The 109,254-nt window shown below is 37.4% G+C and overlaps 1 protein-coding gene across 1 annotated transcript; it reads right to left on the minus strand.

The window, feature by feature from the left end:
• Nucleotides 1-31,291: 31,291 nt before the first annotated feature.
• On the minus strand, nucleotides 31,292-93,043 carry prkx (protein kinase X-linked). The gene is made up of 8 exons (XM_073842095.1): nucleotides 92,385-93,043; nucleotides 69,140-69,308; nucleotides 66,954-67,217; nucleotides 55,968-56,087; nucleotides 46,470-46,565; nucleotides 40,822-40,879; nucleotides 39,374-39,451; nucleotides 31,292-35,741 (listed from the first exon to the last, which is right to left on the minus strand). Exons 1-8 carry the CDS (start codon nucleotides 92,545-92,547, stop codon nucleotides 35,616-35,618), a joined length of 1,074 nt encoding a protein of 357 aa, XP_073698196.1. The 5' UTR covers nucleotides 92,548-93,043; the 3' UTR covers nucleotides 31,292-35,615.
• Between the last annotated feature and the right edge of the window lie 16,211 nt (nucleotides 93,044-109,254).

A 109,254-nucleotide genomic window follows, 5' to 3' on the forward strand; every position in this document is an offset into this window, starting at 1 on the left:
TGGCGACGTAACCCTTCTCAAACGGAAAAGTACACGACCGTCGCCTTCGGCTGGTAATCCGTGGCACGATCCACTCGCCATACTCGGGGGAGTGACCGACTGAGAGCCTTTTACACGCGTTCCTGAAAGTAATGTTTTGGACGACACGAAGAGCTGCTAAAAGTGCACCGTCCAGACAAGAGGTAGTGTATTAACCCTTAAATTCGAGGGGAGACAGAAAATTCGTGATAATTTTATCGCCATGGACTCAACATCATGACTTTCCTGGCGCTGTCTTTTGTTTTCCCACCTTGTTACACTTGTGGTGTTCCTGGACAAAACGACTGGCCAACAAAAACGCCTATAAATGTTTTATTATGCTATATTAGTAACAAATATTGGATGAAATCTTTTTAGCAACTTGTTGATCTGAGTTCATGCAGGTAGCATTATATTTCTAAGTAAAATAATCCACAAATAATTATTTTAATCACTCAAACTGAGGCGCATAAGCTTAGATAATTGAGGCGAACTAATAGCTCCAAATATAAATACAAAACCTGTGCTAACTTAAAGAAACCAAGCTGACAAAAAGACTGAATCCAAGATAATGATATGGTAGCATTATGAAAGATTACAGACTCATTTTAAAAGGGCAGTGATTTTTTTGGACCAGGAACACCAAAGGGTTAATCTCAATTCTGTGCTAAAACTTGGCCAGTATCTACAAACATGAACATGTTGTTTATGGTAGCTTTGAAATGACTGCATCCCCCCACTGTGATTTTTCCATGCTGTTTTGACTCTTTAAGGTTCCGGCTCTATATAAGTAAAGGTTACAAGGAGTTCAAAGCCTTGTTATTTCCCTCCTAGACCCTGGTCTTCCATGCCATTCACACACACACACACACACACACACACACACACACACACACACACACACACACACACACACACACACACACACACACATTGTAGGTATTCTAAACTGATGAATGAAGTCCCCTGAGTTCACAAGGCACCCTGAAGCATTTAGAGAAATTGCAGGGGGCTAGCAAGGGCAAAGGTCACAAGCTTCTGCCCATGTTATTGACCACTTGGGAGATTCCATACATCACATAATGTCATTTCAAGCAGAAAGCACACCTGTTTGAAAATGATATACACATGCAGTCATCTTCAGTGATGGAAATAGAGGTATTGAGTGTACACTGATTCCGATCATGATAAGACAAGAATCCAAAACAAAACGTAATCATCTTCAAGAAAGGAACTTATTCTTTGTTAGAGAGATCATAACATCAACAGTTATTTCTCAATAGCTAGAAACTCTTAAACTAATAAATGACTACAATTAAATAAATTAACTTTAGTATTACTGTACTGCATTTCTCTGTGATCATAAGACCTTACAAACCCCAAAACGTCAAACGCAATAAAACTATAGGAAGAAAGTGTTCCAGAGTGACTGGTTTTCTCAGAGAGCACATTTACACATTCTTCAAACAACATGCTTAACTAATTTCCATTTAATGTTCTGTGGCCTCCACATGTCATTCATTTAATGGCAGAATAGCTTATATACACAGTGAAAGAACCTGATGTCAGAATCATTTAACAACTACTGACTGAGTGGTTAAAAAATAGGCCTCTCTTCAAAAATGTCTCGCTTTTCCGCAGACCAGTCATACACCACAGTCACGCAGAATGCTTTTTGAATATACTTCTGCTGTGGTCAGATGAACTACTGCACCTGGGGCAGACGTGCCAGTTCATCCTCCATCGCATTTCATACACACTGCACATGAATAGGCTCTCATTAGGCTGAATCAGCCACCATGAGTCAACCTCAATTTTCCAAAACTTCAGTATGACTAAAGTTCTGGGGCTATGTGCAGCATAATGTGTAATTTTTAAAAAAATAAAGTGTAACCTAAATTTTAATTTATGAAAACATAAACATACAAATACATAATACATATGCACTACACCTAAACCTACCCGATAGTGTGAACAAAAGCGAATGTGATGTAAAAACACAATCGCAAACATGCTGTTTTAGCTTGTTTTTCGATCTCTCATCTTTTAGCTTGTTCATCGCGAGGCATGTTTTTTACGCAATTTGTACCCAAGGATTCAGCATTGTAAGTCCAATTCTTGCTTGTTACGTCCGGAAAATGAAATATATGGAATCATAACTGTGTACAAAAAACGATTACAAGTGAACGCTGTTTTACCACTTTTAGTGTTCATTTCTGTTGGAAACTGCAGTAATATGTATTTATTGGTATGTATTTCATGTCTTGCGAAAAAGTTCCCACAGGTACGTTGTCATGATCAGATATTTATGCATGTGTAATACATTTTTGGAGATGTACAGTATATCCATCCTAAAACCCATCAATAATACATGTTGATAATATATAAGTAAATGTTGATATTATATAAGTTGTTAAAATTATATAAGGCATTTATTTAATTGTTTTTTTTATAAACAAACATTTTGTATATATGTTGTTTTATTAAAGTTGCATATATAAATAAAATACATAATGATGACAAATATAGTTGCTACATATAATACCATATAAAAAAATCATCAGATATTATTAACATATTACATATTAAATAATGGCATCATTATATGTGACCCTGGACCACAAAACCGTAAGTAGCACAGTGGCAATAGCCAAAAATACATTGTATGGGTCAAAATTATTATTTTTTTTATGCCAAAAATTATTAGGATATTAAGTAAATGTCATGTTCTATTAAGATATTTCGTGAATTTCCTACCATAAATATATCAAAACTTAATTTTTGATTAATAATATGCATTGCTAAAAACTTCATCTGGACAACTTTAAAGGCGACCTTCTCAATATTTAGATTTTTTTGCACACTCAGATTCCAGGTTTTCAAATGTTTGTATCTCAGCCAAATATCGTCCTATAATAACAAATCATACATCAATGAAAAGCTCTTTTACTATAATATGTATTGTATTTTATATGTATGTATGTATTTTATATGTATAAATCTTATGTTGACCCTTATGACTGTTTTTTTTTTTTTTTTTTGGTCTAGGGTTACATATGTTACATTTCTGGGTAATAAACAGATTTTTGGAATATGTTTTATTAGAAATTGATATTTAATTCACATTTAATTCAATACTTGGCATTGCAATTATTTGTGAAACTTACTAGCAATTTCTTTCTGAAAAGTAAATAATAAACCATTTTCTCAATGTACAACAATGAGCTTGGCAAGTTCCCAGTTAAACTGAATGCCCCATAACACTTTAAAAACAGCATTGTTACTTTAAGCTTCTTGTACATTTGTTATGTCTGTGACATGATTAAATTTAATAACAGGGAGGCTGACGACTTACATGTTTACAGGTTGTGAGGTCAAGGGTGCTTTGATATTATTATAATCAAAGACTTCTGTTGGTATGATTTAAAATTAACTTTAAAGGGTGTGCACACACTTTAACAACAACAACCTCATATTGGATTAATAATATTTTGGTGTAGTGGGAAGCATCAAAGCTTGCACCTGTTTTTCCAGACACTGTTTAAAAAAAAAAGCAAATGTAGCTACCATTCAACAATGAATCTACAGTATGCAGTGCAGGCCCGTTCACCTGGTTAGCACATGTTACCAGTGGTCCCTGAGCAGTGGTTCCTCTGAGAAGGAAGTGACCTAAAGACCTAGTGTATGCATGATATCCTTGCAAATACCTTTCAGGTGTTGTAAAAGCTGTGTTTCAGGCAATTGAGATCTTCATGATACTTGTAGAAAAACACTTGATGTTTATTCAGCATCCATATTAATTTAACTTTTTAAACATCTATTCTAAAGTATATTGTGTCAAGCTGTAAACTTTAAATAAATTAACAATAATAACATTAACATTTAAAATAATCATTAATTATTATTAGTGGGTATTAGCAATTATCAGATTTTTAAAATGTCGTTACTTATTATTTAACAGGTTTTGTACATAGGTAACATTTCTGAATACATTTTCTCAAGTATTACCCATAGCACCTGTGGCAGATGTAAAAAAACCAGCACCTGTTTTCCCTATCCTCAGTGATTTACAACATTTTACCAGCTTCTTCGTTTCCATTTTTTTGTCATCTTTAGACCCTGAAATGTGTTTTTCATTTCCCCCTGCATTAATCAAAAAGTGCCAGATGCACATTTACGCTGCTCCCAGATCAGTTTCCTTGCTTTTTTCATTGAAAAGGAAACCTGGTCTTGGATCAGCAAATTAACTATATACTAAGCAGACTTCCCTGTTTGACCATCTGGCCGAAGACTGACCCGTAGAACACAACTAATAATAAACAACATTCTCTAGACAATGAAGTTCAGTTTATTTTCACTGGTGGTCTGACCACATGTGTTAAAATGATAACTGTGAGACAAATGATCCTATAATGGGTAAAGTAGCTTTTATTTACATTGTCTTAGTTCTAATAAAGAAATATGTTATTACATACAGCATGCAAAACAAACTTTGAGTCCTGAAATGAATAACTGAACTGTTATCTCTTGACATATTTACAACCTTATCTCAGCTTTAATGAAAAAAAAAAAGCAGTGATGGACATTTAAAGGGCATATCTGAGAAAGACAAAAAGTTGGAAGACAAGCACTGACAAGACAGATGTAAAGATGTGCCATTTTAGTTATTTTTTGGGGGCAGCCGTGGCCTAATGGTTAGAGAGTCGGACTTGTAACCCAAAGGTTGCAGGTTCGAGTCCCAGGTCCGGCAGGGATTGTAGGTGGAGATTGTGAATGTATAGCACTCTCTCTGCCCTCAATACCACGACTGAGGTGAGTCCCTTGAGCAAGGCACCGTTCCCCCAACTGCTCCCCGGGCGCCGCAGCAATGGCTGCCCACTGCTCCGGGCAGTTCACTGTGTGTGTGCACTTGAATGGGTTAATTGCAGAGCACAAATTCCGAGTATGGGTCACCATACTTGGCCACCTCCTTTCCTTTCTTTCTGCATTTGCTTTTGGCGCTTTACTGTAGATCAGACTATGTGGTTTTCAGTGTGTCAGTATTAAACTGTGGCATTCAGGTTTATAGGCCATTTCCCTGAATTCTCACATAGCTTTTGTCTTGCCGTTTTGGCCTAGATCCCCAGGGCCTCCACAAAGACAGGACTGTATAATAAACAGCCTTCCAGCCTGCTGTGTGCAGCCGGACAATTGCTAGAATCCAGACAAAGCGTGGAAAACCATGGACACCTCAACCTACAGACAGTTACTTTATATTAGAGCCTATAAAGAAACAGTTTAAAAAGATGAGATGTCTGATTTCTGTGCCAGTAGTTCTATAATGATAACTCTCGGAAGACTTTAGCATGGTAATAGATATGACAGTTTTAATGTATTTGGTCTTGGTGGAATAGATCTGCTATGCTGCTGAATTGCTGCTGCTGTTGCAAATCAAGTACAGGAACTTGCTACTGTTAATACATATGCAGATACAGTGTTGTGAGTATTTAAGACATACTGCTGCTGCACAAGTAGCACATATAATAACTAGTGGTGGGCTGTTATCGGCGTTAACGTGCTGCGTTAACGTGAGACTTTTATCGGGCGATAAAAAAAATATCGCCGTTAATCTATTCTCAAAATTGGGTTGGGAGCTGGGTCTAAACTACGCAAGCTATGATGACTTTCACCTTGATAGTTTAACGCGGATGTATACCAAAGACTATAGAATATGGTCGCGCGTTTATGTCTCCTCCGCCAAAACACAGACGGAATCACGTCGTCCTCCATTCATAAAAACCGAATCTACTATAGCGCGAAATGGCATGTAAATTCGTCGTTTTTTGGATTCATAAATCAAATATGGTCTGTCACTTAATTCAAATCGCGATATGGACTAGTGTCTGTGAAAACTGAAATGCAAAAAGACCGTTTTAATATGAATCCGGTATGTTCCGTTTGCCTAGCTGTATGTATGAAATTCATACTATGAATGGTGGAGACGCGCTTTTACTACACGCATACTGAAACACACGTGACGCTCCCGGTAATTTTTGGCATTTGCATCTCACATGAACAGATAAACTAAATCTCCAAAACTGCTGTGTGAGTGTCACTTATACCGTTTCATTTGAGAAAACTCGCATCATGTCGGCAACCTGTCAAAATAAAAGTACGGTGTAACATGTTTAGTCATTATTTGGGTAGCACACATATTCTGAATGCCTTCAGCAGAATTCAAATTAGCCATTTTAATCTAGATTAATCTAGATTAAAAAAATTAATCTATGCCCACCCCTAATAATAACCCATAGCAGATCTATACAGGTGGAGCTGGGGAGGTGGAAGTTTTCAGAGCAGCTCTGAAAGCGCAGTGCAAAATACTCTAGTGAATGCTAACCAGCCAATTAAACTTACAGCAAACTGATTGGGTGCGTGCGCAACTACCTGATGACGAAAACACACCTGTGGGAACTTTTGTGCAAGATGCAAAATACGTACCAATAAGTACATATCACTGCAGTTTCCAACAGAAATGAACACTAGAGGCGGTAAAGCAGCAAGCACTTTTTAATCGTTTTCATACACAGTTATGATTAGAGCTCCATATGTTTCACTTTCAGGATGTAACAAATTTGCTCGGTAGCTCAGCCAGCACGGAATTGGACTTAGAATGTGAAATCCTTGGGTACAAACCTATGAAAAACACGACTCATGATTAAAGAGCTGAAAGATGAGCATGCTTGCGATTGCTTTTACGTCACATTCACTTTTGTTCATACTATCGGGTAGGTTTAGGTGTAGCGCAGATGGTATTTTATTTTAAAACGTCATAGAGCATTAGCGTTATAGTGCCACTCAGTCAGAAGTGCGGTGACACGTACAAAACCAACGCCACATAAAAAACGAAAACTCTTTTAGCACTCAGTGGACATTTCACATTGAATATGTCAAATAATGTACATAGCGGTACGTATTTTGCATCTTGCGAAAAAGCAAGGTACATTTACAAGTACATTTTCGCCATGAGATCAGGTTGGTATGCAAAATGAACAAACAGATACAGCTTGTATCAAGTAGTTTAACGCTGTACATATTATCAGTTTGCATTAACGACCCATCAGCTTGTGCCATCTAGAGTTTCATGTCAGAACTTGGCATTTATGAAAGCTTTTTATTTTCATTTATGGAGTTTTTATCTGTCACAGATACGCCAGGCTCCACCTCCACTTTCCTTTAATGATCACAATCCAATGATCACTAACTACAGCCCAGAATCTATCATTCTCCATACCTTATCCACATCAGTAATCATGCACACTTACCTCATCACTGCAGCACTACTTTGAACTACTGGGTTCAAACACATTTTCTGTTTGAGTCTCACATTACAGTATCTCACAATTCTGACCCTTTTTTGTATTAAGATATAACAAGCAATTCTAAGGCCTAGTCCACATGTACATGGGTATTTTTCACCCTGATCTCATGATGAAAACGTACCTGTGGGAACTTTTTAGCAAGACACGGAATACGTACCACCATGTATGTTTTGAGACATATTCGATGTGAAATGTCCATTAATTGACGCAAAAAAACAGTATTCGTTCCCCCCCCCCAGAACAGATGAACGTACATATTGTACTTTTTATGTGATGTTAGTTTTTCTATGTGTCAACGCAGTTCTGACTTGAAATGTCTGTTGAGTGGCGCTATAACTCTAATGCTCTGTGATGTTTCAAAATAACGTACCATCAAAACAAAAGAGAATGTGACGTTAAAAAAATGCAATCGCAAGCCGTTTTAGCTTGTTTTTCGATCTTTCAGCTCTTTCATCATGAGTCATGTTTTTCACAGGAATTCGTACCCAGGAATTACACATTCTAAGTCCAATTCCATTCCGACTGAGCTACCGATTAAGCTTGTTACGTCCGGTAAAGCTAAACTTATGGGGCTGTAATCATAATTGTGTATGAAAACTATTATAAGTGCTTGCTGTTTTACCGCCTATAGTGTTCATTTCTGTCGGAAACTGCAGTGATATGTATTGGTACGTATTTCACATCTTGCGAAAAAGGTTTTTATCATGAGATCAGGTAGGAATTTTTATAAAATAGGTTTTTCCTTTTAGGTTTAAAAAAAAAAATCTTGTCCACATTAAAACGTAAAAACATGCTATGAAGTGCTGTCAAGAGCATGCCAAACCAACAGGCGGCGATATAACCCTAATGTAAACCCATGTTGGCCGATCCGAATCCTGAAAAAAGGACACACTCCAATCTCACAAGCCAAAAGCTAGCTACATGACAACACTGCAACCAGAATTTCTAAAAATCTTCACCCTGGCAAGAGTTTTAAAAAAAGGTTCAGTTTTCAGTGACCTGGCCTGACCTGGTGTTTACGTGTGGACAAACGGCCAAACCTCATATTAAATATCCAAATTTTTAGATATACTGTGTAGTCGCAATGGCAAGGGGGCAAAAATAAAACATTTGAGATTTTCCCTGGTGGAAACAGTACCGAACCATACCAACATTGGTTGAACCAATCGGCTGGTCAGAACACTCAAACAAATGCCACAGAGCTACTCATTTCACAGGCGTTTTCACCTGGAAAGACAAACATTTTACTTGTTTGTCTAGAAAAAGCAGGGAAAAGACATATTTTAAAATCGCAAATATTTACACACATTTGGCAGTTCTTGTTGTATTGGGACAACTCATTCTACAGTCTAAAGCAGGGTTCCTAAAATCTAAATCCTAAGAGTTTAGCTCCAACCCTGATCAATCTCAACTTGTGATTTTCTAATGATCCTGAAGACATTGATTAGCATACTCGTGTGTTTGATTAGGGTAACAATTAAACTCTGCAGGAAAGGGGATCTCGTGGACCAGATTTGAGGATCCCTGGTCTAAAGTAAGACAAAGACCAAACTGTTCTGACGTTCCTCAAATGCTCTTATAATGCATTTCAGCTGAGTCAATATTTATCCACTAAACTGTAGGAAACAGCTTGAAAACACTGCATATCTAAGTCACGTAACCAAGCTTTACACAAATGATTCACAGACAAATGCACAGCACTAGTGTGCACACTTATCTGTTATACAGAGCTGGTCTGATAAATATTTATCATTCCTTTGAGATTACTACTGTTAATCTCACCCAGAATAAAGAACGGATAAATCTAAAATGGAGTGAGCACATGCAGTCTTTCCACAAACAAGGTAAGATGATCTCCTCACTGACACATCTGTCTTCAACAGGCAAGAAAGAACTTCTGTGTCACACTAGCTCCTCATAACAGTATTTGAATCTTTATACGAGGCTTTATTGTCCAATTTGGCAACATAGTATGCATTTTACCCCACTTTTGTTAATGAACTGTTTCCTGCAATAGCTAAATCACATGTTGTCAGTTTCAACATAACACCTGGTCTTGATTATTGTGATATAAAATGACAGTAAATCACAGAACTGTGTGTACTACAGAAATCATGGCAGAGGTATGTGGAAACTACTGGATGTGATTGCATACTAAACCAAACATGCCCTGGCACATTCTTTATTTTTAACAGATTAGAGGCATCACAAAATTATGGAGATCTATTCAACCTTATCCAGGTCTTACATTAGTTGTGTCCTCTAGGGGGTTTTTCCTTTCTCACAAAGTGAGTCTCCAGAGATGGAAGCAGAACCTGGGTATTCTGATTAAGACACTTTAATGAAGACCATCTGTGGAATGGCACTGAAATTAATACGTTTCTCTCTAAGTTGTCACATGTGAAAGAGAATATCTAAGAATGTTAATTAATAAAAACCCTGGAAAACCCAATGGAACTCTCTTAAGTAATTCTAAATAAGGTAGGCAACTTTTAAGAGATAATACAAATTTAACTGGAAAGAATGAGAACTTTTTACGGCTTTGACTTTTTTGAGGTAACAAAACGTAATTGATGCAAATGTTGAACCCCAGTGACTGGAAAACCTCTCAGGTCAAAGAGAGAATATAAATCAGGATTATCCCAGAAACCCCAGATTACACAGTGTAACATATTTTCAACATGTCTGGCTCAGATCGCAAACAGATGCTAAGCGTATAAAATGCTCTACTGTAAGTGCAGAATTATATAACAACTACCTGTAGCACCAGTAATGACTAAAACACAAACCTGCTCACATAATTAACTTAGCAGCTGTACAACACATTCAAAGAATTCCTTTCAAAACAACCACCTACAAAAACAATGGACACTTCTTTCCAGTGTTCTTCCAAGTGAAATCGGCAAGAGGCGTAAGATGTTTCTTGGACATCAGATTGGACATAAACTTCTCAATGAATCACCAAATGGTGTAACAGGCCTATTATCATTTAACATCTGCTGTAGAATGGCCTGTCCACCAAAGGGTGATAAACTAAGATTTATTCAGCTGTGCTTCCAGAACAGTTGTTTTAAACTTTATGATTGAAAGATTTCTTGTTAAACATGGTTGAGGTGCGCCGGATCTACGAACACATTATTGCTCTTACAGCAACTGTTTACAGAAGAATAGGTTTGAATCTATCTTTCCCAAGAGAATAAACCTCCAATCCAGCACACTGAGTGCTTACTTGTAAAGATTGATATCACACAATGCAAAATACGGAAAAGACGAAGTCTTGTCAAGTAGTAACTGAGAGCATTTGGGGTTTTAACAGATGTACCTCTAAAGAAATCCATGTGGACTCATTTGGAGGAATGTAGTGAAAGGCTAGAATGTGGAAAAAAGATTTTGACCCCCATAGGAAGAGACTCCGCAGGATCCAGGGAGGGGCTCCTATGGGAAAGTAATTAAATTACACGGCTTTATATGTGAGATTCATACGTTGCTCATTAGTTTTTATCATCTGTTTGATGATACTAAATGATAAGATCTGGAAGCATACATTCAATTAGTTTTATCTCCTGTGGCTGACATTAATGAGGTTGCCATATCACTACATCGACAGCCAGTGTGAAATCAAAGTTGTGTACAGTATTGCCCTTTTGCTTCTGGGATGAGATAAACTTGATGTCTGTTTCATGAGTGAGAAAGCAAGACATGTCTATCAGAATGTCTATTCAAGAGCAGCGCAGAATATTCACAAGAGTAAGAGCCTGATGATCAGATATTGGAATGACCTCAATGAAATCTGAAGTCAGTAACAATTATCTGGACATTTACCAGGCACAGAGAGTTTTTTCTTAATCAAGCCAGCCTGTAATCATCTATCCCCAATCCATAGATCGTGATCTCAATTCAAACACCCACGCAATCTCATTTCTAAATGACAGCGATTTGCCAGTGTCTATTAAAACCTTTCAAAAAGTCTTACTGGAACATGCAAAGCTGATACAGAGAGCAAACTTTTCTTTTCAACTACTTGGTATTATTTCTGTCTTATAGTCATTCATATTATCACAGAATTACTGGGATTAAAGGTTATAGTTCGGGTATAAACACGGACGTCTCTCAAGGATCGTAGTGGATCAAAAATAGAGCACATCATCTTTTGAAAGTAATTGGCGCTTAAAATAATAACAATTTGTGTCGATTGCATTGTTTCACCACTAGGCAGCTACAGGTAACTGTTAAAAATGTCATTGTCATTGAATCATTCATTCAAGAGATTTGTTTAAAATCCAGTAATAAAATCAAACAAGAATTTATTATTATTATTATTATTTTTTAAAATAATTTTAAAATTACAAATTGGTGTATTAAATATATGCTATTTTTAAATACATAGATTATATATTTAAATGTTTAATAATTTATTCAAATTAATTAAACAGATTTCTAAATAGACTGCAGCAATTAATATTTTATCACACATTATTTTGTTTAGCTCAGAATCGTGGGACAATCATGATCTCTATTTGAGACAAAAAAAATTGTGAAAAATTGTCTCATTTCATCTAGAATCGTGCAGCTTTACCTTACACAGACATTTGAACCTAAAATAATCATTCATAAAGTCTGAAAATGTTAATGTGAATTACAAGGGTGTTCACACTAGGCTTTACTGGGTACTTTACTGGGTGAGCTGCAATTACATGACTCCATTTGGCTACGTTTACACTATGCATTTTATATTCTTAACTTTTGCTAAGGTTATTCCTGACACTACTCAACCCTTTTCAACCCTTGGAAATGGAGACTTTCGAAAACACTGCAGACCCCATTTTAGTTTGAAAACTCAAGTTGTGTTTCAGTGTAAACGGACCAAAATGGAGACTCGATGATGGTCATGTGATGTGTTTTGGGTTGTTTAGTGTGGACTGAGATCGTTTCTGAAACGCAGTGAAAACGCCAGTGTAGACGAGGATTGTTTTCATTTTAAAACACCATTTTAAAACAAAAACGCACTAGTGTAAACAGGGCCTTAGCCAAACATACAAGCACTCTTCGGCATTGTTCTTTGTGAGCATTTGAGTGTGCGGTTAAAAACTGAATTAGAATCAAGCTCAGAATCAATTGTAAAAAGAATCGTGATGTATTTGGAAAATCTATTCACAAATCGTGTTGCATCGATTATCGTTGCAGCCCTTCTTTAACCTGGGTACACAAAGTTTACATTTGTTGTAGATTCATAACGCAGAATAAAGAACAACAATAGGTTTTTGTATTTGCTGTAATGTTAAAGGATTAGTTCACTTCCAGAACAAACATTTACAGATAATGTACTCACTCCCTTGTCATCCAAGATGCTCATGTCTTTCTTTCTTCAGTCGTAAAGAAATTGTTTTTTAAGGAAAACATTTCAGGATTTTCCTTCATATAATGGATATGTATGGTGCCCCCAAAGTTTAAACTTCCAAAATGCAGTTTAAATGCAGCTTCAAAGGGCTCTAAACAATCCCAGCCAAAGAAGAAGGGTGTTATCTAGCGAAACGACGTTATTTTTAAAACACATTGACTATTTAGTTACTTTTTATCCTCAAATGCTTGTATTGTCTCATCTCTGCGATGCACATGAGTAGTCTGTGTAATCCGGGTCAATATAGGGTAATGTCAAAAAACTCCCATCTCGTTTTCTTCTTCAACTTCAAAATCGTCCTACAATGCTGTTTTGCCTTTTTTTGTAAAGGGCGGTTGATCTTCTTTGAATGCTCACTTTGTAAAGATTGGGTTGGTACTTCTGCAGCGATGTAGAACGATCTTAAAGTTACGAAAACGAGATGGGAGTTTTTCGACTGTATTGACCCAGATCTCACAGACTATGCATGCGCATCGCAGAGACGAGACAAGACGAGCATTTGAGGTTAAAAAGTATATAAATTGTCAATTTGTTTTCAAAAATAACCGATTGGTTTGCTAGATAAGACCCTTCTTCCTCAGCTTCCTTCTTCCCTTTAGAGCCCTTTGAATCTCCATTTAAACTGCATTTTAGAAGTTCAAACTTGGGGGCACCATACTTATCCATTATATGGAGAGAAATCCTGAAATGTTTTCCTCAAAAAAAAAAAAAAAATTTAAATTAAATTTATTTACGACTGAAGAAAGAAAGACATGAACATCTTGGATGACAAGTGGGTGAGTACATTCTCTGTAAATTTTTTGTTATGGAACTGCTAATCCTTTAACCAAACAACCAGATACACAAATACAAAAACAAGAGAGTTGGTTCCAGATTCCTTCTCTATTTACTGTGACATAGCAAAATAATCTGTTTGTGAGTCACAGTTTTGTGTACCAGCCAAAACAACAACTGTCCGTTCAAAAAATCGCCACATTTACGGCATGTGAATATATTCAGGTCAGTCTGAACAGACACGTTAACAGCTGCTCATTTATGCTATACTAAAAAGTTTATTGCATCAGATTTTTGCACTAAATATTTGTCTTGGTGTCAGTAGACCTTATACTTGGTGATTTAACTTCCAATTCCATTGATGGAACAAACCAACCTTTCTCAAACAACAACAACAACAACAACAACAAACCACAAAGCGTCTTGACAAATGACCCAATATATTCAGTAATGCTACAGTGGATGCAGAGCGACACAACAAATCCCAGACAGTGAACCGATGCCTCGTTCAATCTATGACATACTGACACAAAGTTAGAATGATTTGCAATGGTCGCTTTGTTGCGTCCAGTGCAGACAGCATTTAGATTTTGTGGAGCGGTGATTACGACAACTGACAATTTTATTATTTGTGTGATGAAGAATTAAGTTTAAACCTCTGTTTTGATGTTTCAACTAGGTTTTATTGATGTTTGAAGCAACAACAGCAAAGCCTTTGATAAGATGTCCTTGGTCACACTTCAAAGGGGAAAAATGGTGAACTAATGTCAGTTTACCTTCAAGGCAGTAATAACAGGGTGATGACAGAGGTCGACCTTTATGGTAGACCATGTTTGCATAATAGCTTAATGTCAAAGGGTTACAGAGAGGTTAATGGAAATGACTGTATTAGCTCTTCTTTTGATTTAATTTACCCTCCTCAACGTAGCACAACAGCTATTTAGTTTAGTAAAACGGAAGTTTTAATTCAACAATTCTGAAATGAAATCAACCTGTTGTCATTGACCTGGAAATGTCTGAACTGATTTGAAAGGAAACTGCATTCAATAACAAGATGGGCTGATAGGCAGGCCTCAGGCAGTGCTTAAACTTGCAGTGTGCTGATGGTATGATAAATCTTTGGACTGTCTTTCAGCCATGAGCTTTAGTTTTATGTTTCCTTTCTCAAAGCTAAGACATCTCCTGGAAACTATGCCAGAATATACTTTACTTCTGCCAGGGCATGACTCACTTGTCTACTGGTGCCTATTGAGTATGTCAGTGTGTCAAGGACTGAGGGGCTTTTATAGGGGCTTATAAAAGGAATGACAGCTGGGATGTGGGACACTGAATTCACCATGATCAAATCGAATTATATTGTATCACACTTTATACTGCAGCATTCATATTACTCTCCATTTGCATATAATATTCAACTATGAAATATGTTGCCTGCTCATGCATTTTCCATGTTGAGATCACATGGAAAATGCATGATTAATACCAATATCAACATGTTTTTCTTGAAGCAACACAGACTGTAATGACATCACATCAGAGGCCTGCCATTATGTGGCTACATTCATATGAAAAGACAATCTACAGCCTGTGCTGTTAGTTAAAATTCTCTTTTCAAATGCAGTTTTTTTACACTTGGCATGAAATAGATGTCGCGACTGGCCTTATTTCTGTATCGTGACAGTGATACAATTTATTAAGCTTGAAACAATGCAGAGCATGACTTGATTTTATCAGCTGGTCGTTGATGTGATTGTGAAAAGCGAGTATTGGAAGCAGATCTTAATGCAACTGGCTAAACTGCAATGCAGTCTTGCATTTGTTAACAGAGAGAACAAGTTTTGACAAGTTATGATTTGTAAACAAAAAATAGTATTTAAAAACTATCTTTGCACAGATGAATTATTCAAATGTATACCACATTCCTTTTCAAAGTTTGTGTTTTTACAAGAAAATATTGTTTCAATCTTTTCTACTTTAAAACGTAATGAGTTACTTGCCATTTGTCTGTAATTAATTATGAAATTTCTGAGTGAAGTCACTTTTGATTTTGAGGCAGCTTGATTGTACCCAGGCTTTCATTTGTTAATTATTAAATGTACATAACCATTTTTTTTGCTTTCAGATGTTGTGCTTTGTAGGTCACGATCCCGTCAACCGCTTGTTCCATTCTTGTTTCCTCTAAGTTTTTGCAATTTTCTCTAGAGATACTCTTTGTGTTTTGTTTTGACAAAAGCCAATGTTATAAACTGAGTCAACTAAATAGTTCACAGTAATGGTATGTATGGATCAGCACGCAGTAACCCACCAGTCCAAACATAAAGAGTTCAAGCGGAGAAGTAAAATGTCCAAACAAGCAGTGCTTGCTGGAACGACGAAACAAACAAAGCCATGACAAATGTCAAGACCTCAAGTAGCGTGCAAGAAAACACAACTGAACAACTGAGTCATAAGGGTCATTGTTTTTCTGAAAGCTTTCCATTGATGTGTGGTTTGTTAGGATATTACAATATTTGGCCGAGATACAACTGTTTAAATATCTGGAATCCGAGGGTGCAAAAAATTTGAAATATTGAGAAAATCGACTTTAAAGTTGTTGAAATGAAGTTCTTAGCAATGCATATTACTAATCGAAAATTACGTTTTGATATGTTTATAGTAGGAAATTTACAAAATATCTTCATGGAACATGATCTTTACCCAATATCCTAATGATTTTTGGCATAAAATAAAAATCTATAATTTTGACCCATACAATGTATTTTTGGCTATTTATACAAATATATAAAATATATAAGACTGGTTTTGTGCTCTTGGGCGGGCTTTGGCCATTCAAAGCAGCCAAGGTTCCCATCTGGCTACGCAAGACTACCCTCATATGGAGCTACTAAACTAATATTCCTCATCAAACCACACTTACGCTTTTGTATTATTATTATTAAATGGAACAGAATGTATGGGTCTGCAACACATTTTATAATTTGAACTGTTTTTCACTAACATCTTGACATGTTAAAAACGTGGCACTCATTGCAATAAATAACAACCAGGCGTAATGCTGAGAGAGATTTGATTTTTCAACATAAATCTTAAACTTGTATTCATAGGCGAAAATTTTGACGCCATTACTCACAAACAAGAACAAAGACACGACATAACAAATCTGTTGGTTCCTCTTTATGAATAAAAACCAAGCTGAGTCAATCTGTTGATGCAGATTGACCACCAAGCAATTCATTTACAAAGAGCCTCGCAGTTATTTGAAGACTTTGGAAAAACAATCGTTAAAATGATTTGTTTGTGTCATCCGTGTGTCTGCTTTACTCTAAAAGTCTGAATAAAGTCAGATCAAATTCCATTAACAATTCACTCAAAACAACAGCAAAACAGTGCCTGGATCTGTTACACATAAAGGCTGAAGAAAAGCATTACAGTTAATTGAATAGAAGCGTTTAGTGTTTTGGATCTTTTGTACAAGTCCAATTCCTGATAATACTGATACATTCTGACAGTTAAAGCCATAAATCATAAATATATGTTGACATAAAAGTCTCCTCTATTGTTCTTATCCACCACTTGGATAAGACACAGATCAAATGTAATATTATTTCAATTAGATCTTCTGCTTCTCCATGCAAGAAGATCCCCTCTAACTTGATTCTCATTTCCGTGCAACGTCGCCCCCTCTAATCAGACCGTTAGACTGTAATCACGAGAGCTACAGTTCACTCCTTCCCCAGGGGCTCTGCAAATGGACGTTTAAGTCTGAGTAAGCATATTTGTGCAATGACCATCACCAGAGGGGCCTGCTCTAAATTCAGCTGCTGTTACACTCAACAGCTGGTTAATCAAGAAATATTACAGCATTGCCGGTGGTAAAATGGGGACTCTGGGCTGACCTAGATATGGTCTTTATGGCTCTTATATCCACTGACCTTAACTGTACCCCTGTACTGCAGGGTTTTGTGCCTGATATCCATATGCTTTAGTTGACACCTCAGTTTATCAAAAACTCACCCTCATGTTGTTCCATACTTGTATGACTTCTTTTATTGTACAACCAATTCCCAATTGAGAGTCTCTGCATTATCCTGGTCTCTCATGCATTTGTCTTATGTGGACAACCAGCCTTTTGGGGGGACTTGAATGAATAAGTATAATTGTAAAGCTGCAATATTCAGGAAATCACACATTTGGAATGACCAACTTCTCTCAAAATGGGGACTCTAGGCTGACCTAGATATGGTCTTTATGGCTCTTATATTTACTGACCTTAACTGTCCTCCTGTACTGCAGGGTTTTGTGCCTGATATTCACATGATTCAGTTAACACCTTAGTTTATTAAAAAATGACATTACTCACCCTCACATTATTCCATATCTGTACGACTTCCTTTATTGTACGAGCAATTTCAGCTGTAGTGTTGAACCGATTCCCCACTGAGAGTCTCCACACTATCCTGTCATCTCATGCATTTGTCTTATGTGGACGATCAGCCTTTTTATGGACTTGAATTAGTGTCATTGTAAAGCTGCAATATTCAAGAAATCACACATTTGGAATGACCAACTTCTCTCAAAATGGGGACTCTAGGCTGACCTAGATACTGTATGGTCGTTATGGCTCTTATTTCTACGGACCTCAACTGCCCCCCCCCCCCCCTGTACTGCAGGGTTTCGTGCCTGATATCTGCATGCTTCAGTTGACACCTTAGTTTATCAAAATGAAAGTACTCACCCTTATGTTGTTCCATACATGTACGACTTTCTTTTATTGTACAAGCAATTCCAGCTGCAGTGTTGAACTAATTCCCCATTGAGAGTATCCACATTATCCTGTCCTCTCACACATTTGTCTTATGTGGACGACCAGCCTTTTTGGGGGACTTGAATGAAGTAGTGTCATTGTAAAGCTGCAATATTCAAGAAATTGCACATTTGGAATGACCAACGTCTCTTAAAACGGGGGCTCTAGGCTGACCTAGATATGGTCGTTATGGCTCTTATATCTACTGACCTTAACTGCCCCCCTGTACTGCAGGGTTTTGTGCCTGATATCTACATGCTTCAGTTGACACCTTAGTTTATCAAAAATGAAATGACTCACCCTCATATTATTCCATATGAATTATTTTATTGTAGGAGCAATTCCAGCTGCAGTGTTGAACCAATTCCCCATTAAGAGTCTCCGCATTATCCTGTCTTCTCGTGCATTTGTCTTACGTGAACGACCAGCCTTTTTGGGGAACTTGAATGAATTAGTGTCATTGTAAAGCTACAATATTCAAGAAATCACACATTTGGAATGACCAACTTCTCTCAAAATGGGGACTTTCGGCTTACCTAGACAAGGTCTTTATGGCTCTTATATCTACTGAGATTTATTGTCTCCCCTGAACTGCAGGGTTTTGTGCCTGATATCCACATGCTTCAGTTAACACCTTAGTTTATTAAAAATTACATTACTCGCCCTCATTTTATTCCATACCTGTACGCCTTCCTTTATTGTACGAACAATTCCCCACTGAGAGTCTCCTCATTATCCTGTCCTCTCATGCATTTGTCTTACATCAACGACCAGCCTTTTTGGGGGACTTGAATGAAATAGTGTAATTGTAAGGCTGCAATATTCAAAAAATCACACATTTGGAATGAAATGATCAAATGAAATTACTCACCCTGTATGACTTCCTTTATCCTGTGGAATAAACAACATTGAATCTCATGGATTGACTGACTGTTTTAAAGGTCATACAGGTTTAGACTGACATAAGTGTGAAGTAAATAATGACAACTCAAATAATGTTTGGTATGATTACAAAATGGTAGTGTCAGATGGCTGGACCTAGACCTAAGTGGCTTCACAGACCAGTTTGTGGTTCCCCTTTGATCAAAAACTTTCTCCAAGTCTGCAAAAGCAGTTATATTAGATTATGCATTCACCTTGATTGGCTAAAGGGCACAGGGATATGGAAATTATGAGCAGAGAAATGCAATTACTGCATAACTTAGAAACAGATGCACGTGAGTTATTCCTGTTACAATATCCAGATGTCTGCTTTCTTTGTTTACTTGAAACAAATTTGTATGCTCCAACTCATGCTTGAAATGAAATAAGCGGTTTAGCTATCTACTGATGATTTGCTTTTTGTTTGCTTTATCGCATTTTATTGATGCTTTTAGCTTTTTATCTTAGCCCTTTCAATAAAATTCACATCTGAATTACTGGAAAACATCTAAAAGGGAAAAACATTAGACTTGAAGATGCTGCAAGTTGAAATTCAGTGACTCATTTTGCAGGTTTGCTGACATGTCTTTGGAGAGAGGGTGGAGTTTGGTAATGGAAGTAATGGAAGCCTGAATTCGCTTACAGCTCCTTTAATTACCAAGAAGAAGCTCCTGATTGAGTGCACTTAAAGCAATAGTAAACTATGCCTTTAAAACATAAAATCATATTTCGTTTTGAACTTCGTCACTACCTTGCCAGGATCCTGCTGTTCCAACCCGTTCTTCCTCCCAGGTTGTCTGATACTGCTGCATGTCCAAGAGAAATGTGGTCATTAATCAGACACCAGAAAAGTATTCTGCTACACCTTGAAAAGCAAAGAGAAAAAGTAATTGCATTTTTTTTTATCATTATATATATTTGGGTCCTAATGTACTTTATTTTTTATTTTTTCCAGATTAAATAGAAGGGATAATAAAGAGTTGCAGGGATGAGTGCTGATAGTACTGTATCTCAGCGATGCAAAGCTTTTGCAGGAGACTGACTGTGAGCCAAATCTGGGATAAACCATCACTGTTTTTCTACTGACCGAGACACAGACTCTCAGACGGTGAGCTTCCCTTCCTAAGTATTAACAGGTGTGTATCAGTGAAAGACCTGCATGTGATAACTCTACACAAAAAAAGTTCAAATCTGAGCCAAATGCAAACTAAGTCCAGCATCTGAAGGCAGCTTGATCACATACACACTCCTCCCTTTCAAAAGAAGGACTTTCCTTGGTGTAGCCCACTCATAGTTTTCTGATGTGTGCACAATGTGCAACTCATCCACTGTGACTATACAATTTTTGGTCTTTAAAATTAATCAATAAAATAAAATAAAAAATTGTATTTTTTGCTATAATAAATTGAATATTACTTCAACAGATAAGGGTCAAAGTTGTGATGCATGATTTTATTTGTTGGATACAGCTAAGAAGGTCAAGACCTCTAAGGTGGGACAGGCCATGCTAGATGATAAGGTAAAACATGATATTTAATAGTTCTCATTACAAACCCCACAGTGAATTTCTACCTCTAATGCTTTATATTTATGTCTTTTATCATGATTAGTTTGGCATTATATACAAGGAGGTATCTGCCTTAACATGCTGAATTTCCGACTTCCCAATTCTAAAGGTGTAATTACAAGTTGATTGTGGTTAACTACTTATTTGTCGGAAATAATAAAAAAATCATGGAGGACACCAAGTTCATTTTTGCCCATTGCTTAAGGAAATCTTATTAAAGCCAAAATGCATTCAACACATTTAGTTAATATCCAACTGATTTTCAATAAAATGTAATGTCTTATTTGTTGCCAACCATATAAACATACAGTGGGATCAATTGTTTAATAAATATGTGATTTTTTTAAACTATTGTTAATATTCATTGCAGATTCAGATACTTACCCTGTTCAGTGTTAAACTGGCGAGCAATTCCAGCTGCAGTGTTGAACCAATTCCCCATTGATAGACCTTTTTGGGGGACTTAAAAGCTGCAATATTCAAAAAAATTACAGATATGGAATGACCAACTTCTCTTGGAATGACCGAAAGAGTCATGCCTTTGGCCTTTATCTGGAAAAACTTCTGTTGCAGGGTGTCAGTCACCTTAGAGCAGCCTGCAGTCTTTCAGTCTCAGTAAAAATGGGAGGAATGTTGCCAGTTAAATACGGTTAGTCATATAATTAAGGAAACGAGCAGCAGATGCCAGATTAACACCAGTAACGTTGAGGTTTCAGTAAGTGTTCTCTAATTTTGATCAGAGTTCTTTTTTTCTCAAATATCTCATTTACATTTTTACACTGTCCTTCAGAATACATTAGCTAAATTCAATTATAAAATATGCCCCTAAAAACTGCCCTTTTACTCCTGTTAGGATACTTTCAAATAGGAGTGAGCAGTGACCTTGAAATGTAAAAAAATGAAGGTTGTTCCCTATATTTGATCTCCACTATACATAAACATTTTTACCACAATAAATTAAATATTAATTCAACAGATTAAGTCAAAATTAGGAGGCATAATTTTATTTGTTGGACACAGATGATAAAGTAAAGACCTCTAAGGTTGGACAGGCCATGCTAGATGATAAGGTAATCCACCATATCCAAGTTCTCACAAAAAAAACCCCAAAGTAAATTACTGACTCTAATGTTTTATATGGAAAGTTTCACCAATCTTGAACACGTTTTTATCTTTTATATCATACTAAGTTTGGTATTATGGAGAAGAAGATCTGATCGGAATCTGCCTTAACATGCAGAGTTTCCGACTTCCTAATTCTTAAGGTGTAATTACAAGTTTGTTGTGTTCAACTGCCTTGTTGTCAGAAATATTAATAATAATACAGGACACATTTTTGCCCATTGCTTGGGGAAATCTTAGTAAAGCCAAAATACATTTAAGATACTTAGTCAATATCCAACAAATTTTGAATAAAATGTCCATCCTATTTGTTGACAACCATATAAAGATACAGTGGTAATCGAAATTATTTACAATCTATAAATACTTGATTTTTTTTCTGAAATATTGTTAATCTTCATCGCAGATTCAGATTCTATTCAGAGTTCAGTGGCAAGCAATTCCAGCTGCAGTGTTGAACCAATTCCCCATTGAGAGTCTCTGCATTATCCTGTCCTCTCATACATTTGTCTTTTGTGGACGACCAGCCTTTTTGGGGGACTTAAATAAATTAGTGTCATTGTAAAGCTGCATTATTAAAAAAAAAAATCACAGATTTGGAATGACCAGCTTCTAGGGATGCTCATTTCGGTTAATTTTCCTGACCGACAACCGCTGCTAGTTTTTCGAACATTAACCATAACTGATAAAACTTTATTTGATTATACTACAGGGCCGTTGAATGCTTGAATCTGATTGGCTGACAAACGTTCTAGAGGTGTGCATTATTTTCAGGGAAACGCACGGCGAACGTAGTTCCAGGCAGCTTTTGACCGCAGTACATGTCTATATCACTTCGCCACACGATTTCAGTTATTTCAAAGGTCCTTACAGCCCAAAACAGCAAAATAACCAAAAGCTACAGTGACACTGGTAAAACTAATACATACAGTAAACAACAGGATAAAAACGACAGATTATGTCCAGTGAAAAGTGAAAGAGTGAAAACTCAGTGTTGCAAAACTCTGTGTTATTCCTTATTATGTAAGGAATAATTGACGACGGGCCGTAGAATTCTGCGAAAATAATGCACACCCGAGGTGGTGATGCGGTCATGACGCGAAGCGGAGTGGCCGTTCCACCTCGGGTGTGCATTATTTTCTAAGAATTCTACGGCCCGTCGTCAATTATTCCTTACATAATAAATTAGTTTAAAAATAGAATGCACGAGTATCAGTGATGATACATAAAAAATACAAGCAAATGTTTTATTTCAACGTGCAAACAACAGCATACAGAGCAAAGGAGCATCAACAAAAACTGTATTCACATATACTCAAATTATCACGCATCAGCAGCGCTTCTGAGAACAGATCAAATCAGAATAAAATATATAAAAATGAATAAAATAAATAGACCTACACTAAATATATATACATTTAATAACTATCTAATTAAGATGACAAAACTAAAACACACCGAATACTTCAATACGCTTTGAAGAACGGTACCAGTCTTGTTCTTCCCGTCGGACATAAACATATATAGCAGCCAAGGCCGTAACCAGGGTTTGAAAATTAGTGAGGTCCGAAGTAAGGTGTTAAGAATTGTGCTATAATGACACCCACGAATGCACTACATATAGCCTAAACTTCAAAATAGACAGACATGTAGATGATTGTGCTTTAATTAATGATTTTTGATGACTTAAGGTTAACTAAAGAGCATGAGACGTCTTCCTGCTGGCCAGTAAAGTTAACGTTATTTGGCATAGTAGCCTATTTCATTCTGTAACAAACAGATTTGTATTATGCTATTGTTTTTGACAGTGTTATACATTTCTTTCAGATATTAACGATGATCGCTGCGTTTGTCTTACCGATTGTGGTATCTTCCTGTCAGCAATTAAAGCTGCCTTCATGTGATATGGGAAAGATGATGCTTTCCACTTGTGAAGTGGAAATTACCAGTGTGTCGTGTTCAGGTGCTTTTGTTGTCGTAGTGAAGAGAAACATGGCGGACTCGGAATTTGTCCTCACATGGTACTTTGGTAAAACAGACCAAATAAAATAACATGAGAAAATTGGATCCTTCAGAACACTGTACGCACAGCACCCTACTGGAGGCGAGCCACGACAAGCTAGCATCTTCTATTAACGGTATTTTTAAAGACAACACTACGTTTAAATAGCGATGTTATTAAAATCCTTTATGCCCCAGCATTATGGCGGCTACAAACTAACCAACCAAACAGCAGAGAACTTTTAACATCATGCAATGCTTATCATTCAGTATAGTTTCGTTGCTGTCCGCCATGTTGAAAGGTCAACGTTTATCCCATCTTGGCAGCTCAGGTATCATAAAAAATTTCGAGCTTTCCAGTGGAAATACAACGCGAGTGTGTGTTCATGTGCAATTTTGATGTCGGATTTTGGTATTTACCATAATTACGATAGCACATGAAGGCAGCATAAGTTACTGATTGTCTATAAGCTTTTTTTTATGAATGTACAATGTTGCCAGATATTGATACGAAAAACACGCAATTACAAAAAGAATGAAAAAGATATCCGAAATAAGTTCAAAGCTTGTGTTTTGTAAATAAGATTAATATATCACTAACACTAACGTTCAACTTTCCACTTTATAAACGTCCCAAACTGTCACACTAAATTGGAAAAACGAGTCAAAAAACACGTATAATAGGTGGATCTGGCAACAAACGGAGGCTGCACCCGCGCTCTCAAGCCCAGCTCACTGCGGCTTTAAAACCTTTTAAACCGTTTAAAATTCTTACGATCGGTTGAAGGTTAAACGGTCAATATGAGCATCCCTACCAGCTTCTCTTGAAATGGCTGAAAGGGTCACCCTTTAGTCTTCATCTGGACAACCTCCTGTCTCAGGGTTTCAGTCATCTTAGAGCAGCCTGCTATTAAGTCAAAATTATGATACACAATTTTATTAGTTGGATACAGCTGATAAAGTCAAGACCTCTAAGGTGGGACAAGCCATGCTGATCCATATCCAAGTTCTCACAACAAAACCCACAGTGAATTTCTGCCTCTAATGCTTTATATGGAAAGTTTTGCCAATCTTGAACAAGTTTCTTTTACAGTATATCATTAGTTTGGCATTATTTGTTTGAATCTGCCTTAACATGCAGAATTTTCGAACTCCTATTTCTGAAGGTGTAATTACAAGTTTGTTGTGTTCAACTGCCAGAAATAATTAAGAAATAATAGGAATCATGGAGGACACCGGGTTTATTTTTGCCTATAGCCTGGGGAAATCTTAGCATGCTACATTTTATTAAAAAATCTGTTGGATATTGAATAAATATATTAAATACATTTTTTCTTTACTATTTGTTGCAAACCATATAAATATACAGTGGAGATCAAAATTATTTAATAAATACTTTTTTTTTAAACATTTTTTTCAGATTCTTACCCTGTTCAGTGTTCATCTGGCGAGCAATTCCTGCTGCAGTGTTAGACTAATTTCATTTAATTTCAGCTTTCACATTATCCTGTACTCTCATGCATTTACATAGACGACAAGCCTTTTGGGGGCCTTGAATGAATTAGTGTCATTGTAAAGCTGCATTATTCAAGAAATCACAGATTTGGAATGACTAACTTCTTGTGCAGTGGCTGAAAGGGTCATTCCTTTAGCCCTCATCTGGATAACCTCTTCTCTTAGGGTTTCAGTCACCTTAGAGCAGCCTACAATCTTGCAATCTCAGTGGAAATTGGAGGAATGCTGCCAGTTAAAAACGTTTGTCATATAATTAAGGAAATTAGCAGCAGATGCCAGATTAACACCAATAACTGTGAGGTTTCAGTAAGTGTTCTCTAATTTTGATTTTGAGTTCTTTTTCTTCTTTTTTTAACATTAAGTTTTTTTTTTCATTTGTAGTTTTGGCATTGTGAACAAGGTGTCTGATTCTGCCCTAACATGCTGAATTTCCGTCTTCCCAATTCTTAAAGTGTAATTACAAGTTTGTTGTGTTCAACTGCCAGAAATAATAGGAATCATGGAGGACACTGGGTTCATTTTTGCCCATTGCTTGGGGAAATTTTATTAAAGCCAAAATGTGTTTATGATATTTAGTCAATATCCAACCGATTTAGAATAAAATGTAGCATCCTATTTGTTGCAATCCATATAAACATACAGTGGAGATCTTTAAATACTTCTTTTTTTTTTCTGAAATAATGTTCATCTTCATCGCAGATTTAGATTCTTACCCTGTTCAGTGTTAAACTGGCGAGCAATTCCAGCTGCAATGCTGAACCAATACCCCGCTGAGTCTTCGCATTTTTCTGTCCTCTCATGCATTTGTCTTACGTAGTGAAAGTGAATTTCTGGCTCTAATGCTTTATATGGAAAGTTTTGCCAATATTGGGCAAGTTTCTGTCTTTTATATCATGATTAGTTTGGCATTATGGACAAGATGATGTCTGAATGTCCAATTTCCCAATTCTGATGGTGTAATTATATGTTTGTTGCGTTCAACTGCCTTAATATTGGAAATAATAGGAATCATGGAGAACACTGGGTTTATTTTTGCCCATTGCTTGGGGAAATCTTATTAAAGCCAAAATGCATTTATCATACTTAGTCAATATTCAACAAATTTTGAATAAAATGTAGCATCCTATTTGTTGCCAACCATATAAACATACAGTGGAGATCAAAATTATTTAATAATATATATTTTTTTCTGAAATATTGTTAATCTTCATCTCAGATTCAGATTCTTAGCCTGTTCTGTGTTCAACTGGCAAGCAATTCCAGCTGCAGTGCTGAACCAATTCCCCATTGGGGTCTCCACAATGTACTCTCCTCTTGTGCATTTGTCTTACGTGGACGGCCAGCCTTTTTGGGGGATTTGAATAAATTAGTGTCATTGTAAACCTGCAATATTCAAGAAATCACAGATTTGGAATGACCAACTTTTTGTGCAGTGGCTGAAAGAGTCATCCCTTTGGCCTTCATCTGGACATCTAAGATGACTGAGACCCTGAGACAGGAGGTTGTCCAGATGAAGACCAAAGGCATGATCCTTTCAGCCATTTCAAGAGAAGTTGGTCATTCCAAATCTGTGATTTGTTTTTAATATTGCAGCTTTACAATGACACTAATTTATTCAAGTCCTCCAAAAAGGCTGGTCGTCCACAAAAGGCAAATGAATTAGAGGACAGGATAATGCGGAGACTCAATGTGGAATTGGTTCAACACTGCAGCTGGAATTGCTTGCCACTGAACGCTGAACAGAATCTGAATCTGCGATGAAGATTAACAATATTTTTTAACAATATTTCAGAAAAAAATCAAGTATTTATAGATAGTAAATAATTTTGATTACCACAGTATGTTTATATGGTAGAAACCCTTTCTTATGGTTTCAGTCATCTTAGAGCAGCCTGCCATCTTGCAATCTCAGTTGCAAGAAAATTGGAGGAATGCTGCCAGTTAAAAAGGTTAGTCACATAATTAAGGAAATTAGCCCCAGATGCCAGATTAACACCAATAACTGTGAGGTTTAAGTAAATGTTCTCTAATTTTGATCAGAGTTCTTTTTTTAACATCTCATTAAGTTTTTTCATTTGTAGTTTTGGCATTGTGAACAAGGTGTCTGATTCTGCCTTAACATGCTGAATTTCCGTCTTCCCAATTATTAAAGTGTAATTACAACTTTGTTGTGTTCAACTGCCAGAGATAATTAAGAAATAATAGGAATCATGGAGGACACCAGGTTCATTTTTGCCCATTGCTTGGGGAAATTTTATTAAAGCCAAAATGCATTTAAGATATTAGTCAGTATCCAACAGCTTTTGAATAAAATGTAGCATTCTATTTGTTGCAATCCATATAAACGTACAGCGGAGATCTATAAATACTTCTTTTTTTTCTGAAATAATGTTCATCTTCATCGCAGATTTAGATTCTTACCCTGTTCAGCGTTCAACTGGCGAGCAATTCCAGCTGCAGTGCTTAACCAATTCCCCATTGAGAGTGTCCGCAATGTACTCTCCTCTTGTGCATTTGTCTTGGATGACCAGCCTTTTTGGGGGATTCGAATAAATTAGTGTCATTGTAAACCTGCAATATTTGAGAAATCACAGATTTGGAATGACCAACTTCTCTTGCAGTGGCTGAAAGGGTCAGGGTTGGCCTTCGTCTGGACAACCTCCTGTAAGAGGGTTTCAATCACTTTAGAGCGGCAATCTTGCAATCTCAAAAAAATGCAAAAATGCTGCCAGTTAAATAGGATTTGTCATATAATTAAGGAAATTATAACCAGGTATCAGATTAAAACCAGTTACTTGGAGGTATCTATAAGTGTTCTCTAATTTTGATTAGAGTATTCAAATATCTCATTTAAAGGAACCGTATGTATGAAATTTATGTCAGTTAATCATAAAATGGCCCTGACATGTCACTAGACAAAAAGAAATCATGTTCATTTCAAATACTTATATAACTGACAACAGTGGTCCGGCCAGGATATTGTCATTTAAAAGTGAGAGTTGCAGCCCACAACTGATGTTATTGTTGTCATTTTGTGTTTTGGTCTGAGGCTCCACCCTCCAGCTATCTACCAATCACGAAGTCAGTAGAGTTTCGTCATCCGGGTTGCCAGCTCTGTTACAGCTGCAGCTATACGAACGTGTCGGATAAAACATGTATAACGTTACGAAACCTAAAAGACCTCGTTATGAATCCGAAATACGTCGTGACAAAGTCCGAAATAAAACAAGGATTTGTATAGGAGATGCCTTTGAAAGATGGAGACGGCTGAAAACGGAGAAGAATTTGAAGATAGTCGCCAACGTTGCTAATTTTCTCCTGGACAGGTAAAATTCATCTATGTTTGGCTAACTTTGCTTCCGTACACAGTGGATTTTCCACGGTTGCCTGTGCTAAATGCATTTATAATTAAGCAATAAGGTACGAGAGGCCGTGCTGTATCATGAATAAATCACTGCTGAAGGGCGTTGTTAGGCACGACGCGAAGCAATAAAAATATTAAAATCAAAAATATATATTAATTTATATATATAAAGTTGTACGTTTTCATAAAGTAAAATCATTAACTGCCTTCCGCTGTAAAAAGTAGTCCCTAACTGCTGCAGCTGTGTTTACATTGCTAAGGGTGGTTGCTAAGGGGGTTCAATGATACACAAAACCGTCGAGTGAAGCGGTCATAGCAGTGCTGTATCATGAATACGACACAGCTGCTGACCAATCAGAATTGAGGAATGGAACTAACCGTTTTATAAAAAGCTTTATATCGCACCACTATCGCAATCTATGTTCCGACTGAAATGTGGTATTACAGTACATCCTTACGAAATATTTGGCTAATCGCCATCTGTAAATTTTTGCGATACATAATTACTTTCGCAAAACATCTCTTGTGAAGCATAAACATAATTAACAGAAGAAAAACAAATTACTGTGTAGGACTCGTCACTTGCCGTTGGAAGCTCCTTGTAGAAGCCTACTCCTGCAGCTTAGCTGGCAACCTCGTGTCAGAGGGGGAGCGGGAGGGGATACACCGTTCTACAGTATTTTGAAAGTGATTGCAGTACCAGTTTTGGCCGCAATCCTACATACGGTTCCTTTAAGTATTCTGTGCTTCAGAATACAATTCATTTATAAAACATGCTTAAAAACTGCCCGTTTACTTGCCTTTTGAAACCGCATTTTCAAACGTATGCATTTTCAGGCCCTCAAAACACATTGTGTAAACAAACAGCCGAAGTACATAAGTTTTCCGTTTTTATTTGAAAATGGTGTCACTACAGTAAACGGCCTTGTTTAGTTCATGGTCTGTCAAACTCGGAAACTCAGTTATTAAAATAACCTAGCTTCCTAGTTGTAAATACAACTTGAGGCCGTTTGTGTCTGATAGCATGTGAAGGCAACATGAGGTGTAGCTGTTGGACGGGTGGGGTTTCCTCTATGATAACATCTTATTGCGGGTGTGGTGGTGGTCTGATGACAGGACTTTTCATGAGATCAGCACCTAATGCCATTTAATTCTATTGATCACTGTGGTTACTAGTCATTACAAGGTGGCGTCCCATAGTTTTGTTTCTAAACGTCTTTTTAAAGAGTTTTTTAGGGTGTTTCGACCTGTCTACAACAGGAGGTGAGGGGTTAAGTGAGAGCCATGTAAGTAAACGAGGGAGTAAGAGTAGGTTTGTCAGGTTTGTAGAAGTAGACTCCACCACACTCAGCAACTTTTAAGGTTTTTGCTCCAAGCTGCAAATTCACATCAGGTTTTGCATCTCTGACGCAATAAACGAAGACAATCAGTCTTCTACGTGACAAAAAGAGATTAAAGAACATCATTCAACTCCACTGACTGCCAAAAATGTCATCAGGTAAGAGCTGTGTTGACAGGACCAAAAACTAAAACAGCAGCTGCAACTTTTTCACATCATAGCTTATAAAATCGTGATGTTTCAAAAATGTGTTAGGTTTGACGAACCTAAACATGAACAGATGAGTGTACACAAAGATGAATACACAATATTCTCAGGTAAATGGTAATGCCATTTACATCCTACGAGTAAGTTTTTCTGTCACAAGTGGAAATATATTACGCAGAACTGCCAAAGTGTGGCGGGTACATATACCATACATTAAAACTATTTCCTATCAGGTTAGGGAGAGATCCATCGTACAGGCATTTAGAAGACCGTAAGGGAACTATTAAGCGAAATTAGTCCGTCCCAGCGGTGTGTCTGACAGGACTAAACGTCATTAAAATGTTTAAACTGTAGTCAGATTTTACAAGGAGCCAGAGCGAAGAAAGAAAGTTATGTTTGAACATTTCACTACGGGTGAAGTCTAACCACAGGGGTTAGAGAGTGAAATAACCTCTTAAAAATGCAGGAGTCTCAAGGCACCTTAATGGATGAGATCATTCATCTGCTTTTGCAGGGAAGGAGGGATACTAATTTGTTGCTACTAATGTACATTTAATACACATTTTACATTAATGAAACTATAAAGGGACCAACTGAGGGAAATACTAGCTGTGGCAAGCACTTAATCGTGGGTATATAGGAAAATGAGAATATATTAAGACTCTTAAAGAAAATGGTCTAATAATTTCCACCAAGCTTGGAGTTTAAAAGGTTTCTGAGGCTGGTGTGAATGAGCGTATGGCTTGGTGCCATCAAAACGAGTGTCCAACCCATCTCATCCAACCCATAAGACTTAAACAAGTTTGGTCAAAGTGCACTAAAAAAGTTCTAACAGGCTTGAGGTCTATTAGTCAAATAGTTTTGTCCACATGAAAAGTTCAGTTTATTTTCATGGATATAGGATGTGCAGATTTTCTCAAGTTTTTATAACAGCTTGGTTGCAGGTAACATTGCACTTGTACCACCTCAAATACATCCTAAATGTTCAGAAGGCAATCAAATGAAAGTACAGAAAAGAGAGAAAGAGAAAACAATTTAACTAGTATAAAATCCTGCGCTGGGTTCCTCTCGATTTTTAAGTTCATAGAACTTCATTTTAGTTTTTGCTGTTGCAAACAATATAAAATACTATTTTTTTCTCAAACAAGTGTAAAAAAGGAACACACTAAAAATGTAGAATAGAATACAGCAAAAATTATTCACACAGGGAACAACAACAAACAAATAGTAACATAAAAAAACCCTCAAGATGGTAACAGCCGTCAAGTCCATATGAAATCTGCAAGTTGGTTTCCTTAGTATAAAACTGCATTTGCAATTTAAAAAGAACAGTCTTTTCAAGAAATGATACCAAATAATTGATTTTCAGTAGACACTTTACAATGACAGATCACTGCTTCAGACAGAAGCAGTTAAGAAAAACTATGGAAGAATTGTTTCGAACATACACACAGTAGCTACATTTCTAAAGCATTTCACACCGTAGTCAATTCTCTTCCCATTATGCAAGGCTTTTAAACGCCAAACATATATTAAGTACAACCTGATCTCATGACGAAAACGTACTTTAGCGTAAAGTACCAGTAACATGTACTGTATGTTTCGTGACATATTGTCCACAAAATGTCCAGAGTGGCTCTAAAAGAGCGTTCGTTTTTTCCCCCCGGAACAGATGAATGTACATATGGTACGTTTTACGTACAAAGTTCTGACGTGAAATGTCCACTGAATGTTGCTATAACTCTAACGCTTCTTTTACGTTTTAAAACAACATTGCCGTTTTTGCTGGTTTTTCGATCTTTTAGTTCTTTCATCATGAGTCATGTTTTTCACAGGATTTGTACCCAAGGATTCCGTATCCTAAGTCCAATTCTGTGCCGACTGAGCTACCGAGAAAGCTTGTCAAGTCCGGAAAACGAAACATATGGAAAACGATTACAAGCACTTGACGTTTTACCGCCTCTACTGTTTATTTCTGCTGAAAACTGCAGTGATATGTACTTATTGGTACGCATTTCACGTCTTGCGAAATGTTCCCACAGGTATGTTTTCGTCATGAGATCAGGTAGATTAAGTAGCATTACAAACAATGTAAACTGTGTTTGCTAAATTCACCCCCATATCTATGCAAGGCGACTTTAGAAAACACCTGGCTAGTAAACGGTTTATGCACTTAACCAATTAGTAAACACATATAGAACATCATAAAGCACGACAGCCAAAGTATATGAACAGGCATCTCATAATACAAGCATTAATGCTAATTTATTAGTTAGCTACAGGTTTGTGAGGTCATGTTTGATTAGGTAAGTGCTACTGTACCTCTACTTCACCTGGTATTCTTAGTCTGACATCCTGGCAGGAATGTGTTCAAAAGCTCTTTGGATTCTTGGGGCCGTTCACACAAACTGCGCTTTTGAGGTCAACTTGAGATGCTGCACAATAGTATCTAACTGCAGAGCCGCAACACTGATGAATGGAAAAGAAGGCATGTTTTTAATTTTTTTTTTAACTTGCCTTAAAGGGATATTTCACCCAAAAATGAAAATTGTATGTTTATCTGCTACCCCCAGGGCATCCAAGATATAGGCGACTTTGTTTTTTCAGTAGAACACAAACGAAGATTGTTAACTCAACCGTTGCAGTCTGTTAGTCATATAATGGCAGTCAATGGCTTTGAGAGTCAAAAAAACATACACAGGCAAAACCAAATTAAACTCTGCGGCTCGTGACGATACATTGAGGTCTTAACACACAAAACAATCGGTCTGTGCAAGAAACTAAGCAGTACTTATACAATTTTTTACCTCTGATCCCCCGCAATATCCAACTGTCCTGAGCGTGTTCACAACAGCTGGTGCATGGCGAAGAGCAAACAACCATAACTTCAGTCAATCAGGCTCAAAAGTTGAAAAGGTGAAAAGGCAACACTCCCGGATGAGTTTACGGAAGCAAACGTAATGTTTTAGTTTTTAATCGGTTGCAACAATCAGGATAAGCACAAGTAATTACCATTTTGAGTAGCAATCTCTCTGCACTGTATAAAGCCAGAGGACAGTTGGATATTGTGGGGAATCAGAGGTAAAAAATGATATAAATACTGTTCAGTTTCTTGCACAGACTGATTGTTTCGTGTGTTAAGACCTCAATGTATCGTCACGAGCCGCAGGTTTTAATTTGGTTTCGTCTGTGTATGTTTTTTTCACTCTCAAAGCCATGGGTCTCATTGACTGCCATTATATGACTGACAGACTGCAACGGTTTGAGTTAAAAATGTTTGTGTTCTACTGAAGAAACAAAGTCACCTACGACTTGGATGCCCTGGGGGTAAGCAGATAATCATCAAATTTTCATTTTCGGGTAAACTGTTCCTTTAATGTAGTTCTGACGCACAAGTAAAAATAAGCTAGACAGCGCAATTGTCAAATACATGTCGAATGCATGTTTACATAGAAAAAGAATTAAAAAGCAGCAAAGTAGAACGCAAAAACACTTTCTGTTTCACACTGCAGATGATTTCTGTGCACATTTATTTTGAGGCCCATATTTATGGAAGCTTTGGTAAACATAAAAGTCAAAATTATTACTTAAGCAAGTCATAATTCTCAAATTATGACAAAAATGTTGCTACGATATAAAATTGAGATAAAAGTAGAAACTGAGATAAAAAATACAAATGGTACAAAAAATGGTAACAATAAGGTGTCATTTGATAATGTTAGTTAGCGCATTAACTAACGTGAACAAACAATGAAAAACACATTCATTATTTTATTTATTAATCTTTGTTAATGTAATTAATACAAATACAGTCGTTCATTGTTTGTTCACAAATGTTACACAGAACTTATTTTAATAATGCATTAGTAAATGCTGAAATTAATATTAACTAAGATTAATAAATGCTGTAGCATTGTTCATGTTAACTAATGTTAATTAAAGAACCTTATTGTACAGTGTTACCAAAATTTTAAATGACAAAATGTCCAAAATGTCATATGACTTAAATTGAGATAATGACTTTTTAATCTTAATTTCAAATTATAATCACAAAATTATCACAAATCATAATTGAGTTTGAAATAAAGTAATTTATGCTAAAGTTAAACAAGTCCAATTATTTTATAACTCCGACTTGAGTGAAATTATTACTTTTTAGATATAGAATTGTGACAATAAGTTGAAATTATGACAAGAAAAATGGACTTTAAGTTATAATTTTGTCTTTTCCCTCATAATTATGACTTAGTATGTAAAAATAATTTGCCAACGCAGTTTTTTTTTTCTGGGGCCAGGCTGGACAATATCAACAGGTTACAGTATTTAAATAAAACACAGGAGTGAACTATTGACTTCTTATCTAAACACACGCACGCACACACACACAAGCAGCACTTTCCTTTTAGTAAGTATGACAACCCAAATTACTTTGTAGTAGCAGTTTGTTGCTATAGTTTGAAATCTGAGGTCTTCGATTAACATTTTGGATGTAAATATGGTCACAAATTACATTTCAGACTATACTTTTCTGTAGTCTTAATTATAAAAAAAATTTAAAATAATAAAACCGTTATTTACTTGGACTATGTGCTTCGTTTTAGACTGGCTGGGTTGTTATGCAGAAATACTGCCAGTTGAAAAGCGCAAGGTTGCAGTTACGCTTTTACTTTGTTTACTTTTTTTCGAGAGTGCAGTGTGAAACAGGCCTAATGTTACGAAGTTTATATAGCAGTACCATGTGGGAGGAAAGGATCAACACAACAAGTTTAGATAATCAGAGAAGAACATTTGTCAGGCTTAAAGCTGTAATTCAGCAAGCTTTTTAAGATATAAACTCATAAGACAAACCAAGACCACACATGTTTAGGCATAAGCGAAGACATCGTCTTGATCCAGCAAAAAGAGCCTTGAACAGAACCTTGATATTGCTTGTTTAAAATGATATTTAAAAACATTATTTTTGCATAATATAAGAGAGAGGGTGTTGAATCAAGTTGCTCATCTTACTGGATGCTGAAGTGATGAACCGTTTTCAGTAAACGTTTGACCGTGATTATGATGACTGGCAGGCAAGACATGCCTATAATAATAATAATAATAATAATAATAATAATAATAATAATGCAACTATGACCTATAAATGCCCCCTGAATGGTAAGGTTAAAACTTCAGCTCTAAATCTTCTGCCAGTCCTGTCTTTTTATCTATTAAAAAGAATATCCTTTTAGAAGTTCTTGAAAATTTCCAGATCCTTAGCTGGTACTGGTATGTCCTTCTTCCACTCGTCTTCTGGATAAGTGTCAAAATTAGACGTGTCGCCCTCGTGAGATACCTTGGGAACTATGGGTGGCTGTCAAAGCAATGAGAGAAATGCATTAAAGAGGCTTTAGATACACACTACTGTTCAAAAGTTTGCAGTCAGTAAATAAATGTCTCATTTTAATCATCAAAAAATCTCCAAATGTATTTTTTTTCCCCTCAACATTTATAATAAATTAGCATATTAGAATGATTTCAGAAGGATTATGTGAAACTAAAGACTGGAGTGATAATTAAATTACTATTTTATTGTTTCATTAATATTTTAATATTAATATTAATACAGCAACAGTTATTTTATAATATTATTTCAAAATCCTAGTTTTTATATTGTGTTTTTATTTGACCAACCCTAAACTAAAAGGTCACTTTCCATTTGTCGGCTACCAAGTATTTCTGGGAAACTGCAATATGTCTCGTAAACCATGGGAAATATTCTGGCTATATAATTCTAACAGTAAATAAAGTAAAAGAGAATCCCATTGTGGTAACACTTTCTATGAAGCCCCTATTTATAATACATTATGAGGGTATTTCTAAGGCATTATAATGAATGCATAATGCATTATAATACAACTTATAATATGTTATATTATCTCATTAATACTCATAACAACAATTATAATACATTATAATACTTGACTATTTGAGGTTATAACTTTTAAGATTATGATTATTTATAACTCACAATGGATGCTATTTAATATATCTAATTTATAATGGACTATATCATATTACATTTATTCTTTTCATTTATATTATGTTTTATTTTGATGGTCCCCTTATTCTACTGAATATAAGCAACTTTTCAACTGCATGTCAACTAACACTCCTTAGAGTAGTAGTAGACTTAGGTTAAGGTTAGGCTAGGTAGAAGGTTCATGTACTTGCAAAGTTACTTGTAATAAGTTTGTCATTTGGGGAACTATCAAAATACAGTGTTAGCATATATTTTGCATACTACTAATAATAATTACCGCTATCTGACATGGAGTTGCAGAGTTACTTATCAAAAACTGTCTAAAGGGTATCATCAAAATAATCAAACTGATGTCATTACACATTCATCTGATCTGATGCCTGATCTTAGGGATCTTTGGGAAATATTATTATAATTACTTATAAGTGGTCTTTGTATGCTTTAAGTAAAGTGACATGAGAAAGATGGCAAGAAATGAGACTTATAATACGTTATAACTATGGAGGAGGTAATCATACTCTTAAAAGCTATAACCACAAATAAGTAAAACATTATAATACAATAAAACTGTTCTTATGAATACTCATAAGACGATACAACATATTATAAGGTTTTTTATAATGCATTATAAATTTATTATAACGCCTTAAGAATACCCTTATAATATATTATAAATACAGGCTTCATAGAAAGTGTTACCCACATTGTTTTTAAAGTATAGTTCACCAAAATTTAAAATTACCCCAAGCCATCCTAGGTGTGTATGACTTTCTATTTTTAAGATGAATACAGTCAGTTATTTTAAAAATGTTGCGAGTCTTCCAAATTAAAACCTCCAATGTAAGTGAATGTCTGTTGAGTTTTTGAAGTCCAAAAAAGTGCATCCATCCATCATAAAACAAAAAACAAAACAAAAAACACTCCATATGGCTCTGAGGGTTTAATAGAGGCCTTTTGAATTGATGTGTTTGTGTAAGAAAAACATCCATATTTAAAACTTTACAAACCATAATATCCAGCTTTCGCTAACTGTCGTACACTCATTCACAAAAAAAGGCATTCCAGCGGATAACGTAGGATGTAGGCGTAATATAAACTCCGGCGAAATGTGATGAATGTGGAAGTGCAGAGAAGAGGGCGAAACAAAACACTAGTCATAAATTTGAAGTACAAAACGAGAAATGTAAAGAAAAATGTCAGAGGATTTCGATGAGCCAAGAGGAGACTTTGCTCCTGTAAACAAAACGTGGTTCTCACGAGAAATAAAGTTTATGTTTATAAAGTTTTAAATATGAATATATTTCTTACACAAACACATCGATTCACTTCCAAAGGTCTTTATTAACCCCCTGGAGCTGTGTGGAGTACTTTTATGATGGATGGATGCCAGGGCTTGACATTAAGCTTTGACATGTCAGACATTCACTTGTCCGAGTAAAAAACGTACTTGTCCGGGGCAAAAAAAAGCCTTTTTTTTTGCTGTGTATTAATCCATTCTGAAGCAATAGTCTCATGACTACTCTATAAGGTCTTACTTTAATCAGAATATTTGTGGTATTTGCCTTAAATTGATTTCTAGGACACTTTTTAGCTTTATTTTCCTAACCTTACTAAATGTATGTCATCATTTATGTCAAATTCTTAAATTTGATCAATACATTCAATTAGAATAATTAGACTCTGTATGGTTACCATTCAAATTCAATCAGTATCAACAAACTCCATCTTTCCACTGCACAGGAAAAACCAAGCCTGCATCGAAAATGACATTTAAAGGAGTAGTTCAGAACAAAAATGTACAGATAATGTACTCACCCCTTTGTCATCCAAGATGTTCATGTCTTTTTTTCTTCAGTCGTAAAGAAATTGTGTTTTTTGAAGAAAGCATTTCAGGATTTCTCTCCATATAATGGACTTCTATGGTGCCCCCGAGTTTGAACTTCCGAAATGCAGTTTAAATGCAGCTTCAAAGGGCTCTAAATGATCCCAGCTGATGAATAAGAGTCTTATCTAGTGAAACGATTGGTTATTTTCTAGAAACATTTACAACTTATATACTTTTTAATCTCAAACGCTCGTCTTGTCGAACTAGACAAGACAAGCATTTGAGGTTAAAAAGTATATAAATTGTCTTTTTTTTTTTTTTAGAAAATAACCAATCATTTGGTTATATAAGACCCTTCTTTCCTCGACTGTGATCGTTCAGATGCCTTTGAAGCTGCATTTTGGAAATTCAAACTCAGGGGCACCATAGAAGTCCATTATATGGAGAGAAATCCTGAAATGTTTTAGTCAAAAAACTATTTCTTTACGACTGAATAAAGAAACACATAAACATCTTGGATGACAAGGGGGTGAGTACATTATCCGTACATTTTTGTTCTGAAAGTGAAATACTCCTTTAAATGTATTTACTGAGACTGTTTAATGAAGATAAGAATTTCCAAAAAATGCATTTACACAGTAAAATTGCAAATAAATAAATGTTATAAGATCAATGTGTCTAAAATGTAAGTCAGTTAATATTAACTACTAGTTTACTGAACTACTGTTGTATAAAATCAATGTCACGTTTGCAATTGTTATGGTGCTTACCTATACAATACGTTGTATATTATAATATAATGTTATATATAAAAAACAGGGTCCCGGACAAGCAGACAAGTGTTAATGTTGAGCCCTGGATGCACTTTATTGGACTTCAAAATCTCAACAGCCATTCACTGCCATTATAAAGCATGGACAATTCAGGATATTTTTAACATAATTCCAATTGTATTCATCAGAAAGAAGAAAGTCATATGACGGCTTGAGGGTGAGTAAATAATGGGGTACTTTTAATTTTTGTAAGAACTATCCCTTTAACGAGTCATTGTAATGACTTGGAAATCTTACAAAAATGAATAGTGGTATAAAATGAATATTAAATAACAGGACATTGTAAAGCTCTATACGATGCTTACCTTGAGTTTTCTACAGGGCACAGAATCCCAGTCTACTGACTTAAACCATCTGTGCTTCTTCACATCGTCAGCTCCATTCTGGAAGACGACAAAAATAATACACAAGATTATGATCGATTACTATAACTAAATGAACTAAAAGTAGAATGATGCCTAACATTTTGAGGCTGACCACCACAGTTAAAACTGTAACAAGAAGAACCTAAAAAGTCTGTCAATGCTCTTAGATTTAATCCTCATTTGACCCCAAACAGTCTGTTTAGCCACTGTATTGTCTTTTTAGTTTCTTAGAGAGGAAAAAGAAAAGTGGGACAACAATCCTAACCTACTAAAGGCTTCTAGAAACCTCAGAATTTGGGCCATGCATTGCACTGTGGGACCATGACAGATACACATTCGCTTAAGTGGAATAACAGATATCAGCACTTGTGAATGAGTGCTGCCAGCAGGACCTGGCCTTGCTGTGGAAACAGTGCAAACACAGCTGTGATTTTTGCTGCTGGGTCTTAAACTCGCATTGTATGTAGTCAGAGGAGAAAAAGCTAAGAAAGAAAGTGCTAAATTAACAACAGAAGCATCTAGCCTGGGAAATCCAACCAAAGTGACATTTCTTTTGAAAAAGGTTTTCCATCTTTGTTTCTTACTCTTAATCTGCTTTAATGGCAAAAAAACCCGAACAAATGGCGAGATACATATTTCAGCAGCCCTCATTCCTCACGTGTGGAGAATTATAATAACAGCATTAACTGTTGCTAATGGGAAAATGACGCTCAGACACAACCATCCACAAACTTCCCATGACATCACCGTCACAATATGCATCACGTTACGCATGACAGGCCTGGCGCATTGCTGCCACTTCATCTGGTGCCGGTTAGTAAATTATTTCCTCTGAAAGGACAATTTAGAAAAGTAAATGCCATTAAACCGCAACTCTATTATTACTATAGCTGAATATGCAGAAACATTTTGCACAAGGACTCTGTAGTCTGTAGTTCTTTCCCCAATATCCACCTCATCTGATGGGGGTTGGAAAGAGGTATAGTGGGAGAGTTGCCCGGTGTCAGAATCACTTTCTGAATGTCCAGGGAGTTTCTCCAGAGCCTCATCTCATCCCCTCTAGGCAGATAGGAAGTCTTCTTATCGTAACTGGAAACACATGTGGCCAACTGTGGCCTTTGGCAGAAAGATCTCACATCAAGGACTCAATCAAGGTCTAATTATTTGCCACGTGCAGCTTTATTAAGATGCAAAAGTTGCCTAGAAACAGAGATTATTCTCTAAGATGATTCATCGATTTTCAACATGGCCTTGAATTTGAGATGACTGTAAAAGAGGCCATATATAGTGTTCTCAAAGGAAATATCCCAGATGCTGATTCCTGCTGAAATACTTTGCTCAACCATTCAAGAACCATATAAAATATCTGTCACCAGCATCTTGCTTACCTTCATGTTTCCAAGCCTTCTTGCCCGATCAATCACCAGAAACTTCTTGATTAGGTCCCTAGATAAAAAAAGACAAGATGAGAACCACTATGCTAAAACCCACCTGATTTATACTTTATATTGTTTCAACAACAGTTCTTTCTGGTCCTCAAATCTGATTAGCTAAGAGAAGTGTGATATTCAAGTGATATTGGAACTCCAACCGTTATAGCATTAATATCACTCCACTTCTCACAGTGAGTGTTATGGCGGACGTCCAAATCCACTATAATTTTCTAAGCAATACTGTTTCTGTGCCACGGAATGTCGTTTTAAGAGTTTTTTTAGCCAAGAATGTACTTGTTTAGACTTCAAATATGCAGTTTGTTAATAAATATAATGTCTATTTGAAAATTTGCTTCTACGTTTTTAGAGATGTGAGCTTCAGGGCATCGGTAGCCGTTTAGTGCTTATGAACCGTCCGAGAGCAGCTTTACCTCGGCCAGATCTTCTGGAATTTTCATTTTGGGTTAATCTAATGGGCAGTCGTGTTAATCTATTATTTGTTCCAGAGCAAATAGTCACAAGAGACAAAATCTCATCATGTTATATTTTATGTAACTTTAATGCTGCATATCAGAGTGCTGCCTTTGTTCTTTTGACCAAATTGCCTAGCACATTTTATGATGGCAGTTGTTGTTCATTACATATTATTATACAATAAATACAATTTTGATAAATAAAAATTGAATTTAATAATAGCATTCAGTATTGGGAAATAGTCTGTGTTCGTGATGGTGATTAGTTTCATTGTTCCACCATTAGAGACTGTTTTTATGAGTAAGTCAGCAGATTTTTATATTGAAAGAGACTGGAACCTTGTAAACAAGGAAGTTATGTATCACCTTGTAAGACGCAGCCAACAAATGCACTGAGCAGACCTGTCATCGGAAATCACCCTTAACAGATAAAAGGATAGTACGACGAAGATATCGCTTTCCTTAGCGGACATTCAAACTAATGTTTTATTGTGATTGTGAGATTGAGCTGAAGAATGAATGCTGTATTAAATGCAGGTAATCACACTCACTCAGTTCATCTCTCTCTCATAATACATAACACATTGAGCTTTTAATACAGTAATACAATAAGCTTTCAATGAAGCAACTCAACGTTCCTTCACTATTAGTCCTAAAACAACGTTTTCGAATTAGTAACAGAGGCTTGGGCTGAGCTGTTTAACTGTCAATTTGAGATTTGAATCTGTGGCAAAAGAAAGTAGTTTGCACAAAAGAGGGTTTTCTAAGACACTTCTTTGTTGTTTCTAATGTATTTACATACTCGTACTGTCGAGCTGTTGTATAAATGCAATATTACCCTTGTAGCAGTGCAATATGGCTGTATATGTGCAAGATGTGTGGCTTCGTGCCTATGGCCAAATCACAGCCATGATGAATTACAGCCATATTGCCTTGCTACTTGTGTGATTTTGCTCATTTAATAAACACAAGAACACTAATTTTATGAAGACAGGCATTAAGAGTAGGGCAGTGTTGCCAAGTCTGCGGTTTTCCTGTGGAGTTGGGTTACTTTACCATTGTTGCCGTAGGTTGTTTTTCATGTTCGCGGGTTGAAGCGATACCAATAATGCTAATTTTACCAGGCGAATTACGCCAAAAAACATGTATTTTACCCCCCGGAATTTAATTTTTAATGGGGAACTCCCTCAAAATGCGACTGGGCTACTTTTGGACTAGTTTTGAGTAGCAATTGGGCAGGTTTTGTTGTGAAAACCTGGCAACCCTAGAGTAGCGATGCAAAAATGTAAAAATTCTGGCTGATTCAAATAAATCAATTATTATTTTAATATTATGTGTAACCATTAAATGGCTGATACTAAAAATATGTACTGCTTTGATGAAATAAAACAAAATTTAAATTACACCAACATTTTTGGCATCACAGCATTGTAAATGTACAGTATCTGAAATACGCTCTTTCAAATAATTATACTCTTCGAATATTTAAGTCCTGAAATAAGAAATATAGTTAATAAAGTTAACAGATCAACAATAATTTCAAAACATAACAAGAAAAGTGTTCTGTTCTTTTTATTAAAGACATTTTAAAGGAAAAATAAAAAAGGTTAAATCTTCGCTATAATGCATTGCTATCCACTGGATTTTACTTAAAATATATTTATATACACATACACCAGTTAATATTACTTAACTAACATTAACAAAAGAAAATAAAAAATGAATAAAATGAATTTATTTTCTACAAATCATTCTCGTAGCTTCATAAAATTATGGTTGAATCACTGATGTCACATGGACTATTTTAATGATGTCCTTACTACCTTTCTGGGCCTTCAATGTCTCAGTTGTGTTGCTGTCTATGTAGGGTCAGAAAGCTCTCGGATTTCATCAAAAATATCTTAATTTATGTTCTGAAAATGTTCTCACAGGACATTGAGTCATTAATGACTTTTCATTTTTGGGTGAACTATCCCTTTAACAATGGACATATACCAAAAAAAGTTACCAAAATGAATTGATACGCCAAACAAATCTTGAAACAAAATGTTATTAAAATGCACATACCAATATTTTCTGACAAAGGCCTGTAGTATAACTACTGACAACTACTCTCTCAAGAGAGATCATTCAAACTGCAGCTTATTAACATGAAAACAATTTCTACACACATAAAAATTCACCTGTATCAAGCTCTATACCCAACTCTTACTTATTAGGTTTAAAATCAGTCTGTATCTACGACCCAACAGACTTCAAGCTGCGAACACGAGCGCATTAGCATGTTTACTGCTGTGCCGTTGATGTTCTCACTCAACCTAACACGAGAGACGCCTGGAGCGATCGTGCTACAGATGACCTTCCCATTCACTCTAGCTTCCCTGGCAGATGTTATTCATTCTCCAATGATCATGTGTGTTTGACTTCAGAACACCATTATCTTATCAAGCTTGTTAAATCCCTACTGACATAAGTTGTAGTTTCGGCTACTTTCACAATTGTAAGTAGAGTAAACATGCCAGTTGAAAGGAAACACGGATTTGCTTTGCCTGAGGTGACTGTCTGTCTCTATTTCAGAGAGCTTCCTCAAGCTGTCTGTGTCTCTGGAGTGCAGACCGTTTGAAGCAGTGAGTTTAGCCTCTAGTGGACAAAAGCCATATTAGAAATTGCAGCTGTGATGTCATTTTGTCTTTGTGTTTGTACAGCTGCAATTACTGCTTAGATGAGAATACTGTTTGTTTTCTTGAGAGGGATAAATTAAAGGATTACTTTTTTGAACAAGAGGGGACAGTGGGTCGTTTGCTGAATCCTGAGCTCTTTTAGTTCAAAAGCACCATGAGTAATAGTGTAGAGTAAATAGACACCCGCCAGTCTGTAATCTGGAGGATGCCTCCACTCGTGTGTGGACGAGTTCATTAGAGGACATGACTTAGTTTGTAAATGCATGTAGAACTGTGAGAGCATCTCTCTTCTAACTATGAACTCTCTAAAACAGGGCTCTTTAACTTTTTGTCATGTCAAAGACCCCTTTCAAGTTATAGAGATGCAGCAAGGACACCCTGTTATTACTGAAAATAAAAATGTCTATAAAAGTTGTCTATAATAACATAAAGCATCATATTAACAAATGTTTTTATCGCATTAAGATACTGTTCAACTGTTAAAATTATTATTGATGTTCAGAGACATATATTTCAGTATAATTGAATTAATATACAGTTGTGGTCAAAAGTTTACATACACCTTGCAGAATCTGCAAAATGTTAATTCTTTTAGCAAAATAAGAGGGATCATACCAAATGCATGTTATTTTTTATTTAGTACTGACCTGAATAAGATACATCACAAAAAAGATGTTTACATATAGTCCACAAAAAATAATAGTTGAATTTATAAAAATTACCTCGTTCAAAAGTTTACATACACTTGATTCTTAATACTATGCTGTTAGCTGAATGATCCACAGCTGTATTTTTTGTTGGTGATAGTTGTTCATGAGTCCCTTGTTTGTCCTGAACAGTTAAACTGCCTGCTGTTCTTCAGAAAAAAATCCATCAGGTTCACATATGCTTTGGTTTTTCAGCATTTTTTTTGTGTATTTGAACCCTTTTCTTGAACTATTGAAATCCATCTTTTCACCCTGAGGACAACTTGTATTCAACTATTACAGAAGGTTCAAACGCTCACTAATGCTTTAGAAGGAAAAACGATGCATTAAGGGGTGTGAACAGAATGAAGGTGTGTACATTTGTCTTATTTTTTTATTTAATACTGCCCTTCAGAAGCTACAGAAGATACTTGCATGTTTCCCCTCAGACAAAGTAAGTTCAATTTACCCTGATCTTCAAATTTAAAAAGTTCTCACTCCTTTATTGCATTGTGTTTCTTTCTGGAGCATCAGTGAAAGTTTTAACCTTCTGTAATAGTTGCATATGAGTCCCTCAGTTGTCCTCAGGGTGAAAAGATGGATCTCAAAACCATACAGTCATTGTTGGAAAGGGTTCAAATACACAAAAATGCTGAAAAACCAAAGAAACCATGGGATCTAAAGAATTTTTCCGAAGAACAGCAGGCAGTTTAACTGTCCAGAACAAACAAGGGACTCATGAACAACTATTACTAAACAGAAAAAAAACACAGCTGTGGATCATTTAGATCAAAACACAGTATTTAGAATCAAGTGTATGTTAACTTTTGAACAGGGAAATATCTTATTTAGGTCAGTACTAAACAAAAAATAACATGCATGTTGTATGAGCTCTCTTATTTTGCTAAAACAATTAACATTTTGTAGATTCTGCAAGGTGTATGTACACTTTTGAAATCAACTGCCTTGTCTACATTTGAAACTGCATCACTTTTTTCTCTGTTTTGGCCTTCTGTCCACACTGAGATGCTGTTTTTTCATGGAAAACTGAGCTTTTTGAAAACACTCTCTAAAGTATGTAAAAACATAGTAATAAATAATGACACGTTTAGTCATGTGACACATACTGTATTGTACTAATAGATATCAATGTTTATTGGTATTGTGCCTATTTACGTTTACACCGTTGCTAAAATATGAATGAGAACCTTTAGGAAAACCCTTGAAAATGCTAATATGGACAGAGCATTTTAAAACTAAAATGCCATTTTCAAATGTATGCAGATTAATGAAGACAGTAGTATTTATTCATAATCTAAATTATCTTGTATTGTTATATTTTTAGTTAGTTTTAGAAAGTGTTAGAATTTTTGTGATTTTTAATAGATCTTAAATATTTCAATTTAGCTTTATTTTTATTTCAATTTGAGCAATTTTAGTACTTCAATCTGTTTTATTTCACTAATTTGCCAAGGCTACATTTCTAATTTTCATTTAATCTTTTGAAGTTATATAGTTATGTAGTTTTTCACTAATAGTTTTAAAATCAAAAATAACATTCTTTTTCCCCCAGATTTATTTCAGTTACAAAAAAAAGACAATAAAAAGCAATAAAAAGACTTGTACTTTCCCCCCACACACATACGTTTGAGATCAAACAATATTTCATGTTGATGCTGACATGATTTCACTAGACTTTGTGTTTTATGCATGCTATAAATATGGCATGTGTCATTCGCTTGTGTTTTCGTGATCAAACTCACTTTACGTAGAAATCCAGATGCCGCGGAAACTCCAGCTTTCCGGACAGGATCTTCTGGTAGATGCCAAAGGGATTATCATCAAAAAATGGTGGATACCTTAGAAAAAAAATACAACCAATTAATGTGTCAGAATGACACCGAGCAGTTCCTCCATCTTATTGACGGTTTAAGTGAATTCAATAGTTCTAAAATGCCAAAAAACGAAGACTTAATCTTTGGCTTAGTCCTGTCAGATTAGTCATATAAAAACCTCTACAATGATTCATATACAGACCAGAACTGGAACTATGGACATTGGACACATCAGCAAACAGATGCGGACAAACACAACTGTGACTTAAACCATCAAAGACCAAACTTAAATTTGCAAAAAAAAAGTCAATTTTTACCTCAATATAAGAGCAAATTTAATACTGAATTTAACCTCACTTTTATGTGTGAATTTCACAGATGCATCCCTGGTCTGCACCACTGGAGGTATGCAACGGTTGAAAGTTATACTGTGTCTCAGTATTAGTGTTGGGTTCGAGTCCACCTAAGTCGAGTCCAAGTCGAGTCCGAGTCTTTAACCATTCGAGTCCGAGTCCAAATGGGTCGAGTCCGAGTCCAACTAAACACTACTGTTTGTCAGTATCTTAACCTGGTTTTAACCTTTACAACTAGAATAAGGCAATGCCAATTTAAATGTAACAAAAGCAAACCTCTTGCATATTGCCATTTGGATTTTTGATTTCACACCATCTCATAATTAGTGTCCTGCTCAGCAAACTTAAAGTCATGTAACAAAAGTTATAGCTTATGTATTGTGACATATTTCAGAGTGAAATAGCTTTTAGAATGTGAAAAATTATAGGGCAGGACAGAACTTGACTTTATTTGTTGTTATATAGTAAACGTATAAATTCAATGGGGTGGGTAGGAAGCTTAGTGAATGAGACCTGAGGAGCAGAGAAAGCACCTCCTATCTCTGTGGCTGTGTTTTGGGTTTTATATGACGAATGGTTAGACCTTAGATAGGGTAGATGGCATTTATTTATTTTTTTCTTGGATGAAAATGAGGCTGTGAGGGTTAATGACAGTTTTTAAGTAGCAGTCTACGGAAGCCAGAGAATAAAAGAGTAAAAAAAGTACATTTGAGTTTATATTTAAAAATTTCACGATTCCGAGATTATATCTCACAATTCTGATAAGAAAAGTCATTCTCCCTTTTCCCTTTTCAGCTCAAAATTAATGAGTTTATATCCCACACTTCTGGCATTTTTTCCCCTCATAACTGACAAACTCACTACTGTTGAGGTAAATTGAGTTATAAAGTCTGAAATACAACATATGAACGACATATAAAAAAAAATGTCTGAATTGTGAGATTAAATAAATGTAATATGACGCAGTCTGCTGCAGCAGGTTTACGCTGCTGTCGCTTTAAGTACGGACGCACAGATCATATATTTTGACACATCTGTATTTCTCCCAACTGTTCAAATTAACTCAAGACAAAACCGACTGCATTTACATGAATACTCTCCAAGATGGTGCATTTTGACATTATTTTTCGTGTAAGTGTGTAGCAATAACATGCAATAGAATGCTTAATTCAGCATTCACATGCTGACTGAGAGGCGCTTTCGGTGAGCCCGCTTTGGGAATGTGTATGCAAAGAAACCAGCTGGCTTTCAAGTACTTGCAAGACTTTTAAACACATGTGAATACTGAATGTCACTTTCGTAATATGCATCGAGTCAATAAAATTTCCATCAACTGTCCTGGACTCGGCTATAATTCCCGAGTCCGAAAAGCTTGAGTCCGAGTCAAAATGCATCCGAGTCCGTGACCAGTCCGAGGCCGTTAAAAATTGTATTAGAGACCGGACTCGAGTCCGAGTACAAGTCCGAGTACCCCAACTCTACTCAGTATAATGCTGTTTCTACACATTCTGATGTGTGTTCTCTAATGTCTGGTAGAGTGATTCTCAAGCTCATACTGTGTTATCCATTACTCCTCCATTAGAGACTTCCAGCCTCGACCAACATGCCATCAAACATACTTGCACTCTCAATGAGCTTGTGTTTAATGCCTGCATCCAGCTGGCACCGAAAAGAGCCGCTGAATATGAGGGATAGATAAGGTGAGAGATGCTAATGAGCCTGTTACTAGGCGACCTGAAATCTCATGAGAGCACAGATCACCGACAATGATGGAACTCAAGTGTCAACAGTGCAGATGAGATGATGAGACATACATCAGTAGCAAAATATAGAGCGAAAGACCCTGCAGTGATTGACACTGAACAAGCCATTACCACAGAGTCGAACAACGGGGAGGACAAATGTGAGATGGCTTAAAAGAGTATTACCCAGAATGACCGCAGTACCGTATTATTCAAAGAAATAGTCGAAAAAAAAGGTAAAATTGCCAAAAGTGTACTTTCCCTCAGACCATCCAAGATGAGTTTTTCTTTTCACAGAAACAGATTTGGAGAAATTTAGCATTACATCAGTTGCTCACCAATGAATCCTCTGCAGTGAATGGGTGCCATCAGAATGATAGTCCAAACAGCTGATAAAAACATCACTATAAACCACAAGTAATCCACATGACTCCAATCCATCAATTAATGTCTTATGCAGAAAAAAGCTGTGTGTTTATAATAAACAAATCCATCATTTGGGCATTTTAACTTTAAACCACTGCTTCAGGCCAAAACACAAGTCCATAATTCATAACAACACTTGCTCCAGTGAAAACGTCTGTTCCTTCTTTGTTCAAAATCCATCAACATATTTGTTTATAACTGGTTTAGGCTGTTTTCACTTGTTTGTTCATTCAGACAAGATGACTTTTTTAACTAGAGAAAGCAATATTATAGAAAGAGGACTCGCATTTTACTAAAGTAATGGTTGTTTCTTACAAATACAAAAGCTTTTCACTTGACAAGATGTTAATTAATGGACTGAGAATTAATTGTGGATTATTGTAATATTTTTACCAGCTGTTTGGACTTTCATTCTGGCGGCACCCATTCACTGCAGAGGATCCAGTGATATAATGCTTTTTTTCCCTCTACAAATTATTTCTTCAAATCTGTTCTGATGACAATGGCCTGAGAGTGAGTAAACTTTCTGCAATTTTTTTTAAATATTAATTTTTGGGTTCAGATTTAATACTTAATTTTAGTCTAGACCAACTGTATACCATAGACATATTTCAGTCATATACACCACCAGTCATAAGTTTTTGAACAGTTTTTTAAAAAAAAGTCTCTTCTGCTCATTAAGCCTGCATTTTGATCCGAAGCACAGCAAAACCAGTAAAATGTTGAAATATTTTTACTATTTAAACTACCTGTTTTATATTTGAAAACACACAAAAAAAAAATTTATTTTTATTATTTTTTGGGTGGAAAAAAATGATAGAAATCAATACTTTTATTTAGCACGGATGCTTAAAATTAAATCGAAAGTAATGATAAACACATATATAATGTTACAAAATATTTCTATTTCAGATGATGTTCTTCTGAACTTTCTATTCATCAAAGAAACCTGAAATAACTCTGTTTTTAACATAATAATAATAATAATAATAATAATAATAATAATAATAAATGATTTTTGCAGCAAATCAGAATATTATAAGGATTTCTGAAGAATCACGTGACTGAAGAAATTATGCTAAAAATACAGCATTGAAAGCACAGGAATTAATAACATTTTAAAATATACATTTAAATAGAAAACAAAAAAATTGTACTTTGGATCAAATAAATGCAGGCTTGGTGAGCAGAATATACTTCTTTAAAAACATTAAAAATCTTACTGTTCAAAACATTTTGACTGGTAGCGTACATTACTGATGATTTATTATTATTTTTATTTAATTTTTTTATGCCTGAGTGTCTGGTCACCATATACTGTTAATGAATAGAATGACAGAATTTTCTATCCCTTTAAAGACATCTAGCTGCGGCCTTCTGAAAGAAGTAAAATAAGGTGGTTCCACATAATGGATTGACCAGGACTGACAGTACTGACTGAATGTGGAAACCATAAACAGAGAGAGAGAGGCCAGGAGAGCAGAACTTGCAGCTATTCCTTCTCGTGGGTGATGGAAAAGAGCAACGGAGAGAAGGAGAAAGCGAGCAGAAGAGACATATTAGTCTCTATAGTGTTACTGTAAGCAGTGGCTGGTGACAGGGGAAAAAGGAGAATTATGAAACGGCAACTTTTACATAACAGCACAGGTGTCGCCAAGATTCCACTGAGAAAAAGATAAAAAAAAAAAAAGAACACAGCTTTTTTAAAAAAGTGTGCTCTTGAACTGTTGGAAGTAGCTATTGTATTATAGCAAAGACTGTAAACTGATTGAAAATCAAATTTATGATGATTTGAGGATTAATTAATCAAAAGTAATGTATATTAGTCAATCAATTTATTAATATTTGTTAAGAAAATAAATTATTGTGGCTTCAATATGTTTAGACCATTAATGTGTTGCTTTATTTCTTTAGTATTGAATAAGTTCACTACTGGCCTAAATTTCAATCTGCCAATTTGTCTGTTCACACAGGAGCCATTATTGAATATTTTCAAACCGTTAATCTAAGCACAAATGCAGAGCAGACTAACATTTATTTATGCATTTTGTCTGGCTCTTTTTCAGCACCTTGCGCTGTGACTGTAGTATTTTAAAGACACTTTGAAAAATGCGTCTTGAGACCCTTGAATTCTGTTCTCCATACAGCTGTTTTTGAACTCAAGGGCTCTCTGCTTTTAGTAAATGTGATTGTTGCCTGTAGTAGCACCTGGGTGGACATATGCATCGCAGGTAGGTGGTATTCCTAAAAATGCTCATTATAAAGTTTGCATATGGGTCAGATGATGATTAATTTTGTATATAGTCATATATGTGACCCTGGACCACAAAACCAGTCATAAGGTTACATTTTACAAAACTGAGATATATACATCATATGAAAGTTCAATAAATAAGCTTTCTATTGATGTATGGTTTGTTAGGATAGGACAATATTTGGCCGAGATACATCTATTTGAAAATCTGAAATCTAAGGGTGCAAAAAATCAAAATACTGAGAAAATCACCTTTAAAGTTGTCCAAATTAAGTTCTTAGCAATGCATATTACTAATCAAAAATTACATTTTGATAGGTTTACAGTAGGAATTTTACAAAAAATCTTCATGGAACATGATCTTTACTTAATTTCCTAATGATTTTTGACATAAAAGAAAAATCAATAATTTTGACCCATACAATGTATTTTTGCTATTGCTACAAATATACCCCAGTGACTTAAGACTGGTTTTGTGGTCCAGGGTCACATATGCCTTTTTTTTTCCAACCTGATCTCATGACGAAAAAGTACCTGTGGGAACTTTTTTTTTGCAAGACACGAAATACGAACCGCCATGTGCATTTCGTGACACATTCAACGTGAAATGTCCACTAAGTGGCGCTAAAAGAGTGTTCCTTTGTTTGCTTTTTTCCTCGGAACAGATGAACGCATATATGGTATGTTTTATGTGACGTTGGTTTTGTACGTGTCACTGCAGTTCTGACTTGAAATGTCCGTTGAGTGGTGCTATAACTCTGTGACGTTTTAAAATAATGTACCATCTGAACACCTAATCCTACCCGATAGTATGAAAAGTGAATGTGACGTAAAACCGCAATTGCAAGCATGCCATTTTAGCTTGTTTTTCGATCTCTCATCTTTCAGCTCTTTCTTTGTGAGCCATGTTTTTCACGGGATTCATACCCAAGTCCAATTTAATGCCGGCTGAGCTACTGAGCAAGCTTGTTACGTCCAGAAAGCGAAACATATGGAGCTGTAATCATAACTGTGTTCGAAAACGATTACAAGTGCTCACCGTTTTACTCTCGTTTCTGTTGGAAACTGCAGTGATTTGTACTTCTTGGCATGTATTTCTCATCTTGCGGAAAATTTCCCACAGGTATGTTTTTTTCATGAGATCAGGTAGTGGTAATGGCTTCTGTCTAGCCATCCTACCCCATAGCCCAGACATATGAAGATAACAGGATATTGTTGTCACATGCAGCAAGGGACCAGTACTTGTCAGTTTTATATACCCTGTGCCTTGTACTTTGCAATGTCATTGAGGTGCCCCAGTGTCACCATGTGTGATTGAGTGCTGTCAAGGTATTCCATGTCCAATCTAATGTTTTGGAAATACCCTGTAGCCTTTGTAAGATCTTCACAGACAAAAAGACACAAACTGATGCTAACGATCTCTTAGAGAAATAGCTGCTTTACATTAAGTATTAATCAGCATCACTTAAATGATGTATTAAAGTGCCCCTATTATGACATTTTCAATATTGCCTTTCATGCAGTATGTAATGTAACTGTATGTAAAGGTAAGTGATCTGCAAAGTTGTAAAGCCGGAAGTGCATGATAAATAAAGTTATTGTCTCTCACAAGCAAGAAAGAAGACTCTTGAAAGAAGTCTCCTAGAAAGAATAACCTACCTGGTCTCATGATGACAACGTACCTCTGGGAACTTTTTCGCAAGACGCGATACGTAATACGTACATATGACTGCAGTTTCCAACAGAAATGAACACTAGAGGTGGTAATCGTTTTCGTACACAGTTATTTTATACAGCTCCATAGGTTTCGCTTTCCAGGCGTATCAAGCTTCCTCTGTATCTCAGTCGGCACTGAATTTGGATGCGCAATCCATGGGTACGAATCCCGTGAAAAACAAAACTCACAATGAAAGAGCTGAAAGATGAGAAATCAAAAAACAAGCTAAAACGGCATGCTTGCAATTGCGTTTTTTATGTCACATTCGCTTTTGTTCATACTATAGAGTAGGTTTAGGTGTAGTGCAGATGGTACGTTATTTTAAAACGTCACAGAGCATTAAAGTTATAGCGCCACTCAAAAGAAATTTCAAGTCAGAACTGCGGTGACACACAAAACTAATGTCACATAAAACGTACCATATGTATGTTCATCTGTTTCAGAGAACAAAACGAACACTCTTTTAGCGCCAGCCAGTGAACATTTCACATCGAATGCCACAAAACTTATATGGCAGTATGTTTCACGTCTCGCGAAAAAGTTACTTTTTCATCATGAGACCAGGCTGTAAATTTCTATCAAGCGTTTAAAATACGGAATTATGACAATGGGCGTATCATTTCTGACACGCAGTACACGCCAGACCAATCACATCCGAGTGGGCTATCTGACCAATCAGAGCAGAGTAGGCTCAAAGAGAGGAGGGGTTTAGAGACTGAACCTTAGAACAGCTTCAAACTAATCACTTGAGAATTGTTGGAAAAATAAGGTGATATTAAATACATATTTTGAGAAACAAAAGTGCTTTTTGACCTTGCATGCAGGTAAACCATTTGTAGGAGACTCTTGGGTCAGTAAAAGCCTCCTTTAGTGATCCAATGTGTTTCTGTAAGAAAAATATCCATATTTAAAACGTAAGAATCACTTTAATCTAGTTTGTTGCTTTGGGAAGGGGCGTGAGCAGTGGGACTGCTAACCAATCACAACACATTTGGTTTTTCGGAAGGTGGAACGAGGAGCATTTTCTAGTGCACCCCCAAAACAAAATAAAGACTTTGTAAAAGAGCATAACAGGAGCCCTTTAAGAGGGTCATAGCAGGGGCACTTTAATTACAAAAACCTGCCGTTTTACTAGGGGTGTTTAGACTTTTTACAATATATCTACTACACCATACTGTTCAAAAGTTTGGGTTATATATTTTAAAGATTTTGAAAGTTCCTTGAAATGCTATTTTAGGATTCAGGATTTTTTACTGAGTTGCCAGTTACAGTTAAAACTAACAGAAAAAATATACATCAAGTTTACATGAACTCTGAAGCTAATCAAGGAAGAGAGCCTAGAGTGAGACTACAGTTTCCTCTTAAACTCTCAGAGGAAGCTGCATGTGTCGTTTCCTATGGACCCCCCTATGATCTGAGTGTAAGTTTCTCTCACATTTACATAAATGCAACTTTTTACTCTCTCTCTTTTTTTACACACCCCAGATATTTAAGGTCTCTAACCATATCTCAATCTAAAATACATCTGTTTTTTATTTTCCCGTCTTTGTGAACCAAGATTTTTCTTTTGGGACATGTTCACCAATTCTGTACCTACACATAGTTAAGTCTGAAATAAAATAGCAGCAACAAATCATTTGCTCACATACGCTGTCACTACGTTGAGGTTGTGACTCTTTGCATGGCTCAGGCCAGGAGAAGTCATTTCAACTGCATTTTCCACGAAGGAGTCTCAAAGGACCTTTGACATACACGGACAAGCACACCTACAGTCTCAGAGATGACTAAAGGGAGCTTTTGTATGTCTGGCCAAGCTGAGCCAATGTCCATGTGTCTGTCTCTTAAAAAAAAAAAAAGGAGATGCAGGTCATTTTCTCTCACTCACATGCAGGAGCCAAAACTTCAAAAGAAGTCTGGGATGCATGAAGAGGGTGGGTCACTTTTTCCTCTACACGAGAGCCTGTGAAAGCTCTAGGGTAGATTTCGAGTCTGCAACACTCAGGTGGGAGAATGGAGCAGTTTGGATGGGATATACACTACAGCATCCAAAAAAATTATACCAGGAGGGAAGGAGATTACTTTCTTGCACGTTTACTTGTGCAAGACAGATATAATGCTGAAAGTGTCTGATCCTAGTGTCCAAAATTTATCTACAAATTTTGCTTGCTGTTCTACCACACATTTATGGCCACACGTGCTGTAATAACAGTTTAATCTGGAGGTAATCTTTTTGTAAACAAGATCTATTCCAAGAAACACATCTGCCCCCTGAGATACTGTAAATGTGAACAGATTATCTGTGTGCATAGTTTGCGCACACTAAATATAGGCTGCAGGGATAAACGTCTAGGCAAATAGGGATAAATATCATAATAAGGATAAATATCGAGGCAGCACTGAAAGAGGCCATCTGCTTTGAGAAAGAACTACTTCACTGCTGCCCTCTAGTGGTGAATCTCTGACAATAGCTTATTTTTCCTGATCTCACGCCAATCCAAATAGAGTGTGAGCCATACAGGATAAAATAGCAAGTGTTATTTTTCTTCACATATTTATTCATGACTGGTTCTGGTCAAGTAGCCATTAACTGAAGGGCAGTGAAATTATACATGGAAAATAGTTGTCATAAAATAGGATTTGAAGTGCCCATTTTTCTCACAAACACGTGAAAGTCACCCACATGTGGTGAATTTTTAAAAGATGGAAATTCAATTACCAAGTTGTTTTGCTGTAAATCAGTGGTTTTCAGACTCCTAACCAACCCAGTTACTCCCAATAATAAACATATAGATATTATTGGTAAAACTTAGTAGTAACAATCTACAATTCTTATCAGGTCATTCGTTAATTTTAATTTAAACTGTTTAAATATCTCAGATTCCTGGTTGAAATCCCTAGTGTAAAATGTTTAGGAGGTGATCATAGTCGTCTTACCCGGCAAGCATTTCAAAGATGAGAACACCTAGAGCCCACCAGTCCACGGCTCGTCCGTGACCTTTACTCTGTATCACTTCTGGAGCTAAATACTCAGGAGTACCACATAGAGTCCATGTCCTGGAAAGAAAAAAAATAAAATAGTGATGTACAAAAAGAGACCACAGGGATCAAAAAACACATAGCTGGAAATAAATAACAGTTATGGGTTAAACAGATCGTACTTGATCTGTGATTCACACAGACCAGGCCCCATGGTTCAGCATGCATGTGATCCACAGATTAATTGCAAAAATTTATAGAGATGCACCGATTGCAATTTTCTTGGCCGATACCGATTCCGATTTTTGCCGATTCCGATTTTATTTTTTTAAGAACTGTAATGAAAGCATAGACCTGTACAGAAATATTTTCTTTAATTAAATTTATTTTATAATAAAATACATTTTTAAACATTACAGGATCTTCTTACAACAAAATATCTTTAACAACAAAATAAAGTGCTTTGTGCCTTCGAAAAAGGTATAAAATTAGTTCCTGTAACTAACATAGTATAGTTATACTAACAAAAATCTTTTCCTCAATGTATTTATTTTATTTCATAATACAAGAAATGTATAAACATTACAGCATCTTCTCATGTTAAAATAACTTTAACAAAATAAAGTGCTCTGAGCCTTGAAAACATTAGAAATAAAATATAAGTAACAAAGCAGGCATACAAAAATCAACTTTTCTTCAATGAATTTTATATGGATTTTTTTAAACATTAATTACAGGATCATCTCACAACAATAACTTTAATAACAAAACGTGCACTGTCTTCAAACAGGTATAAAAATCAATGCTAGTACTACATGCTATTACTTGAGCATTGAGATTCCGATCACTAGCCGATCAATCGGTGCATCTCTAAAAATTTACCATATTAGAGTGGAAGTTTATCATTTGGAGGCGTTTACATACGCAAGAGATTTTAAAACATTTCAATGCAAGAAGAAGCGAAAGAGAACTTCAGTAGTCTATATTTGGTACTCTATACTCTGTACTCAACGTGTAAAAAGACTGTATGACTCATTATAATGAGTAGTTATGTCCCCTCTAGATGCAACAAATGCCTCTTAATTATTACATTTCTGTAACTGAATACTACCAACCTTATTTTATTTCTAACTTTGTTCCGCTGTATTGATCTATGCTTGTCATTTGTGTATTTGTTCTTAGTTATTTTTTGGCTGTTCACTTGTTTCTAATCATGTTTGATCTTTTCAGTTAGGCTACTACATTTTACTGTAGTACTTAGCTTTGAGGAATAAATGGAAAACTAACTTATATTCATGTTGTTTTTTTTCTTTCTGATCCGTGACTCAAAATATGTAATATGATTTGAACCGCGAGTTTTGTGACCCGTTGACTATGAAAACAAATTCTATGATGACATAAATAAAGAGCAAATATGTATGATTCTGTACTATTTCTCAGCCAGTAGTGATTTTTTTTTGATCATCATCACTCGCTCTTATGTTGTTTCAAACCTGTATGACTTTTGTTCTTCTGCAGAACACAAAAAAGAATATACACTACCAATCAAAAGTTTTTGAACAGTAAGATTTTCTAGTCTCTTCTGCTCACCAAGCCTGCATTTATTTAATTCAAAGTACAGCAAAAAACAGTACATTTTTTAAATATTTTTACTTTTTAAAATAACTGTTTTCTATTTGAATATATTTTAAAATTTCATTTATTCTGTGATTTCAAAGCTGAATTTTTAGCATCATTACTTCAGTCACATGATCATTCAGAAATCATTTTAATAGTCTAATTTGCTGCTCAAAAACATTTATTATTATTATTATTATTATTATTATTATTATTATTATTATTATTATTATTATTATTATTATGTTGAAAACAGCAAAACAGTTTTTTCAGGTTTCTTTGATGAATAGAAATGTAAAGCAACCTTGCTAAATAAAAGTATTAATTTCTATATATTAAAAAAATGATACTGACTCCAAGCTTTTAAATGTTATAGTGTATAATGTTACAAAAGCTTTTTATTTCAGATAAATGCTGATCTTTGGATCTTTCTATTCATCAAATAATCCTGAAAAAATCTACTCAAATGTTTTAAATATTGATAATAATAATAATAATAATAATAATAATAATAATAATAATAATGAATGTTTTTTTTTTTTTGAAACAGCAAATTAGCATATTAGAATAATTTCTGAAGGATCATGTGACACTGAAGACTGGAATATGATGTAAAAAAAAATAGATTTGATCACAGGAATAAATTTTTGGTGTACAATGGATCAAATAAATAAAGATACTTATTTTAAAAAACATTACAAATCTTACTGTTCAAAAACTTTTGACTGGTAGTGTATTTTAAAAATTGTTGGTTTTGCTGACCATTGACTTTTCAAAACATAGTTTATGTCCCACACAAGAAAGAACGCCATATATGTGTGGAATTGAACTGAAATTTTTTTTTAGATTTTTTTTTTTTCATTTTATAAAAAAAAAAAGCAACAACAAACATTCTGTTTTGCCCAATAAAGTAAAGCAAAAGCGGGACATATTAAACATTAAAGCATTCCAAAATTTTATCACTTAAATCATTATGCTTAGAATAATATTGTCGAAAGAACACACAAACCGGACATTAAATGACTAACTAAATGCATTTCACTGAGGGTCTTCTGTACAAGTATGATATACATTAGTGTAAGCACAGTCAGCCAGTCATTCTTGCGAAATAAAGGAATGATCAGTGTTCCAAACTAAAGGAAAAGCTTAAATAGTTATTTTGCGATGACCTGCTTACCGTACATTCTCTATTTACCATAAATAAATACATGTACACGAAATATGGATTTGTGTTGGCCATATATTTAACCCAGTAAAAATAGATATATAGCCAGTGTAACATAGCCCATCTACTGAAGTGCCTGTTTAGACAGCACACAGAGGGGTGTAATTACAGTACACCTTGTGACAGCTGGCTATCTGGAGCGGATCGTATTGGCTGGTGTAAGGTAGAGACGGTATATCCACTTCAAGCCAAAGATACTATAAGCGTAACTGTATATTGAGCTAGAACCCAGGGTGAAAGCCCACTACACTGTAGTAGAGGGTTTCTGATTACACGGAGTAGCTGCAGCACCATGGGGTGAAATGACAAATCTGTGTTTGTTTGGGGCCATGGGGCCGGTCGATAATTGAGTCTGTTGACCTGTCCTTCAGCAAACGGCTGCCCTTTGCTTCTCTGTCTGGACATGGTTTTTTAACAGAATTATAAGATTGTATCTGTTGATACCAGAATGTAAATAAGGAAATGAGAAGATACATGTAAAAGAGACCATTTTTTCTGCTCTGATTCCGTCAATAACAGTAACTCAATATAAATACATGAGTAACAAAAACCCTATACTGGAGACTACGCATTCTGTAAACAAAAATATTTTGTGACAAAGTATATTGTATAAGTGGGCCGTTCAATAGAATTGGTTTAAAGTCATAGTTGGAAACATCTTGAAAAAATGTGCCTTTTTTCACAAATTAGTAAATTGTATAATATGCAAGGTATACTTTTCTAGTAATTGTGCAGTTAATTCTCATATTGTATTTCCAGAAAGTTTTGGAATATTTGTCCTCTCCCTAAATTTGTCACTAGTGAAACAGTAAAATATCATTTAATAAGAAGGGTTGTATTGATCTAAGATTTTGCTTACATCTTCTATATATTTTTCTATTTTATTATAATGTTTTCAGAGGTAAATCAATAACAATTACAATTTCAACAATATTTCAAGTGTGATTAATGAGATTTGTTGTATTTTGAATACATTTTTTTTTCTCTGTAAAAGGCAAAAAAGTTGATCATACTGATTTCAAAGTTAAGGATTCATTATAAAATCTTAGTTGATAATCCCATGTTTCGGTCGTGACTGCACATTTTCGGTAGTGACAGTAATGTTTTGTTCCCCTTCAGTCGTTTCACTACGACGTTACATATGGGAACTTGCTTGAGAGTCCAATCATCTCTGAGCCTTATTCAAAAGGCCAATGAAAATTGGCGAGTGGCATTTGCATGCCAAGCCACGCCCCGTACATATGGGTATATAAGATGGTATATAAGCCAGTCATTCAGATTTTTGCTTCGGAGCCATCCTGCTTGAGCCTTTAAAAAAAAAAAAACAACGAAGTTCCTGCTCTACTCTTCCCCGCTCACGTGCTGCCCATCTAAAAGAGTTTATATCTAGAAGAGTGTTTGGCAGCCGTCAGCGGGATCCTGCAGGCGGCCGTTCTCACGGCCAAAACAAAGCCTCCTGCTCTCCAGCGAGCAACCCCCTCTTGAGTGCACAGTGGTGCCGTGGTTCCTCCCTGGGCAGACCGGGACTAAAAGAGTAATTTCTCACGGCTGTGTAAAACATTCTTTTCAGAATGGTTTTCCAGCCGTGCGCTGCTGGATGTGGCAGTTTCCTCACCTCCCAAGATGGACATGAACGCTGCCTCACATGTTTGGGCCGAGAACATGCTGAAGCAGCGTTCACGGATGGTTCGTGCGTTCACTGTGAACGTATGACCATAGTCACGCTGAAAAATCGTCGTTCTTTCGCAAGGTGGCTCCCCTCATTGCCCCGCAGCATGTCATTAAGCCGCCAATGCTTTTCGGCCGCCGTGGCAATACACGAGGGGGACTTACGAGTGACAGTGCAGAACGTGCCGCCGGCCCCCAAAGCCCTGCGGCCTTCTGCACTTCAGCGTGACCCCGTTGAGCTCCCAGAGCAGTACGCTTCCCAACCAGCCGGGCTGAGCGTCTCCTTTGGGGCTCCACAGGAGGAAGAGATGTCTGTCGCAGCATCAGAGGGAGAGTCTGAGGGTGAGGCTGACATCTCGGTGGGCCAGCGCCCCACTGTGGTCGCTGCTCCGTCTGAGGTTGATGCCGAACTCTCGGCTATGCTCCTCCGGGCCGCCAGGGGGATCCGTTTGGAGGTGCCTCAGGCTGGATGACTGGCCAGGCGTCCGCCCAGATACAGAGGCGTCCTTCTCACTTCTGTCCATTCGGACACGCATGCCGCTGTCCTGCGTGTGGAGATTGCAGTCCTACTGGCGAAGGATGCAATCGAGCCAGTCCCTCCAGCCGAGATGAAGTCAGGGTTCTACAGTCCCTACTTCATCGTGCCCAAAAAGAGCGGTGGGTTAAGACCCATCCTGGATCTCAGAGCTCTGAATCGGTCCCTCCTCAGGCTGCCATTCAAGATGCTCACGACGAAGCGCATGCTAACCTGCATTCGTCCCCAGGATTGGTTTGCAGCATCGACCTGATGGACACGTACTTTCACGTCTCGATACTTCCTCGTCACAGACCCCTTACGGTTTGCCTTCGAAGGTCGAGCGTATCAGTACAAAGTGCTTCCATTTGGCCTGTCCCTCTCTCCCCGCGTCTTCACGAAAGTCACGGAGGCAGCCCTGACCCCTCTTTGGCAGTCGGGCCTTCGCATTCTCAACTATCTCGACGACTGGCTTCTCATAGCTCACTCGCGAGATCTGTTGTGCGAACAGAGGGACCTGGTGCTTCGGGAACCTCAGCCATCTGGGCCTTCAGGTCAACCGAGAGAAGAGCAAACTCTCCCCAGTGCAGAGGATCTTTTTTCTCAGTGTGGAGCTAGACTCGGTCAATATGACAGCCCGCCTCACGAACGAGCGCGCGCAGTCAGTGCTGAAGTGTCTGGACTTATTCAGACACAAGACAGCGGTTCCTCTCAAAACATTTCAGAGGCTCCTGGGGCATATGGCAGCTGCAGCCGTGGTGACGCCGCTGGGCTTGCTTCATATGAGACCACTTCAGCGCTGGTTACACGACCGAGTCCCGAGACGGGCATGGCACCGTGGCACACTCCGGATTGGCGTTTCCCTGCAGTGTCACCGATTATTCAGCTCGTGGTCAGACCCTGCCTTCCTCCGGGCCGGAGTGCCCTTGGGACAGGTGTCCAGACATGTCGTGGTTTACACGGATGCCTCCACCATGGGTTGGGGTGCTGTATGCAATGGGCAAGCAGTATGGGGCTCCTGGACAGGACCTCGACTGCAGTGGCACATCAATTGCCTCGAGTTGTTTGCTGTGCTTCTGGCCCTTCGTCGCTTCCGATCGACGTTGCGTCAGAAGCACGTGCTCGTTCGTACCAACAGCACTGCGACTGTGGCGTATATCAATCGCCAAGGCGGTCTTCGCTCTCCTCGCATGTCACAACTCGCCTGCCGTCTTCTACTTTGGAGTCAAATGTGGCTGAAATCGCTACTTGCCATTCACATACCAGGGGAACTCAACCGTGCAGCGGATCAGCTCTCACGGCAGTCCACCCACCCTGGAGAATGGCGACTCCACCCCGAGACAGTCCAGCTGATTTGGAGTCCTAAGAAACCTAATAATTATGTACACAGTGTATATAATTAAATATTATGGAATAACTCCCAAAAAAGTGTTTCATTATAGAAAAACGGTGTTTGGTAATGACATTCGTTAAAGTTACACACATATTTTTCATACTTTTGAGAACATTTACCTCAAAATGATGAGGCCTATCTACTTACCATGTAGCTATGAGAGAGAGTGACACATAAATATTTCCTGATCATAAATGTGTGGGCGTAGTTAAATTCAGTCTAAGTCAATAGACTAAAACATACACCGTTTCGGAAGTGACATGAAAATGCAAGACTTTTTTTTTTAAAACAAAGTTTCATAATTTACAAAAAAATACATAAAACATTTTTTTTTTTACTTAATTTATTTATTTATTTTTTTGTAAAAAATATTTTTTTTAAAAAACAACAACAATGGAATAAAATGCAAAAATTATATCAATATCATTTTCATAAGTTGAAATTTAGCGGTTGGGGTTCGGGCCAGCCATCTCCCAATTGCAAGTACCCACTAAATGATGATTTTATATATATTAAGCTTACTGTATTTTAAATATTATTGCTGGTTTCAATAGATAATAAAAGATTTGAATAGGTAATTGCTTTTTAAATGTGTTTTTTGCTTGTAGGACAGCAGTTCACCAATTCTGTAGAATTGCCCAAGTATGAGAGTGTATAATTTTTTACTGGACCAATAATAATGTACATACAAAACAATATTATTTTCTAACTTAACATTGCAAAGTTTGGAGTTATACACTTTATTTTTAGCCTTAACATAATATGTATTTCGTTTTTTCAATGAGTATTTAAATCTCATCACAAAACTGAAGTACCTCAGGGTTTAGTGCTTGGCCCGCTTCTGTTCTCAATATATATAACCTCACTGGGCCGTATTACTGCTGATTCTATCATAATACTGCCACAGTGACAGCAAACTCATGCAAAAGGGGGTCTGGAATAGCTTGCGAGCATGTCTCTCACAGTATTTATATTCCTTCTTTTCCTGCTCTCTATTTCAGTCTCCTTCTTTATCTTTCTGTGCTCAGCCGTCTGGTTTTAGTTCTTCTCTCTGTAATAGAGAGGATTAGTCTCCCTTGTGTTAACTGAAGCCTCTCAGTGTCAGCTCACAACAGCATTCCAATGAACTGTGAGAGAGGTTTGGTGTGACGTGATTTTCGATTGCCTCTGATGATTTATGTTTACTCTAATTATATCAGACTGCATGCTAATAGGAGCAGCGGAAAAACTGATCCGGTTATCAAGATCAAATCCTGTTATTAATATAAGCACACCAGATGACTCACTTAACAATACGTTTGCCTGCATGGATGTGTGTGTGTGTGTGTGTGTGTGTGTGTTTGTTTGACTAGAAAAGGTTTTATTTAACCATTATTCTTTGCCGTGATGGTTGACGAGTTTATGGCATTGCTGTAACAAGCATGTAAACATGTCAAAATTCAGTCGAATTTTCAAAAACCTTTAGGACATCAAAGCTGTTGTGATGAAGGTGACTTTTCTCTGAATTTCGCTTATTTTTGTCTCTTTGATTGGCCACTTGAAGCTGTGCAGCTACAGTTTGACAAGGTCCCTCCTTCGGCCCCCTAAAGACGACCACAATAAGAGCTCTGCAATTCATCAGTAACTCTGACACAATAATAAGCCCTCATCTTGAGCTGACACTCTGACAAGATGATAAAAGAAAAACAGATGAAAAATGCCCTAATGCTGCCTAAAAGAATTTATATATATGTATAAAAAAAAAAAACCTGATGCCTGATCTAGAACCACATTTCCAAAGTCCTTATTTTAACAATACAAGCTCTTCAAATGATCACTGGTCATGGCAAACAGGAAATATCTTTCAACGTAAAGCCAAATGCAAATATAGCCACCAGGTGGCATTGTTGCCACATGACAATCTGTGCAGACGTTATCTACTCAGACTGAAAAAGCCAAAGCTGTTGCTTGCAGGGGGACAGTTGTCTTCTCTATTGGACCGGAGGCAGTGCTTTCAGTTTCTATATGTGGGTCACTTGCACATCAGAGTCAGACCCCTGACGTTCTGGGGTCCTTTCTCATGCACAGAGAAACAGAATCGTGACCCATTATGCTTACACATCAGAGGGGTCAAGACTCTGAAAAAGCACTGCAGTACTCTGCACTGCAGACGGATACACACACACACACACACACACACACACACACACACACACACACACACACACACACACACACACACACATGTTGGGTTTACATGTTTTATGGGGACATTCCATAGGCGTAATGGTTTTTATACTGTACAAACCGTACTTTATATCGCCCTACACCTACCCTACACCTAAACCTAGCCCTCACAGGAGATTGTGCATACTTTTACTTCCTCAAAAAAACTCATTGTGCATGATTTATAAGCCTGTTTCCTCATGGGGACCTGAGAAATGTCCCCACAAGGTCAAAATCTACTGGTATTCCTATCCTTGTGGGGACATTTGGTCCCCACAACGTGATGAATACCAGGTACACACATACACACACACACACACATATATATATATATATACAAACACTGCCACACACACACACAATCTCTTGTTCTTTTTTGTTATTTGAATGATACTATCAGGGGGCACAACCAGAGGGATTTTAAATTTCAGCAAGGTTACTCTTAAATTGGTCCATGGTTCATTGGCTGCACTCATTCAGAATTAATAACGGTGGGTTGATGGATGCTCCAGGGGGCCAAGCTAAGCCTTTTTTGTTAAAGACTCTCATATTAGGAGAGCTGTAACACCCAGAGAAGCAATCCTATACGTCTTTTGTAGGGGGAGTCACACTGTATAGTGAATGAAGGCATTCAGTTGGATATTTTGAAGGACGAAGAGTGACGTGGTGGTTCGTTGCAGTGTTTTTGTTCATCAACACAGTTAAGATTCTGAAAAACTCCAAACGCTCAATTTGATCTCCTACTGAATTCCAAAGTAGGTCTAAGGGTTTACATTTAATTTGACGATGAAAACACTAGGAATGTTAAAGGAGAAGTTCACTTCCAGAACAAAAATGTACAGATAAATTACTCACCCTCTTGTCATCCAAGATTTTCATGTCTTCCTTTCTTTAGTCGTAAAGAAATTATGTTTTTTGAGGAAAACTTTTCAGGATTTTTCTCCATATAGTGGACTTCTATGGTGCCCCGAGTTTGAACTTCCAAAATGCAGTTTAAAAGAGGCTTCAAACGATACCAGCCGAAGAAGGGTCTTATCTAGCGAAACAATTGTGTTTTGTTTTGGGGTTTTTTTTATGACAATTTATATACTTTTTAACTTCAAATGCTCATCTTCTCTTGCTTTGCCTGAACTATGTTTTTTTCCCCATTCAAGACAGTTAGGGTATGTCGAAAAACTCCCATCTGTCTCACTGTTTTACCTTTTTTGATAAAGGTGTTTGATCTTCTTTGCATGTTCACTTTGCAAACACTGGATCAGTACTTCTGCAGCAATATAGGATGATTTTGAAATTATTTTTAGAGGCAGATAAGACAAGCGTTTAAGGTTGAAAACTATATAAATTGTAATTAAAAATACACCTGTTTTCGCCAGATAAGACCCTTCTTCTATGGCTGGGACTGTTTACAACCGCATTTGGGATTGTTTGAAGCCACATTTAAACTGCATTTTGGAAGTTCAAACTCGGGGCACCATAGAAGTCCACTATATGGAGAAAAATCCTAAAATGTTTTCCTCAAGAAACAATTTCTGTACGACTGAGGAAAAAAAAGACATCAAGATCTTGGATTATCTGTAAATTTTTGTTCTGGAAGTGAACTTCTCCTTTAAAATGCCATGGAACAAAGGTAAGCATCTGCAGCGTGCCTAATCCAATCTTAAAATCAACTTTAATCTTCAAGGACAAACACTTCAGATAACTGCTGCTCAGTTATCTCTCCCTCCCTGGTTTATGTACTTAAAAATAACTTCAAAAGGTTTCACAACAACAACAGATCTATCTAGGAGTATATTAAGGGGAAATGAGTATACTTCAATGTAATAATACATCAGCTGAAAGGACATCAACAACAAACAGAAAAACAGTGTGATATCTGCAGTCAAGTTTTATTACATGTTGACTGTTTCTGGGAGGAATGCACCAATGCCATTTTTAGAGACCAAATATGAGAAGAACCTACTCATCTGTCTGGAGCTCTAACAAACCCACTTGAAGGCAAGCCTGCAACCTTTAGCCACAAAAGCTTAATGCTAACGCTTCTGCTTTGGCAGTACGTGGGAAAGTAGACCAAAGGCCGTTTTTTTGAATGGATGCCAATGGAGGAGAGGCTCCGCTACACTGAATAAACGGCTTTCTAGAGGAAACAGTTCATCATTTAATGAATCTACAGCCTATCGGCTAATCTTCAACATGTTTTACACTAAACAATAGTTTCGGATTGAACAATTTTTAAAGTTTACACTGAAAAAATGCTGTTTTATAATAATAATAATAAAAAAACACAGTTTTTTTCTTTTTGTAGATGACAAATTTTCAACATACCTTTCTGAGAGCTTTTTAGCAAACCCGAAGTCTGTCAATCGAATGTGTCCCTCACTGTCCAGCAGTATATTTTCTGGTTTCAGGTCTCTGTAGACGATTTCTTTGGAGTGGAGGTATTCAATGGCACACACGATTTCAGCTGAATAAAACATTCCAGTGCTGTTGCTGAAACGACCTCGGCTGCGTAAATAGCTGAAGAGTTCACCGCCATTCACATATTCCATCAACATGTACAGAAAACGATCATCATGGTGCGTCCAGAACCTGAGAAAGATCCACATTATGTGTTACGTGATTTGATTCATATAGCAGTTACATATACATGTGTATACTTGCCATATCCTTGTGACAAATCGGCTATAAGATATACAAAAAAAGAGTGGACTTACATTACAATAAAAAATTGTAATTGTATACATAAAATAAAAAAACTGTAAACAACCAATAATTACAGTAGGAACTCTATAGCAAGCTGAGGTCATGTCATAATCTCAATAATCATGATATAGTACAGCGGTTCTCAACCTTTTTAACTTCAAGGCCCCACATCGCCCATAAATATATTCAAAGGCCCCTAATTATTCTGTTTTTTTTAAAGAAGTTACTGGCTAATTTTTTATTTAAGTAAAGCTTGGCATAATTACAAAAATGTATATTCATTATAAAAATGGCCATGGAGCTTTTACTAGCTTGACTGCCTCGAATATTCAGGTTTTCCAAGACCCCATGATCCCTCTTCAAAAACCCTCCATTTTATTTTTTTACCAAACGTCACTTTTTCTTCCAAATTCCATTTTTTTTTTTCTGGATTCCATTTTTGCCCCATTTAAATTTTTCTAGATTCTGTTTTAATAGTTAAATTTAATTTTATTAATCAGAAATCATCATTCAGTTCATTGAAATCATACTCAAACTTACACAACTTAACAGCAATTTAATAAAAGTTTAACAAAAATGTAATTTTCAGGCCCTTTTAAATTAAATTATAAATGTCATGTCATATGAAATGTTTTATTTTTTTCTTAAATTTTGTTTCATTTTTTAACAAATTCTGTTTTCCATTAATTTTCTGGATTCTGTTTTAATGCTTTCTTTAAATTTGAATAATCAAAAGCATCTCTAAAAAAATCTATTATTATTATTATTATTATTATTATTATTATTATATATGTAAGAAAAAAGAAAAAGTAAATACTGTGTTGTTTTTACATTATTTTGGTAAATATTCCTTAAAAATAATGTTTTAACAATACTTTTATACATACCTTATACATAAAGTAATATATACTCAAACCAAAAATTATTCAGACCCAAAATTTTCTAAACTAAAGTGAATTAATGGTGATAATGTGCGGAGCGTTGAAGGTGTCTCAAAAATTTTTGGTTTGACTGTATTTCTGTCATAATTTCTTTAAGTTAAACCAAACGTTCATTTTGACAGGTTGCTGTAAAGACCTTAAAGTTTCTTTTTTTGTATATATAATGACAATAGTTTTGGGTTTTCTCAAAAGAAACAGTAAAATGCGCATTAAGCGACTCTCAGAGCAGTTCTAAAGATTATGTTTATGTGTTCATGTACTCACATATTGATGTGGCAGAGGCTAAAAACACTGCAAGAGTCACTCGCACTTCAGTATGTGTGCAGTAAACCAAACCATAAAGCAAACCATTAATTTACACAGAGAAACACAGAACATTAAGCATTCACATTTAAATAGTATTTTTGTGGCTTTATTTTCACAGAAACTAGTCCAGTGTTTTGATTCGAGTGTACTGACCTACTTTTGATTTAGTTTTTTCATCTAAAATTTGGCAAATTCCATGACATTCTGAGTTATACAGTAAATTCCATTTTTATGACTGAATTCCACGAGTTCGTCCATGTTTTCCATATCACGGAAATCACAAGGCCCTGTTTTATTTCTTGACGCCCCTACTTGAGAACCACTGGTATAGTAAAGATTAGTATCTATAGTTAAAAATATAGAATGATAAATTTAAAGTTTTGAAGTGACTGAAGTGATTGCAGAAGGTCAAACAACATTTTATATTGATGTCTTTGGTTAAGTATGTTGAAATGTTTTACATGTTTCATAACCTATTGTATGTTTATGAGATAACAGTGTGTAGCAGTGTTCTCATTTCTGTTGTAGCCTTTATGTTAATGTTGTGTAGTGTTCACTTACAGACTGACAAGGAAAGGATGGTTCACCTCCGTCAGAACCTCTTTTTCATTATGTACGTGCTGCTCCTGCTTCAGACGAATCACATCTGGGATTTTCATCGCTTTCAGAGCAAAGAAACCTCTCGTCTTTTTATCCTTCACCAGAAAAACCCTTCCAAAGGTTCCTGTACCTGAAACAATGTGGAATATTGACATAAGAAAAATGGCTACAATGCAGAAATCAATGTTAAAACACTTTCGTCATCCACAGCCATACTTAAAAACCAGGGTGAATTTATTCATCTTTGCTCAGTTTTTCTTCCCAATGTTCAAAGGAAACCATCAAATTTAAAATTCTTTTGTGACGAATGCTTTATCCGACATTTTAAAATATTATCTAATAGTACAGAAGCATGTTTGTGTTTGGTCTCTCCACAGAGATCCGTTGTCCACAGATGAATGGCACTCGGAGCACAGAGAGCAAAACTCTCAAAGAGGACCCGTCTCAAAGAAGTCTTTGATTTCTACTGTACGGGGACAGGGGTTTCAGTGGGTAATAGATCTTACGCTACACACATATGATCAATGGCGACAGAGAGAGCCCTCAAGGCGAAAGAGCAGGGCACCTTGAACCACCCACCAAATTACAAGCCACTCAGTCTCACCGGATCGCTGTTACAAGCCTGACAGGTCAATACCTACAGGAGACAACTCGACAGGCTATTTGGACCAATACATCCTATTATATGCTCTTAGACCTAAGCCTCACACTAAATGCTTAACTAATCCTTGATGAAACCAAAAAGCATTGTGAGAAGAGAAAAAAAAAAATCTGACGAGACATGCCCAGAAATGTGCACGTGAGGAGTTAGTGTACACTGCGTGTACTATTAGCACTCAGGTCAAGAGGCGGAAAACCACAGTCATGAAGTGGCAGTTGTTTGGGTTTAAGGGGAATGAAGTGGATCAAGGAGCTGTGAGATACTGCAGAGAGGCTTGTGTTTTGTTTAACCTAGCTTTGGCTTGAGAAAGAATTTTTACCTAGACACCTGAGACAGAACAAACACCCTTGACATTTTGATGGATGTAATCGCGGGGTAAAAAAAAAACACGTAAATGAGAAATCATGTATTTGGTTTACACTAGGGTTCAAAAGTTTGAGGTCAGTAAGATATTTTGCTTTTTTTTAATACTTTGAATTAACTATAATTAATACTTATTCAGCAAAGGTGTATTAAATTGATCAATTTAATTTATATATACACTGCCACTCAAAAGTGTTTGGGGTCAGTAAGATTTTTAATGCTTTTTAAAAGGAGCTCATCAAAGCTGCATTTATTTGATTAAAATACAGAAAAAATGCAATATTGTGAAATGTTACTGCATTTTAAAATAGTGGTTTTCTATTTTAATATACTTATAAAATATAATTTATTCCTTTGATGCAAAGCTGAATTTTCAGCATCATTACTCTAGTATTCAGTGTCACACGATCCTTCAGAAATCATTCTAATATGCTGATTTATTATCAGTGTTGTCAGTATTTTTTTTTGGAAACTGCGATACTTTTTTCAGGATTCTTTGATACGTAAAATGTTAAAAAGAACAGCATTTATTTAAAATATAAAATTTCCTAAAAATAAAAAGCTCGTTCAAATTTTGGGTTTGGTCATTTTTTTCTTTCTTTCTCTCTTTGAAAGAAATGTATACTTTTATTCAGCAACGATGTGTTAAATTGCTAAAAAGTTATAGTAAAGACTTATATTGTTAGAAAAGATTTTGTCTTTTTATTCATCAAAGAATCCTGGAAAAAGTATCACAGGTTCCAAATAAATGTTTCCAAAATTTATAATAAAAGTAATAAATCGGTATTAAGAATGATTTCAGAAGGATCATGTGACACTAAAGACTAAAGTAATGGCTGATGAAAATTCAGCTTTGCATCATAGAAATAAATTTAATTTTAAAGTATATTAAAATTTAAAAAATGTTTTATAATATTACTTTTCTGCATTTCTAAACAAATATATATATATCATTTTTTTTTTTTTTTTAAATGAGCATAAGATCATTGCTGATCCCAAACTTTTGAGCGGCAGTGTGTGTGTGTGTGTGTGTGTATACAGTCAAGCCCGAAATTATTCATACCCCTATCAAATTCTGACTTAAAGTTACTTTTATTCAACCAGCAAGTTTTTTTTTTTTTTTTTTTGACCGGAAACGACACAGGCTTCCCCCAAAAGATAATAAGGCGATGTACAAGAGGCATCATTGTCGAAAAAAAAATTTATCAGCTTTTATTTATATTTGAACAAAAAGTGGCATGTCCAAAATTATTCATACCCTTTGCAAACTGTCACAGTCTGTGGGAAAATCCAAAGTTCTATACCATTCCAAATAGTCCAAGCTGTTCTAAAGCATCTGAATTACCCTGATTCATTGGGAAAAGCTGTTTTAATCAACTCAACAGGTGAAAAACAGAAGCTCTCTGCTGTTGGTTTGTGAACAGCCATGGCTAAGACAAAGGAGCTCACTGAGGACCTGCAGCTGCGCATTGTGACTGCTCACAAGTCTGGAAAGAGCTATAAGACCATATCTAAATGTTTTGAAGTTCCAGTGGCTGCAGTGCAAAGTATTATTAAAAAATACACATTCCACAATGATGCCTCTTGTACATCGTCTTATTACCTTTGGGGAGAAGCCTGTGTCATTGAATAAAAGTAACTTTAAGTCAGAATTTGCCAGGGGTATGAATAATTTCGGGCTTGACTGTATATAGGTGCATTTTCCAAAGGCATAGTTAGCCAACTGGTCGCAAGTCTGTTGTTACCAACATAATTCAATGATTTGGTGTTTTCCGAAACCATAATTTGTCAGAAAATGCATAGTTTCTTGTTAGTAAGACATATGGACTAAATAAATTATGCTCTTGTGCACAATAAGCAAGATAACATGCAGTACAATCTATATCTAAATATATAAGCATTTTAATCTATATATTTTTGTGCGTCCTCAATAAGTGTTGTTTTTGAAGAGAGCTTATGTGCATAAATGCCTACAGGAACTCCGAAGTATGACGTAAGAGAAAACCTGTGATAGATCAAACATCAAATAAAGCAAAATGACAGGGGAAAAAAAAGTAAATTAGTCATCAGATGCCACAACAGCATCTCAGAGATCTCGAATCAATGAATTAGCATAATTTATTACTCCACCACATACACGTGACGTCATTAACAATGGACCTATGTTGTTAAAGTAATGAGGTTCAAATGACGAAGACATGACCATGTTCGGGAAACAGTCATGACTAGTTTGTTTCCAAAACAATGCATCATAATATGGTGGTCATAAGACAGAGTTAGATTCAAGAAACAGAATTAGAAGCAAAATGATTAATGTTCTACTGAACACCAGTACAGCTCAGCTTTTTTTGTAAGAGGGTAGTAACAGATGACCTACATTTCCTTGTAGTTGCATTGTGATGAGTTACGAGCTACGAAACTGATGGAATAACTGACATGGAATGTTGGCATTTAACACATTTACCTCACACAAGGAATCTTTGTTCAGAGACCACTGAGTTGACATGGTTACACAAGCATGGAAGAAAACAAATGCCTTGGCTCTTTTGAGAGGGGAGAGAACGGGACTGGTAACGTGTGAAGCAAGACACTTGATGACACATTATTAGATCGTGTTTCCTGTCTGTTACAGTGGAATCTTATTCAGGTGGCAACACATTCAAAACACCAAATGAGTTGTTATTGTGAACATAAAGTGAAGAAATCAAAGGCACTATAGAATACAACAGTAGCTGCGTTTCCATTACAGATTTGCACAAAACTGCGATACTTTCTAACTTTCTAAATTCTATTAACCAATTGTTTTCTTCTCAAGATAAGAGGAAATGAAAATTATATTTTAGTCATCATTTTAACATCGGTTAAAAGAAATGGTGTTTTTTTATGGATATTTATAAAATACTGCACACATTTTACGTAAATCTGTAATGTAAACCCGGATTATGACAGAAACAGTGCTTCACTATTCCACCTTCTTGTTGGGCAAGTGCATTCAATAGCTACATTTACATGCACCTATAGACTCATGGCTCGATGTGATTGAAAAGCCTTTATGTAAACCTCAATCGATCAGGATGAGCTCGATCTGAACGATCTGAAATTTTGATCGGATTGAAAGGAGTAGTGTAGACCTGAATTAATCCAATCAATAGGAAACAACTAAGCATGTAAACACTTGAACATGACTATTGCTGAATATGATCTTCTCAATAGCATTCAAACATTTTTCTCACATACACCTTTTATGATAAGATTACCATTTATGATTTTGTCTTTAAAAAGTCCATATGTTTATTAGGTCTAACAAACTGGTTACTCGATAAGACTAAGGGTGTGTTCACACTGAACTGTGGTGCGATTGCTCTGTTAGTGCGGTTCATTTGAGTAAGTGTGAACACTACCATTTAGAAGTATTTGGTCCGTGTCACATTTATATTTCAATCAAACCGCACCACAGTTTGTCTAAAAGCGAACCGAGACCCATCTTTTCGGCGGTATTGATCCGCTTTCAAAAGATTGCTGGTGCGGTTTGATTTAAATATGAACACGACACAGACCAAATACTTCTAAACGAACCAAAAACAGGAAGTAATCACAAGATGTGATGCTATGCGACATGATTTCACGAAGGGAACAAGCCTGTGAGTTTGCAGGTGGTAAAAATAAAATCACATACACGCAACAATAAGCGTGTTCAGTCCAGCAGACAGCATAGGTGTAGTTGACTACGGAAAAAAAAAAAAAAAAAAGCGAAAAACACTTGCTTTAATTCGAACACACGTTTTCCTTTTGTTTGGAGTGTTTGGTGAATTCTGTCATGGAATATATATCACTCAACTCGACCAATCAGTTTGTGATGGCATTGCCTTTAGGTTTGGTATCTTTAGGTTCGCTGTCAAAAATGGCAGTGTGAACGCTAAGCAGACCAGGACCAAATGTATCATTTTCCAAATTAACTAAACGAACCAAACTACAAGTGTGAACACCCTACATATTAACAATATTCACTGTCAACAAGGCAGAAATGACAATGAAACTCAAAGTGACATTATAACTGTGGCTTTTTAGAGTTCATATTAACAGAATTTTCAGAATCTATCCATTCTATTTAAATTAATGCATGTAAATGTACCTTGTTTGGGTTGGGGTGCTAAAACTTTCAGTGCAGTGTCTTTCCTATATGTTTTCCTTTATTTTTTTTCCTCTTTATATATTAGGGATGCACTGAATGTTCGGCAACCTAAATTATTCAGCTGAAAATAGCAACAAAAAAAAGCTCTTTCGGTGCTTGGCCGAATATGCGAAAAGGCCGAAAATTATACCGATTATAGCTATCAAATAGAGGCGCGCACTAATGCAAGCTAACATGTCAGCAGTGTGGATGCATTTAAAACTGTCCGAGAAAGACGCAAAAATCATTACAAGCACTGACAGCGAGAGACTTTTTAGAACTGCATCGCATGTCTTTGATGAGAGGAGAAAGGGGTGGTTGTTGCTGGTAACTACAAAATGCTCAAATAAATCAAAGAAATAATACATTTAAATATGAAACTAGCCTAAATAATAATGTTAAATAGGCTGTTAAACAAACATTCGTTGCAAAAAAATCCTAACAACCTCGACAGTTCAATCAGAATTACTGGCCCGAGTCCGACTGAAACCGGTCTTGTTTCTCTTTCTCTTCCCCATTACACAGCTGCTGGTTTTAATAGCAAAGTGATTACATTTATTTTCATTTATTTAGGTAATAAAGTAAATTTAGAAATATATTTGGAACACTTTTTATTTGTTAAATTCAAGTTTTTGTTTTTTTAAAGTAACGAAGCGGCCAGCGGCAGACCAATTTAGGCTTCTCAAGTCATCACGATTTAAATTAAAATCCATAGATATTAAAAACTTAAAGCATATCACAATATTAGTTTAATCTTTTAACCTAGATAAATGTGTGCTATTAGGCTCATATCCAATCGTTTGTGGGGAGAGTAAAGCTGAAGCACGCTTTGCAGGACATGAAAGCGCTGGTGCGATGTGGAACTTAATTTTTACTCATAAAGGTAAGACTAATATATTTAAATAATTCAAATCGAAAACAAAAGTCTTTCATTAGCTATAAACCATAAAGATGCATTTAGGCATTAAAGGCGCGTCCAGTGAGCAGATGGCGTCATGTAGCTACTATCATGTACCAGTGTCAACTTCATCTTTGTGTCAAATACTTGTTTATTAATAAATAATTCAAATATCTCCTTACTTTTTCCCACGACACATTCATGGTAATTATTTTTGCTGGGGCTTTGTGGTCAGCTTTAGCCTACTGCGTGCATTTGAACGCGGAGGCGCGGTTGTGATTGTGACAGCACAGCCCTAGTTTTGCTTCCACGATTCAAGTGAGCCCGACTGTACTTTAGTAATCTCAAAATTTAAAATCGAATGAATATTCGAATAATCTGGTCCAGCCCTACTTAAAATAAATTTAAATAAATAAAATGTAGTAGTAGAAATGGAAAAAAAAAAACAAAAAAAAACCAACAACATTGGATCGGCCCGTGGATCGGTAAATTTTTCCGATCCCCGATCCAGCTATTTTTTCAATATCGGGGGCAATATCCGATCCTAATATCGGATCGGTGCACCCCTACTGTATACACACTGAAACTTCACGGCAACCTGTCAAAATAAAAAGTACGGTTTAACATTAAATAAAAATATTGTCTTGTATTACTTTTGTACAGTATAATGTAGGTGTTTATATATTCCTATTTAAATAATTGACATAAAACAATATATGATAAAAAATAAATTACAACAAGATTAACCACTTAATTGTAGAAAAAATACTGCAATTATTATTTAAACGTTTTAAACTGTATATACTTTTTTCTTCCATGTATTGATTTTAACACTAAACCTCTGTTTGTTTGCCAAAATTAAAAGGGTTTATTTTTCATTTGATTAAAAATAAATAAATGTTTATGCTTTCATTTGATTATCAGAAAAATTAAAACACATAAATAAAAAAGCAAAATATTGTAGAGCCTTATTGTTCAAAATGTTAAAATAGAGAGTTTTGGACTTATTTTTTCACTGAAATAAATGTTTTCGTTATTACACAAAGTAGGCTAAAGTACCGGGAAAAAAGTAACGTTGGCTAAGCCCTTTTGTACATTTTCTGGAATAACTACCTATATAAAAAACTATATCGTGAAAGATATCGTTACCGTGAAATAAAATTTCTCATACCGTGAAATAAAAGTTTGGTCATACCGCCCAGCCCTAGATGCACCGAAATGAAAATTCTTGGCCGAAACCGAAAACCGAAAAAGAGGAAACCAAGGCCGAAAACCGAAAACCAAAACACCGAAAGAATTATGCCAATTATTAGTACCATTGCATTTATGGCTATGACTGTGCACTAATTTTACTAAAACCAAGGCATTGCAATTGCATAAATTAATTAAAGTTTCAAAGAATAAATCAGTTATATTAATTTAAACAATTATTATAAATCAAGTATTATATTACTTAAATAACATATACATATATTTTACTTCCTTTGTTTATTGCGGCCCACTCCGCCCCCTTTCCAGTGGTGTGCTTTCGCTCCTCCATAAAAGCATAATTTCACATGCAAATCAGCAAAATCATGTAATGTGACTTTCATAAAACGGGACGTGCTTGATTTATTAATGTTTCTTTGATGTTGTTTTTAATAGCACGTAGGAAAACTTTCGCTGTTCTGTCTATGCGCTCAGAGACGGAGCAGAACACGGACTTGTAAAGTTATCTTTTAGCTCCATGTACGCGTTTAAATGCTCAAATACACGCAAAAATATTTCTAAATGAGGCGCTTGGTGATTATTCATGTAAACGCTTGTCAGTTATGTCTTAAATGATCATAAACAGTTGAGAATGAAAATACGTGTGTAACAGTATATTGGATCCGTGTGGTTAAGTGCAACACATAAGATTCCTTCTGCCGTCTCTGTGCTTAATATTAATAAAACGTAAAAATACAAAGAGAAAAATCACTTACTGCTCTTGAATGAAGGACGTTTGTAGTTTTAATAAGAAACAAAGCATGTTTAACTATTACAGTGAAGGCGCTGTTTTATTTTACATAAACATAATTACATTCATTTTATGTAGTATTGTTAGACTACTTTAGACTTGCATAAAAGTATTCAGTATTTTTTAAGCACTGTTTTTTTAATTTGTATCTTTTTTTCTCGCTGTATTGCTATCTTTAAATTAATCACTTTATAATGTTTTGGACCCTGTCATAATCGTTTAAATAATCGTGATTACAATATTGACCAAAATAATCGTGATTATGATTTTTGCCGAAATCGAGCAGCCCTAATGCACGTCAGATGCTGAAAGCACTGTCAGTTTTTACTTTCACTTTAACATATTGCGCAGTTTTCACGTTGCTTGTGTGAAATCCATTGGCTCACCTCCACGGTTTAAAACATAAATATTTATAAAAATACAGTATATAGAAAAGGCATATCTTTAAAATGTTGTGACATAACACCACCGTAAAGCCATTGTTTTTCACTCACTGAAAGCCACATCTGTCAACACAATGCGCCGATCTCTGCTCTCATCACTGGCTGCACGCACGACAGCAGACACACCCCCTCTTCAAATTTCGGCATTACAAGTTTTGCAAAAGTTCACTCATGTATGTGCATAAACCAAGTAAAAGATACAATATTAATCACGTTTTGAGAAAACAACACAAACGTAAGTATGTTACATAGTAAAAAGAAAAAAAAAGATTATGCATAGCTAAAGTTAGAAAATTTCCATCAAGGTTTATCCTTTTATTGTGCTTTTATAGGCTATTCAACTCTTTGGTGCTTTGAAAGACTGATACAGTGACAATGAAGCTCTGAAACAATACAAGAACAAATATGAGCTTTCCTTCTATTCCCTTTCTTTTAGAATGAACCACACATGGCTTTAGAGTAAATGCACTTTGTGAAAGCATTTAACAGATTACGCTTCCTGCTGTCATTAAATAATGTGGTAAACCCACCCTACAGCTTAGTGAATATTTTACATTCTCAGCATATAATTTGTATGCATCTCACACAATGCCATCTTAGAGCATAGTCTGCATGGCTCAAAGTTTAAATTCTCTTCATTCAGAGCTTGAACGATTGTTTGTTACAGCGATTTTATCGCAGTTAAAGGGAAGACGATAGAAGACGCAAATTTAATTGATTTGAAATGATAATCACAATTATTCTCAGTAATATATCTCATTGCTCATAATTGCATAATAGATTGCTGCAGGGATTGGTGAATTCTGGTTCCCTCGACAATAAGCTGTTTTCATTGGCTTTGGGGTTTTTGCAGAAAATAAGCTCTGTGACCATCAAAAGTTCACAATTCTTAAACTAAATGATTTGTTCATCAAGATCCTAAGATGTTTTCATGAATTTTGAATACTCAAAACAAGTTTTTCCCTCAGTTTCCCTCAAGTTTTCACTATTTCCGTCAGAATTGTGATACAAAACTTGCAATTCTGTCTTTTTTTCTCAGTAATTTCTCGTAATTGCGGGTTATAAAGTCAGAATTGCAAGATATAAACTCACAATTCTGACTTTTTCCTCAGAATAATGTGATATAAACTCACAATTGGGAGAAATAAAGTCAGAATTGCATGATAATTTACAAATCTACATTTTTTTCTCAGAACTGTGAAATATAAATCCAAAATTGTGAATTATAAAGTCCAATTCTGAGGGGAAATAAGGACTGATAAGTTTTTGTCACACAATTCTGACTTAATAACTTCCAAAGCTTGTTATAAAGTCAGAATTGAAAAAAGAAGAAAAAGACGTATGACTTTATTTCTAAGAAATGTAACTTTATAACTCGCAATTGTAAGTTTATATCATGCAATTCTGACTTCATTTCTCAGAATTGTGAGGGTAGCATTTTATTTACAGCCCTGTTCCTCATGTACATGCTATGTATTTATTATAGCATTATTATAGTTATTGGAGTAACTACGTAATAACTAGGTACTAACCCTTAACCTACCTCTAAACCTAACCCTTCGCCTTCGCCTTACATTACCAGAACTTTCTTAGGTAGGTACTAGGGATGGGTGCCAAAACCTGGTATTAAATTGGCCCCGGTGCTAAATTATGAAAGACCGGAGTATCGATAAGCTCTGATGTTAGCAGTTCTGCTATATACACATACATTTATTAATGCCATAAATACATTATCCTGCAAATTCTATCTCCCCAGAGTCGCCAGGTGTTTTTTTATATGCAATAATATTATGACATTTGTCTATGATGCATTTTTGCTATTCACAATTCAGAAGAGAGATCCCGCTCATGTGGAAGAGCTACAGAGCGCACAACATGAAAGCCCTGTTTAACTTTTGTGATAGAGGACAAAACTAAACAAACATCTGCTTACACTTTAGGCCTGTGGCAGTGATATTAAGACAATTGTATTGTTGATTTCAATGTTGGCTTCTAAGGATCAAAAAAAGAAGATATGCTTTCAACTTCTTTACCTTCACAGCAGTGCACATTCGTTCCTCACTTAAACCCAAATTTAACATCAGAATCAGCACAATCTCTGATTGTTTAAAAATGCAGTCTTTACTTTTGCTAAATTGTGGGACATGTTTGTTAAAACGTTGAATCACAATAATCCGCACAAAAGATGCTGTTCCGCAGGCTTGTGTGCGCAAAGCAGATAAGCAAATTACCCTTTGGGCTTCGAGTGTGCGTCCAAATGATCAAATGCACACACAAATAAGTCAAAGTGGCCGGCTTGGAGAGTGCATTTGATATGCAATGGTTAGGATTAATGTGTTGTGGGGTAGGTGCGTATTATATGTACACCAAAACTGTGTATCATATGTACGGCAAGACATTATACCTGATTATTATTATACCTGATCAAAAATGTTAGTAGACCAGACCTCCATGAAAAATTAAAGCACTGTTTATTTCATTTATATCTTTGTTTTATTGTATTTGTCAGTTTGGTTTACTTAGTTTCTTTGTTCATGTTCTTACTGCATCTCATCTTATGTAAATAAAACACAAAAAAATGCCTGCAAACTGGTGCATTTACAAATTGATGTTTTATATTCTTTTTATTAAATTATATTTAATAAATATATAAATATATTAAAACACACAGTCAAGCCCAAAATTATTCATACCCCTGGCAAATTCTGACTTAAAAGTTAATTTTATTCAACCAGCAAGTTTTTTTTTTTTTTTGACCGGAAATGACACAGGCTTCTCCCAAAAGATAATAAGACGATGTACAAGAGACATCATTGTGGAAAAAATATTACTCATTTATTATTTACATTTGAACAAAAAGTGGCATGTCCAAAATTATTCATACCCTTCTCAATAATCAATAGAAAAGCCTTTATTGGCTATTACAGCAATCAAACCCTTCCTATAATTGCTGACCAGATTTTTGCATGTCTCCACTGGTATCTTACCCATTCATCTTTAGCGATGAGCTCCAACTCTTTCAGGTTGGAGGGTCTCCTTGCCATCACCCTGATCTTTAGCTCCCTCCACAGATTCTCAATTGGCTATAAGTCAGGACTCTGGCTGGGCCACTGCAAAACGGTAATGTTTTTGTCTGCTAACTATTTCTTTACCACTTTTGCTGTGTGTTTTGTGTTATATAATGTCAGGCTTGACTGTATAGGTATATGTATACACACACACACACACACACACACACACACACACACACACACAAACTAAACAAATGATATATATGTAAACCTAAAACAAGAAGTACTGATAAAAATCCTGTTAAAGTAACGGATTGATAAGCAATATCAGTAACAATCAGTAGCAATACCGTTAAAACCTTAATGATACCTATCCCTAGTAGGTACACTGTAAGTACATGTAAGTACAGGTACAGTAAAATAAAGTTCAACCATTGCGAGTTTATATCTCACAATTCTGAGAAAAAAAATTCTGAAAAATAAGTCAGGATTGTAAGATAAAAAGTCGCAATTACCTTTTTTTTATTCAGTGGCGGAAACAGGCTTCCATATGTTACTGAAAAGTAATATGGAACTTGTTTAAAGTTTAAGCTTATTTTATTTTATTAGAAGTGAATGTTGCACCTTTACTTCAAGAAAGATGGTTGCACCACCTCTTCAGTTGGTTGAGCATCCTTTCTTTTAATTTTTGAAATATATGAAGTGAGAATATCTTGAGCAAATTGATTTCAGGGCTATGGAACTGTAAGTGCAAAAATACTAGCACATTTCCAGATTTTAGTACTCATTCCTCTCTTTTAGGTTGTTGCTAAGCATTTAATATAAAACTGCTGTGCACTGTTGTGCATCAGTGTACAAATTTCAATTAAAACATTTTCAACAGCTTCATTTTTTCAACAGGGTTTAATAAATATCCATAATTTACATTATGTTTTACATTTTTCAAGTTTTATAAACAGGCGGATCACTCTTGTTTAGGATGGCAGATGCCTTTCTATAGACATGGGAACAGCCTTTACGTTTCAATTACCAACCTTAACGATTATCTGGCAATAACCATGATCATGAGGCACGGACCTTATTTTGAATCATTAATGAATACCTTAATTGAGTCATCAAGTGCAGTATTGAAAATACTTAGTAAACTATTTTCTAAAACAGCTCTTTATAAAGGCTGCAAAGGTTCTTTTAAAGCAAGTCTCAGTAAAGCACATTTTCAGCCTTTCACTAGATATCCTGTGTTTTAGTAATAGTTTGCCATCACATCTGACTTTACAGTGGTGGGCAGGGATAACCTTCACTGAGCAGCATTTAGCCTTAGTGTGATATCAAACGCCTTACAATCGCTATAAGATGTTTCAAGCTGCATTTGCCCTTACTTAACGATAGAACACTTGTGCTGTATTATCCACATTCAGTGTCTCTGCGTCAGAGCAAAATCCAAGAAAAAAGTGAGTTCTGACAATTATTTCCTCATTATTTTAATGGCAATTTAACGATAAGAGCATTCAGATAGGAGCTTAAATCATTCGTCATAGGCCATAAATCTCTACCATCCCACAAAAAGCTCTGCAAATTGGATTATTTATGCTGGGCCTAATGCTATAGTATACACTTCGATGGCTTCTATCCATTTTTATACAGGAGATCGCCTCTCAAAATGCTATGAGAAACATTTTACTCTAAACCACAAAGCAATTTCCTTGTACAGTAACTCACACATATGACGAAGATTGTTGTTTCTTGGAAATAGCACTTACGTATCCGGTCCAAAAAAAACAAAAAAACAAAAAAAAAAACTGTGAGGCTGCTCTGATAATTATATGAGAATCTAGGATTTGTACTTGTGTGTGCAAGTTGGTGTAGCTCGATGTATGATGACGAAGACACATCAGATACACTACCAGTCAAGATTTGTTAGATTTTTTTAAAGAAGTCTCTTTTGTTCACCACACCTGCATTCATTCGATCCAAAGTACAGCATAAACAGTAGTATTTTGAAATCTTTTCACTATTTAAAATAAATGTTTTCTATTTGAATATATTTTAAAATGTAATTTATTCTTGTGATTCCAAAGCTGAAATTTTAGCATCATTACTCCAGTCACATGATCCTTCAGAAATCATTCTAATATTCTGATTTGCTGCTCAAAACACATTCATTATTATTATGATTAGGTTGAAAACATAGGTTTCTTTGATGAATAGAATGCATTTATCTGAAATAGAAATCTTTTGTAACATGTCTTTAACATCACTTTTGATCAATTTTGAAGCATCCTTGCTAAATAAAAGTGATATTTTCTATCATTTCTTCATCAAAGAATCCTAAAAAGAATTACTCAATTGTTTTAAATATTAAATACAAAAATTTCAAATTTCTTGAACAGCAAATCAACATATTAGAATGAGAAGAATCATGTGAGACTGAAGTAATGATGCTGAAAATTTAGCTTCGATCACAGAAATAAATTACATTTTAAAATATATTCATATAGAAAGCAGTTACTTTAAATAGTACAAATATTCAAAATTTAAAAATACAAAATTTTACTGTTTTTGCAGTACTCTGGATTAAGTAAATACAGGCTTGGTGAGCAGAAGAGACTTAAAAAACATTACCAGTCAAAAGTTTTTGAACAGTAAGATTTTTAGTGTATATAATAAACAAAGCACACTCTAAATAATAAAAAAAATAGATCCAACTTCCATTTTGTCAGACAAATTGTAATTTAAAGGTAGACTGAACTATCAAAAGTAAAAAAAAAAGGCAATAAATAAATGAAGATAATAATAATAATAATAATAATAATAATTTCATTCTTTTTTATTTATTACCAATATTAAACATTATTTAAATATTACATTTGGTGGCTGCTTTTTTGATCACTGATGATGAACTTGAATAGGTGGTTTTGGTCAAAGTATGGGGACTTATGATGGCATAAATATTCAGAATTCCAAAAAAGAGCTTCATGCACAGTTTCTGATTATATTTTGTTGCAATAGTTGTGTGATATAAGTTACCTTTACAATGATTAGTGTTTTCTTTGGTAAAGTCTCAACAACTTGTTTTGGTGTATATAAGTAACTCTCTTTAACCTTTTCAGTTTGCTCAACAAACACATCAACTGATAACTGATAGGTTAGACAAACTAATAGAGTTCTATATCTCTATGCAATGTGAATGGTTAGTTTAACTTAAATACACACTCTTTGAACTTGGACCCACACGTACAAAACATTACCGCTTTTGAGTTTATTTATATTTGATGAAAACACAGCCAAACTTTAAATATTAGACTGATAAAAAAAGAAATCAAATACTGCATATACTTAAAAACGTGATAGATTTGGATTCTAGTTGTCTCACATTTTTTGAGTTCTCTCACCTTCTGATTTTTTATAGTGTAAAGGCCTGTTCACGCCAAGAATGATAACTATAAAGATAACGATAAAGATATAATTCTAAAAATCATTCGCAATATTAAAGAATAGCAGGGTCTACACCACCACAGCTATAACGATAAAGTCACACAGAAACAATATCGTTGGAATTACTTTCAAAATGTTTTTTTTTTTCCAGCTGATGAATGATAAGAACATTAACAGCCAATCAGAATCAATCGTGCTGTAAGGAGCTCGAGAATTTGAAGCAGCAGACTAGCGTGCGCTTAGAATAAACAGAAGTTATCGTCCGCTGGTGTGGACCCTAACATAGTTATCTTTATAGTTGTCATTCTTGGTGTGAACAGGCCTTAAAACTAACAGCAAGAACGGATTCGATGCTGCTGTACAGAGCCTGGCTTACCAACACTGTTGCTAGCCTGCACTGGCATGCTACAAGCTTCCAAAAGGAATCCTGCATGACAAGCTTATTTTCGAGAAACTGAAACCTCTCAAGGCAGTCATGGTACTGAGGTACTGATATAAAGTTTCGACATACTATTTACAGTGTATGGTACGGAAGACAGTTTCTGCTTCAGAATAAAACAAATAATAATTAAAAAGGTAAATGTGACCCTGGACCACAAAACCAGTCATAAGGTTAAATTTTACAAAACTGAGATGTATATAGAATATGAAAGCTCAGTAAATAAGCTTTCTATTGATGTATGGTTTGTTAGGATAGGACAATATTTGGCCGAGATACATCTATTTGAAAATCTGGAATCTGAGGGTGCAAAAAAATCAAAATCCTGAGAAAATCACCTTTAAAGTTGTCCAAATTAGGTTCTTAACAATGCATATTACTAATCAAAAATTACATTTTGATACCTTTACAGTAGGAATTTTACAAAAAATCTTCATGGAACATGATCTTTACTTAATTTCCTAATGATTTTTGGCATAAAAGAAAAATCAATAATTTTGACCCATGCAATGTATTTTTGGCTATTGCTACAAACATACTCCAGCGACTTAAAGGTTGTATCAGCGATTTCTAGCCTGAAACATAAAGTGTCAAATTCAGCTGACCTTTCATCATGATCCGCTCGCTGCCTGCCCCGTCAGGGGTTTGGTGTTGTGGACTTTCGCTCCGCCTCCCTCACATCCCTGAACCAGTACGAAAGTCCACAACACCAAACCCCTGACGCTGATTGGTTGGAACACTGTTTGTTTATCTGTGGAAAGGTTGGTAGTGCCGATTGTTTTTTTGGCATATCTCGGACCCTAGGCTGACCAGAGAGACGCGTTTTTTTCACAGACAATTTATGGGGCAGGCAGCGAGCGGATCGTGAAGAAAGGTCAGCTGAAATTGACACTTTGTTTTAGGCTAGAAATCGCTGATACAACCTTTAAGACTGGTTTTGTGGTCCAGGGTCACAAATGTGAGCTAGTGTTGACAAAGTAACAATGTGACTGAATGTTGCAACTACAACAAGACAAAATCTGTAATAATGAGAAATTTGTAAGAAACAAAAAGTGACATTTAAAGTTGCAATTAGCTCACTGGTTTTACTCAGAGGCAGAAACTGGTGAAACTAAAATTTGTCCAAACCCAAACTGAAGTTTTCATTTAGACGAAAGTTTCAGTAATTAAGGGTGTATTTCACACCAAGTTGGGGCTCTAGGCTTACTTTTCTTTTTAGGAGCACTTGTGCTTCTAACTAGGGATGCACCGAATATTCGGCCACCGGAAATTTTCGGCCGAAAATGGCCCAAAAGTGCATTTTCGGTTTTCGGCAGAAAGACTTTTATCACCGAAACAACAAATCCGAAACAGCATGTTGACGCAAACATAAACCACGGCCTGCACGTGCTTATCTGAAGCAACACGTCTGCGGTGTGGACGTATTTCAGTATATCTGAGAGAAAGACCCACGGATAGCGATTTGCAAAACTTGTAATGCCGAAATTTGAAGAGGGGGTGTGTCTGCAGTCGTGCGTGCAGCCAGTGATGAGAACAGAGATCGGCGCATTGCACGCAGACAGATGTAGCTTTCAGTGAGTGAAAAACAATGGCTTTATGTTGGTGTTATATCGCAATATATTAAAGATATGTCTATATACTGCATTTTTATAAATATTTATGTTTTAAACCATGGAGGTCAGTCAATGGATTGCACACAAGCAACATGAAAACTGCGCAATATGTGAAAGCGAAAGTAAAAACTGACAGTTCTTTCAGCATCTGATGTGCTTTCTCTCAGATACAATGAGAGACGATTATACTTCATATGCTGATATTAATTTAGTCCCCTAGTATTTTTCTTGTGCCCCGAACATGGTGGGAAAAAAATAGAAATTAACATATTTTGTGTTTGTTTTTGAAAGTCGGTTCTTGAAATAAAGCTCTTAATTTTCATTGATGACTGCAGTGTTATTAGGGGTTAAGAAAGTCTTAATTATGATTTCAGGTGGTCTTAAATGTGGGGACTGAAAGACAAGAATTGCGATGAAACTTCAAAAGGCTATCCATTGAATAAATATGAGCGCTGCACGTTTCAAAGTCATTTGCTGCACTGCTTGGTGTACCATTCTGACAGCGCCTCCTGCTGGAAGAGAAACACGTAGAGTTGGAAATGTGAACTGATGGATCCACAAGATAATGTTTTAAAAATGTAAACAATTTGAACAAAGGCTGTAAAATATATGTATGTTATTTAAGTAATATAATACTTGATTGATAATAATTGTTTAAATTAATATAATTGATTTATTCTTTATAACTTTAATATTAATTTATGCAATTGCAATGCCTTGATTTTAGTAAGATTAGTACACAATCATAGTTATAAATTCAATGGTACTAATAATTGCCATAATTCTTTCGGTGTTTCGGTTTTCGGCCTTGGTTTCCTCTTTTTCGGTTTCGGCCAAGAATTTTCATTTCGGTGCATCCCTACTTCTAACTTAAAAAAATGTAGGACCACAGTCAAAATTTCAGGAGCACCTTATAATCAATAATCAAACAATCTAATAAAAAAAATTGCCTTCCCATTACGAGGTGATATTTGACTCCTTAAAGGACTATTTCACTTTCAGAACAAAAATTTACAGATAATGTACTCACCCCCTTGTCATCCAAGATGTTCATATGTTTCTTTCTTCAGTCGTAAGGAAATTATGTTTTTTGAGTAAACATTTTAGGATTTCTCTCCATATAATGGACTTCTATGGTGCCCCTGACTTCCAAAATGCAGCTTCAAAGGGCTCTAAACGATCACAGCTGAGGAAAGCAGGGTCTTATCTAGCAAAACGATGGGTTATTTTGTAAAATGAAATACAATTTATATACTTTTTAACCTCAAATGCTTGTCTTGTCTAGCTCGGCAAGAGCTTAAAAAGTATATAAGTTGTAGGGCTGCTCGATTTTGGCAAAAATCATAATCACGATTATTTTGGTCAATATTGTAATCACGATTATTTAAACGATTATGACAGGCTCCAAAACTTTACACAGTGATTAATTTAAAGATAGCAATACAGCTAGAAAAAGATACAAATAAAACAAACAGTGCTTTAAAAATACTGAATACTTTTATGCAAGTCTAAAGTAGTCTAACAATACTACAGAAATTGAATTTGAATGTAAAATAAAACAATGTCTTCACTCTAATAGTTAAACATGCTTTTCTTATTAAAACTAAAAACGTCGTTCATTCAAGAGCAGTGAGTGATGTTTCTTGTATAAAACGCATTTTTACGTTTTATTCATATTAGGCACAGAGACGCCAAAAGGAATATTATGTGTTGCCGCTTTAACCACACGGACCCATTATACTGTTACGCACGGATTTTCATTCTCAACTGTTTATGTTCTTTTAAGACATAACTGACAAGAGTTTACATGAATAATCACCAAGCCCCTCATTTTGAAATATTTTTTCGTGTATTTGACCGTTTAGGTGCGCACCTTGAGCTAAAAGATAACTTTCATGTCCGTGTTCCGCTCCGTCTCTGAGCGCATTAACAAAGGACAGCGCAAGTTCTTACGTGCTATTAAAAACACAACATCAAAGAAACATTAATGAATCAATCACGTCCCATTTTATGAAAGCCACCTTACATGATTTAGCTGATTTGCATGTGAAATTTGGCTTTTATGGAGGAGCGAAAGCGCACCACTGGTAAAAGGGCAGAATGGGGCGCGATAATCGTTTCATCTCGATTACTGCATTTTCATGATCGTTTAAAGCAGAAATCGAAATCGAAACCGAATTTCGATTAATTGCACAGCCCTAATAAGTTGTAAATGTTTTTAGAAAATAACCTCGGCTGGGATCATTTAGAGCCCTTTGAAGCTGCATTTAAACTGCATTTTGGAAGTTCTAACTCGGAGGGCACCATAGAAATCCATTATATGGAGTGAAATCCTGAAATGTTTTTCTCAAAAAACAATTTCTTTACGACTGAAGAAAGTCACTACAACCGAACCGCTCCAGAGTTCGTTTTCAATTGACCCGAGACCACCTCGTTCAGGCGATCTCGACTAATTGTTTTGGTGCGGATCCAAACGCGATTGCAATGTTCACATATTCCCAAATGAACCGAGCTAAAAGGGTGAAACAGGCCAGGGCTAAGGGGCAAAACAGGCCAGGTTCCGAAACAAAGTGCCAGGTGTGAAAGCACCCTAAATTTGCCAGTAGTTGGTGGAAAGTCACTGATTTAATTACCTAAATCATATCATTTGATTCCTTCGAACGGTGATTCATTCAGAAATAAAGCAAGTGACTGTCTTTATTAATGGGTAACTGAATCATTAACTCACTAGATTTGTTTAGAAACGCACATTCATTCATAAAGAAACAACGCTGTGTTTAAATGGAGATGCGCAGCGGCTCAGTTGTGACTTGTTTCAAACTATTTTTGACTACAAAATAGAGCAAAATCAGGCAATAGTGTTATAGTCAGACAATGTAGGTCACTTAATATTAACTTCTTGTTAACGTAACTTGTATTAAATCAATATCTCATTTACAAACTCCCTTAAAAATCATTAAAAGCTGTCACTCATCTTAGTTCATCGCGATCTCACAAAGCTCCATTACAAACAACGAAGCTCTCTACACTGCACACTCTCTACAATTTGTTTATGAAAGGATTTGTGCGATATGTCTCTGATACATTACTCGACGTTGCAAAAACAAGTAGAAACCTTTGAAGCTCCGCCCAGTGCAAACACAAATATTCTGATTGGGTCAGTCGTACATGGTGCTCCTAATTTTTTTAGTAGTGGTCACACTGTAGAGCCCTGTGGTGCGCCCTAAATTTAGGTAACTGAACTCGATATGCTATTCAGGGTATTCTGTACTCAGGTGATAAATTAAACCAGTGCAACTAAAGTTCTTTGGCAATGAACTGTCTCTCGATATTTCAGCTGAACAAATGTTACATACTGCTATACTAGCAACAGCTCTGATCACTGTGAAGTTGGCCTAAGTGTCTATACAGCTGACATGATTAACTGTTGTAGATTATCTGTGACTGTGCAACTGATTAGTGTGATTATAGGGTAAAAAAAGCTACAAAGGGAATCTTTATCAGCTGTCATCAAAATACAACGTGACAATAGGAAGCACCAGAAAACCAAAACCAAAACATGCTGACACATGTGCAAAATGCCTGTGTACACATTCAGACCTGACCTGGTTTATTCCCAGATATGAACTGCTCTCCTCCTCACCCTAAGGCCCTTAAACAATGAGCTGTCTTTTCAGTTTCATACAGTCCAGCTAAAAGAATAAGATATCACCACAACTGCTAAAAACAAAGGCAGCAGGCCTTAAAAACAATGGCGGGCTAATATTAGCTGTGTTCAAGATGTACGTGACATGACATGACTGTCATCTATGGCTAAACATCACTGGTGGAACTAGACTGATGTGGGTTGTTCTCTTACTCATGATGTTTGTTCTATGGCTTGAGTAATAATCCTGTCAGCTTCTGCCTGAAATCACATGGTCCTAATGAGAACCAGGAAGCACTCGGTGTACAGAAATGAGGTAGCATGTTGTTGCCATGTAGTTCAATATAAATAGAGGGGAATTCTATTAACAGATACAATTCAGTCACATGAGATTTATTTCCTGTCAGATGGGCCTTGTTCCATCTGTGTGCATTGCACGTATGTATTTAAATTACTTTTCACTGCTAAATGTGGGAGTAGAAGAGAAGGTGTGTAATGAAACTAATTAAAATGTGTTAGAGGTGCGAGTGAACTAAGATAGTGAGGTCTTCAGGGGCGTAATGAAGAGGAAGAACAAAAAAAGAAACATGATATTGAGTTTTCTCACTAGGCTTTAAAGACAAGAAAGGCACTACTATAAATTACAAATTAGAAGTAGTAAATTACAAAGTAATATGTGATTTATGCAGAGTGGGTAGACTTTTAAAAGCACAATAAAAACAGTAATACTGTGAAATATTATTACAAATTAAAATAATTGTTTTCTAATTTGAAATATTATATATAACGTCATTTATAATGTAATTTTCGGCAGCCATTACTGCAGTCTTCAGTGTCACATGATCCTTCAGAAATCATTCTAATATGCTGATTTGCTGCTTAAAAACATTTATTATTATCAGTGTTGACAACAGGCATGTCATTAGGCCTGTCGCAATAATCAATATATCAACTTATCGCACAATATATGTACATGACCTCAATAATTTTCTGGTGACGCAATATATTGCATGTCACCATGTTTTTTGCATTGCAATTGCAGTCTGTCTTTAGCAGCTTCTCGTACAGAACATGGTGTAGTCATGAGGTGCGAGTTCAAATGTAAAAAGATGTTCTACAAAAAAAAGTTTAATCTGCAGATATTGCCTTGTTTAGGGATCTGCACCTTTGTGCATATGGACATCTGACTGCTAGGTAGGGATTGTGTTTTTCAGCAATAGTGTGCCCCTTTAATTTACAGAGAAAAGAAGGTGAGGGAAAAATCATGCATTTTGCATTTTTCTACTTGTTACGTTGCACTATTTGATAGAAAATGTTTATTTACTATTTATCTGAGTTTTTAAAGGTATCTAATATTTTGATACTTCATTTCCATGATCTAAACATTTATTAAAAAATTGTTATCATTTGAAAGTTTGTAGGCCTTCTTCTTCTTCTTGCATTATGATTACATATTCAGTGGCATAAAATGGTCTTAAAATGACAATAATATCGCTTTTCACAATTATTTCTGGGGCAATATATTGCACAACAAAAAGTTGTCATCCTGACAGGCCTAAGAATGTCATGATACATTTTACAAGACTTTCTGATGAACACAACGTTTAAAAGAAAGAGTTACAATTCTGAATGTCCTCATGGTCACTTTTAATTTATGTATTATTGACTAATAAAATTATTAATTTCTTTGCTTTCTGCTTCAGTTAGACTTCTTTCCTCATTATGATATTAGCACAATTGTGTCATGTTGACACTTGTGACCTTGCCTCCCAAAATATCAATTTAAAATTTAAAAACAGAGATTGTGAAAACATGTTCATCATAGAAGAGGTGTGTTCAAGTCATAGTCATTGCAAATAAAAACTAGGCTATGAGAAACAGACGTACAGTCTGTTCAATAGGTTGTACTGTTGTGTACCTGGGTGTACCTTGTGTACATTCAGCTGATGCAATTGTGAAAATACATTTTTTTGTACTTCCTGGTGTTGCGAAAATAAGACCTACCTATTTATTAGATCTATCTATTATAGCCATTTTCATTTGTGAAAAGTTAATGCCATTCTATCCTAAAACATTTCATAGTTTTACTCAGCAGTTCCTTCATGTTGTTTACCTCTACTTCCGAGGTTTCCCACCTGAGCCTGGCAGTTAAAATCAGTCTAACGTTAGTTTTCATAAATAGCCTCCAATATAAAATAAGCTTAAAGTGACAAAAGTAACTAAGCATACATTTAAACTATATTTAGGTCTTGCTATGGTAAAGCAACCATGCAGGTGTACTTGACAGCCCATTACTGCAGTCATCCCCAAGGGAATTCCCAAGGCAACTTAATATGCTGCTATACAGCTCTAGCTTGTCTCTTTGTATAGTTGGGTAGTCTAAATAGTAAGCTTAGGATCAAAAAACTAAACCTTGAAATGCCATACTACAAATTCACGTGGTGGGACAAACACGAGTGTACATATTTTGGCAAATTTGAAAACATTTGAGGAAATATTTGTTACTAAATTGTATTTTAATTCTTACCAACTGTGGCAATGGTGTCCAGGTCATCTAGTGTGTAGGTCCTGCTGGTGGTCAGGGATGCGGCCCCTGCGGATAACGTGGGACTGCCTGCGTCTGTCCTGCCACTATCCCGACCAGAACTGCTTTCATTATTTAGTCCAGCTTTGCCTTTAGTTGCTGCCATCTTCTTCCGTGTGATTTCCTAACACTAGCCACATTAATGGCCACTTCTAGATATCAAGTCCAGAATTTCCGCTTTTGGAAAACGCGCTATTGGTAATACACACATTGATCTGTTTCGGTCAAGTTAACATATCCTTTGTTCGCACAAACCTGACTGTGACCCACTGCTTTCCATCGCCTGCTAGCCAGAAATGTATCAAAACAGTATAGACTAGTAAACACAAAGTCATTACAATTTTAAGCTATTCATGTCAATGGGACTGTCATTTATGCTATACTTTATTACGGACGTCCCCTGTACGACTACTGTACGTTAACAAAGACAGGAGTGGACAGGATTCAAACTTCAGTCTTACGAATTCAGGAGGTTATCCCGTCGATTTTTTTTCAGGAGCAAGGACACGGCAAGGACGCTGGTTGATAGTTCCGTAATGTATATTGCCAGATATCAGAGACATTTAAATTATTTACTTCCCCCTTCCGTCTCCATCAAAGAAATCTGAACCCATTTCCCCTTCAAAACATCGCTCAGCGGCAAGGAAGCAGAGAAACGCTTGAAAACTGACAGACAGCGGCGTCGACCAATCATATGCAGCGCGCTTGCTGCACTATCCAATCGAACTTTAGAAAAGGCGGAGCACTTCCTGACTGACGGCTTGAGTGCACGTATTTTCCCTGTGGTTTGTAGCACATGTAGACACAACGACATCACCACGCCTTGGGTACTGGATACTATTTTAGGGGAGGAGGACACGTTGTGGCATGAGTCTTTCTGTCAAGGAGAATTTTCACATTTCAGACAAGATGTAGGCTATTTCTAAATTTAATTTTACTATGATTTTCCCTTGACCATTTTATCAAAGCACAATAGTCGCTAATATAGTGCTATATATAATGGCACTATAATTTTCAAACATCTAGGTGAATGTTTCCAAATAATACTTAACATATTACTGAACAAAATGATAAAAGAGCTGATAGGTACAGTCCTCCATTTGAGCTGTTTGTGTAAAGCAGTAATGGCAAATTCATAAATTATTAAAAACTAAGGCTTGCAGTGCCTTTTAAAGCATACTAGGCGATGTATCTATGTACCAGTGTTGGGGTTAGTTACTCAAAAAAGTAATATATTACATATTACATATTACTCTCAAAAATAGTAATGCCTTACTTTACTTTATTACTCCCTGGAGAAAGTAACTAGTTATATTACTAGTTATATTACTAGTTACATTTTTTTTTTCTTACACAAAAAACTGTTATTCTAAACAAAAAAGCATGACCTACTGCGTGCATCCAGTGCATACGCGATCTCATAAAGCTCTTATAACACAATGGATATTATGCACAATTAATCTTTCATAAAGGTCTGTGTGTTGTGATTCGTAAGCACGCAATATTCAGCACTGTTCAAAACTTTTGAGCAGTGAGTGAATTCTATCTTAAACACCATTGATTGGCGATGCGTTCCAAAAATCAGCAGATGGCTACATTGCTCATGCTGCAAACAAGTTTTAAATCGAAACTGCCTATTCTTGCTCTTACTAATAATATATGTTGTTCTTGCTGCTTTTGTGCAATAGATGAATAATTTTTTTTTTTTTTAGATATTTTATGTTTAGATATTTCTATATTGCGGGAGTCCCGCGAATCATTTTATTTTCCCGCATCCCGCACACACACACACACACACACACACACACACACGAGTCTCTACCCGCCCGCACCAGCACACGCACTTGTCCATCAAGTTTTGTCCCGCGCCGCACTCTGTTGCGTTGGGTCCCGCGGGTTTGCAGGTCTCTATTTGCAAGTGCCGCTCTGCTGCTGGCTGCCGGGTGTCGACCAATCGGTGATGGTAATTTAATGATACCTCGTGCCAAACCCAGACCAATCACTGTTCCCATTCACGCCCCCCTCCCCTTCCCTTCTGTGTTGTCGTGTGCCTTGTGTGTGATGAAGGTGCTACTGGCAAATGTAACGCAAGTAACTAGCTCGGGAAAACTGTAATAATATTACAATTTTCGGACGAGTAATGCCTTACACTACTAGTTACTGAAAAAAGTAATATTATTACAGTAACGCGTTACTTTGTAACGCGTTACACCCAACACTGTGTACCATCTATCTGTCTATCTATCTATCTATCTATCTATCTATCTATCTATCTATCTATCTGTAAACTGATCATTTAGTTCTTATTTTGTCATATGGACTATATGTAAACATCTGTTATGTGAAAAAGCTTTGTTCAAGGCAGTAGTAAAATATAATCTCTATCTATCTATCTATCTATCTATCTATCTATCTATCTATCTATCTATCTATCTATCTATCTATCTATCTATATATCTGCCTGTCTGTCTGTCAATCAATCTATCTATCTATCTATCTATCTATCTATCTATCTATCTATCTATCTGTAAACTGATCTTTTAGTTCTTATTTTGTCATATGGACTATATGTAAACATGTTATGTGAAAAAGCTTATTCATGGCAGTAGCAAAATATAATTTATAATTATCTATCTATCTATCTATCTATCTATCTATCTATCTATCTATCTATCTATCTATCTATTTGGAATAATGGTAGGTTATGTATAAATTTTTAATTAAAAATAGAGGGAATATGAAAAAAGGCTTTGTAAAGCACACATTAACTTGTGCACCCTTTAAAATACTCATTTGGGACGGCTGCTAAAGACCCCATGTAGACAAAACTTGCAACCCACACACATGGCCAGACTGGCTCGCTTACTTACTGTTATGAACTCACTGACCCATGTGTAAAAAATAAAGTGTCTGTCTATTTATGCACTGTATTCTCTGAGTGACCTAAGGGAGGTGGTGATCTAAATTAGTTTACTGGCACAATTATCAACTTTCTCAACTTTTATTAATGTGCTATTTAAAATCCAAAGCAATTTAATTAACTTAAAACTGCCAGTTTTTATTCTGTTACATGACAAAAGCATCTTGCTTACCTTTTTTTTTCATATCCCTTAGAGGCACAAATGCAATACTATTAAAGGTGTTAGATAAACTATTACCTTGCAAAATTTACCTAAAATTAAGTTTTAAAAGTAGCTGCAAAAATAAATTAGTTTTTAATTACCAGAACATCAATATTTAGCTCTCTCACATTTTGCGTATGATAATATTCACTCCATTACAAAAATAGCATTTCTAACAATTAAGTTTAATTGATTTAAAATAAAAAGTAAAGATATTAAAAAGATTGTTAAAAAAGAGACATTTCTCACATTTGATATATGATGATATGACAGAATATTAACTTCATCCAATAAAAAAAATAACAATAAAAACATTATAATAATTTAAATAAATAACATTTCTTAAGATCATGACACAGAAATAGAAATAACATTATTTGAGCCTTTTCTACAGCATAATGCAGGTCTGTCCTGCTCTTTAAAAGTGCTGGTCTATTATTTTTTAACCTAAATGCTGGGTTCAGCTTGTTGGGTCATTTAATTGGGTTATTTTTTATATTTTTTACCAAGGTGCTGGGTAGTTTTTCTGTAACTAAGCTGCTAGGTAATTTTAATGGGTTATTAAATATTGGGTCATTTTTTTTTTCTAACCAACCGTGGGTTGAGCCTGTCTCAGACGAAACAACCCAGCTGCTGAGTTATAGTCAGTGCGCTGGCTTTCTGCTCCTCTACAGGAGAGAGCGATTCTGAGCACGGCCGATTTGGTGCACTTCTTCAGTAAAATAAAGGTTTGTATACATTTTATTTCATTTATAAAGTTTTTACTGTACTGTAAATGTTATTATTTTATGCAATACAACATACGAGGACAAGATGTCTTTGCCTTGCATAACATAAATTGATTTTATTTGTTATTATACTGAATTAAATGAATTTGATGTTAAAATATGTTCTCTAATCTCAGTACTGTTTGTTTATGGGCAGGTTATGGAGTCAGTCATAGTTCCCCCAGCAAACAGCAGCCCATCACCACCACACCGGCATGAGAATTAGCACTATTTCGGTGAAAAGTGATTAGAGAATGGTTGAATATGCTTAAATGAAAAAGCTACTTTTAAATGTTACATTTTTTTTTTTTAGAAATGCTTGTTTAACGAGTTTAAATGTATGTAATATTGTAAACTATCCTGTATTCACCCAGATAAATTTCATTTGCCTTCTATTTTTGTCCATGGGTGTTCTTGCCTATTAATAAATGTTCATCTTATGATGTTTTGATAATTCTGTGTGTGATTTTTAATTTCCAGGCTATTCTAAGCCAGCAATATAATCATTTTTAAACAACCCAGCATGTTGGGTAAAAACATTTAACCCAACCAGATGGGTGAAAGTAACCCAGCATGTGTTCTGTCCAATATTTACCCAGCACTGGGTTGCCAAATAGCCCAAGCTGGGTTGTTTTCAACCCAGCATTTTTTAGAGTGTGGAGAGTGTTGCTCCAACCTTCCGAAACTCGCCTGTCTGTTGCTTTCTAATAACCCTTACACTTTGATTAGCTTGTTCAGGTGTGTTTGATTAGGGTTGGAGCCTAAAGGTGCGCTCACGCCATATCGTAATTACCGTGATTACGAGACTTATGATACTAACTTGTAAAAAGCATTCATGTCCTCATAGCACTTGTAACTACGACTTGTGATCTGGATTTTAAGAAAGCGACAACTTGTACCACCAGACCATCTCCGACTCATTAGACACAATGTTTAGGCGTTGATAGTGCAATAGTCCAATGGTGAGAACAGTAGAATGTCACTTGTTGTCATCTCGAAATTATAGTAATTACGATATGGCATGAAAGCAGCATAAATCTGCAGGACTGTGGCTCTCCAAGACCAACAGTGGTAGAAAGTAAATGAAGTGAATAATCTTACATAAATTGTTGTGATGTGTTCAGCTCAATCTTCAACCATTTTTCTGTTATTTTAAGAAAAAGTTCACATTTAGAATATGGAAAGAAAATATAAGTTTGTACTTGTACAATATCACACTATGGAACTTTTATACTCTCTCAAGCAGAGAAGCTCAAACCAGCTCAGTGTGTTTTTATTATAGATGGTTTCTGTGAAAGCTGTTACACCACCATTCCTCTCCAGATCAAAGTGGAGCATGTCTTCAGCTTAGGCTCATAAGCTGCTAACAGTATTTCTCAGTCTTTCTGATGTATGTATTTTGTAACCTAACGATGATTGAGTCTTTTCCGTGTAGCAAGTAATGCAATGTCATATCATTCAGCCGTCATTGGGGGAGGAAATAGACTGTTGGCTTGCATGGTTAGCTTGCAGAACTCCATTAAGCCTTTCAGAGGCTGTCAGTCTGAGTACATATCATATTCACTGACAGGGTAACAGCCGCTGTCACCACCAATGCCCTTGGAACACTGCGTTTCTGAGTGTTGGAGTCAGCTACAGTGCACACGCAATGTCAGCTCTAACATTTAGATTGTGTAGCATTTTGAAACACTGCTGCAACATGTATGGCTGGTAATCTGACATGTTCATACTGACAGAAACTGGCATAACAAGCCTTTGTTGAACGTTAATCAGTTTTACGCCAACCAGATCTTTTCAGTCTGACAGAAACAAACTGCTCTGGAACAAAAGGGTCTCCCACATCTTATTTAGCATGGTCATAGTGTATCAGAGGAATTATATAATGAAGGCGTTACGTGGCTGAGGCAGGATTCCATTATTAAGATGACACAAAATGATTAAAAATTAGACAAAAACAACCTTTAAAAAAGATATTTCTTACTTCTTTTAGTTAGTTCATCCAAAAATGAAAATTACCCCATGATTTACTCACGCTCGAGTCATCCTAGGTTCTTTATTTGCATTGGTGGTTCCATGAAGAACCTTGAACATCCACGGAACCTTTCAAGTGCAAAAAAAAAAAAAAAAAAAAAAAAAAAAAAAAAAAAAAAATATATATATATATATATATATATATATATTTTTTTTTTTTTTTTTTTTTAACGTTTTCAAAACGTTCACTGAAAGGTTCTTTGGGGGACCAAAAATAGTTATTCTATAGCATCACTGCAAAAACACCTCTTTGGAGCCTTCATTTTTAAGAGTGTAACAGTTTCTTCTTTCAGACATAGAATCAGAGTTATATAAAAAATGTCTTGGCTGTTCCAAGCTTTATAATGGCAGTCAATAGCAGTCAAGATTTTGAAGCAAACTAAAATGCAGTCATTTCATCATAAAATGGATGGCTCTGGAGGTTAATAAAGGCATTCTGAAGCAAAATTATCCATATTTAAAACTTTATAAATCATAATCTCTAAATAAATGTTAGTTTAAAAACAACCCAACTTGGGCTATTTGGCAACCCAGCACTGGGTAAATATTGGACAGAACACATGCTGAATTATTTTGACCCTGCTGGTTGGGTTAAATGTTTTTACCCAACATGCTGGGTTGTAAAAATTATATTGCTATCTTAAAATAGGCTGGGAATTAAAAAAACAAACAAACAGAATTATAGAGGCAACAGCAATCAAAATATAAACATTTATTAAGCAAGGACACCCATGAACAAAAATGTAAGATAAATTGAATTTATATGGGTTTACAGCATTTCCATACAGTTTACAATATTTCCATCATACGAAACGAACGACTGCTGACTGGCGTCTTGTTCTTGTATGTTGTGTTACGTAAACTAACATAATTTACAGCACAGTAAAGACTTTAATTCGCTGAAGAAGTGCACGGCAGTGCTGAGAACCGCTCTTTCCTGTAGAGGACACAGTCTGACTGTAACTCAACAGCTGGGTTGTTTAATCTGAGACAGGCTCAACCCAGTGTCTGGGTAGAAAAATGAATTTAGCAGCTTAGTTACAAAAAAACTACCCAGCACCCGGGTAAAAATATTTTACTAAAATGACTCAACAAGCTGAACCCAGCATTTGGGTGTACTGAGCAGTCCACTGAAGGCAAATTGAAGAACCCAAGTAGAGGGCTGCATTGGGATTGGGACCCAACACAAATCTCGCGGGAGCGGGCGGTTTGAACTTTGCTGTGGGCGGGAATGGGCGGCTAAAAAAAAGCACTGCGGGATCGGGATGCTCAGCGCGCTTTGCGTTAGTGAGGAAAAAAGTCTTGCACTTACTTCGTTTTCAGGATACGGAGGTATTCCAATAAGGTAAAGTGCAACTCCATTCATTGGACAGCTCAACTTGTTTTGCAGGGGGACTTCGAGAGGGGGTTTCGGGAAAACATGTCCAGTTTTCTTCCGTCCACTCGCCTTTTTCCCGTTGTTTGGGCTGCCCCGCAGTGCCCTCCCTCTTCCCTCGCCCGATGCAAATCCGTTCTGTACTTCTAACGGCCTGTCTACGGCACAACGTATTGAGAGGACAACAGTGACTACGTCCACCCGAGTTGAAGACGTGAAGGCTGGAAAGTGAGTGAGTTATGGAGATCGAATGAGGACTGGAGGAACATCATTGCCATCGGAAGGGAGATAAGTACTATGATATTGGATTTGTTGGAAGTATGCATTCGTATTGAGCTGGATAAGGGGTTGTAATCACGAGTGTTGAGGAGGATTTATCCACCGTGTTAGTTAGAAGGGACCCCGAAATTCCTCGCCATTTGATGAAAACTGTTTCAGTACGATTGTGGAAGGATTAATTATTGGGTGAGTGTCGGCCTTATTTCACTGAGTGAGAGAGTGGATATGCAGTGCTCGAATTGATGTGTCACACAGTAATAGTTTGAAGTGGGGTTGCAGTGTGTGGGAATTAAATATATATCTATTAATAGCCGTATGTTTCCCCCAACTTATCCTTATCCACTGATGCTGAAGAGGGATTTCAGGGGTTTGAATCTGAATATTTTATCTTGGTATGCTGAAGCCTGTGTGTGCTTAGGTAACCCTGTCTGCTGCGCTGCAACACACCCCAGCCGTATCCTCGTCACTGCATTGAAAGAGAGTATGTATATGTGTGCATAACTCACTGTGTCTGTTAAACAGAAGTTGTCTGCAACCATCCTCTTATGAGATACCTGTTGGAAGGAGAGACAAACATTGGAGATTTCCTGTCTGCTTCACTGCAACACACCCCAGCCGTATCCTCGTCACTACATTGAGAGAGAGTATGTATATGTGTGCATAACTCACTGTGTCTGTAAACAGAAGTTGTCTGCAACCCTCCTCTTATGAGATACCTGTTGGAAGGAGAGACAAACATTGGAGATTTCCTGTCTGCTTCACTGCCACACACCCCAGCCGTATCCTCGTCACTGCATTGAGAGAGAGTATGTATGTGTGTGCATAACTCATTGTGTCTGTTAAACAGAAGTCGTCTGTAACCATCCTCTTGTGAGATACCTGTTGTAAGGAGAGACAAACATTGGAGATTGCCGTCGGCTGCACTGAACCACACGCCAGGCGTTAGTCTCGAAGGAGAGCCGCATGTTGGAGTTTCCCCGCCTGTTCTATTGTAACCCACCCCAGCCGTAAGCCTTGTCTTGTATTGAAGAAAAGTAGATATGTGTGTGACAACTCTCTCTGTTCTGCTCAAATAGAGGAGGTCTGCTTACCTGGATACCTACCTGTCCATCCCAGGGAGGACGTCCCTCAGTCACGAGACCCCGTTCTGTTCTACGTCCCAAGAGGTTCTGTTACCTGAATACTTACCTGTCTGTCCAGTGGAAGGCCCCGCCTCGCTTTACGTATCAAGGAGTTCTGCTTACCTGGATACCTACCTGTCCATCCAAGGAAGGCCGTCCCTCAGTCACGAGACCCCGCTCTGTTCTACGTCCCAAGAGGTTCTGTTACCTGAATACTTACCTGTCTGTCCAGTGGAAGGCCCCGCCCCACTCTACGTAACAAGAAGTTCTGCTTACCTGGATACCCACCTGTCTGCCCAGTGGAAGACCCTGCCCCGCTCTACGTCCTGAGCAGTTCTGCTTATTTGGAGACTTACTCGTTTACTGGGCTGGTGGCCGACCCCCTCCTCCCTTAGTCGATACACTCTGGCACGAGTGATCCTGAAGAAATCCCTGCCCTCCTTGGGTCCCAGGTTTGGCCCTTGTACATATTGGGGGACCCCGAAGCTTGACTAGTACTTTTTAAATTAATTTTATGCAATAAAAGTTGTTAAATTTATTCCCCTTGTCTGTCTGGTCTTTGACACGCTCCTCAAGGTGGTATTGGGTATTGGGGTGGGCGCAGTCTGGTTTGGCCCCCCGACCTGTGACAGATTTTGGCGTAGTCGGCAGGATACCACCTTGAGTGGAGCGATCAGAGACCTAGATGGCAGAAGAAGAGGCACTAGCGGCGCGACAGCCAGTCATGCCGATTTTTATGGGGGCCCCGTGGGCTCCGAAGTATGGAGGTCCAGGGTCGGAAGTGAGTCTGTCAATGTGGAAGACCCAGGTTGAATACCTGGCAGGACTCCAAGGCTTAAGTGCCCCCCAGAGGGTGCAGTTTGTTTTAAATTCATTGGAAGGAGAAGCGGGAAGAGAGGTACAGGCAGCACCAGAGGCAACTCGAACTACGGTTCAAACCATCTTTGATTTCCTCACAGAACAATATGGCGACACCACCCCGGTAGCTGTCCTCCGAACACAGTTCTTTCATTGCAAGCAGGGACCTCGACAAACCATCTGGGCATTTGCGCCACAGCTGAGGGAGCAGTTTTCCAGATTAAAAAGGAGACAGGATCATGGCCTGGGAGGTGAGGAGGTCCTGCTGCGAGATCAGTTTTTACTGGGATTACGGGAAGGCCCCGTGCGTCAGAGTTTGCGGGCACAGCTTCGACGAGAACCGGAGCTCACCTTTGAGGACCTACGGAGAGAAGCTCTAGCACTCGAGCGAGATCATATGGAAGGTATGGACTCTCCCCACTGCATGGCTATGAATGTTGTTAGTGGTCCCCCGCCCCCCGTTGGGTCCGATTGGAAGCAGGCCTTCCGTGAGGAATTGAAGAGGGATGTTCGTGAACAAATGTCTGAATTGTCTAAGTCTTTGATGGAAGAGCTTCGTCGAGAACGCCCCCACTCGTTGCCTGTACCGAGGGAGCGGGCCTATTCGGATGGGAATCGCCTTCCAGAGCGTCGTTTACTCCGACCGGCTGGTCCTCGATTCCAGTGGGATGAGCAAGGGCGCCCTATCTGTAACGGTTGTGGAGAGCCAGGACATTACCTTCGTCAGTGCAACTCCCGCCGTGCCTCACAAGGGGGTTTTTAGAGTTTCCGGCCACTGTGGGTCAAGTGGTCGGGACCCCCTCGTTAGACCCTTTATCGTCTGGGACTTCCCAGGAGTGTTTGGTGGGGCGTTGCCCCGTGGTGATGGTACAGGTAAACGGCCAGAAGGTACAATGCCTTCTAGACACGGGGTCGCAAGTCACTCTATTCTCGGAAGGTTTGGCCCGGGAGTTGTTTGGCGCCCAGGACCGGCCGACGACGGAAGCCCCCTGGCTGACTTTGCGTGGGGCCAACGGACTCGACATCCCGTATGTGGGATACTTTGTAACCGACTTGGAGATATGTGGGATCGTTGTACCCCAGAAGGGAGTGGTGGTTGTACGGGACGTATGCCTGGGGACTCATCGGGCCCTGTTGGGCATGAACGTTATTTCTGAGTGTTGGGAGGAGTTATTTCGGAATAGGCCAGCTCGAGCAGCCTGGACATCGGAAGGCCGGGAGTGGGATCGTGTGGAAGCCGATTGCCGCCGGGTTTGCTTGGCTGAGTCACAGGGGAACCTCGAAAGCACCGGGAGGGTGGCTTGTCGCTACGCCTTGTCTATTCCAGCTCGGAGTGAAGCTGTGGTACGGGCCAGACTGCCTCCTCGACTCTATAGCCCGGAGGAGTGGGTCTTGGTGGAACCCCATTCGGACTGTTCGAAGGTGGAAGTCGCCCGGGGGCTGGCATCTGTCCGGAGAGGCTGGGTCTCCGTGAAAGTAAGGAATGTGAATCCCTTCCCTGTTCATCTGTACCGTCACCAGCGTCTAGCCCGAGTGACCTCGGTGAATCCACTGCAAGTTCGAGAACAAGGAGAAGTCAAATTTAGTCGGGTGAGCCCAACAGTGGTAGAGGTGGCCCTGGCCCAGACGGATCAGCATGTGGTGGAAACGGGGGAGGAAATGCCGGCCCATCTTGGGGGAGAGTCCCTATGGGGAGAGGGACTAGAGGATGGACAGACTAATCAGCTCCGGGGTTTCTTGTCGAGATGGCAGCACTTGTTCTCCACTCATGATGAAGACTACGGTCGTACGGATGTAGTTAAACATCAGATCCCGACTGGAGATGCCGTACCCAGTAGAGAGCGTTACCGGCCCGTACCTCCGACTTTATATCCCGAGGTCCGCACTCTCTTGCGGGGGATGCTGGATAAGGGGATCATCCGTGAGAGCAGCAGCCCCTGGGCCGCCCCAATTGTCTTGGTGCGGAAAAAGACCGGCTCATGGAGATTTTGTGTGGATTATCGGAAATTAAATCAAGTGACTAAGAGGGATGCTTTCCCGTTACCCCGAGTGGAGGACTCCCTCACTAGCCTGACACAGGCGGCCTGGTATTCTACTCTTGATCTGGCCAGTGGGTATTGGCAGGTGCAGGTGGAAGAGCGAGACAGGGAGAAGACTGCGTTTACTACCCCCTTTGGGCTCTATGAGTGGGAACGGATGCCCTTTGGCCTGTGCAATGCTCCCGCCACTTTCCAACGGCTGATGCAGCGTTGCTTGGGCGGCCAGCTGATGGAGACCACTCTAGTCTACTTGGACGACGTAATTGTCTATTCCCCGGACTTTGGGTCCCACCTTCAACACCTAGAGCAAGTCTTCCGCTCCTTGGAGAAATATGGATTGAAGCTCCAGCCGGACAAATGCCAACTCTTCCGGAAGGAGGTAAAGTTCTTGGGTCACATCGTAAGTGCTGCAGGGATCTCTGTCGACCCGGAAAAGGTATCAGTCGTCCAGGAGTGGACTGCGCCTAAGACCGTACGCCAGGTCCGGTCCTTTCTGGGCTTTGTAGGGTACTACAGGCGGTTCATAAAAGACTTCTCCAAAATCGCCAAGCCCATGAATCAGCTACTGGGAGGTACTGGACGGTTCCGGGTGCCGGGGGTCTCCTCCAATTCAGTGGGATCCAGCATGCGAGACTGCCTTCCAGCAGCTCAAGCAGGAGTTACTACAAGCCCCAATTTTGGCCTATGCCGACTTCGCTCAGCCATTTATCCTTTACACCGACGCCAGCAATTTGGGTCTGGGAGCTGTACTGGCTCAGAAACAGCAGGGGAGGGAGAGAGTCATTGCATATGCCAGCCGGAGTTTACATCCGACGGAAAAGAATGATGCTAATTACAGTTCCTTTAAGCTGGAGTTGCTGGCTATGAAATGGGCGATGAGTGAGAAGTTTAAGGACTACTTGTGGGGAGCGAAGGTACTTGTCGTGACTGATAATAATCCGTTGGTCCATCTACAGACCGCCAAGCTGGGGGCGGTGGAGCAGAGGTGGGTGGCACAACTGGCTAACTTTGATTATCAGCTCCAGTATCGGCCAGGGAAAGAGCACACCAACGCCGATGTGCTGTCCAGACTCCCGGAAGTAAGACCGGTGGGTCGAACACCAACATTGAGTGAGGGATGCGAGGAAGGACTGATGGTGGGTGTTGTGGAGGCACCGGGGCAACCGTTGGTCGAGCCCCCTGCGAATTGGGGATGGGACCCACAACGTTGGAGGATGTGGCAGGAGGAGGACGAGGATTTGATGCGGGTGCGAACTTGGCTGAGGCAAGGAACTTGGCCCGAGGGTGGAGAGCGCCGGGCCCAGACACGGACGGTGCGAGGGTTGCTGGGACAGAGGGAGAGGCTCTTCCTGAAAGAAGGGGTGATTTGTAGGTCCCTCCAGGATCCAACTCTGGGCGAGAAGACCTACCAAGTGGTGGTCCCCGAAGGACAATGTCATCCTCTGCTGCAAGCCTACCACACCAAACTGGGACATCAAGGGCAAGAGAGGACGATGTCTCTGTTACGTCGACACTTCTACTGGCCTAGGATGGAGGGGACTACGAGAACTTACCTCCAGGGGTGTCCGCGCTGTATGCTTTTTAAGGCAAGGAAGGAGGTGAGGGCCCCGTTGGTGCCGGTACGAGCCAAGGCTCCTCTGCACATTATAGCCATGGACTATCTGATGCTGGGTCGGCCGGTAGATCGTATACAGAATATTCTTGTAGTGACTGACCTATTCACGAAGTACGCTTGGGCCATCCCAACTCTGGATCAGACTGCCACCACTACCGCTAATGCCTTGTGGAAATGTGTAATTCAACCATTCGGGTGTCCCGAAATATTCCATTCGGATCAAGGACCGAATTTTGAGTCCCGGGTGATCCATGAGCTGTGTCAGTTGTATGGGTGTAAGAAGACCCGCACTACCTCATATCACCCCCAGGGGAACGGGGGGTGTGAGAGGTTTAATCAGACGTTGTTGAGCTTACTGGGGACCCTGGAGGGGGAGCAGCAGGGCCATTGGGTAGATAAACTCCCAATGTTGGTCCAGGCGTATAACAACAGTGTGCATAGCACCACCGGGTATGCCCCGACCTATTTGATGTTTGGGAGACATGTGCGGCTACCTATCGATTTACTATTGGGAGCCACTACAGTGGAGGAGGGGGGCAGTCTAACGGAGTGGGTGACAGGGCACCACCAGCGTCTCCACGCCGCTTACGAACAGGTCGCACACCAGATAGATCAGGCGGCTGTGAAGAATAAGAGGTTGTATGACCGGACGGCTCGGGAGGCACCGCTACTGCCAGGAGAGAGAGTTTTGGTAAGGGATAACCGTCACCAGGGGAAGGGAAAACTAAGTGATCGGTGGGAGTCGCAGCCTTATGTGATTCAACGACAGCCACATCCAGACCAACCAGTATACGCTATGCGCCCTGAAGGGAGAGCTGGTCCAGAGCGGGTGTTACACCGCAATCTGATTCGCCCTTGTCCCAACTATCCTAAACCGGTAGTAGGAAATCCCCCGGTTGAAATGACGTTGATGCCTTCGATGGTAGGATGGGCAGTGGTCCCAAGGGGACTGGGCATAGAGCCCCGTCAAGTAGACCCCATCTCCCCGCCGAGACGGTCCCAGCGGGAAAACCGAGGCCAGCCCCCAGTGAGGTATGGAGATTGGGTAACCAGGTCTCGTTCTAGGGACTAGAACGCTTTAGCAGGGGGGTATGTCACGAAGTGACAAAGTTAAGGCGGAACTAAGTTCGGCTGAATTTGTGTTCCCCCCGGGACGGTGTCACTGTAACACCAGGCCGGTTTCGGCGGCGTATCTGTCGCCATAACAACGGCGGCTGAGGACAGATTGACATCAGGTGCGGGAGATTGATGCGGTGGCGTGTGATGAGGCGGGGCAGACAAATGGAGGATATAAAAGGAAAGTGAGCAGACAGTTCAGTCGTTGGCCCTCTCTTGACGAAAGTTTCGTGGTGTTGCTGAATTGTGGAGGCTTTGGGGTGTGTTGTGCGGATTCGGCTGTATTGAGAGGACAACAGTGACTACGTCCACCCGAGTTGAAGACGTGAAGGCTGGAAAGTGAGTGAGTTATGGAGATCGAATGAGGACTGGAGGAACATCATTGCCATCGGAAGGGAGATAAGTACTATGATATTGGATTTGTTGGAAGTATGCATTCGTATTGAGCTGGATAAGGGGTTGTAATCACGAGTGTTGAGGAGAATTTATCCACCGTGTTAGAAGGGACCCCGAAATTCCTCGCCATTTGATGAAAACTGTTTCAGTACGATTGTGGAAGGATTAATTATTGGGTGAGTGTCGGCCTTATTTCACTGAGTGAGAGAGTGGATATGCAGTGCTCGAATTGATGTGTCACACAGTAATAGTTTGAAGTGGGGTTGCAGTGTGTGGGAATTAAATATATATCTATTAATAGCCGTATGTTTCCCCCAACTTATCCTTATCCACTGATGCTGAAGAGGGATTTCAGGGGTTTGAATCTGAATATTTTATCTTGGTATGCTGAAGCCTGTGTGTGCTTAGGTAACCCTGTCTGCTGCGCTGCAACACACCCCAGCCGTATCCTCGTCACTGCATTGAGAGAGAGTATGTATATGTGTGCATAACTCACTGTGTCTGTTAAGCAGAAGTTGTCTGCAACCATCCTCTTATGAGATACCTGTTGGAAGGAGAGACAAACATTGGAGATTTCCTGTCTGCTTCACTGCAACACACCCCAGCCGTATCCTCGTCACTGCATTGAGAGAGAGTATGTATATGTGTGCATAACTCACTGTGTCTGTAAACAGAAGTTGTCTGCAACCCTCCTCTTATGAGATACCTGTTGGAAGGAGAGACAAACATTGGAGATTTCCTGTCTGCTTCACTGCCACACACCCCAGCCGTATCCTCGTCACTGCATTGAGAGAGAGTATGTATGTGTGTGCATAACTCATTGTGTCTGTTAAACAGAAGTCGTCTGTAACCATCCTCTTGTGAGATACCTGTTGTAAGGAGAGACAAACATTGGAGATTGCCGTCGGCTGCACTGAACCACACGCCAGGCGTTAGTCTCGAAGGAGAGCCGCATGTTGGAGTTTCCCCGCCTGTTCTATTGTAACCCACCCCAGCCGTAAGCCTTGTCTTGTATTGAAGAAAAGTAGATATGTGTGTGACAACTCTCTCTGTTCTGCTCAAATAGAGGAGGTCTGCTTACCTGGATACCTACCTGTCCATCCCAGGGAGGACGTCCCTCAGTCACGAGACCCCGTTCTGTTCTACGTCCCAAGAGGTTCTGTTACCTGAATACTTACCTGTCTGTCCAGTGGAAGGCCCCGCCTCGCTTTACGCATCAAGGAGTTCTGCTTACCTGGATACCTACCTGTCCATCCAAGGAAGGCCGTCCCTCAGTCACGAGACCCCGCTCTGTTCTACGTCCCAAGAGGTTCTGTTACCTGAATACTTACCTGTCTGTCCAGTGGAAGGCCCCGCCCCGCTCTACGTAACAAGAAGTTCTGTTTACCTGGATACCCACCTGTCTGCCCAGTGGAAGACCCTGCCCCGCTCTACGTCCTGAGCAGTTCTGCTTATTTGGAGACTTACTCGTTTACCGGGCTGGTGGCCGACCCCCTCCTCCCTTAGTCGATACACTCTGGCACGAGTGATCCTGAAGAAATCCCTGCCCTCCTTGGGTCCCAGGTTTGGCCCTTGTACATATTGGGGGACCCCGAAGCTTGACTAGTACTTTTTAAATTAATTTTATGCAATAAAAGTTGTTAAATTTATTCCCCTTGTCTGTCTGGTCTTTGACACGCTCCTCAAGGTGGTATTGGGTATTGGGGTGGGCGCAGTCTGGTTTGGCCCCCCGACCTGTGACAGTAGCCTAAGCGTTTTAGATGTCCCCGATAGCCCAGGCTACTATTCCCTACCAGTGTGTCAGAATACATGCAAGCCAGGGAAAGAAACAAACGTGAATCTCTTTAATAACAGCAATACAAATAAGTTTTTTTCCCTGCGGGACGGGAGAAGAGGCAAAATCAATGCATTTCTATTATCGTGCGGGAATAAATTCACAGAGTTTTGCGGGTGCGGGCGAGAGTGGACATACATATTGCGGGAGCGGGCGGTAATGGTCAGAAATTCGGCGGGCGCGGGCGGGAGCGGGATGAAGAAAACAGTCCCGCGCAGGGCTCTAAACCCAAGTGCAGTTTATTAAACAGTGTAAAATCC

Source organism: Garra rufa, chromosome 6, assembly GCF_049309525.1.
Source record: "Garra rufa chromosome 6, GarRuf1.0, whole genome shotgun sequence".
Classification (NCBI taxonomy): Eukaryota; Metazoa; Chordata; class Actinopteri; order Cypriniformes; family Cyprinidae; genus Garra; species Garra rufa.

Excerpts from the sequence above, each read along its gene's own strand:
- prkx (XM_073842095.1), bottom strand. The coding sequence starts at position 92,547 with ATGGCAGCAACTAAAGGCAAAGCTGGACTAAATAATGAAAGCAGTTCT. Across the intron at positions 69,309-92,384 it reads GGACACCATTGCCACAGTTG|GTACAGGAACCTTTGGAAGG; the intron begins GTAAGAATTAAA and ends ACATTGTTTCAG. Across the intron at positions 56,088-66,953 it reads GCTAAAAAGCTCTCAGAAAG|GACATGGACTCTATGTGGTA; the intron begins GTATGTTGAAAA and ends TTTTCTTTCCAG.